The 137,770-nt window shown below is 45.8% G+C and overlaps 3 protein-coding genes and 1 long non-coding RNA gene across 8 annotated transcripts; 1 reads left to right on the plus strand and 3 right to left on the minus strand.

The window, feature by feature from the left end:
- Positions 1-625: 625 nt before the first annotated feature.
- On the plus strand, positions 626-10,354 carry LOC136297325 (uncharacterized). Of its 3 annotated transcripts, XR_010723136.1 has the most exons (4): positions 626-706; positions 818-953; positions 2,137-2,312; positions 10,246-10,354. It is a non-coding gene; the product is annotated as an uncharacterized lncRNA (long non-coding RNA). The 3 variants fall into 3 exon arrangements; XR_010723134.1 differs by having other exon boundaries at positions 628-953; XR_010723135.1 differs by having other exon boundaries at positions 628-953; positions 2,202-2,312.
- Positions 6,028-31,702, minus strand: LOC136297323 (organic cation/carnitine transporter 2-like). The gene is made up of 10 exons (XM_066197149.1): positions 31,287-31,702; positions 22,681-22,784; positions 19,957-20,111; positions 18,414-18,585; positions 17,335-17,461; positions 13,029-13,129; positions 9,983-10,197; positions 8,604-8,786; positions 8,024-8,159; positions 6,028-7,475 (listed from the first exon to the last, which is right to left on the minus strand). Exons 1-10 carry the CDS (start codon positions 31,677-31,679, stop codon positions 7,388-7,390), a joined length of 1,674 nt encoding a protein of 557 aa, XP_066053246.1. The 5' UTR covers positions 31,680-31,702; the 3' UTR covers positions 6,028-7,387.
- A 1,503-nt stretch (positions 31,703-33,205) lies between these two features.
- Positions 33,206-57,373, minus strand: LOC136297343 (solute carrier family 22 member 4-like). 3 transcript variants are annotated; one of them, XM_066197181.1, is made up of 10 exons: positions 56,980-57,373; positions 51,044-51,147; positions 49,268-49,422; positions 45,507-45,630; positions 43,474-43,600; positions 41,447-41,547; positions 40,273-40,487; positions 39,424-39,606; positions 36,841-36,976; positions 33,206-35,670 (listed from the first exon to the last, which is right to left on the minus strand). In XM_066197181.1, the coding sequence occupies exons 1-10, from the start codon at positions 57,370-57,372 to the stop codon at positions 35,595-35,597; spliced, it is 1,614 nt and encodes a 537-aa protein (XP_066053278.1). In that variant the 5' UTR covers position 57,373; the 3' UTR covers positions 33,206-35,594. The 3 variants fall into 3 exon arrangements, with proteins under 3 accessions (XP_066053278.1, XP_066053277.1, XP_066053280.1); XM_066197180.1 differs by having other exon boundaries at positions 45,507-45,678; XM_066197183.1 differs by lacking the exons at positions 45,507-45,630; positions 49,268-49,422.
- Positions 57,374-63,875: 6,502 nt separating this feature from the next.
- PDLIM4 (PDZ and LIM domain 4) lies at positions 63,876-110,309 on the minus strand. The gene is made up of 7 exons (XM_066197089.1): positions 110,135-110,309; positions 95,626-95,777; positions 87,173-87,257; positions 73,773-73,951; positions 71,007-71,164; positions 67,148-67,268; positions 63,876-66,272 (listed from the first exon to the last, which is right to left on the minus strand). Exons 1-7 carry the CDS (start codon positions 110,225-110,227, stop codon positions 66,068-66,070), a joined length of 993 nt encoding a protein of 330 aa, XP_066053186.1. The 5' UTR covers positions 110,228-110,309; the 3' UTR covers positions 63,876-66,067.
- Positions 110,310-137,770: the final 27,461 nt, after the last annotated feature.

Raw genomic sequence — 137,770 nt, forward strand, 5'->3', positions numbered from 1 at the left:
CCTTACCATCAAACTCCTCCTTTGCCTTGCTTTACCTTCCTCACCCCTCCCCCACCTGGAATTCAAGACCCCTTTTTTGTGACATTTCACCGTCCTGCCCTGCCCTGCCCTGCCTACTCCTAATAGGACTCCAAAGGCTCCCACGTATCCCCAGTGTTTCAGAAGCATGTGAAAAGAAACCCAGAGGAGGTCCCATGCAGCCAGACCCGTCTTTCGGGGCAGCTTTTGTCTGGGACCAGTGCCTCTATGTGCCAAATTTTAGACAGGCCATTCACATTTTGCCCTCGGCCTCTGGGACCAGAATGGCAGTTCTTTTGCAGCCAAAGAAAAGCAGGTAGCCCAAGTATTTGAGGTGCAGATTAGAGATCGCCAGTGTGAGATCAAGGCCAGACAGAGCAGTCTGTCCTGGCCACTTCTGTGTACCAGTAATCCTCCAATGTACCTTTCACCTTCCTTGCCTTGCGTTGCCTTGGCACTCCAAGAATTTCCTTGCCTTGCCCTGGTAACCCTCTCTAGCCTTGCATTCCCTTGCATGTCCATGCCCCACCCGTGACCTGCCTACTGCTTCCCTCCAGGGCCTTACATTGCCCAGCCCTTTCTGTTTCTGCCTCATTTCGTTTCTTAAGGAATGTTCCAGAGCGAGAGCGTCCACGGTAGAGCTACATCTTAATCATTAGTGTCATTAATTCTGGAACAGTTTGTGGAGGTAATATATCTAGAAATAAAAGGTTTTTAGATACTTTTTACTTTGAAATGGAACCATTATCCCAAGCAATAAAACCATTAACCCGAGCTTGCACCCACTCGCTGCGGGGAGGAGGATGAGGAGGATGAGGATGAGGAGAAAGGGAGCGCCGAGGAGCCGGGAAGGGACTCGCCCGCAGCAGCTCCCTCCGTCCCCACTGCCAGCCCCGCAGGAGCGGGCACCTTGCCGGGGTGGGCACAATCCCGAGGTGAGCACCTTCCCGGGGTGGGCACAATCCCGGGGTGGGCACAATCCCGGGGTGGGCACAATCCCGAGGTGGGCACAGTCCCGAGGTGGTGACCTTCCCAGGGTGGGCACAATCCCGGGGTGGGCACAATCCCGAGGTGGGCACAATCCCCAGATGGGCACAGTCCCGAGGTGGGCACAATCCCGGGGTGGGCACAGTCCCGAGGTGGGCACAATCCCGAGGTGGTGACCTTCCCAGGGTGGGCACAATCCCGAGGTGGGCACAATCCCGGGGTGGGCACAATCCCGGGGTGGGCACAGTCCCGGGGTGGGCACAATCCCGGGGTGGGCACATTCCCGAGGTGGGCACATTCCCGAGGTGGGCACCTTCCCGGGGCGGCCCGGCCCGCTCCGCTCGGCTCCGCTCGCGGCCCGCTCACCTCCCAGCCCCGCTCCGGTGGCGGCCCCGCTCCGTGTGACACCGCGCCGCTTTCGCTTTCCCTTTCCTAGTGAAGGAGGGGCGGCCCTGACTGCCGGCCGCCTTCGGGGAAAGGTCTGGGGGAGCAGGGGCGGAGGGAGCCCAGGAGGACCGGCCCGGAGCCAGGAGCACGCCTGGGCTGCGAGCAAAGCAAACCCTCTTACACAGCGGGTTTATCTCTTCCCCAGATTCCCGATCGCGATATTCCCCTGACCTGCAGTAGGACACGTGAAGAAGCACTTCGGTTCCTCTCTGAAGGGGCCAGAGGGGTTTAACAGACATGTAGATGTGGCACTTGGGGACAGGGTTTAGTGGCGGGCTTGGCAGTTTTGGGGAAATGATTGGACTCGATGATTCTAGAGGGCTTTTCCCAGCTGAACGATTCTATGAGTCCCTGTCGATATGGCACATCCAGCTCCCACAAGGTCATTTACCTCTTGGGACTTGAAGTGGAGGGACTTGGGATGGTGGGAGTGACTTTCTTCATGGGAAAGCAGCAGTCCCATAACAGGAGAGCTCCCTCTGACCACTACCCTCTCTGCAATTGAGAGCAGGAGCTACATGAACTCCAGTGGCTTGGATAAAGCTATTGGAGCACTGAAGAGTTCTTATGGCTAAGAACAATTAATAAATAACTCAAAAGGAAATTAGGTTGCTTCACCCCAGGGGCAAAGAACCCTCCAGATGGTCACAATTAAGATACTTCAAGAAGTCTCAATTCTAGCAGAAAGCCAACATCAACACAGCCAACGGGAGAAAAGCTGGGACTTGACTCTCGGAAGTGCTTTGCAGGAACAAGGAACATCCTCAGCTGGTCTGCAATACCCCTCCTGCACAGCTGCTCACTCCAAGAGGCAACAGCTACTACCAGGAATGCTTACTCAATGACTGCAGGCTTTTAAGGTATTTTTTTCAGGAATTTAATCAATTACCTGGTGTTCTTGGGCAGTTGCTGTTTATCAGTCATTATTTACATTGCCTCGAAGTAAAGCTGACCTAGCAGCCAGTACTCTTGTAGTTTGTCAGAAGGCAGGCAAACAGTCAAGTGACAGAGGTAAGACTTGCTGGCCTAAGAGATCAAAGATCTACAGTGCAAGTGAGACAGAAAAACTGTCTCTCTGCAGCTATGGACATCCATCTCCAGAAACTACTGGCTCTGCACCGTGCAATCTCGGGTTTGGGGGATTTTTTTTTTTTTTCCTCAGAAGCACTTGTTTCTGCACAAGAATTCCTGGAATGCTGCTCCCAGGCTCTGTTGAGAAGAATGACCTCAAATGTAAGAAAACCCACAGTGCACAGGCTGCTAGAGGCACCAGGGGTTTTACATGAAACCACAGAATGGTTTGGGTTGGAAGAGACATAAAGGCTTATTTCATTCCACCCCCTGCCATGGGCAGGGACACCTTACACTAGATCAGGTTCCTCTAAACCCATCCAACCTGGCCTTGAATATTTCCAGAGACGGGCCAGCCACAGCTTCTCTGGGCAATGTGTCCCAGTAGGTACTTGCCTCTCCACAGTCAAGAATTTTTCAATCTCTAATCTAATCCTGCCCTCTGTCAGTTTGAAGCCATTTCCCCTTATCCTGTCACTCCATGCCCTTCTCCAAAGCCCCTCTCCCACTCCCCTCGACCCCCTTTAGGCACTGGAAGGTGCTCTAAGGTCTCCCTCAGCCTTCTCTTCTCCAGGCTGAACAGCCTCAGCCTGGCTCCAGAGCAGAGAGGCTCCAGCCTTCAGAGCATCTCCAGGGCCTCCTCTGGACTCACTCCAGCAGCTCCATGTCCTTCTGATGCTGGGGGCCCCAGAGCAGGACACTGCATGGCACGTGGGGTCTCACAAGAGCAGAGTAGAGGGGTAGAATCTTGTCTCTTGACCTGCTGGTTATCCTGAAAGGGCTTGTTTCCTTTTGCTCAGACCCTGGGCAGCACATCTGGGTTGCACAAGTGCTGCTGGCACCTCTTGCTGGGCTCTGGGCTGATGGGTGCCTGCAGGACTGTTGCTGTTTGGATGTACACAGAGACCTCTTGCACAAGGACCCAGGGTACAGACAGTCCAAGATATCTCGGACTGGCTGTTAAACAATGAAACTTCATACTAACAGCCTTTCAATAGATACTAGGATACATTTCTAAACATGAAGGTGAAAAAAAAAAGGAATATATGATTTTAAAGATAATTCCAGATACTTTATTCTTAATTTTACAAATAACAAGCATTTCTCTATAAAAAACTAGGGTAAGAATCAATGTAGGTACAGCTAGGAATATTTACATTCTTAGAAGAAATTTATATATCTTTCTATATACAAGGCTGTGGCCATTACCGGTTTAAGGTACTCCCAAAAGCATTTCCTAAGTAAGGCTTTATGGTCCTAGGCCGATTGCATGTTTTAAGAAAATAATTCATAACTACCATGACTAAGGTTCTGTTGTATAAATACTGAAATAGGTATTGCAGTCCAGCACCTCGGGCAATGCAGCCCCTCCCTTTGTAACCACCTGCCCCAGATGCTCACTCGAAAAGGGAGGAGTTCACACCTCTTCACAAAATAGTGTCACAAGTCAGTCAAAGTCCTAATTGTCGAAGATGAAGTACTAAACGACGCTTATGGGAGCACTACATTCACTGTCAGGAGAGTCAGAGATTCTAACGATTATTGACTGTGGAGCACGAATATCACAAGTAGTTGTGGTACCTTTTGAGTTAATGGCATTTCCACTTGCAAGCAATTAAACCGAAGTCACAGGATTATCTGACATACCTGAGATGATGACAGGAGTCAGCCTGAGAGCTGAAGGGAAAAGGAAGGGATCCTTGTCCACAAGGCCATATGCTATTTCCCTTGGTGAAGGTACAGCAGTTTGACTGTTCTCTGGTAACACGGAATCCTCCCTTAACCAGGTAACTGTAACATGTGTTGCTGCTGTGATACAGGTTTTAGGCACCCAAACCATGCAGGATTTCCCAGGTTAAGGTCAGTCTGAATGGCAAAGTCTGTTTCCTCTTCCTCCTCTGATGCACAAGCTCACAGGTTTATCACAATTCCTCCTCCAAAGGTCAGTCCTGTCCTTTCTCCCTAGTCTGCAGGTGTATCTGCAGTCACACTGTATGCTGCAAATCTTATCTGTTGCCAGCATGGATGCCACTCTAAGATTTGCCCATGATTGTATCAGGTCCCTTTATCTGTATCTTGTTTATTAAGATATTCCCTCAATTTCTTTTGGGGATGGCTGTTAACTGGATTCTGCCTACTCACTAGAACAAGATCCTTGGCTTAGAGCTGAACTTGAAAAGAGTAGGATAAAACAGTAAGTACAAAATAACCCAGTCTGCTATATCAGTTGTGTTCCACATTTCTGACTCAGACTTAATGTTTTTAAAAACATAAGCAAGGGAAAAAACCTTTTTTTGACACAAAGTAATTGCCATTGAGTTTTGTCGCATTAGTCACAACCAGGAAATCCCCCAATTTGGATTTTAAAAAAGTCCCAAACCAACAATAACAACAGAAAATCTCACAAAGAACTTTAGTAAACATAAAAATATTTAAACATTCAGGAACAAAAGTCTCTCTTTCAAGGCACATACTTTGATACAACAATGGGTAAGAAATTACAGCTAAATCAGATGTTAAATGGACACTGCACTTTAGGACTGGAATTCCCAGACTAAATCATGTATCAGGCAAGCACATATCTTACATTTCAGGGTATTTTCTGAAGCTGTTTACAGGAAGAGCCTTATGGGACAGGGTTGTTTACATTGGCAAATTCATAACAAGGAAGTTGCAGCTAAATGTGTTTTGCCTCAGATTCCTGTGGTTATCAGATCATTCTTCTACAACACACACACAAAAAAAGCTGCTTCTCAATGTTCCAGTTTCTAAACATTAGGTTTACAAAGAAAAATATCTGTACTACATTTTACAACATATTTTTATGTTTGCAATGAATATTTCAAAAAGCCTGCAAGCCTAACAAATCAGGTCATGTTTTTGGGCAAGGGGGACTGGCTGTTACATGCTCTCCCCTGACGTGTATTTGCTCATGTCAAGGCTGTTCTGTGATGCGCAGTGAGGCTTGTAAAATCCAGATTCTCAATTTTGGCAGTAGCCTCAAATCACACACTGCATTTTAAACCTGCCTGCTCCGGGCTTGTCAACCTGCTAAAGGGGAGTGACACTGAACCTGCCCCAAGCTTGGGATTTCTTTCCTTGGAAAAGCTGACAACACTATGTTTGTCGGTATCGTTCTCTGCCCCAGTGACATTGGTCAGCTCCCCGCTGCATTCATGAATTAAAATCCCAAATAAAGAGGTGAGAAAATGCAGGACAAGTGAAGCAAACCCTAGAGCTCAAAGCACTGTTAGGAAGAATTTAACCAAACCAAACCAAACCACTGCAGTCTATACAGCATTTTCTACTTTCTTCCTTTGACAAGCAGCCCAAGGTACACATCAGTCCAATTGCTGGAGTCTGTTACCAAGGTCAGAATTTGGGATACTGATTAATAAAAGACTGGAATCAGACAACACTACCTGTATATTTAAACACCATAGGAAAATGCAAAACTTCCCCAAGCAGCTGCTGCAGAAGAGTAAGGACCCTGAGAGTTTAGGCTACAAAGGTTTAGGCTGTTTATTATTATTGCCTTAATTTAACAAGACAGAACAAAATACAAGTGCCATGAGAGAGAAACCTTTCACCACTCACATTTGTCACACTGTAATTAGCATAGCACAAATGAGACTCTGTGTACAAATATATTGTATATTTAAGGAAACACAGGTAATGCCAAACTTCCATAGCACAAGGAACAATTTCTTGGCAGACTGTCAACAAGATAAGTGCGTTTGTTGGCGGGGTTTTTTTTAAACAATTTAAAAGCAATTCACTGATTACATTAAGTGGAACTTAGACGTCACACCAATCATATAGTTGACACTTAAGATTGAGAACCAGTGGTCAGAGATATATTCTGAGTTTTATCCTCAGTACATTCCACCATGATCAATGCATGGTCAATGCAGTGGCATGATTAACATAAAATTTTACAACTAAATATAGTAATTGTGTGCATGTGTATATAAGTGGGAAAAACACAGAACAAAGACAGGAGAATTGTTTCCATCATCCAAATTGCACAGAAAACATTAAAACAATTTACACATAAAACTTTCACCACACATTGAAAAAGAATCCCAAACTAACACCATTCCCTCTACACACAGGTGAAACCATTTGCATTATTTGGAATAAATCCAGCCTAAAAAAAGGCCACATCCAAGGTCAGATGTAAACAACTTCACCAAGAAGGTAGTTGAAATCCAGCATTGGAATCAAGTGAATTTTGTCAACAAAATTTCAGTGCTAAATACTTTGTGCAAGACAATCCTTTCAGTCTATGCTGAGTTAAAACATACCAGGTTAGAAATAATTCTCAAAATCTTTCTTTGCATCTTTCTCAATTTGGTAACAAATTCAGGACGTGCAAAGTCATTTGAGTAAGATCACAGAGAGGCACGTTCTCATAAACCTTCACTATAATAAATAAGTTTTCTGTCCAGAAACAGAAGTCAAGGAGCCAAAAGCAATGAGCAACTTTTTCAGGCAATTTTTACCTCTTGATGTAAGCATTAACTCTGGGGGAGGTTCACTGAAGAATCCGGGCACCCTGCCAGCCCTTGAACTCATTTTCAAGTATCTTTCAGCTGAACTATATGTTAAAGTTACAAAGGATTGATCAGATTCTGCTCCATGGTACTACTGCATGAACACAACCGTGGCTGAAAAATCTCATTGAAGGCTACAAAGTATTTATGTTCATATAAAAAGAGAATGTAGGGAACACGGTGTTTAAATTAATAAATAAGGTTAAAATTACAGAAAACAAAGTGTTGCCACTAGCCCTTTCTAGAATAAATTTCAGAAGAAAAGTCCATTTAACCTTCACTCCACCAGGAAATACATAGGAGTTCCATCAAAAAGCTGTGCTTTTAAGAATCTCTGGATTTTCTTCTTCCTCCTTGGAATCCCTTGTGCTACTAGATGGAGGTCTGTATTCTAATCTGGAGATCGAAGAAAGAAAAAAAATAACTTTAAAAAGTTATGAGAGATGAGAGAACTTAAAAAAAAAATCTGAGTCCTGTCTGACATTACAGACTAATTTTAATATCCTGTTGACTTCATTTGTAAAGGTCCCTTTCTTACCCCACATCTATGCTCATGTGTCGTCTTCCATCAGAGCCATGGCAAAAGGCCAAACGCTCTCAGTGCCTTTTAAATCAGCTGAACTAATCTGAAAGAGTTCAGCTCTTCCCCAGCACTTAGGAGACTTTCAAGACCTACAACGTATCCCTACACCTTGATAAACCAACCCATTTTTAAAATGCATTCCTCAGATGTACTTTTATTAAGTCATGAGAGTCAAATGATAAATTTGGAGCTGAGAGATGTACACATGAACATCTACACTTGGGAAGAGGGACTAAGACTTCAGCTAAGCTTTTGTATTTTCAACAGAGTGCTACCTTTGCTGCTAAAACCAGCCTGTCCCTCTGACCATACCTAGGCAAGTCCATTCCTCAGAGAAGTGTTAAGATCAGGTGGCACTTACCCTTTCACTCGCAGCATTTGATCAATGGTGTCAGGAAGAGGCATACCATAGCTTTCAGGCAGAAACAGTGTGAGAATTCCTGACAGCACAGTCAGGCTCCCCATCAGGATGTAAGGCAAGAATCGGTCATAGGCACCTAGTAAAACACACACACACCAAAAAGCATCGGCTCTAAGTCTCTGATAATTGCTCAGAGAAACTGTGGATGGCCCATCCCTGAAGTGCTCAAGACCAGGTTGGACAGGGCATGGGGCAACCTGGTCTAGTGGAAGGTGTCCCTGCCCACGGCAGGCAGGTGGAATGAGATGATATTTCAGATTCCTTCCAACCCAAACCATTCTGTGGTTCTGTGGTAATGGTTGTACCAAGGTACAGGGCTTGGTACCTGTGCAGGATTTGTGCTTTCAGTAAAAACAAAACCAAGCAACCCCCATCACAGCCTGACATTCAAAGTGTATGTTGTTATAAATGTGGTTGTAGGAACTCAAGGGAGTGGGAATAAATAGCTGTAAGAAGTGTCCTTATTGAGGCAAGAGAATTGAGTCTCTGAAGCATCTCTCCAGCAGACCAGTTAACTCACCAAGGTAAACAAAGTAAGGTGAGAGGATGCTGCCGAGTCGGGAGGCCATGGAACTTGCTCCAACTCCCATGTTCCTTACTACTGTTGCGTAGAGCTCAGCCGTGTAAACATAAACCATTGAGAAGGCAGATGTGATTCCAAACTTCCCCAACATCACCAGTAGAATAGACAGTGCAGTGATATCTGAAATCCAAACACAGTGAAGACTTGGGCTCTTGCAATTCATTGTATCCCTTAACTTCTTTGCGTTTGTGTAACTTCTGCCTAATTAACTCCGGTATCTGGTGTCTTTTTTCCCTGTAAATATCCACAAACATAAGCAACGTTCTTTTTAATTTTTTCTTTTTTAAATTTCTAGAAGTCAGCATTTCCATTTTCTCTTTGAGAACAGGGCTTCCTGCCAAGTGAAAAATTGCCGAGATCCTTTCAGATTTCAGGGGCCAGCCCTTTGCTATTGCAAAAAATGCCATATATCACTTTTTAATAAAGTGAACAAAGTAAAACATTTGAAACAAATTATATTATTTTAGGTTTCCTAAAAACCTGGTTTTTCATTAACATTCTTAGCTATATTCTTAGTTTCATTAACACTCTTAGCTATAATAGTTTAATTATAGGAAGACTGATTGACTTTTACTGGGACAGTTAAAATTGGAAAATCAAAACAGATCATACTGGTGTCCAACTGACTCAAAGAACAGGGGAAAAAACCACCAAATCTGAGAATGCAGCACACATATTACCTGTATAAAATAAGCAAGGCAGCTCTTGCATGTTCTCTTTTGTATATCTTTGATTTGTAAATGAGTCCTAGGCAGCAACACCTCCCCTTATATTCAGTATCATTATCAGTAATGACTCCATAGCCCTATTAATAATGTTACCTGGCCCTCCTTTCCAGTAGCTACACATTATTTTAACTATCAACACTAATTGAGTACAAGCATCTCTGCTTATCAAAAATACTTCCAGAATGACTCCATAGAAAGTAACTCTTTAAACAAGCTCTAAAGTCATCAATAGCTGTTTGGGAAGTGAGTTCTGCAGCCTTTTTTGTGACTTCCACTTAGCAAATTGTGCTTGGTCTAGTCCTGGTTTTACACCTGGACCTTACCAGGACACCCTGCCAGAGATGTAGTTTAGGGGCAAAACTGGACTGCAACTCTAATCCCAACAGAGCACAAAGCCAATGACCCACCTTTCAAACTGTATCTGGATGTTGTGGCAGTTACTTGTGCAGTAGCACTGAGAACCAAGGAAGAGAGGCAAAGATAGGACACGAGTATCTGTATTTAGTCCCCTCAGGACACTTTTCCTCCACATCTGCCCTGTGCACGTCACCTATCATAGATATGTGAGATGAACTAACGATTCCATACGTGAGGGCACCAGCTGAATGAAGAGAAGAACACAGCCTCCCAAGAATAACGCAGCAGCCATTGAGTACCGTCGGGGGAAATAGCGGAGCAGCAGCCAGGAGATTATGTAGGCTGGGACTTCAATCACTGCTGAGAGGAAGCAGTTCACATACACGTCTCCATGTAGGTTAGGTGTGTCGAGAGAAAGTCCAAAATAGCCAACTGAGATTATCATCCTGAAAGAAACAATAGCAGGGTCAAACAAATCTCTCTTCTTCCTTCAGGTTGCCAGGAACCTCCTCCACATTTCCATCAAGCACAGAAAATTCAGCATCTGGCAGACTTATTCACCTCTGAAGCAGCTGAAGTGCTCATTTCAGAAACAGCAAGTTAACAATTAAACCATGTGGATGCTTTTGATCTTTCAGACTGCTCTTGATTTCAAAGAAAAAAATATATTACCCTGGGAGGAAAGTGATGTCCATTCACACTGCAGTACTGCAGTAGTTGCCGTTACTATAGTTTATAGCCTTAACCTGAAAGTCTGAGCTACTGAATTTTACTGCTGCTGAGGCCTACAGCAGCTTTCCATTATGTTTATCAGGGAGCTCAAGGTGAAGAGCATTGTTTCTGGGTCATTATGCTCCATGCTTTCTGTATAAAGTCAGACAGGAGGAGTATGGCATCCTGGCAGGCCCAAACAGCCCATGATTTTCTCTGCCATGCTCCAACCTGGCTGGGCAGCATCCAGACCACACTGGCATGGCTGGGTGTCTGGGCTGGTCAGTGCATCAGGACGGAGCTTGGTGACTGGAACTCTGCCATCTTAATTTCCTGCCAGATGATAGCTGGCTTCCATGCAATCCAGGCAAATACACAACTGGCCTTGGAGACAAACTGTCCTGTCTTGGAAGATGCTGGGTAGAGAAGGTTAAGCTTTACCAACAAGTGTAACGTGGTAAATAAGGAAATAATGGGCACTGGATCACGACATGTCCAGGAGCAAACATGAGGCACAGAACACTTGGCACTTTGTCTCCACCAGCATCTGTCTTATAACAGAACCTGGAGCAAAATCACTGCATGGCACTGAGTGCACCACTGAGAAAAGATTAGCTCTTCCTCCTCCTCACTGAATATTGGAAGAGCCTTCATGGTCCAGTTGCTTAAAATAAAGCTGCGTAGTGTACCTGGGAAGGTATGAAGTGACAGAGCTGAGAGCTACCCCCTGCTGCTGTGGTGCCCTGCCCCAAACCATTCTTCTCAGAAGTAGTTCTGTACAGTTTTTCATACTCTGTGCTCCTTGGAGTTACTTTTATATGCAAACTGTAATGCTGGAACTCCCTTTTGGTGGCAGATTGCCTTAGCTCATTACATTGGCAAACCTTAATATAGTTAAATATTTTGTAGGAGAACTTCAGTGGTATTTACACATCCTAGGGTGACAAGAAGCCAAACTTCTTCATCCCTGGTGCAAACCCTGCAAAGGGAATAGTTTAATGGCCTGTTACTTAGTCAAAATTAACAAAATACTCAGCACTATGTAAAGGTGATGTCTTGCTGTCTGCAGCTATCCTCTCTTATAGCCCTTTTTGGTGAGAACTTTTAATTCATGATATAAAATATACCATCAGTATACCACGGGTTGGAAAACGATGTGCTGTGAGGAAGCACAGGATATTATATCTTTTTATATTGGGAAATTAATTTAAAGGAGATTAGGTCACGGACACACAAATTAGAATAGTGAAAAAATTGCCCAACCTAACCGAATACTTTTCTGCAAGAGGAGGTGTGATTGTGCAAGTCAACTGTACTTGTTTGACTCTTTCTGCCTATCATAAAACTTGATTTCTGATGTGGTAAAAAGCCCTTCAGGATGGGTTACTGAATCCAGTAGAATCGATTACATACTGTCATGTCTGTGTTTCTCTCAGATGCTTCATCCTTCCAGAAATGCTGTTCAAACAGGTTTTGTTTTTGATTTCTACAACCACGCCACAAAACCAGCTGTGCCCAGGAGCTACTGCCCCACATGAAGTAGATGAGGAGTAGGGCAGTCTCACTTCCAATCAAACATCAGAGTCAGTGACTGGACTTGAGCAGTAAGACATTATATAGACACCCTACTGACATTTCTGCAAGGAACCAACACGACTCTTCTTTTTGAGCTGTCTTTTTGCACAAGTTCCCTTCTCAGTGTGTTTGTGGCCTTGTGCTTGGTGATGGGCCAGAGAATCTGGCTTAAATATAAGCCAAATCATCCTTTGATCTAAGATGCCACATCATCTTGTATGTGCTGGCAGGTCAGTGGACTCTGAGGCTCTACCTCACTAAGGCATGGGAACATTGTTCAAAAAAACAGCATAAAGACTTGGTTAGCTCCCAAGCACTCGAGGGACCTTCTTGGTTTAGTCATTAGGTACATGCACTAATTAAACCCCACTTGTACAGCCTCTGGCAGGTTATAAGTCACCCTTTCTGTTTAGAGCTTGACTGAGATTTCTAGTGAAGGAAAATAACAACCATTTAATCAAACTCAGCAATAAGTATGGCTTCAGCTAGTGAAAACCAAACTGAAGATGACAAGTAGACAAAGCAGACAGCAGGAAAATATACGAAAATCTCAGATGAGAACTTAAAAAAGGCAGCATTACCCCCTTAAGAGTCAACACAAAAGAAATGGAATGATTCTCCCCTAAATCAGACACCATGTTCAGATCCCTGGGCAGAAGTTCTCTGACTGGGGGTAGGGCATGATTCATTCCTCTAAAAAGACACTGTTACAGTCAGAAGAGCATTCCCCAAGGCCCAGGATCAGGCAGGATTCCCACACACCCACTGCCAGCTGATCGGATTCCTACTCAGTTCAGGATAAGCCTGACTGTTTCAGAAAGGAACACCAACCCAGATGTGTTTCTACACTGTTACCAAAATGAAGAACCTATGTAACCAGAATTTTGTTGTTTCAGCCAGCTAGTCATTGATTTTTGAGTTGGTTTTGTCTGTATCTCTTCAGAATACTTTAGTATTTAAAGTTACATACTCCTGAATCACACTTGCTTACCAAAGAAGCACTGACATAATTGTGATAGTTAGGATATTTCGGGTTTTCATTAGATCCAAAATGGTGTATGTCTGTTGCTTCTGGGAATTCACATCTTGTAGCTGTAAAAGAGCAAACAACAAACAAAACATGGGAACTTTAACTTCCTGCAAAAATAATTATTATGAAACTAAGTCCTACCACCACCTTTTCCCTCAGTATTTTGATTTGCTGAAACAGATGCTCGACTTCTAACAAAACACATATAAGAGCCAACTACTTGTGAAAGTAGAAGCTCCTCTCTAATTTAAAGTCACTTAATATTTAGACTGAAACTCTCAGCTCTCGTGACCAGTGACAGGACTCAAGGAAATTGCATGAAGCTGAGTCAAGGAATGTTTCTGTTGGGTATCAGAAAGAGGTTCTTCACCCAGAGGGTGGCTGGGCACTGGAACAGACTCCCCAGGGAAGTGGTCACAACAGAGCCCAGGAAGCATTTGGACAAGGCTCTCAGGCATATGGTGTGACTCTCGGGGTGTCCTGTGCAGGGCCAGGAGCTGGACTCGATGATCTGTGTGGGTCCCTTCCAGCTTACCACATTCAATGATTCTATAATAATAATTTATTTTTGCCTGAAGCTTCACAAAACAATTGCTTTTTGTTACTCGAATTATAAAGCAACAGGATTAATTCACAATTTACATGTCACTACTGGAAGGGTTCTTACATCCAGTTTTGAGCACTGCGCCTGGAGAATCAGGCAAATCAACTGCACTCAGACTAGAAGAGAGTAACAAGGATGGTGAAAAAAACTAGAGGGTTTCTTTAGCCTAAGGGCCAAAAGACCTAGGACATCTTAAAAGACAAATAGTCTTCAAATACCGGAAAAAGTAAGTGATAAACTGTCCTCTACCTCCGTTACAGACACAGCAACAGTTAACAGGAATTGCTGCAATAAACTGCAGCAGGGCAGAGCTAGTAAAGGACTACTCAAGCTGGATCTAAGAGTAATGTATTTAAACTGAGACAACTGGCTAATGAGCTGAAAAGTGCCTGTCATTATCTAGTCTGTTTTTGAGATTATCTTCCAAGAGTATAAACAAAAAGACAACAAACTTCTTCTTTCCCCATTAAACTTTCCAGCCCCTCAACATAAAATCACTTCCATGTAAACAGTGCAAGGGTATTCATCCACGAAGTATGAGAACAAGTTCTGTGCTTGGTAAGATTGTACAAAAAGAAAGATTTTTTTAAAATTAGGACTTTATTTAGACTCCTAAAAAGGAGGAGCAACGGAAAGATTTTTCAAAATATGGAAAAGGTGATTTAAGAGGACAAATCCCATTGATTAAAACTATCAGCTCTGATAAAGCAATCTGGAGTTTCTCTAATCTCTGCAGTAACGTGAAAATTCTTTCCAAGTGATAGTTGGTTCTGAAGATCTGGATAATGGAATAGCAGTCTGGTACACGCCAGATTTCTCTGTATTTGCATTCACAAATCCCATTTTCTACCAAAGGCAAACAGTCCTTTACCTTTGATAGCTTTCACTCTGCCTGAAGCCAAGCTTACATCATGCAAACTGTAGTCACTTCACAGCTCATAGCCCTTTCTCATAAATCACATGATCCTCCCTATGTATTCTCCAGTTCTGCCACTATTTGTTGCCAAGAAAAAAAACAAAAAACAAACCACCATAAAACCATAAAACAAAACCAGGAAGAGAAAAATTCAGAGTCAGTTGATGAGAAAAAGGGTCCTTGCCTTTTAAGAGCTGGATAAGTAGACAATATAATCTTTACCACGAGAGGCTCAAACAAGAAGCTATGAGAGAAGGGCAGGGAAACCCAAATGATGGCTGGAAATTAAACCTATCATCCAAACATTTCTATCCCCTCCTAACCAACCAAGCCCTATTTGTGCTGCGCAGCTGGTCTGTGATTTGTCACCTGCTGGACCTCAACTGGCTTGAAATCTCTGGAGTCAAAATTCTGCAGTTGCTGCTCTTCAACTGCACAGGTTTGAGGGACTTTCCAGCCATAAACTCAGGTGGCTCCTCCATCCCAAACACGAATTCCAAATGCAGGAAGGCGAAGAGCCAGCTAGATTTCTGAGAACCTCTCTGCAGCATAAACATGCTTCCCAAACCCTCAAGAGGCTGTAAGACTTCTGCTTTCCAGCTCTTCAGATAGCAGACACAAGAACAGCATAAACACACCACTGATGCAGAGGAGTTTTGCACAGATCTTTTGGCCACAATATTACTTTTACCTTAGAAAGCAAACAGATGGACAGGAGTTCTGCATGTACATCAAACTCACTTTCCTTTGATGATCAGAAAGGTAGTATGTTTATGAAAGCTGATGTGCTAATATCTGTAAATATACACCACATTCTCCAGCCCACCCTGCATTTCCCCTCATCCAGCATTTCCTGTAATTCCAAAATCCCTACTCTTGCCCCTGCCTTCTGCTCCTTCACTATCCAACCCCGTTCAGAGACAGCAAACACATCAGTGTTTCTTTCTAAGAGAGAAGATTCCAGGAACAGTGATCTTAGGCAGATGTTGGAGCCAGGGCTTGTTTTCTGTTCTCCTGCTGCAGTCCTGGCAATAGATGAGTTTTCATAGATACAGCATGAGAAAGAAGAAGAAGAAAAAGTAAAAGATGTATTCTATTGAAGATCCAGAGGAAAAGGTATCAGAAGAAGTGTGTTTTCTTGGCATTCTTACACTGTTCAGTAAGACCAGGATGTTTGCCCTAATACCTATTAATAAGTCTAGAAAAACAGCTTTGTCTGCCCCTCAGCTGACTTCAACACAAGGGAAGCTGTTTCAATCTCAGTAGCAAACACCTACAGCTTAATGGCTTCCCATTCTCCTTAGCCCAGAACAGAGGCATTATAAAGCAAATGAGTATATTATACTCATTATATTGTGAAGCAGCTGTGCCCCTGCAGCCCATGGGGATCCACAGGGGCTGCAGAGAATCACCCACAGCCCATGGGGATCCACAGGGATGCAGAAATCCACCACAGCCCCTGGGGGTCCATGGGGGATGCAGAGATCCACCCGCAGCCCCTGGGGGTCCATGGGGGATGCAGAGATCCACTCACAGACCATAGGGGAGGTCCCCACACCAGAGCAGGTGATTCCTGGAGGAGGCTGTGACCCAGTGGGAGACCCAGTGGAGAGAAGGGGCTCTTGCTTCCAGGCTGGAGCAGCCTGTCCCTGGAGGACTGCACCCTGTGGAAGTGACTCAGGCCACAGCAGTTTTGGGAGGACTGTCTGCCCTTGCGGGGAGTTCATGTTTGCAGCAGGTGCAGTTTGGCTGCTGCTCATGAGATTGGAGCCATGCCAGGGAAGTTCACGGAGAACTGTTTCCCATGGGAGAGACTCCAAAGCCTCAGAGGGGAAGGCCTCTCTTCTCTCCCAGAGCAGTAGAAGAAAATCTCAGCCATGAACTGACCAAAGCCTCCATGCCCTGTCTCCCTGCGCTGTCAGTGGAAAGGACGGAGGGGCTGGGGGGGAAAGGTGTTTTAAGGGTTTATTTTACTTTTCATCACCCTCCTCTGACTCTGGAGCGACTCTCACGGGTGCCTGGCATTGGGCCAGGGTCAAACCTTGACAATGACAAAACACTGTCAATCGTTAACCAGCAACTGGAGATCTGTGAGGAAAGTGCCCATTCTCCTGGAATATCCAAAGAGTTTGTCTCTCTTGACTTTCCGAGGTCATGTTTGAATGTGTACGGTACTGCTTGTATACCTTAAGGGTGATTTCCAGAGAAAACAGAAGCATGTAGGAAGAAAGAGATGGGAAAGATACCTGTCACTACTTCACCTGAAAGGAGCTCAAGCTTTGCCTTCCTTAATGTGGATTAGAAAATGGAGTTGAGTATGAACTAGAATAACAATCTTTCCAATGTTACTGGCCGGGATTAGCCCTGTGTTAGACTTATACAGAGTTATATTATAGACTGAATAAGCACAGAATCTGGTGCAAATATTTAGATCACTAAGCAGTAGGCACCTCAAATTCAGAATCCTCCTCCGAAAAACAGAGTTTAAAAGGAAAAAAGGCACCTGTAAACTGGATGAAAAAGATGTTTGCATTAGAATGCATGTTGGCATTCCCATGGGAATGGGATCAGAAAGACTTTGCAAGTCTCAATGAGGGGAAAGGGTATTGTGCTTTTCAGCAGAAAACGATGATCTTTCACCCATTTGAGAGCACATAATGCAGTGCAGGCATAACTCCATTCATCTGTATGGAATTAATTGCTTACATGAAGTCCAGCAAACAACAGGACTGCTAAACAAGTCTTACCTCACTAGGGTCAAATATTACATCTGGAGCTGTAATGCCATTAGTTTTTGCAGCTTTTCGGATGATGTCCTCTGCCTCCTGAAACCTCCCCTGGGAGATCAACCACCGTGGAGACTCCGGAATGACCCTGCAGAGAAGGTTCAGAGTAACAAGCCTGCATTTCCACAGGAAGAACTGCTGAAGAGACCAACACATTGTTCTAGGCAGAAAGACCTCCAAACTTGCCACATCATGCAGGAATTAGTGCAGTGACAACAGAAATGAGATTTACAAGAGCGGACTAGTGTAAGGAACAAGACCAGACTAATATGCCCTTATGGATTTCAGAAGTGCTGAAGGAATTAGCAGTGACTCAGAAAAAAGAGCAATCCAAACATTCCAAATACAGGATTAATTTAAGAAATTCAGAAATGTGAACACACAAGCAGCACACTGTAGGTTAAGAAGCATATCCTTAGAGGCTAACACATATAAAATTAGTAACTGTAAATTCTGTCACAGAAAGGCAAGTCAGAGAGCAGAATTCCCCAGTCATTCAACAGCATAAGAACCGAGATGGAAGCACAAACAGAACTGCTACTGTAAGTGAAGGAACACTACCACCACGTGGACTATTTCAGTTTTACAGGCCACTCAAAAGTAGTATTTTAACATCTGCAGAAGAAAACACGAAGTGCCACAGCTGTGCAAGTACTGTTCTATAATTTGTCATATCTGTGTCACCCTACCAATTTCAAGAACAATTGGTTTTTCCTTCTGCCCTTAGTTCTCACCTATACTTAAAAGCCTGTGGATTTCAGTTGTGCAGAAGTATGAGGTTTTTTGACCTTTTTTTTTTCTTTCTTTGCATTTGCAAGACTTAATTTTACAGAAGCCTAGAGAAAATGAAGAGTAGGCTTTTTGGGCATCAGTCAGATCACGTACAACACCATGGACCGACAGCTAAACAACTGGGAGAGTAAAGGACACAACATCCATTCTTCACCTCCCCATTCCTGAATTTCATTAGCTTCGTCATCTTAAAAATCTGCAGGCAGGACCTTCTAAAGACTAAAGTCTTGTAAGTTAGCTTTACTCACCACCAAAGGGGGATGAAGAGCAGCCCGGGCAGGGTGAGTGCCAGCAGCAGCATCCGCCAGTCTCGGATGAAGAAAGCAAACAGAGGCAGCAACATGTAACCAAACGCGTAGAAGATGCACACACCCAGGGTGCAGAACAGCAGACGGACGGATTTCCCTAGGATTTCTGTGCCTGTTCAAAACAGCAGAGGGATTATTAGCATTTTAACTTAATAGCAACCAAGTCACTTAATAAAAATACCCCTAGCAATTGGCTTTGAGATGCATTGCACTGCAGAGTTGCAGGATACAGCACTCTGCTGTCTAGTTGGAGAGGCACCACAGAGCTGCTTCATGCCATGATCCTGCACCAATGGAAGTAATTATATGTGTAAAAGAATGGGAACTGGGCCACACAGCATTTCTGTAGCTCAATATGTAGGTCATATTTCTGTAATTTTACCTTTTCAGAATCTGACATTTTACCTGAGGAGCTGAAATCACCTGACATTCTCAACAGTTAAACATAGCTTGATCTCCAGAATCCTCTCCAGCTTATGAAGAGCGACCAGCTTCTTCAAAGAACAATTCAAAGGTGCCTAATCTAAGTTGCCAACCTATATCACCTTCTAAAAGACTATTTAACCAAAAAACCTCACAGTCTTTTGGGGTAGATATATGGAGTTCATGTTGTTCACAAAGACCAAGCTACTGTCAGAGGAATTAAATGCATGAACAGGGGTCAGTGCTCCCCTCTGAAATGTTTCAGGACCTGCAAATCAAGAGACAGAGGGAAAAAATACAATCATTCTTTCTTACATGGAAATCAAAGAAGATGCCAGCAGGTGCAGCAGGCTGTGTGCAGTGAGGTTAGCTAAGCACTGCTTTCACCCCTGAACTGGCCTTCCTTGGCTCAAAAAGAATTTCTTGCAAGCATTTGGTACTTTGGACAGTGAGGTCACTGTAAATAACATTAATTTTTTTTTTTTTTAAATCTCAGATTCATGAGGTAAGTCACATTCCCATGGTTAAATATGGTCTTAGTTAGCTTGAAAGTATATAAAGCAAAAGTCATTATGACATTTAAATTTTTACTACAGGCTGTTTAAAGAAGGCATCATAAAAATTACTCTATCTTGTTTCTTTTGCAACTTTTAAATTAAACAGGTATTTAGGCCCCAAAATGGACATCAGAAATCCCTGAAAAATCACAGAATCATGGAAAGATTTGGGTTGGAAGAGACCTTAAAGATCATCTAGTTCCAATCCCCCAAAAAATCATGTCTCACATGTATTTTCTCTCCAACTAGAAGATGGACTTTATTTCAAATAGTCAGTTTTTAGGGTTTTGTCTCTTTCAGGATGGTCAGCCACAGAAATAATTCAAATTGCACCTCTATCAGCTGGAAGCTTCCAAGGAGAAGAGAAATTATTCATGCATGGTGAGGCCACACTCTTAACAGTGTTGCTTGGCAAAACAAATCAACCCTAAGTCAGTACTGAAAAGGAGCAGGAAAAGCACAAGATGAAAGGACACATGCAGTGATCAGCAGGACTTTCATACCAAGAACAAATGCCGCCACGTAGTTAGATATCTGTCCCATGCCAACCAGCACAAACAACACTGAAAACATCTCCCAGCTGGTAGAGAAGACCTGTATGAAACTGAAGCCAGTCTGCATTGCCAGAGTTGCAAAGAGCACATTCTTCCTGCCAAACCTTCCATCGACAGATTAAAAAAAGAAAGAGGAGGAAAAAAAAATATTATTAAATAACATCATGAATGAAATCTACAGAAACAGAAAAATAAAATTACTTTTATGTATGCTTAAGGAGATGCAACACTTCTGCCAAAAGCAGAGGTTCAGGAAATGCAACACAGGCACAACTATTCTAAACACATTAAAAACATCACTGGCCAAGAGAAATTAATATTCAACGGGCTGCTAGTTAAGTTGTCTTTAAGTATGTGTTGGAACAGTATTCCTTTCTTACTGATAGGATGAGCAGTGAAACAGATAGTCAGGAACAAGTTACTTAAAGTACAAGAGTATCCAATGCTTCTCCTCCTCCAAGGAGCACACAGTCCATGATATAGATTAACACCTTAGAAAAAGGAAAGGCTTCTGGAAGAGAGGTAAAGCTCAGATTTGGAAGATGCTATTGGCAGTCAGTGATCCCATGACGCAATCTTCATTCCCTTTGGTTTAAAAATGAACAAAATGGATTCTAGAAGACTTCCTGATCAAGTAGAAAAAAAAAAAAAAAACAACAAAAAAACCCACAAACCCAAAACCAAGGAGAAAAGAAATTAAATAAACACAATCCATCAAGCTGCTGTAGGAGAGGTTGCTGATGTCCTGGCCCAGGCAGCCCCACACTGCTGGGACAGGATGTGCTGAGTGCAGGTGTCACAACTCCAAAATCTGTGCTAACCTGCAGGTCTACTGCTGGTGTTGTGGGCATCAGGTGGGTCACAGTGCACGAAGAACAGACTGTTACTTGAAACCTCCAAATATTTTGTCAACCTTCATGTCTCAGGCTCGTTGCAGGCAGCAGAACATTGCAGGCAGCCTTGCTGGAGCATCCTCCTCAGGGAGAGAAGCTCCTAACCATGAGCTTGCTGTCCTTCAGTGGCTACAAGTAACTGGATGGGCTGCACCGATGGCCTCCTCAGCTGCCCATGGAGAGGATCTGTGCTGCCCTGGGAAGGAGCTGCAGGAGACTGCCAGCACTGTGAAGGCAGGAAGCTCATGGGTTCTGGCACCAGAACAGTTCCTGCTTCACCTGCCAGGTAGCCACCACGGGAGACACTCAGGATCCTTGGAGCAGACAAGGAGCTCTCTGGAAGGAAGCACCTGAACCTTCTGAAGCAGCAGCACCAGGAAAAGGTGGTGAGAGACTCTCCTACAGGGAAAAGGGGAATCACCCCTCAGAGGGGAGGGCAGCAGGCGGGCATGGAGCTCTGCCTGGGCACGAGTGACAAGCCAGCTGAGATCATGGGCTGGGGTTAGCAGGGAGGCTTACGTGGGTGGTGGGCGTCTGCTGCAGCCACCTGCTCAGAAAAAAGCAAACAGGGCCTGCTGCAGAGCACCACAGGAAACCTCCTCGTGTCCAAAGGCACTGGCCATCATAAGGGCTTCGCACACACTGCAGGACACGCTGGAAGGACAAAACACAGGAGGTTTCTGGAGGTCACTACTGATGACTTCCTAACACAGATGGCTGAGGAGCTGACAAGGGGAGACATTGCTGGACCTCATCCTTGCAAACCAGGGTGAACTGACTGGGGGAATGAAGGCTGGCAGCAGCCTGCTGGCTGTGCAGTGGCATAGAGCAGCATTGTGAGGGGAGGAACAGAAGGCAGGATCGCCGAGACAGCAAACACTGGCCTGCCCAGGGAATTTTTTGGAAAAATCCATGGCATATAGCTTTGGAGAGAAGTACAGGAGACCTGGTTAATTTTAAAAGATCACTGTCTCTAAGCTTGAGATTGGTCCAACCCAATAGGCAGGAAACTAAGGAAAGGCCCTAAATGATGCCACAAGATTTGTGGCATAGAGATTAAGTTTCAATGAAACAGAAACTATGCAAGTATCAGCAAATTAGAGGACCACATATTGATCTCAGGGAATCAGGAAGACAGCACACAATGCATTGCACACCAGAAGCCAAGGAGAGAATCAGAAAAACTGAGTTTTACAAAATACAAACAACTGTTTGCATCACAAAAATTAATGGCGTCTTCCTTTTTTTAAAATGTTTGTACTGATAAACAAGAAGGTCTTGTCTTGCTTCTCTGGAGTACAGCTGAACAGCATTTATGCTTCCACAAACACAGATCATTGGACTGTATTTGATGATGAGAAAGAGCAGCTATAGCTGTTTATAAAAAGAAAAATCCCAATTTGACCCATAAAAAAAAGGGAAACCAAGCCTCAGGGATCCTTTTGAACATAGGGTTAATAAATAGAAGAGAATGTCATTAATCAGATTTTTCCAGACAAAACTTATCATCCTACACCTGTTTTCTGGCATAAAAACCAGTTTGCTCAGAGTGATTTCATTGCAAGAACAAACAGATGTAGATAACACTTACTAACAATCTTTGTAACATTCTGTACTGTTCAGCACATTTCTCTACACACTCTGTATACACTCAGGTTAGACAGTCACAGAACAAAGACATGGAAGCAGTTGCAGAAAGACACTAGTAGGAAAGCTGACATACAAGAAATGCCTACAAAGGAGCATCGAAGAGACAGCAGCTTTGGTGTATATACTTTACTTGTCTGAGAGCTGTCCTGAGATGAAAGATCCCAGCAGGACACCCACAAAGAACAGGGAGGTGCTCAGGGGTCCCTTCCAGTCGTTGGCACATACGAGATTCCACTGCAGGGAGAGAGAATTGGAAAGTCTTTTAATAAACAGGATTTCCCCTCCCTCATAAACTCTGCTGAGCTGGGTTTGGAAGGAGTGAGAACAGAATTACAGAATAGTTTGGGCTGTAGGGCGCCTTAACCATTGTCTCATTCCACCCCCCTGCCATGGGCAGGGACACCTTCCACTATCCCAGGTTGCTCCAAGCCCCATCCAACCTGGCCTTGGACACTTCCAGGGATGGGGCAGCCACAGCTTCTCTGGACAACCTGTGCCAGGGCCTCACACCCTGACAGGGAAGAGTTTCTTCCTAATATCCAATATAACCCTGCCCTCTGTCAGTATGAAGCCATTCTCCCTTGTCTTGTCATTACATGACCTTGTAAATAGTTCCCAAACTTGACTTCCCTGCATATAGTAATGTTTCCCATTAAAAATTCACAATCCTAATGTAAGGAAAACTGAACTATAGAAACAACAATATAGAAAGAAAAAGCTTCTTTATTACATTTTAATATAGTGTTGAGAGACAGGAGACTGCTCATTCTTCACTGGGAATCTAACTAACCTCAGTTGGAATCTTTGAAATACAAATTGAAATACACACCTAACAAAGATTTCCAAAATTAAAACAAAAATGAGGAATAAAGGAAAATATTTATTAAATGAAGTCTTCAATAGTTTTTAAGATTCTTCCCAGTTCAGTCAGATGTTTCTAAAACAGAACTCATGTTATTTTTCCATCTAGATAAACAACTGTTATTAAAAGACTCTTAGTTCTATTTTGGTTACCTAGGGGGGAAAGTGTGTAAATATCAGAAGAAAGGACAAAACCCAGCAGGGATCCCTCTTCCCCTCCTTCACAGCTATGTTCTGACTGGAGGACATAGAACCAGTTTCCCAGAGCCCTCCCAGTACCTGCTGCCAGAGGGCAGGAGCTGCAGCCCTGCAGGACACGAACTGGGAGGCAACAGGTACTTCTGATGTGATATCAAACCCTCCTGAGCTTAGTTATTCAAACAGCTCCCTCAAGGCCCCTCCTGATGTTTTAGCAACGGAAATTTTTAGGTTTTAAGAAGGCCAAAATGAAAATATTCATCCTGACCTAAATAATTAATCCTCCTTGTCCCCCAGTTACAAAAAAATCAGTATATTTTTTCAGTTCATTGAAGGGAACACCCTTCAGTGCTTTGATCTGCTCCATAATAAACACACAGCAGTTGCTGTGTGTTCCAGCTCTCCCATCCATCTCATCTGTAGTCCCACACACGGCAATGTTTGTGTTTCACTATCTGCCACCCCATCTCCTCGGCACTAAGCCTTTCACTCCAGGAATCTCACAGCCCTAAGTCTGTTAACAGTCATGCTACAACTACATCCTAGTCCATGTTTTAGGGCTGGAGGATCACTTAAAACTATGCACAGAATGAATAACACCAGCAGTGGCCTTCCACTGCCAGATTTCCGTGTCAAAATGCAATGGAGCCATCACTTATTTCATGGAATAGCATCCAGTTTTGAGTTAGAACTGGGGACTGTTCCAGAGATGAACTGTGGTCATTCACACAGGCTACACTCTCATCAGCTGTCTAACTTTAGCTTCCAGCCCTTGAATTATCTTATATTTATAAAATAGTCATCATAATTAGTATTTTTAAGGTCAATACGCATCTTTTCCCAATTTGTAACTGTATTCAGACCACAACCTTTCCATTGATAGTTTTATGTCTGAAAAACCTCTCCTTCTATCAGGTTTCACAACCCTCAGCATTTCCTCCCCAGGCCTTTCCAGCCTCACAGCACCCGAAGTTCAGGTACCAGCACTCCAGGCAGTGCTCCAGCACATCCCACTAACACCATTGATTAGGCATCATTACAGAAGTTCCTTCCAGAACTGCAGCTTTCTAAAGTGTGAAAGTTCACTTCCTTCCACTCATGGTAAGTGAACTTACTACAGTTATCAACATCATTCAGATGATGAACTATAATTAACATTTATAGTTAAATCTGTATTTTTCATCAAAAACTATACTTCATTATAGATTAAAGAAAGCTTGAGCCTTTCTGTCATGACCACAGAAGCTAAGCTAGCTCGGAAGCTTCAGTAAAATATACCTGGTAACTTGGAAATACAGCAAATGATTGTTATCAGATTTACAATTTATACAGGCCAAAGGTTTCAGTGATTATCATATGCCTTTAAATGATAACACCTATTAGAGAAACAAACGCCACAAATAAAAATCCTGCTATGATGAAGCCTTGCCTACTCACAAAACGTTGTTTTTGTATCAACTACTGCAGTCAGGCATCCTCAAGAACTAAAATCTATGGTGGTGATCAGTCTGTCATTACTTTCCAGCTGATCACCCTGTGCCTGTGAGTCCACCACCTCCCTTCATCTGTCCAACACCCTGCACTTTGGCACAAGGCTTGCACAACGCTTGGATTTCCAGACACTGGCATGTTTGTGTCCTATAACAAACATTTTCTTCAGATCACTGAGGTGGAGACCTTTCTTGGAAAAGTTCATGGTATTAAAATGTTTAGCAAAGCTCTGCCAAAACCTTGCATTGGCAGGTGGGAACATACTGGGCATTCAAATGTGGCAATGATTACAGGCTTGTTTTTCTGGCCTCTATGTTAAAGCACAGTGAGGAGCTATCATGCTGAAGACCACTTGAACCAGGCATCAAAGTGAACTTCAACATCAAATTTCTAAAGTAGAACTACTTTGGTTGTACAATACCAGTTATTTACAGACTCCACAGAAACACAAAAATTAGAACAAAGGGATTTTAAGGTCTGTTACCCTTTGCCCCAGTAAATAAATCTCAAATTCTGCAACTTATTAATGACACACCAACAAGGTCTATTACACTGTTTGTCAGTGATGATGGCATCATCCTTCCAGAATCATTTTGCAACCATACCCATCCCTCAACTGCACATTGTCCAGGAGGAAGTCACCAAGGCATCCCTGCTAGACCAGCATGGCAAAGAGCAAGTGTCCAGGAGTAGTTACTAATTAAACCCTGCTGCTGGGAGTGCTGTTTGGACACAGCATACTGTGACCTAGTGCTCTAAAATCATGTGCTGTTTTCACTTCCCATTATCATTCAAACTAGCCTGCTAGCTGCAGCAGCCTTTGCCCCAGTGAACAAGATAAGTTAGCCTTGGCAAGGTATCTGGGCTTCAAACAGGAGAAAAACATTTCTGCTCTGTTTTCAAAGAGCAGCTGCTGATGTTGTGAAGCATTGAGCTGCTCAACACTGGTACCTAACAGAACAGAGTATGCTTGGTTTATTTTGTTATAACTTTAGGACATCCTCTGTTGCAGTTTAAACTTGTCTTCTTACTCATCTAAGAGACATTTTGTGATTTTTCTACTTCCCAGGCAATCCATCAGGTTGGGGTGATGTCTGCCAGCAGCCTCACACCCAGCATAAATGATCCCTTGTGTGCAGGAGCTGAGGTGTGCTTATGCATCTCCGTAAGCAGATTCTTGGTTGATGCCAGTCGCTGGTGAGGACAGCAGGGAAGAGGGAATGGGGAAAAGAGGACAGGCTGTAGAGATGGCCAGGGATGTGGACAGCTTGGGTTAGAAGGCAGGGGAACCAAAAAGGAGAAGGTCTGAAGCAGCTGCTTCTCAAGCACATGTTTGGGGCCCAAGTATTAAACAGTCCCAGGCACTTACAGTCATCACTCACACACCTCTCTAGGAGGGCACTTTCCAAATTCTGCTTAATCTCTTACAAGCCAGCTGCCTGGAACCATGTCTCCAAATCCCTTGCTAGAAAGGCAAACCCAGCGACAAAACTGAGAAGAATAAAAACTCTATAAAATACTTCATCAGATCTTCTCCCTCCCACAAACTCAAGACCCTTCCCTAATGCCATTACAAGAGCCCTAAAGAAAGCTGGACTGTGGCAAATACAAAACTTCAAGAGCCTCACCTGGTTATACTCCTGTCCTACAAGGAAAAGCCTTATAGGCAAAACAATTTTCACAGCTACAAGATACTGTGTCTTACCATTCCTTTATTTTTTTAAACTCTTTTCCTGTCTTGCTGAGAATAACAAGCATAACTGAAAAATTAGGTGGACAGTTTCATGTACTAATATTTTCTTTTTAAAAATCAACATGTTATCAAGACTTTTTGAAGTTAGGCCAGTACCCCGTATTCCCTCCTTCCACTTGCTTCTCTCAGCAAGTAGAGGGAGGTTCTTCAAAAAATCTCAGTCTCACAACCAAGTACTCACAACCTTTGAGTCTGAATCTGATTTTGTTTATATCCATACAAGTACTCTCTGCTTACTTGAAAGCTGTGAGTGTTATTAAACACCCTTTCCTCTAAAAACACATTTGTATATTTCAAATACTTAGAAGGCCTAGAGGTTACATTGAAACTTATTATCTAAAGCAAACAGAAGTCTGTGTCTACAAAATACACATTCTGCTTAGTTTTCCCTAGTCTAGTTGTTTTACATTTTTACTGAGACAAAACTTGCATACAACAGGAAGGAAATTGCCAAATATTTTACAATTCCAGTGCAGAAACTGAAGTGTTCCCCATACATCACATTTTTGAAATGGCTGGAGAAAAAGTAAACACGGCACTGCCACCACCTGAGGTGAGTTTGAATTTAGAAGTAAAGGCAACATAAAGGGAATTTTACCTCGTCACGCACTGTCCACAGTGCCTCTAAAAGAGCACTGTTTCCATTTAACAATATCAACTTCAGGCCTATTATTCTTTAACAATACTAATCTCACTTTATGTTGCAACGTCAGAAATACGTGTACTTTGTACAATTCCGAATACTGCATGATGTGCTTTTTAAATCACACCCTGAAAAATCCAGCATTTTACAAATACCTTTGTATATCTGTCAGCCATTTGTATTTACTTATTAAATGAAAACCAGGCTTTCTTTTCCTTCTTCTGACAAGACTAGTAATATTAAGCTTTTGCAAAGCTGCAAACAGCTTTTTCAGCTCTTGGGGCCACAAAGTTATGAGTGTGAACTTCAGCCACAGAGATAAGCAGATATTAACCTACAACAGTAAAAAATGAAGCAGCTATTTTAAAAGTTGATAAATGATGGAGGTGACTAACATTAATGAAGAGTTGGGTGGGAGCTGAACCTGGATGACACAGGGTGGATTTACAATTCAGCTGCTGGCTCCACTCCTGCAACAGCCTCGTCTAGGGAATTGTGTCCTTGCCCATGCCAGGGGGGTTGGAAGTAGATGATCTTGAAGGTCCCTCCCAACCCAAACCATTCTATGATTCAATGACTCTATAAATTACAACGTCTAGCATAACCCTCTGTTTTTATTTTGGCAAAGTGAAACAATACATGCCTCTGCCTTCCAACAGGGTCAACATGGAAACCTCTGGATAACCAGCTGTGCCACAGAGCCCATTTGTGTCCTCCACATGTCACTGCTGCAGTCTCCCCTTGCTTCCTGAAGCCCATGAGTGGCATAACTCACTCATTTCCAGGGACTGAGGTCTGACAGTACAGCAGGGCACTTGAATCCCTGGCGTGTAGAGAATGGAAACCTCTGCACCCTCGTCTCTGCCCACAACTTTCTCTCTCTGAACACCCATACAGGATGGAGCACCAGCTCTGTGCCAAGCCTCCAGACACCTGGCAATTCCCACCATGTGCATCCTTCCTCTGCAAAAGCCAACAGTCCCTGAAGTTTATCAACAGCAAAACAGACACAAACCGTGCAAATCTGGCATACACCACCTGCACTGATTGCAAACTGATGAACAACACAACACCTTTTTAGAAGCTGAGGATGAATAAGTGTCTCCAAAACTCAGCATCTGTTTGTGGTTCACTGTTTAAGAATTACTCTAGTGTGAACTAAAATGTTCTGACTGATGTATCATCTAACACCTCATTATATCATATTTCTAGTGCACTCATGCCCTTAACTCCACTGCTCAATCTACTCCCGGTTTTTCTGTATAGCCCCATAACAGCCATGACTGGCAGAAGTTAATCTTTGCCCTTATTACTCCTGCTTTAGTCCTTTTACTACCATGTATGAACTTTAACTACTCCTACAGTCATTTTTACAGGACCTATGGAGGAATTAGAATGACATAGTTGGCTTCTTGAGCCAAAATAAAGGCCTTCTTATGCCCTGAGCTACAGCATTTCAAAAAGTAAAAGACAGAAAGGGATTTTGTTACACTGGAGCTGGTAAAATACCGAAGACTGGCTAATAACAACCTTCTGTTGTTAGTCTGTGAGAAAAGAAAGTCTCTCTTCATGTGGGAGAGAACGGAATGTTTTAAGTCTCCCCTGAAAAGCAGAACCATAAACAAGGTTTCTCTAAAGTCATGAGAGATTCAGCAAAAACCTTTCTTAAAAAAAAAAAAAAAATCCCCCTTCCCCCTCCCAGTGTCAGCTACGGAAATCTGGGACAAAGGTCCTCATGATTATTCAACAAGTTAGAGACATGCAAATAAACACAAGATTAGTTAATCATAAAGGCAGTACCACCAAGCCAAGAAATTAAACAAGTTAAACACTGAAAACCTGTAAGTGTGTGAAAGGCCACGGCTCTTGCAAAAGTCTCGCAGAAGCATTAATATTACAGGAGAAAAAAAAATACTGCCTCAGTGCATGATGCCTGGGCAGACAAACATTGCCTCCCACAGACACGGGACATCTGCCAAGTCACACAGACAACGAGCCAGGGCTGGGGCGTCTCAGCCCTACGTCAGCAGCTCCCTTTGCTTATAGATTGTAAAACTCCTGGATGATACTCCAATAGCTCAAGACATTTTAATTAACATCAAGCCAAAGCTGAGTGAAGCTCTAAAGACAAGGCACCACATCTAAGCCAGGATAACCATCACAGCACAGCACTGAGAACAACACCCGTGTGTTTGCCTGCCCAGAAGATGCCAACTGCCTTACACTGCCCTGAGAGCACTCAGCCTTTTACAACAGTGCATTTCAGCAAGGACTGGACCCGAGAAATCCTGGAAGCTTTCCTCTCGAGGAAGACAGCATTTCTTTAGAAAGAGATGAGGTAATGCCTTGTGCCACTTATCAGAATCATTCAAACCCTCGACTGAGTTTCCATCACCTCCCGTGTCCCCATTTCTAATCCTCCCTTGTGCTGCCATGGCTCCTCTTCCATGTTCCACAAGTCATCTTTGTCCACTGAGCCCAGATCAGCTTGTGGTCATTTAGTACTCACCCATCAATACCCAAACACTGACCACAACCCAATTTGCAACGCAAGAAATCATGGCACATTTCTGTGGAGCTCTAGCTCCATTAAATTCATGTCCAGGCAATGAGACTGTACAAACTTTGTAAGCCTTCTGGAAAAGGCCTATACTTGTACTGAAATTCAAGTATTCCTCAAAATTGTCAAAATCCATTTCCTTGCTTCTTAAGTCAACCTGCTCCTGTGGGTCTGGACAGCTTTCTTCTGAAACCGGACCAACAATCACCACAGCTTCACCTCTTGTTGGTGGCCCACGCCCCAGACTTGACTCAAGCGGTGTAACTGCACAGAAAACAATGACCTGTCCCAGCAGGTGAGCACAAAGATCAATGCAGAGGCACTGTGGGGACACGGCAAAGTTCAGGGTCCTTTGAATAAAGCGTCAAACCAGCGTTCCCCAACACGTGCATCTTGCACAACTCAGGATGACTCTAAACCGTGAGAGTGGTGACACGCTGGCACAGGCTGCCCAGAGAAGCTCTAAATGCCCCATTGTCATCTAAACCAAGACACCCATCCCTACAAGTGTTCAAGGCAAGGTTGGACAGGGCTTGGAACAACCTGGTCTAGTGGAGGGTGTCCCTGCCCATGCCAGGGAGTCGGAACTAGATGTTCCTTAAGGCCCCTTCCAACCCAAACCACTCTGTGATTCTACGTTCTACTACTTTTATTTTTATAAAGGAAGAAAACAATGCTGTTGATCTCGAGTTCAAAGAAACATCTGTCACACCAAGCAAGCTGAACCCAGTGCTGACCCTGCTCCAGCCCCTTGCACAGATACCTGATGAACCAAGAAGCACCGGGACAGTGTGACCAGTTCCGCTGGGGAAGGAAACAGGCTGCACTTGGAAGCTCATTATAGAAAGAAAGAATGTTAAGGGATTGGAATAGACGTTAAAGATCATCTAGCCACTGCGATGGACAGGGACACCTCCCACTAGACCAGGTTGCTCAAGGCCTTCTCCAACCCGGCCTTGGACATTGGGGATCCACAACCTCCCTGAGCAACCTGTTACATACAGTGTCTCACCACCCTCACTACAAAATTTTCCTTCTTCGTTTTTACGCAAATGCAAGTGAACAGAAGACCTCAAAATAAACTCGGCGTGTCAGGTTTAACAGCAGATCAATGTACGGGCAGACACCCCAGAGCACGGCGGAGCTGCACGGGTACTGTGATAACCGCACGGTTCTCCCCGGCACGCCGGGGCTGCCCGAGAGTCCCCTCCCGCTCCCGCGGCCGCGCACCTCGGTGACGATGGTGGAGTGATAGACATCGCGGCTGTACTCCCAGCCGTCCAGGCACGGCTCCTGCTCCAGCGTCCCCAGCTCCACGTCGGAGCCGGGTCGCAGCCCCAGCGCCGAGAAGTTGGCGAGCGCGGCCAGGCGGTAGCGGCGGCAGCGGCTCGGCTCCTCCCGCCCGCCCCGCAGCTCCAGCGGGATGCTGGCGTTCCGCCACTCGTCGCTCAGGTTGGCCCCGCGGGGCACGACGCACCGGTGCTCGGGCGTGCCGGCCAGGAACACGATGGAGAGGCCGTTGAAGCCATTGGGAATGATGCTGGCGCTGAGCAGAAAGAAGACGAGGCGCTGGAAGCGGCCCCATTCGCCCAGGAAGGCGGTGGCCGCATCGTAGTCGCGCATGGCGCGGCCGGCGGCAGCGCGGCTCAGTCTGGCGCGGTCAGGAAGCGGCCGCCCCGCTCGGCCGCGGAGCGCAGCGCCATGGGCCGGCCTGGGGGAGGGGTTTGCCGGCGGAGGCCGCGCAGCCGGGGCCGGCCCGGCGTAGGCGGGCCCGGCGCGCTCCGCCCGGAGGCGCGGCGGGGGCTCGGCCGCGCCGGGCCGCCTCGGGCGGGCCTCGGGCGGTTCTGTGGCGGCTGTGTGACACAGTCGGGCTGCGGGAGGCGGGCCCGGAGCCTGCGGGCTCCGGCGGCTGCTCCCGGCTCTCGACACGGGCTCCGCTCCGGGCAAGCCTCGCCCCGGCCTGGGGCCGCTTCCCAGCTCCCGCCCGGCCCAGGTCTGAGGGACAGGTCCCCTGCCCTTCGTGACTCGTGGTCAGGAACGGCCATTAATACAGGCGTCGGGTCTCGTATTTACTGCCCAAAGAATTAAAAAACCAGGGTGGATATGAATTATAGTCAATGAGGTTGGAAAGGACCTCGCAGATCAGCGCGTCCAAGCTATGACTGAACAGCATCTTTTAACTTACATCATGTCACCCAGTGTCACGTCCAGTGTTTGCTCAAACACCTCCAGGGACAGTGACTCCGCAGCCCATTCCCACCGAATGGTAACGGGGCTGCCTGCAGCCCCCAAGGCACACTTGGGAGCCTGCCTGGGCTTCTTCGATAAAACCTTGTTTGGGGTCAGTACCGTGTATGAGCCAGGAGTCGTCATGGATTGTTCTGCTCATCGAAGCAGGGCAGTTGCTGGAAGTTCAGGAGGCAAAGGGCCCCTCAGTTCACTCTGCAGCACCTTCCCACAGGTGCCATTGTCACTTCAGCAGGCTCAGCTAAAGCTGGAAAAAAGCCTTCCATACCCTGACACTATTTTCTCAGGCAATGTGTACTGCATGCTTGACAAAAAAATAAATCTAATAAATAATATTCTAATCTTAGGCCCAAAATCCCAGCTCAGTACCTAGTGGCACTGGCAGGAAGTTCACAGAGTCCTATAGATGTCAGTTCAAAAGCTGAACTGTATCACTGCAGAAATTTAGTCCTGCTCTTCAGAAGGCTAATTCACATTTTCAAGTGGCTTTTTACGGCTGATATTTTTTCCCACCTCTAACTGATTTTAAAAAATAGTGTACTTTTAATAGCATTTTTGAGCACTTGTATTTAAAATGATCTTTTATCCCAGGCTGGAATCACACAGCTGTGAAAAACCTCAAAGGTAGAAAATGAATGACATAATAGGAGTTAAATCACAAAACCATCCTTGAGTCTGGCCAGGGTCAGCTTCCTGGGACTTGCACCTGAAAGGCAGAAAAACTGTACCATGCCATCATCATCTTCCTGAGTGGAAGAACTTAAATGGCAAAAGAGTTTATTTTAGAATTTTATTTTTCACGCCTGATCCTCACTAAATACATTTAATTATTTATTTATTTAAAATTCTTGGCACCAAGTGTTTAAATAGAATCTTCAAACAGAATCCACACAGGAAGCAAGTTGAAACGATGTCAGTGCACGTTTTTATTACAAGGAAGACAGAGGGCAATGACTGACAATTACTACAACTTCATGTAAGCATGAGCAGATCCAGTAATTCAGGTGAAGATCAAAGGTTGCACAGAGACCCCAGTAACAGAGGTTACAGATGAGACACAGTGTGATGACCCCTGCATAAGTGAGAACAATCCAGGTGGGCTTCCCTCATTTCCACTATGCTCAGACCCCATAAGGCTTTATGACATCACACACTTTAAGAAGGACATTCCACTCCTATGAAAGATTACTAAATCTGCTGCAAAAAATACTAAAATGTGACGCTAGCTCAAGATCAATGGTTTGAGTAAGAAAAATGAGACTGGTTAAAAAATGGTATTTTAAAAAACACTGTATCTTTATCTTTTTTAAAAAAGGAAAAAACAGGTTTTAAGATACTGAAAGGTTCAAGAGTACAAAAATATTTACCTTTTAGAAATACCCAAGCCTACAATCACATAAAATAAGACTCAAAATAACAATCTTCATAAAAATATGGCCACCTATATTTAACTCAAGTCATCAAACCTATCCTATGCTAATGAAAAGACTTTCTTCAGAAATTTAGTTACATCTAAACAGTACTTCTTTAGATTAACTCTGTAAAAGTAAAAGGAAGATTAAATACTGCTTTTATTAGAGAAAATGATTGAGAAGGGATGAGAAGATCAGGAGTCACAGAACACCGGTTCCCTCATGCCATGTTACATTTATGGCAAAAGCATAACTGCAGGAAATTAAAAATAGTATTTCCACTCCCAGAAGCAGCCTGAGTTAATTGCACAAGTTCCTTGCATTTGAGATAAAGCTTAATATTTGTGCTTGAACTTCAGGGAGAGCCTCATTCTTGTGCCAAGAAGCAGCACAAGACAACTTACCCTGAACTCATTCACTAGAGATGAGACACTGTGCTTTTGTTGGCCCTTATAGAAGGTGAATCAGGGCTAATTGTTATTTATAGAGGATAAAAATCAGTCTACCAGGTCTAATAGACGTTAAGTGACCAAGAAGTGCACAATACAGCCAATAAATACAAAAATAAGAGGAATTACACTCTTCAAACAACGTAGTGTTCATAAAACAGTAGTAGCACAACTCTAAGCTCTACAATTGTCTTCATACAATCCAGTTTTTCTGAACTTGAAAAAAAAACCCCAAACCCAAACACACATAACCTGTAGGATCTGAAAATCAAAACACTGGTTTTGTTGGTGTTTGGGTTTGGGTTTGTTTTGGTTTTTTTTAAAACCCCGTGGTCCCAAATTAGTCCTTTTGAATTTTTAATAGCTGAAGGTGAACATATCCAGTACAGAAAATCAGATTTTTGTGAGCATTGCCACAAAATCGCCTTGAAGTTTGTAAATTCTACAAAGGTTTTGTGAAAGCTTTTGAAACTGCAGTGAGTGTCCTCTGAAGGTGCAGAACAAAGTGGTATATATTCAAAGGAGAAATTCAGTACTTTAGGAAAAAGAAAAAACAACACCCCAAGAGATCTAAAAAACTGCTTATGCCCATATACCATGAAAAACCTGAAAGCTATAACTGCATGGCATGATAGGACAGGATCACGGACTTGCTACAGCTCACTTTTGAAAGTGGGTGTGACCCACCAGAAAGTCAGCAAATTATAGTCCTTACTCAGTGCTCAAGATTTTCCCCCTTCCCCAAAGACACTGAATATTCACAAAGCTGAGGGTTTGGGGTGGGCTCAGGCTTTATGAAAAAGCAGCAGCTTTTACAGGAACAGGGGGATCCCAGGCCCTGGGAAAAGCAAAAGACATCTAAAGCCACTCTGATGTTATGTTTAAAACCCATGTCCTTACAGGGAAGTCTATGTCTGCTCTGCTACAAATGAATTCTGACTCCACTTAGTCTATGGGCTTTGGTCACAGATTTCAAAGGAGGCCAGGATCTTTCTTTCAGGTCTTGAAAGGCAGACACCCAGCTTCCCTTCCTCCAGTCAACACACAAAGCGAGAAAAAACACCAGCATTATGTTTGCTATTTTTTCCCCCTTTCAGCAGCTTTTATCGAGTACCTGACTGCCTGGAGTCACTGCTGTATTATTTATAAGGCTTACTTCCAGCTTATTCCTTGACCTGTGTTTAGCACAGACAGGCCCCCATTTCTCAATGGGGACAAATCCCAGGAAATAGGACACTGAATTACAGATTAATAGTCCTACAGGAGTAGACAGCATCTGGTCAGTACATTATGTAATTTGGGGACAGCAGCACAGGGGATAACAACTATGGTGCAGTAGCTGTTGAGTTTTGTTCATTTTCCTCTGGCAGAAAATGCACTTTGAGATGATTCTGTTCTTCTTTCAGCCCCTCTTAGAGGTGTGTCTTTCTTCACAAAGGTGTTACCAGACTTTTAGGACTCTCCTTGGAACTCCTAATGCTCGTGGTTTGTTCCCCATTTCTGAAACTGAAAGCAAGGAAAAGACTGAGAATGTTTTCCATGGTGTCATCAGACATTCCCCTCTCCTATAAGCACCACTCCAATGTTACACTGCTAATACAAACATTAGATGAAATATAATGTTCTGTACAGTGTGCCTTGCTGGATGGCAGCAGGAGTGCAGCAAACAGTGCTTGGAACTTGAACTTAATTCAGCAACTGTAATTTAGTTATTTCAGGCTGTTGATTCAAGAAACCTCCAAGGGGAATCTGGTTTAACTCTAAGATTTCTAGCTACAGTTTGTCAACTGCAAAGCTGAAAAGCCACAGATGAGATTTGTAAGAAGTCCCTAACTGTGATAAAGAGCAACATGTCCTTTCTCAAGGAACCTGACCTAGGAGTTTTTCTTATTTTGAAAGCATAATGACAGCTCCTTATACTGACCAGGAATTAGATCCAGGGAATTCTATCTTTTTCAAGCTATTATTGCTTACAGGGGCAAATTCTGTTCCAATACCAGTTGTCACTGAACTGAATGGTGGCTATGCAGCTGCTCTTTGGTTAATTCAGTTTTCCTCTGCTGCTTTAAGAATTTTTCTCACACTGTAGTGGATGTGGATAGATTTGAGTGGAAACGTTTGTTTGGGATACCCTAAATAGCAATGTTGGTGGGACAAGAGAACTGTCATTGCTTACATCTAAATCATATAAACCAGAAGAAAAGCTGTCCTGGCTTGTCTCTGGCTGCTCAGAAAGAGGCTAGAATGTTGAAATCCTGCGTTTAATTTAGAATAGTACCTAAAGAAACTACACTGGAAGAATGAAGGGTCTCATCGTGCATATAATCCTACTAAATAAATAGTTTAAAGGAATAGTTTAAATAAAGAGTTAAGGAGATTAAATGATATAATGGTATGGAAAGTGTCTGGCAATCTGAAACAACAACCTCAAGGTGTTATGAAGGTCAGCCTTGCTTTGCCAGCACCCATCAGCTCTTGGGTTCAGACATTCTGGAGAAATTGTATGGTATCATTGTCTGTCACATTAAAATTAGCAATCCAAAAGAAAATAATCTGAAGGGCACTTTGAAAACTTCGAAGTTTTGCGGAGGACCTGAAGAAATGTGTTTCCTGATTGTGAAAAGGGACTGTGTTCTGAATTCCTGTGAAGCATGGGATGAATGAAAGCTGCCTTACCATTTCACTTTCATCATCTGCTCAAAGCTCTCGGGGAGTGGATTGCCGTAGCTCTCCGGGAGAAACAGAGTAAGGATCCCAATCAGCACAGTCAGGCTTCCCATCAGGATATATGGTAGGAATCTGTCATAGGCACCTGGAAGAACACAGAACATTCCAAAAGTATTTAATGTCCACAATTGACAAACCCACATGTAAACTTTATATTCCAGACATTGATGTAATGCAGAATTAATTTCGAATAATTAGCTGAAAGATTCATCAATATCAAAGGTGAATCCAAAGCTGAATTACATCTATTACCTGCCAACAGTCGAAGAACTTTTCAATTTTAAAGCTTCAACCTGTGCTCTTGGATGGCAACACCTACCATAATTTCATGCCAACCTCCACATTTGTGCAGCAACTAAAAGTTTGGGTAGTTTTGTTTGTTTGTTTGGGTTTTGAAGATTGTTTGGTTTTTTGTTTGGGTTTTGTTTGCTTGTTTGTTTGGGTTTTAAAAGTATTTTCAACTGCGATAATCAACATCTTTGCAAGGCAATAGCTCTGCTGGAGCCTTCAGTACCACACTGTCATCAAAAACCAAATCCTCTGTTAAGTAATACAATATGAGGGAATAAAATTGCTTGTAAGGAATGAAGCACTCATCACTACCTGAGATCACGTATCCTGCTGGGCTGATGCAAAAGAAGGGAAGACACTAAGTCAGCTGAACAGCTCAGTTACGGACTAACAGCTCATTAATGGGGCTTTAATGCCTTCCTTACTGCAAAGGGAGAGAACATCAGACTTCCAAAGACACACATGAGGCTTTGACCTCAGTCTACTCAGAAAATTATTTTGGACTTGAAGGCAGCAGCCTCTGCCAGCAGCCTCAAGCTGGCACACAACTGTTTAGGCAGAATGCAAGATCCTCAAGCCACAACAGCACAGCAATGAAAAGGTCTTTCAGAAAAGGGATTAGCTAGGAGTTAAAGTACTGAAGATAGAGAAAGTACCAAAGTGGACTTGACAGCTTTATTTTATAGTTGGGATAGAGCAATATGCTTTATAATGTATGGAGTAAATTCATATTAAAGAGACGACCTCTGGGTATGTCTCACAGAGCCGAAGTTTGTGATCTGATCTCTGTGTTTTTGAACTGGATGAACTGCAGTGTCCTAATTTAGCTGTAGCAAATAGCAGCAGCTGACAAATTTCTCCTAAAACCTCTTAAAGTTTAAGAAACTATTTTGATGTCTGGAACAAGATTTTTTTTTAAGACTGAGCCCAGGGATACCTGGGAGGAAAAAAACCCCACAAACCCACAAAAAACAATCAGTAAAAATGTTATTTTGTCTACATTTCTCTCTTAGTGTTGCAATGGAGACTGAATACCTTAAGGAGAGTCACAGTCCTGCTGACCCTTTTACTTTACATTTGCACGGTGTGAGTATGAAAGTTAGACCAGGTATTTTCATCATTTTTGGTACAGCGTGTTCCAGTTACACTGGAATGCAGAGGTGAGTCAACATTGATTAGTTACAGATAGTCGTCTCCTCTCCACTTTCCTGGCATGGAGAATCAGCACTAACCCCTCCGCTGTACACAGCAATGTTTTGTCAGAGCCAGCAAAGTCATGCTCATGTTGTGTCAAAGATCTCAGCAGGAAGCGACGCTCATTAGGGGCAGAGAGAGTTGACATGGGTCCAGTGATGGCAGGAGGAAATAAACCATGTGTGAATGAAAGAAAGAGGAGATTGAGCACCCCAGACTGAACAGTAGGTATTCACAGATAATTTCACCCTTTGTCCCCTAACCTCTGTCACTCCTTCCTGTCTGCAACATGAGGAAAATTTTTACATATTAAACAAGAAAAAAAACAAACCAAAAATTTTTTGTCAGTTAATATATATGCAGCACTCAGAATGTGATGGCACTAAGTGTCAAAAAAAGCCTATGAGGAAATAAATTATTCTGCTTACAGAAATATTGAGCAATAAGAAAAAGCAAAATGAATGAATACTGAAGTGACTGGCTTAGAAAGTTAAAAAAAATCTAAAAAAAATCACTTCAAGTAAACATACTTTCATGCTACTTAACCTGTATGTTTTCCATGTATTACTTTAGAGAGCACAAATCCTGGGAATGTTTGGATTCCCACTTGGTTTATCTCCTGACATACCCATCTCAGGATGCAGAGGGACAGTACCATGCAATGAATTTCCTACTGCTACCTTTCCTTACTTGCAAGACCACTTCTTGTCACACTCTCCTGGGAAACTAACTGGCATCCTGAGATGTGATTATAATTTCAGCCACTCCACTTGCATAGTTTATAAACATCATCATTTTATTGGACCAGCTCTAACCCACTTCAGTGATATATGAATGGTCCCTAAAGGAATGAAGTGCCTGATCCTTCTGTGAAGCCCAGGGAGCTCCACTTAATTTCAACCATGTGTGACAGTGAATTCACACTCAAGCTGAAAGAAGGAACTGAAAAGACAAGTGAAGGGACTGAAAGCTGAGCCCGCACTGCAGAAGCTCAGACAGTTTTTCTGAGCAGTTGTGTGGTGCAAGGCATGAAAAATGGTATCTCACCCAGGTACACAAAGTAAGGGGCAATGATGCTGCCCAGCCTGGAGGCCGTGGAAGTGGCTCCGACTGCCATGTTCCGCACTTGTGTTGGGTACAGCTCCACATTGTAGACATAAAGCATTGAAAACGCAGCTGTGATGCCAAACTTCCCAAGCATCACCAGTCCAACAGAGAGGACATTAAGTTCTGGAGGAGAAAAAATAAAATCAAGGTGAATAAATAACACCCTGTGCTTATTACCTGTATTACTTCTACATCCAAAAGACTGTATTGCCGTGTTTTTCCAAAAGGTCATGAGTTTGGCGCTTTAGGTTTTTTTTAATTATACAAAGTATTAATCCCATCCCTAGATGACTCCAAACCCCCCACTAAGCATAATGTAGATGCTCAGGTTATTCCGTATTTTTAAGATTTAGGTTGTCTTCAAGTAGAACAGCATTCCTGAAATGGAACAAAACTCTGGATTACACAGCAATAAACTACAAGCTTGAACCCATCCCTTTTTCCAAAATCCTGTGGAGATTTGCACAGAATGAAATCTGGATGCAGGTTTTTGTAGCTTGGAAGCACAACCAGGGAAATCACAGTACACTTTTGGCTTTCATTTTAGAAGCTGATTCCCCCTGAACTATATAAAGCTCAGTAATTTGACACAATAAATGAGAGTTGAGTGTGACTCAGCATATACAAATGCAAAAAAAAAAAAACCCTAAGGCTGCAAGGGATCAGCATAAACTTGACCTCAAATTCTAAATTTGACCCTGGTTTCCAGTAATTTTGCAGAAGTATTACACAGAACCATAACATATTTTGAATGTTTCATATACTTAAGTCCCATATTTAATTTTGTACCTGCAGGAACCAGCTGAATGAAGAGGACAACACTTCCCCCTAAAAAAAAGGTGCCAGATAAGGAGTAACGCCGTGGGAGGGAGCGGAGGAGAAGCCAGGCGATGACATAAGCTGGAACTTCAATAACAGCTGAGAGGAAACAGTTGACGTAGGCATTTCCATGCCAGTCTGGAGTGCTGAGGGACAGGCCAAAGTAACCAACTGATGTGAAAAACCTGAGAAAAGCAATAAAACCAAATTATTCCAGAAACAGCAGTCTCTGAATGCCTCCAGTGTTGCATCAGATGTTGTTACAAAAATAGGATATCGCAAAGCACCGCCACAGGCACTGTGGCTTAAAAAAGTCTCAGTGGCAACCCCCTCTTTCTAATTCTGTCATCTCTTTCAGTGATCATATCCACAGCAGCTTGTAGACACCTCGGATTTCTCTGTCCTTCCTGCATACACTTCACCAAGTAAAAACCTTTGTGGAAGTTGTTCACAAAGGCTTTTCACTGCAATGGACTCAACGACACAATGAAACTCCTGCAAGCTTCCCAAGCCAACTACATTCCTACTTGTAGCTAGTGTCAGGATCTCCCACCCTCAGCAGTTCCAGTATATCTTATTTAATCTTCAGAGAGAGCTGGACGTTCAGGTTTCAAATCTCAGGAGTGCCTTACCAAATGTGCTAGCCAGTTCCTTTCTGCTGGGGGTAATATGGACAAAAGAGTTCTGGTTTGTCTATATGGCATTATTGGGTCCTCATTTCTCATGGCTGCCCAGGCAGGGACCAGGATCTCACTGAGATGGGCACAGTACAGAAACAGAGCAAAAATGCTGGCCATAGGTCTGGCTCTTGTTATGTTACTGAGTTGCTGCCTTTGCTTCAAGAAGACCATTTTTCTTCAAATAAAGATTACAGAGATGGGGAGCATTAAAAAAAAAAAAGCAACGTACTTCAAAATACACAAGTTGTTACATATAGTTTTCTAACTATTTTACATCTGAGTCAAGGCTACTGTTTCCATATTCTTGTGTATTAATGCAGTGTGGGTGTGAGGACACTGAGGGCCATGTACCAGCCAACGACCACTGGAGCTGGGCTCCGAGGCTCAGACATTATCTAAACCTGTGGCCTCAAATCAGAAACTGTTCTATTGCCTGGGTACTTTAGGAATACACATTTCCTTACCACAAAAGTAATGACATAATAGTAATAGTTGCAATGTTTCGGGTTCGAAATAGGTCCAGAAGGATAGCCTTCTGCTGCTGCTGAGGCTTCGAATCCTGCATCTGAAGGAAAAAGGAAAACAAAACCAAAAAAATTCCCACACACCTAATAACAACCTCTGCTACCCACAATCTGGGCAGTTACAAAGTTATGACTATCAGGGGATAATTGGCCAGCCCAAGGGCCACTTCTGCATCACGGATTGCAGTCCTTAGGTGGAGCTTGTCTCTGCACCCAGCTGTACTCATGGGAGTTTCCATTGCACCACGATGATTAATTAGAAAGGAGTATCAGCTGACCAGACAGATGAGTTAACATTTCCTTAGGGATCTCACACAGAACTTCCAGAAGTAACCTCAGTACAGAGGCATTGTTGTCCATTCTGTGCACTGTCCATTCTCCTTAACCTTCGTAAGTGATGTGAAATGAACGTAGGAAGTCACCCAATTTTGCTGCCTGCCAGCACCCTGACAGGGAGAGGAACAGATGAGAAAAGTTGGTGAGGTGGCCAGGGCACATCACAGGAGGATTCATCACCTCACATTGGAGGGTTTAGTTTGAGGCTTGAAGCAGGAATCTTCAGGGTGGCATTAGGGTGCCTTTCTGCCTGCACACTTTGCCCTTGTTATGGCAAGGCCAGAACATGTGGCCAGGCTTCTCCCGGGCCACAAGGACAATCCACCCTGCTTCTCCCTACAGGACGATCCAGGAGATACCCTTTTCCTAGGAATAGATGGTTTCCAAGGAGTGTTTTTCTGTTAATGTTTGAAAAATACTTCCAACATGAGACTCAGCATGCAGACGTCATCCTGAGATTTTTTTGGACAGACACTTTGGCACACAAAATTTCCATGAGGCAGGTGTGTGTCGCCTTGTTTTAAGAAATAAAGCAGGAATGATAAAATGCTGCAATCCAAAAAAGTCATCCCCAGTTTGAAAGACATCTGAGGCCTGGCTGTGAAGTAAAGGAAGTGCTTTTCCATGCTTGGTGTAGAACGAGCTTCCCATAATTGGAACATGCACTTCAATTTACACTAAAACTTCCACTTGAGAAAGAGATCTTCAGCCAAAATCTAAGTGTGACAGTCAAGTGACGGATCCTGCCCAGGGGAGGGGTAACTCACAGCATCTTTGTCCTGCAGACACTGCAGAAGAGCACACAGTGCTTTGCCTTCTGCTTCACCAGGAGAGATAAAATGCAGGTGGCAGTATAAGACAGTAGAGAAAGATTCGACCTACAGACACATGGTCATTGCTGATGCAAGGCTGGAAGAGTCTTTGCACAAGAAAAATGTGCCTCTTTGTGAGGAACTCCAGTGAGGGCAGAGCCAGTAGAGGGGGAGATAAGCACAGGAACCTCTGTGGCTACGCTGCTCCCTGGCTTGCTGGGCTGCCAGGTTTGCACTACATTTTCTTCTTTTAACCAAGAGATATGAAATAGAGAGAAAACACAGTTTTGAAGAAGAGCTTGATGTTCTTCACTGTCTTCCCTCACATCATGGTTTTCAAGTCCCCTTGTAGCACTCAGGTACTTTGACTGGTTTTTACAACCTTTAGAGTCCCTCAGGCCCCATGCAGCCCCAGCTCACATGGGTGCTTACTTAGGGTCCCCCACACAGCCCCCCTGCAAAGGGCTGTTGCTAAACTGCAAACCGCTAATAACGCACCAAACTGAAACGGGCACAAACACATCTTCCTTGGGTCTTTGCAGTGCTCAAAGGATGAAGAAATCTGGGTCACCCTTGGTTTGAAAACCACAATAAACCACTGCTGAGGAAGAGAATTTTATTGTGAAAAACAAACAAATGAATCCTCCCTCTGGGTTCTCACTTTGATCTCACTAACCCAGCACTTACCGCAGGCCAACAGTCACTGCCAGCCCAAGAGCTGCTGGCACAAACCAGTTTTTTGCTGGCATTTCCCAACAAGTCAAGCAGCCAAATGGGGAAGTGCCAGTGAAGTAAAGTACCAGGATGTATGGAACATACCTCTGCAGTATCGAAAAGCACAGCTGGGGCTGGAATGCCATTTATTTTTGCAGCCTTTCGGATAATAGCTTCTGCCTCTTTATATCTTCCCTGGGAGATCAGCCACCGAGGAGACTCAGGAATAATCCTGTAATAAGTTCCAGAATAAATGACTCAATGTTTTCCCAAAAGTAACAAGTTATAAATAACATATTTATTGTGCCTGTAAGTTACACTCGGATCTCACAGACTGCTTACAGCAGGAGACAGCCAGCACAGAAGCATGTGGGCAATGTAATTCAAATATATGGGACCTATTCTCATGCCTAAGTAGATGCTTTGTCCTCACTGGTGTTTTTTTAAGGAATAACTGATGTCCACCAGATGTCACCAGATAGACAGAAAGGATGGGGGCAGCTTAGCCAGTGTGAATCAAAAATATTCTTAGGAAACTATACACAATGTGGAAATGCTTTAAATATGCACAGTGTGTATTTAAAAGTTCTGTGTCATAGGAATCTTATATACAAACCTCACCATGTTACCACAGCTCTGAGGCAGATTCTCCCAGGCAGAGTGCAGGGGCAGTGTTCCCTTGCAGAGTAGATGGCATTTTCTAATCAATTACAGGCACATGTTGAATGAATTAGCACCAAAGAAAGGACAGAATACTTTAACTTTCTTTAACTAAATCCTTTGGTATTAACAGATACTATCTTGCCCCCTTTAGCCAGCAGCACTTTTTCCTCTCCTTGGAAAAAAGCAGGTCAGACACTCCTTTTCTGATGAACTCTAAAGACTGACTCAAAGCCAGGTCAATAATTACAAACACCAGATGATTTAGATCTGATCATTAATCACTAATGGGAGCTGCCTCCACTGCTCTTCTTACTGGGAAAGCTGAGGATCTTGAGACTGCAGAGATAATGCAGAGAACCTTCTGGGGAATTTGGAAGGGAAATGAGTAAAAGAGCAAGAATCGTACAGAGCAGAGGGATGTGCAAGTCCCATGGCCTGTGGAAGCAGTGGGTCCACATGCCAAAATGCCAGCTAACACCACCCTGCCTTGGCAGAGCTTTGCCAGTGCACCTTGACCCCCATCTACCCCCACAGAGGCCCCAGACAAAGTGCTGCCTGAGGAAGTTTTTGGCATTTTTAAGTGTAAGCTTTTAAAAGGCCTGGGAATTCCCATCCCATAGATTTCAAAGCAGGACTCTGAAGCCATGCCTTGGGGACAAATTTCCTGTGCCTCACAGTGCCTGTTTAATAGCAGACATCTGAGAGGCTAACACCCAAAACCAGCCTCCCCAGAGAACAGCTGCTTGGTGCAGAGGGAAATGCTGCTGTGATGAAGGGGTTTGAAACACTTCAAGTGAAATAAGCAAACTGACCCTTAAACAGAATCAGACTGTCTATAAAATCCAATGAAAGCAGAGGTGGAGCTGAAGAACATTTTAAAGGTTTGGTTTGAAGACTGAGGTTAAAAAAACCCCCAACTAACCAACAAACCACCAGCAGATACTTCTAACAAGACTGGGACTTGCAGGAGGTCTCTTAGACTATGGAAGTGTGTCTAAATCACTTAACTGTTATAAAGATGCTAATTGCTCTCTTACAGATGTAACTTTTTCAAGATAGCAAAAAGAAAGGAGTTCCCTGTATAATACGAAAGTACTCTTCCTGTTGTGAATTATCCTTATTTTAAGAGTGTGAGTGATACCTTGCTTTTCCTCTCCTATTTTCAAACAGCTGTCCCTTCAGAAAAGAGCAGATGCCCAAGGCAGCAACCAAATAGGGCTATCTGCCCTCCTTCACTGCTTCTGTCCAGCTAAAAAAAAGCAGGGCTTCAAGTACACAGCACCAACGAGGCTCTCTAGGGAGTCACTCGACTTAAAATTCTCAAGGAAAACCCAAGCAAAAATAAGGCAGAGCCTTCTGACATGGTGAATAGAAGAGTGCCCCTCCTCCCTGACCCTCTGCCATTACCCAGCACCTAGCACAAAGAGCATCAGGCAGGAGGGGAGGTGGGAAGTGTGGCCTCGGCATGGACTCACCACCAGAGCGGGATGCAGAACAGCCCCGGGACAGTGAGCGCCAGCAGCAGCATCCGCCAGTCTCTGATGAAGTAAGCAAACAGTGGCAGCAACATGTAGCCAATTGCAAAAAATATGCAAACTCCTAACGTAGAGAATAGAATACGAACTGATTTGCCAAGAATTTCTGTGCCTGTTTAAAACAAGGGAGGATGGATTAGCATTTTAACTCTTTGTTTTCAAGCATGACTAAATACTTTATTGCATTTACAAACAAAAAAAAAATAAGCTAAACAATCTTAGAAAAGAGCAGCACAGCACAGACCCGCCTGTACAGAAAAGCTGCTGGGAGTATTGGGAACCTTCAGACAAAGAAGCTACTTCTGTTTGCTTTGATTAATGCATTGGCAGACACAGATAAGGACAGGCATGGGGGATGGCCGGCAGACTTCCAGGAGCCTTCCCCACATGCTGACCTAGGACACATCCTGCTCCCCCACTTAACCCATCCAGATTTAAGATGAAAGTCACTGCTGGGCATTTCTGGAAGAGCAGAGGTCTGAGCACAGCAGACTGACATGGGGTGGAAGGATGTGAATTTACAGTGAGGTGAGGTGGAAACAAATTTCCCACCTATTTTTTGGAACGGAAGAAAGGTTGGAATGTTGGATCGGCACAGCACAGGCTGAAGGACAGAACCAGGGAAGATGCCATCCTTTAGTAATGTTACTGTTCCAGTAGCCAGGCAGCAATCAGGGTAAGCATCCTACAGCCATTGCACCATGCAGCAACCTAATATTGAGTAATAGAAACTGAGACAGTTCTAAACCTTCAACAGCACCTAAATTCTTTTACAATAAAACACCCAGTCACTGCTTAACAGAATCCAGTGAATCCCTCAGGTCCACCTCACTTCTCCTTCAGCTCTCAGTCCCTGGTCTACAGAGTTCTGCTTCACATTGAGAGCACTGCAAGGGCCATAACTGCCACAGTTTGATCTGGACTCAATTTCAATGCAAGTGACATTGAGTGACTGTGACAGGAGGGTCACAAAGTGTGAGAGTGGACTTGGGTTGTGTATCATGGCAAGAACTGCAACATTTATTATTGCAGAAAAGATGGAAAAAAATACCCAAGACTGGAAAACCCTCTTATTTGATAGTTACATGAATTCTCATTTCAGAGACCTGGAGTAAGTGAATAAAGTCACAGTAAAAAAACCTGAAAATAAGAATTTGCTGGGCTAAAGGGAGTGTGTGGGGATAAATGATACCATCTTCCTCCTGACTTGCTCTTGTTTAGAGGGGCTTCCTTGGGAGAGGCCTGATACTTGAAACATTGGTTTAAGCCTGTTAAATGTTACATTATAATTTGTGTCAATTCAAAGCCAGTATGAGATGACTTCTCTCCTGCCTCTCCCCTCATTCTCCTAGCCATGGAGTAAGAGTTCTTGGACAATACCAACATGCCTTCACAAATCTCTGTAGTGTTTTACAGTCCCAGAACCTGAACACAACAGTCTTGATCACAGAGAACAACTGAGACCTAAAGCTAAGAGAGAAATTTCACAGCATGTGGTTGAAAAACCCCTAACATTGACTATAGAAGTTCACCAACAGCTCAGGGGGGAACTATTTCCATGAAGGTGGGCAATAGTGCAAAGGGCAGCATGACCGTGGGTGCCTAAGGATGCTGAAACAAGGTCTGAGCTACACATGGGGAGGCAACAGAGGTTTGGATGTTGAAAGTTTGAATGACAAGAGAAACCTGCACTGAACTTGTTAAAAATCCACTGCACTTGGGGATGGAGGGTGCCAGGGCTGCAGCACAGTCAGGGTCAACGAGGCCTTTACAGGTGCTGGTGTCACTGCTCCCCTCTCAAAGCACAGGTCAGCCCTGCCTGCTCTTGGATGAAACAAGGGAAGCATCTCCAGCGTATCCAGTAATCAGGATGGGCTTTTCTAAGGAGTTACTTTTCTTTTTATAAGTATATTCTCCTATTCAGTACTTCTATCATGTGCAGCTTCCTGAAAGCTCCTGGGTTTGCCTTGCCACAGGCAGAGTCACAGTGCTTATGGGGACACACTGGCTGTGGAGGACCACCGTCTGGAAGTACCTCCCTCCTTACCCATGATGGGTCAGCTGATGGCTGTCTTAAATGGGGAAGCTAAGGTCTAAGTTAGTTTAGATTAATCCTGCCCTCAGAAGCAGCCTCAAGGCTGCTGGGGAATGACCAGCACTGCTGACAAGTACCCAGCAATCTGCCTCTCTGTTCCCTGGAAGCCATTGCTGCTGTGACAACTCTACAGAGGAGAGGATGGCAGAAGACACAACAATGGGGCAAGGGTCAGCAAACAACAGCTAACCAATTAAACAAGCCTAATGATACCAGGGGAGACTCAGTCCCCTCTCTCAACAGTAGGACCATTTGCCCAGTAGGGTGTTCCTGGACCTCCCTTCCAGCTTTGCTTCTGATGAGCACCAAGACAGCATCCCAATCCACATCCAGCTGTGCCCCACATTCCCAGGCAGCTGGGAGCTAAATTCCTGCCTGATCACCTCTGCACCTCTGTGCTACACAACTCATGTGTTTCCAAAGGATTTTCGGCTTTACCCAATGCTGTACCTCCCAGCCTTCCTATGGCAGGCACTTGTTCCTGCTCCATCAGCTCCACACAATAATTAAACAACCCGGACACTGGAAACAGTGGCAGTGGTGACAGCAATGGCAGGAACAGTTACAATGGTGATGGCAACAAAGGATGTCGCTGCTGACAGCCTGACCTAAATCCTCCCTGTGCCACAGGCAGCAGTGACTCATGGCTGCTTGGGGACACAATGCTGTATCCTTTTCATAGCACTGCCTTCTTATTATGCTCTTCTGAACTATTTTTCCCCATTAAACCTCATGGGGTAGGAAAGACCAGCATTAACTAGTAATGTTCAATTTTAATCTAGATCACATTACAATCTACAAATTGTAATGTTGACACCAGGAGTTTAAAAATGGCCATAAATATATATTTATACACCCCTTAAAGCCAGTGCTTGCAAATCCCAGTTTCCTCCCTGAGACCTGCATCACTCATCCCCATAATCTGCCCATGCAATTGCCTTTCTTGAAACCCCTGTGTCCAGTGGGAGGCTCTGTGGGGTCCCCTTCCCCATGGAGTCCCTTGTTCCCTTCAGGGTCCCCAGGCAGCAACTGTAGCCATGCAGCTGCTGGGTCTTTCTTCCTACATTCCCCATGGAAAAGAAAGCAGACCTTAGCTTCCAAAACTTCAGACTTTATCACTGATCTCAACACTAAGAGCAATGATTTTATGGCTAATGGAGCTTTGGCACCCACCCAGCTCCTCTGCTCTGGTCCCCCTGACATTCATTGTGCCTGGAAATTGCTGGTTTGCTCCAAGGCTTTGCACTCAGGTATGCACTGACCTCTCTTTGCAGAGTGCAGAGGGAGGCAGGGATGAACCCAAATGCCTTCTCTATCTCAGACCTGCTGCTGCTCTTAAACCCTGAACGCTGCCTTGAATGTCTTCTGCAAACAGGAATGAAATGGAAGTTTATTTAGACTCTTCCTGCCCTCTTCTTTTTCTCTAAAGAAAGTATGGGCTTGAAGAATCGCAGAGCAAAAAAAAAAAAAAAAAATCACATTGGCATAAAGTAGGAATTTTACCAGGGAAGATTTACCACTGTCTAATTAAATGATCCAGGTTCAGAGGGAAAAAAAGTAACAGTACATTAAGCAAACATTTAATCTGATGCAAACATATTCATACCCAAAATGAAGGCCACCACATAGTTAGAGATCTGTCCCATCCCCACAATGAGAAAGAGCACTGTGAACATCTCCCAGCTGGTGGAAAAGATCTGCAGGAAGCTGAAGCCAGTCTGCACAGCCATTGTCAAAAAAAGGATATTCTTCCTGCCAAACCTTTGGTAAAGAAAAAGATTATTACTGAAACAGCATGTATTTATGGTGGAGGCTATGTAAGAGGGCACAAGGGAGAACAAATATCCAATCTCAAGTGATGCATCTTAGCACAGCCTGAAGTTCTGTTAATCTTAAAGAATTTTATTATTTTCATATGCACTTAAAAATATTAAAATTTCCAAGACCCACAAGACAAACAGAGAAGAAAAGCTATAACTAGAAACTTCAGAGAGCCACTAGACAGAGATTAAGGAGACTAGGCAACAGTTCTATAGGGAGACACATGCAGACTGCAAATCACACACCTGAAAGTCAGGAAATGATGGCTTTTAGGCTACTGGCATCTATACTTTGCAACACCATTATGCTTTGAGTGTGCTAAATAGCTCTGTCAACTGGTTTCAGTCTGAGTTGCCAGACATACTGCACCCTTTCTCGAATTTGTTTCTCTGCATTAGGATTTTGTAGCATGTTGTCCTGGAGAGGCAGAACAAGCTCACATACAGGTTTTCATATCTGTGGGCACAGATGCTGCATGGGCTGCCTTGCCTGCTGCCTGCAGCAACCCTTCACTTGGGAAAGGCTTCTGTAGCAGTCATGGGGAAATTGCTTAGGTACAGGCTCAGATCATAACCCTTTACTGATAAAACCCCCAAATAATTCAAAGAATCTCATGTGGGAAGGCACGAGCCAGGTTCTCAGTGGCTGTGCTGCCACCAGGGCACACACACTTCCTCAAATGCTCCCACTGGGCAAATGGCACCAACGGGATTTAGTGATTATCTCATCTCCCTTTCAAACAGTAACACCAACTGACTTCTGCACTGGGCAGGAGTCAGGCGATTAAATTCAGATCACATGGAATTTAATGCTGGAGGCTTTAGGATTAAGACTCCCAGTGAGTTTTGAAACCCCTCCACTAAGCACCCAGAGGAACTCTGCTACCTTATGCCATCCTCATTCCCAGACAGCAGTCAAAGCAGGGTCAGTGAACCCACCATATGAGTATGGACACAGGGCTGAGGGCTATATGGAGGGGGGAGCAGAGATTTGCAGAGGGAACATATATTCTGCATTCAACACTTGCAAGGCCAAAACCTCAATACTGCTGAGACAGTTATCAAATGCCTGTAATGATTTTTTTTACATTTATATCTACTTAGTGAGATGCTATGATAATTGCTATCATTTTCAGGTTATCTTTTTTCTTTCCTCTCGTTACTTAGTGCTTACTCTATTTCCACCAAACCATCTCTCCCATGCAGAGATTCCATTCAAAGGGCAAGTTTCTATCTTGCAGCTTTAACAAGGGATTATCAGTTAATGTGCAACAAAACCCAGCATCTTTTAAACTACTAAAAAGGCTGGATAAAGAAACAAATGAGAAGTGGGTTGTGAAGGGAAACCCACTGCATCAATCTGCAAAGCAGGCACACAAGTTCCTTGTCGAGATCAGTCCCTGGGCTCTGAAGGGCCCAAGAGAGAGAAATCCTTCACCTGGATGGAGTTTTTGAAGAAGCCAGGCCAATTTTGATCAGAACTCAGAGTACTGGACATTTCACTCCTTTTGTCTCTTAAAAACAAATGCCCCAGGTGTGCCCTGCTATGCCCACAGCATTACCTGTCTGAGAGCTGCCCTGAGATGAAGGAGCCGATGAGGACACCCACGAAGAAGAGGGAGGTGGTCAGTGGGGCTTTCCAGTCATCCTCACACACCAGGTTCCACTGCAAGAGAAAGGCCTGAGTTCAGACACAGCCCTAGTGCTGCACAGAGCCTCGTCCAGCAGCTGGTTGGAGACACACACATTTCCATGCAAGGGAATTCTGCTTCCCCATATCCACACTTCCACCCATCACTGCCACTGTTTTCTTGGTCAAGGTCACTGTTGGAACATCCTGCTTAAAGCACAGGAAAAAGAAGGGAAAGTGATTGCTTCCCCAGGCAAATCCATGAGGTCAAAACACTAGCAGCTGTCTGACACAGCCCCATTGCCTCTGAAGGGGATGAGCAGCCAGCAGTGCCAAACCTGATGGCAGCCCGTGTGCGCAGCTCAGGGCTGCCTTGGGCCTGTTTCCAGTACAGTCCTCCCATCATGTACCCACAAGACCCCTGGACCTGGCTCCCCATGGTCCAAGATGCTTCCACCAGTGAAACCGAGCAATGGAGAAGGGTAAAGAACCATCCTAGCTAAGGACAGCTTCCAGTTTACCTCTGTCAGCACAAAACCTGCTGCATCTCTGTAACTTCTGGGGCTGACAAAACATATGCAAGAAGATGCACAGAATGAAATCTCTTTTCTTGCACTGACGTGTTACCAAAGTCTGTACCATCCCACAACCTGCATCACTGACTTGCCACCCATCACTCACAGCCTCATGACTGCAGCTGGCTGGGGCTGCAGACTTAGAACAGGAGCCAGAATGGAAACTTCCACCTAAAACTACTCATAACCTCAGACAAGGTTTAAAAAAAAAAAAAAAATGGCATCATGAACCTCTGTCCACCGAAGTTACGGCTGAGCATGTCTCTGCCAAGGCTTGCTCCCTTCCTGGTGACTAATCTCCTAGCTAAGGCATGCCTGCCAGGAATATTTAGGGAGAGGCTTCAAACATGTCACTCTCAGATCAGATAATTCTACCACAATGGTTAAGCTAGTTAGATCACAGATTAAAGCATGGCATAATTTTAGTAATTAGCCATGCTATCAGAGAGCAGGGCCATCGCCCGCACCAACAGTCACCCTCTGCTTGGAGAATGGATGGGCCAAGCACAGGCAAAGGCTTGGTGATGGAGCAGAAACCTGCCATCAGAGCTGCTCAGGCTCCTCACTCACCTGCAGTCAACAAGGAGCAACTTTTGTGTTAGAGACACCCAGGTGCTGTCTGATGGCACCACAAGCCCTGCCAAAAGCAAACCACCAGTGGATTGGTGGATGAGCTTCACTGCTGCTGCAGAACAGGCAGGCAAACCCCAAAACAAGGGGGAAATTGGTGTGGTTTGATGCAGTTTGCTTTGGACTATAATTTAGGAAAGAGATGCAATTAATGCCTATTTTCAGACAGAAGTACGCTGCCAGCAGAGGGGAGTCAAGTACCTCTGCCCTTTGCCCAGCAAAGTAACACCAGCTACATGTCAAAAAAAGAAGTTGAGGTTAAAAACACAGCCCATGCTTCTTCCTGAGGAATGTCTTCAATGCAGGAACAAGGAGACTTGTGGACTAAAATGCATCTCCAAGACTTAAATCTGATTAAGAACAAGAAGAACCCTATGGCAGAATTTTCTGTAACGTATTTTCTTGTCCCTGCTGGGAAGGGAGAGGCGGTGAAGTGTGGGCTCATCTGGGCACACACCTGCACTTATCTGCACTGTGTTTTGAGAAGGTGGAGGTTAGCATGTGGGTCAGTGGGGTTCTGGTACCTTCAAGGTTGCTAGTTGTGAAAAACAGATGCAGGGATCTGCTTCACCTGTGAAAGAAAACAGATTTCCATAAAGAAGATCAGTAGAAATCAAGTCCAATATTTTAAACAAAGCAAAATTCAGCTACAAAAGACATGGCATTCAAAGGACACTGCAGAGGTCTTTCACCACATCTTGCTGCACCTTTCTTTCCCTACTAAGGGAAAGCTGTTGATTAACAGCGTGGCAGAATTTGCAGCTCATACAAAATGTTAATTATCTGGGTACTGAGCACCTTGGTCTGGGGCCACCAGCACAGCACCTGCTCCTGGACCTTCAGACTTGAGTTGCTCAAGGTTAAGGATCAGTGTTTTCAAAACGTCTCCATGGTGCCAAAGGCACTTTGGCTGTAAAATAAACCCAGCTAAATTATAACTTGCCCATGTAACTGCATTACCTCCTTGATGCTAGATGCCTCCTATCCAGGTGTTTGCTCCACTTTTTCCCATGACATACTGCATACCCAGCAAAAATTCACTGTACGGGGTCAAGTGTTTCAGATCTGAGGGGTATGTAAACAGCAACTCACTCTGACCGAGGCTCATGCCATGGCACTGCACAGTGATCAACCACATATCAACATGGTAAGGTTTCACTAGTGCTGCAGTGTAAAGGGAAGAGTGAAATGTAGCTTGTTTGACCCCTTCCTCAGAAGCTGCATCCATCACAGACAGCACCAAGCACACCATGGCTACAGGAGCTACAGCCCAGCCACAGCTGAACTGCCTACAGCTGGAGCTTTCAGACTGTCTCTACTGGGCTAATTACACATTAACCAGAGAATAAGTAATTCTGTAATGTCCCTGGCAAAGCAGACTGGGGAGCAAAGTTCATGTAAGATTCCAAGCAAGGCCTTCTGAGTGCTAGGAATAGGAGCTGCTCAAGAACACTGTTTTTAAATCACTTTATTCCACTCAAATCCCTACAACCCTTTCTGACAAGCTCCCAGCTACTGGAAGAGCCAGTTCTGCTAAGTGCTGCTGACAGGAACACTATAGATGGATGAGCTTTCTGAAAACCTGAAATTGCTGGAGAAGGTGCCCTGACTCTCCGAAGTGCCCCCCCCCCCGGTAATCAGAAATCATTAATTAATATCCTGAGTACAACCCATTCACATCAGAGGAGAAAACACTTGTGGAGCCTTGTGTAAACGGGTGGGGCTGCAAACCAGGGAAAATCTGAACTTTTTTCCAAGAGTAAAGCTGAAGATGAATAACTCAAGAAGTGTTAATTATTCACAGATGGCCCCATCCTGTTCCCTGGGAACCAGGTCCAGCAATGAGACCAGCTCTGCTCGGTGCACAAGTGACAAGCACGAGGACCTCCATGCCTGAGCACAGGGTGGGCTTCCAGGGCTGGGCAGGGCTGCTCTCCACTGATGGAAAAAGCCGTAACAGAATAGAACAGAAAAGACTTTCAGATGCCCTCAAACCACAGCAATTCCTATCCAGTCTCTTGCCTCTGCCAGTCCCAAAAGCTTCTGGTTTCTGCCTTCACTAACATCGGTGCCAGGGCTGGGACAGGGAACGAGCAGGATGACACAGGTGACAGACCAGTGGCCCCAGTAGAGCTTCTGGCACTCACTCTGCCCTTTGCAGAGGCCTCAAAGTGGTGTCTGGGGTACATGCCCCAGGGGTGGAGAGCAGCTCAGAGTGTCCCCAGGGAGCAGTGCTGGCTGACAGCCTGGCTCAAGGGAACTGACTGGATTGGAATGCCTACTCCTAAGGGCAAAATCAGTGCTTGTCCTTGAGCCTCTAATTCATGTTTGACCTGAGCATCATTATCTGGAAGTAAAAGAAAAGTAGATTAAGTTCCAGAAAAGAATATCAATGTAACAGACCCCAGAAGGCTGCCAATAGGAAAAGGAAACCCTGCAGCCCTTTCATCTCAGCAAAGGGATCACTCTTGATCCCCACAATGACTCACATTTCCACTTGCTCACCTTTACACTTACAGCCTCTTTCTTACATCATCCTGATCCAAAGATCACCTGTGGACACATTCACTTTTCCCTATCATCTCCTTTTTAAGACCACGAAAATGACTCAGTCTGAGATTCTCTGTTCCCAGTGTTTAACACGTCCTCACAGACCAAGTAACACAGGTGCTGAGATGGTATGTCCCACTTCCCTTCAAGCAGCACTAATAACAGGATTTAATGCAACTGAACGAATCAAATTAAGTCTTCAGCGCTTAATCCTGTACCATCAAGTTCTGTTCTTCAACTGAGCTCTTGAACTGAAGCTGTTTCTTCACTCAACTCTTCTGATGGCATGTCCTGGCTTGTCTTTCCTAATACAGAGAAAAATGTTGGATACAAAAATAAGCATTTCAAATTTGTCTAAACTGCCTCTTTCCAGCATTTAATCAGTGCCTGTTTTCCTTGTTTTGAAACCAAATTCTGCATTTTTTTCCAAATGTCCATGACAATTTTGAAACAAAACAAGTATCCTTCTTTTCCATCTGGCTTACAGATGGGAACCTGGCACTTTGTTTCCGTCTCTGAATGTGCTATTGCCTCTCTGGCATGCCCCAGGCCCCGTGGCAAATCCCACCGCTATGTCCCTCTGAATCCTGCACAGAATGCTCTTGTTTGGCATCTGCCAACATAAATTACTTACTGTTCATTAAGAAGAATCACATTTCTCCTCCTTTTGCTTCATTTACTGTCTCTCCCAGAGCAAGCACTGACTCCAAAATGGAGATTACAAGTTCACAGACACACCAGGATAAACTGAGCTCCCTCTGGCAGTGAGAGTGGCATTGTCTGTGCCAGTGGTGGCACCAGGCGCCCGCCATGCAGCCGTGCCAGCCTGTGGGTTATGTGGGCAGCAGCCAGACTGCTGCTTCAGTCCACCCAAAACCAGGAGCAGGGCAAGCTTCCCATGAACGCCTGCCTTGATTTGATACTGCCAGGGATCTCCAGCGACTGAGTAAGAGTGCCAGCACAAATGGCAAGTGTCACATGTGCCACTAACTTCCCTTTGGGCAGGTGACAGGAGGCTGACGTCTCCTGCCCACATCCTGCCTGCCTGGCATGTGGCTGAGCCTATGTCTGCACATCCCTAGCACAGACCCTCCTCCTCAGGGCACAGACTCCTCGCCTCATCATCATAACCTTGCCTGGCTGTGCCATCCTTCGATGTTTTTTTGGTGGCAGATGCTGCTGCTGAGTCACAGGGACTGTGAGGAGGGCTCCGCACCCATCCCCTCTCATGCCTCCCGAGGGTGAGCCCTCAGTGCAGGAGGAAGGTGGTCCTTGGCTACCTGGGGCATGCTCGGCTGAACGACCCTGGAGCCTGCCAGTAGCCATTGCCTGGCATGAGGGTCAGCCTGTTATTCCCTGAAACCCCTTACACAACCAAGAACAGCAACAGCACTGCTGCAGCTTCAGAGGAATCATTTTCCTTCTCTAACGGAGCTCCACACTCCATGCTGGCATTACAGAACAGCACGTCCCTGCCACCACACCATGGCACAGCCAGAAGACCTAAACAAGTGCTGACATGACCCGGCACCGCTGATGTTCCCAGATCCCAATGATGCCACTGCAGAGCCTTTCAAAGCGACCGGACAGCCTGGCTGCAGCCAGGTCAGGTTCTCACAGGAGTGACCACGGCACCTGCCTCCCACCAAGCCCAGCACTGACAGCCACAGGCATTCTAAGGCGAGGGAACAGCGAGAGTCCACTCTGCTCTGGCCCCAGACAGGCTGCGTGTGTGTTTACCTGAACGTCCCCAAGTCTCCATTAACGCTGCACTGAGGACGAGCAATTCCATCACATAGAAAATTTACCGGAATGGTCAGCCTGTGGCGGGAGGAAACTACCGGGCTTCAGTAGGCTTTCAGCCTCTGCCTCCCCCTCCACACAAACCTGTCTCGGAGTAAAACAAGCTGGAAAGCGCAGCTGGGATGGCGAGGGCACGCAGCTCCTTCGTCAACCTTTACCTCTCGCATCCCTCCCGCTCCTCGCAGCATCATGCGCACCCGGACCCCTTCCCACAGGCACTTCACCCGATGGTTCCCCCTCCCTGTTCGCCCTCCCCCAGACAGAATGACAGGCTCCGGCCCGGGGTAGGGGTGTCACCGCGGCCGCGCACCTCAGTGATGATGGTGGAGTGATAGACATCGCGGCTGTACTCCCAGCCGTCCAGGCACGGCTCCTGCTCCAGCGTCCCCAGCTCCACGTCGGAGCCGGGTCGCAGCCCCAGCGCCGAGAAGTTGGCGAGCGCGGCCAGGCGGTAGCGGCGGCAGCGGCTCGGCTCCTCCCGCCCGCCCCGCAGCTCCAGCGGGATGCTGGCGTTCCGCCACTCGTCGCTCAGGTTGGCCCCGCGGGGCACGACGCACCGGTGCTCGGGCGTGCCGGCCAGGAACACGACCGACATCCCGTTGAAGCCATTGGGAATGATGCTGGCGCTGAGCAGAAAGAAGACGAGGCGCTGGAAGCGGCCCCATTCGCCCAGGAAAGCGGTGACCGCATCGTAGTCGCGCATGACGAGCGCGGAACCCCGCGGGTGTCCCGCGGAGCCGGGCGCTCCGCAGAGGCGGTGCGGGCAGCTCCGCCCCCGCCCGGCCCGGCCCCCGCGGGGCGGTGCGTGCTGGCACGGCGGGCCCGGCCCGAGGGGACCGCGGGGACAGTGCCAGCCCCGCGCTCTGCCAGCCGCGCCTCCCCGCGGCATCCCTGGAGCCTTCCCCGGGCACCGCTTCTGCCCGCCGCCGGCTCCCGAGCTTTCCCTAGGAGGCGTGTCCCGTTTTTTTCCATTTATTTGCCTGGGCAGCCGCAGCCAGAGCGGAGCGGGCGGCTCCCTCGGCGGCAGCTGCTGGTGCGAGATCAGCGCCTTGTGGGAGCGCGGCGATGGCTCCGCCGCCCCCGGCCTTCCCCGAGCCCTGAATCCCTCCTCCCTTCGGGGACCCAGAACACTCTGTGTATCCCCTGTATTGCTGCTGCAAGATGGAGGCACAGCATGGTACCATCCCCGCGGGAGCGGAGCACAGCCGGCCGTCACGGGAACAGTTAATGGACAGGGAGCTGGAACAGCGAGCCATCAGCCGGGAGCTGCCGGGGCCGCGGGGTCTCTCCCTGCATCATCTCACGAAAGGTAGCGACGTCAGTAATGGGAGCCCTCCTACACACTGGCACAGAGGAAAACAAGGACCAGAGGCAGCCTTAGGAATCAAACGTTCTCACAGCCCCTGAAATCCCGTCCCTAATGCAGCCCAGTGCTTTTTCCCAGCAGTGTTTACTCTCGGCAACAGACAAGGTCAGCCAGCAGTGTCTGCTCAAGGAGCCTGTAGCAGCTCTGGCCTTCAGAGAGGAGCTTTTTATATTCCCATCTCCTATCCATTTTCTATTCTTGCTCTACACGTGACTCTGGCTTTGCCCACAGTCGGATAGCTGTCAAAGCCATTTCAGAAATCTGAACAACGCTGTCGTCTTCTGAAATAACTCAGGGAGCGCTCAGAAACCCGGTGGTGTCTAAAACACGGTGCTTGCCCTGCTCGGACAATACGGCTCCCTGGAGGTGTGAGCAGGGTGCCCGTGTCGGGCTGTGCCCAGATGAGGATGCCCGTGCCGGCGATGTGCGAGGGCAGGCTGGAGAGCATCGCTGCAGCAGAGATCACAGAGCGTGGTGTGGTAGTGTGGGAAGGAAGCACGGAGTGGGAGCGATGGCTCGGCGTGCTTGGGGAGGAGAATCATGTGGCAGCGTTTATCTGGCCAGGCAGCGATCTGCTGCTGCTTCGGATGTGGGATGAAGAACTCATGTCATGAGAAGATTCAGATATCTCCTGTTTGGAGAGGACATCCTCGTGCCGGGCCTGGGCTACTGAACAGTCTAAGCTGTCCCCAGCGATAAGAGCAGGGTGGGGACGGATCAGGGGCTCCCAGGCAGCAGCAGGCAGCAGCAGGCAGCAGCCCTCCACCTGCCCTGCCCTGAGGTTGTGCAAGAACCAGAGTAAAGAAATGCAGTGCATACCTACTCCCATTAAGAAATTAGGGATGTGAAGTGTATTGTCTTAAGCATTAATGTTAATGCAATCTTAGTAATTATTCAGTCAACAGTAATTTATTGCTGAGGACTAATTCGCATGGCTCAGAAATAACTGTGGTTAGGCTGCAAATTCAGCATATCCAAAGTAAGTGGTAGACACAGACTCAGTAAGTTGTAGATGGTGTGCTTAGGTTTATCTTGTTTGCAGTTGCATGCTTAACATATTAAAATTTCACGTGTCTGACATGAAAACACCACAGGGTTTTCTCTTATATTGTGAACCTGCACAAATTAGCAGTTAGAGAAATCCCTTGTGTTCTAGCCAGCTCTGCCACAGGACTGCTGCAATCACCATGGTCCAGAGTTTTTGCTGGGTGCTCCCCAGCTTGCAAAACCCACTTGTGATCCAACATCAGGGATGCTTTAACCCAAGCATGGAAATTATGAAAACAGTGGCCAGTGAATGGGTTAGACTGTTGTGGAACAAATTCACTGTAAGGGAAGGACCAGTCCTAGTTCTTGCAACTGACCCTTCTTAAAGAAGTCAGTGCATGTGTCCAGAGAAGGGGAACAGAGCTGGGGAAGGAGCTGGAGCACAATTCTGATGAGGAGCAACAGAGGGAGCAGGAGGAGCTCTGCAGTATGGGAGGTTCAGTGGGGACCTTCTTGCTCTCTACAACTCCCTGAAAAGAGGAGATAGTGAGGTGGGGATTTGGTCTCTTCTCCCAAGGAACAAGCAGTAGGATGAGAGGAAATGACCTCAAGTTGTACCAAAGGAGGTTTAGGTGGGATATTAGAGAAAATTTATTTGTGACACTGGCACAGGCAGTGGTGGAGTTAAATCCATCCCTGGAGGGATTTAACACGCATGAAGATATGGCACCTGATGACATGGTTTAGTAGTGGACTTGGTAGTGCTGGGGGCTTTTTTCACCAAAACAATTCTATGATTTTACCACAAGCTTATAAAACACACTTTCAGCTATTACATGAAGATTAGTGTGTGGGAAATGAGGTCAGGGAGATTCCTTTAAACTGAAGTCAGATGCCCAGAAGCTAGCTGAGCAAAGGAGTACTTCATTATAGGGGGAGGTGGAACAAATCTTTGTATGACTGAGAATGCCTCTAGTGCAGGCACTTGGTTCTTGTAGAAGTAGGAAACTGCTCTCAGCTGTGGAGGAGACCAGCTCTTGCTCATGTGCAGTCACAATACCCTCACCCAGAGTGACAATGTGCCTCTGCTGGCATCAGAGCTCCTGCTCTGTTCCAGAGTGGGGTGGTAGTGCCCACAGCAGCTCTGCTCTTTCTGCTAGGGCAAAGCCCCTTTGAAGGGATCCTCCGCTGTGGTGGGACAGCTGTGCCACCCTCCCAATAGCCATCTTGAGAGTTGGGAATTGAGAAAGCACATGGTAATTTCGAGTTTTGTGGATTGTATAGCACTTGGATCACATGGAAACTTGCTTATCAACAGGGCAAAGCAAGATCCATTTTGTACATGAACCTGCAGTGTGTGCTTCGAGGGGCTCTGTGCCACATGCTGGAGCTCCCATGGACCCTGCTGGAGTGTAGTACAGCCCTGCTCTGCCCACAGCCCTGGCCTTGCCCTCCTGCCTAGCCGCTGCCCGCCCTGGAGTTGGTGATCACATCCATCAGGGTCACAGCCCACTGGACCAAGAGCATCTGGGAAAAGGTTATCTTTGGCAGCCTTTGAAAAAACTCTTGACTCATCTCAGCCTTTCTGCTCCCAGCAATATAGTGCAAGTACCCCTTAGAGCAGTGCCGAGAGTTGCCTGATGCTCACTGGAATCCAGCTCGTGGGACTTGGAGCTCTTAGGGGCACTATGGCCATCACTTCCCAGTTCCTGGTAGTGGTGAATGAACTTCTCTCCTCCTAAGCAGAGCCCAGCAGACAAACATTTGTTGTGAATGATTTTTCATCTTATCTGTGGTAGGAATCCTGTAAAAGATAGAGTAAGTATGCCTGTTTTTAGCACACGTGAGAGGATTTGGGATAAACCCTCCCAGATCCCACCTACCCGAGTGCAGTCAGCTTTCCCAAGGCTATCCTCCACTCACGAAGGACTTTAGTAATTTTGCCTGGTGGAATGTTGCTCCAGCTGGAGAAGAGACATTGCTTTGGCCCTGGCAGGGACTGGCACACACTTCCTCTGCAGCAGGAGCATGGAGGCAAACATGTTCTGCTTCCCTGGCCCCCAGCCTTTGGGTCAGAGCTCAGTGATGTGGGTCAGGGCTGCATCAGAGCAAGGAATCCCCGGAGGTCTTGCCCGACGAGAGACGAGATGCTCAAGCCCATCACTACGGTGTAAAACGACCTCTCCCGGAGAGATCGTTGCCAGAAGTTTCCCGAAGTGCTGCCCTCTGGGTGGATTGGGCTGTTCTCGCTCGGGAACTTCCCCACCATGCCGGGACTCCTCACAGAGCTGGCTCTTGTCCTATTCTGCTCGAAGCCTCTGGGTATTTCAGTTTTCATCACTAGATGGAGCAGGAGACAGCACAGCGCCCGCATGAAGCTCTGCCTTGCCCCATGACCCTGCACCCAGACAGCTCCTCTGCCCCTAATCCACTTCCCACATCCTTTATAGACCCCTGCAGCCCATCTGCCCCTCATCTGCCCCCACACATCCCTTATAGCCCCCTGCATCCCAGGCACACCCATTTTACCACTATCTCCCCTACAGATCCCATATATTCCTCTGCACATCGTTCATCCAATGCCCTACTTTACATTCTCTGTACTCCCCCAGATGTTGGGAAAACCCCTGGGGTGTGCTGCCTCGGGAGCTGGGATTCTCCATTCCAAGGACAGATTAGATACCTCTTGGGAGGGTCAGGGGTGCCTGGTGCTGCCTGGGGACAGGGGCAAGGTCTGAGTGGCCTCCCGAGAGCCCCTCCATCTGCATTTTCCAGTGATGGTGTCCATGTCCCACTGGTGAGCCCAAGCCCTCCCAACCCATGGTCCCACAGTGACAGCAGCTTGTATCTCCTCAGAGTCCAGCACTTTGGGGAGGACACACTCATCACTGGCCTCCTGGAACTCTTCAGGTTCAGGAGTGAAGAACTAAAGTGTTTCTTCACAAAATAGTTATTCTCATTAATAAAGCCAAAAGCCTCAACCAGACTTGAGCAGTATCTTTGCAGAGTGAAGAGTGACCCTGTGCACGTTAACTGCCCTGGGAGCAGTACTGGCCCCAGCCCAGGCCCTCCCCACTGGGCTCCCTGCATAAGCAACGGCTTTACAACTACCTAAAAATTCAGAATATATAAGTGTCCCGGTGGAGAAGCTGGTCCTGGCGGAAAGAGCTCTGAGAGTGTTTGCTGGGGAGATAGAGAGACAAAGAACTTGCAGATAAGTTTGTATAGAATCAGGAGCAGTTTTCTGGGTTTTACTACGTGTGTAGGGAAGATTTTTTTTTCCTCCCTAAATAATTAAAATAGCTTCCTTCATACATGAGAAAGGGAAGAGAGGGAACTTTTCCAAAGAGCCTCTTACCCTCGGTCCCCCTCCTATGGCACAGGACATTTATTCTGAGAGGAATGAGATTTTTTTTGGGTCTCTGGGGCAGACTGGCAGTAACAAAAGCGAAGTTAAACAACTCCGAACAAAAGCTGCAGCAGAACAGGGGTGTGGTGGTGGAAATAATGCCTGGCTAAGTAGGAAACTTTAATGATGATACATGGAAAAAATCAAACAATTAAAACTTCAATCAGTCTGGCCCTGGTCCCACCTGATTTAGTTAATAAATGCTGCACCTCATCACAGTGGAGCTTGCGCCTCTTTTTTTCTAAAGAAGAGAGGAGGCTCCCAGTGTTGGGCTGGTCAGAGTAGCTGTGTGGGCAGCAGAGGGTCTGGGGGGCCCCCAGTGCTGCCCAGGCTCTCTGTGTTCCTCAGTCTCACAGTGGGGATCACCCCAAGGGGCTGAAGCCCCCCAGCATCAATGCCCAGGGCAGAGGGGCTGGGGATGGTGGTGGCTAAACCACAGAAACACATCCAACACGTGTGTATTCAAGGGTGAATAGAAAAACCACTAATTGGAGAGTCATAACCAGATTAATTATTTGAATATGTGCACTGATTAGACAAAGTTACATAGACCCACACTATGGAAACCTTTTCTGCCACATGCAGATCCTCAGAGGCTTTGTATTCTAAATGTTTTAGGCACTTGGAGAAAACAATTTCCATATATGAACACTTGCCAAATAAAAGCTTTTAGGTTAAATACTGGAGGCACTTACCTCACACCCCTTCTGACTTTCCCATACACCAGTGATTTGAATCCAAATCAACTATTAAAACCAGACCTACCGAGTTTGAGCTACAGAAGCAAACATCCCTCTGACACAGCTGCTGACCCCAGCCTGCCCTCTCCTCTCAATCCCCCGCACTCCCACCACCCAGTGGGCTTCTGTACTCCAAGGGTCAGCAATAACCTCTCCTCGGGAAGAAGGCCCACATCACTCCAGCAGTGACAGCAGTTAACAGCCCCAGCACTGCAAAACTGTGGATCCCAGTCTGATGACAGTTTGGGACATCAGTGGGAGAAGGTTCCCTTGGAGTGTCACTGTGGCTGATTAAACATCACCAAATCCACTGATTCATTAGTCTTGTGCATGGGCAGATGCATCAAAGCTCTGGACCATCACAGGATGAGCTGCGTCACACTGGTGGAGAGGAGTCAGGCACTAGTGGAGGATCACGTAACAGAAACACAGTGGCCTTTCCCACCTCTTCCCACCTGACAGGATGTAGGATCCCAGGAAGGTCTCAAAAAAACCCCACACCAAAACATAGGCCAAATCTCAAACAAGCTCTCAATGGAATGTGAAAAGCAATTCACATCAGGAATTCACATGGAGATGCAATTTGTATATCCCAGATGCTTTTTGAAGTTTATCCAGTGTCCTTCTCACCTGGGTGCCAGGGGACCCCCATACATATGGACCAGGCAAAGGCCAAGTGATCTGAGACGAAACCCATAATACAATTTTATTTTTTATTTCATACAAACAGCACCCTCCCCACATTTTACAGTTTAACAGCATTATCTGGTGACAGAGAAGGTGACACTCGCTTGTGGCTGCTCCTGCAAGCCTCGCAACAGGAACAGGGTGGCCTGAAGCCAGGAAACCCTGTGCCCTGGGATGGGCCTGTGTGAGGCAGCTCCAAACTCTGCAGGGGGACCAGGTGAACTGATTACTCCTAAGAAAGGGTATCATGAGATGCCATGTGGAAATATTGATTTGAGGGAACTTGGGATCAAATTAAAGAACAGCTCCATGCCCAGCATTCCCAGGGCTGTACCAATGTGGCAGCCAAGCAAGACCCCCAAAGGTGCCGTGGCAGCAGCCTGCTCAGCTGACTGTTTGAAATGAGGGTAATGGATCAACTAATGAACTTCTTGGTGTTCCCTGTATCAGGGCTGCAGACTCCTGGCATCCTGCAGGACATGACCACCACACAGGTAGAGTCAAATGGGGACAAGAGCCCCAGGGAGTGACAACCAGCACCACCGGCAGCTCCAACTGTCTGCCTGGGAAACAGGGAAAGGCATCCTGTGCCATTCATGTTGTGAGCCTGCCATCATACAGCCAAGCTGTATTCAGTCCTGGATTTGGGTGAAGCCTGAACTCTCAAGCTACAGGCACCAGAGCTCAAACCAGCAATGTATAAGAGTAACAGAGGAATTCAGAATTATTGTTTCTAACAAGGGCAACCTAAGGAGCTCCAGGCACAGCCCTGCATACCAGGGCAGTAATGCTTCCCATCTTATTACCATGTCTCCTCATTTACACTTGTCCCAAACAATCCCCTTCAGAGGGTCCAATTGACCAAGCAAGGCCATGCAAATACAAGAAAAATGTGGTTTAGCACTGTGATAAAAAATGCCCACGTTTCTTGTACTTGAATCATTAAAAATTCCTGATGGCAGAAGGAGGGGGAGGTGGATGTCCTGCTGCTAGCAGGAATGCACACAGCCAGCATCCCTGTGGTACCCAGCTGGAGGGAACCCACGGCTGCTGAGAGGCTGCAGGACACGGGGCAGGAGCTGTTGTGTCCCTGTAAGGCACTGCATGAAGAGGTCTAGAGGGAGAACAGTAACACCCTAAAATCCCTTCTGGGGTGCAGAACTTGTAGGAAGAAATTACCTGCTCAAATTACCTAGCCCCACCTGGCTGAAAGCACAGCCTTGGGAGATTGGTATAAATACAATCCTGCTGCCCTGGGGCTCACCCAAGCTCCAGTTATTCCCTAAATTCCTGGAGGGATTTTAATACCCCCTCCCTGCTGGGAGGCAGACCCAGATAGCAGCAATCTGAGGATCCAGAAATAAAGGACTGCAGAATTATAGCAAAAACTGGGGAATAGTCACAATGGCCAAAGTAAAGGCAGCTGGGGGCAGAAATGTAGGAGGTGGGGAAAATCAAAGGGTGCTCCAGACTACTGCAGTGTCCTTTCAAGGTGTGCTTGAGTGATTAGATGGCAGAACAATTGAATTGGCAGTAGAAGAAGGAAGAAAAAAGCTTTATCACATACTCAGTGTGGAGATCTCTTGAGAAGTCAAATCAGTCGTCATCAGCCTCAAACTGCAGTTGCCCTGGTCCAGAGAGTTTCACTATAATTACTGTTTTAAGAGACCACCCTTCCTTGGCACATCTGCTGGGATGTAGATGAGTGAGGCACCCACTGGTATCATCCTGACTCTCAGGGGTTGTTTTTTATCACTGGGCAGCCACAGGACAGGAGATTAGGTCAGGACGTAAGAGACAGTTTCTTTTGTTAAAGTGCCTTATTTTCTTCGAGCTTTTAAAACATCTTTTAAAACATCTTCAGAAGAAGGAGGGCACAAAAAAAAAAAGAAAAAAAAGGAATACAGGTTTTATATGAAAGAGAGTAGAGAATTAATCAATATTTACACAGATCTTGGATAAGATTACAGCACAGACTAATAAACCCAACACAGCAAAAAGCAGAGTGTCAAGAAGAAGGGCAAAACCTGTTTGAATGCTTTCAACACCATTCCCTGGAGATCCCAAGTGTAAACGGTTTTTATCTGGCAAAAGGCATTTTAACTTGGGCTTTGGTAATGGGGGTTGATTACAGCCCCGCTGCTCGCAGCCGGCGGGAGGACGTGGGTGGGCGCAGGGCCACCCCACCTCTCCAGAGCACAGCCCAGCTTTAGACGAGTTCCACTTTGGCGTTGGGATAAACAGCCACCACGTCATATCCTTCGGGGGGCTTAACCCTCTCCTTGGCGTGCGTCTCGCAGTACAGCTGCTCCTCAATGAAGAAATATCCTCTCTGCTTCAGGTTGAGGCCACAGTCGTCACACATGAAGCACTCGGGGTGGTAGAGCTTGTCCCGAGCCTTGACGATGGTGCCCCTGGGAGAGATTGGGAAAGCTCAGGTGAGGTGGAGAAACGACGAGCAGGAACAGCTTTTCCTGCTGCCTCAAGTGAAGCAGAGTAAGTGGAGGAAAGCAGCATGCAGGGACATGTAAGGGTGTTATCAGGGGTTCTCAGCCCACCCAAAGCTACCACCCCACTCCAGGCGTGGCTTCACTACGCTTCTGCTGGAAGGGATGCTTCACACCCAGGAGCACTGCTCCACAGCTTGATGTAAAACAGAATCTTAAATATCTACACTCAGCCTGGATCTGAACATCAGGAGCCAGCATCCTGCAAGGACTGAGGCTGTGCATTTGCAGGCACTAGGACGTGGGGAGCAGAGACCCTCAACTCACAGCACCAGCAAGAACACGGTTGCAGGCATTTGCACAGCTCACACTCAGCCAGCAAATTTGGCTTCAGCAGGATGTAAATTACAGCAGAACATAAATTACAATAAGTCATAAATTACAACAGAAAAAAGCAGAAAAACACCTATACTTTCTGAAATAAACATCCATCTGTCAGAAAGTAACTCTTCAACAAACAAACAGTTCTGTTCTCAACACTCAAGGTGCTTCTCCCACCAACCCTTGTAAGGCAGTGAAGGAGTGCTGGTGCCGTGGTGCTATTCATAGTCCATGGGCAGCTACTATGATAAGCAGGGCACAAACCATCCCATAAATCATCCCTTGCGAGATTCCCTTAAAAGGGGCAATTCAAACTGTATTGCTCAGGTTTAGATATGGTTAGAAAAAAACAGAAAGGGATTAAAGATATTCTGCCATCAATTCTAACCCACGTTCCTGGCAGGACCCAAGCCAGCCATGTCCCAGTGTCACTGGGGGGTTTGGTGAGGCCCAACACTTACACGATCCCATTCCTGCAGCGGGTGCACTCAGGAAGCATCTGCAGCCCAGACATGGGACCACCAAGCTTTGGCACCGGGGACTTGATGTTTCGGGGGTTGCTCAGTTTGTCGAGTTTTTCACCTGCCAAGAATTACAAAGACACAGATTGAAAACTCAGCCTCTCAGGGCTGGTTTCTTCTCTTCTTTCTTCTTCTTCCTTTTTTTTTTTTTCCCCCTTTTCCCTTATGGAGTCAGATGAGTCTGCCTGTCATAACAGGACCTGCAACTCCCTTCGAAGTTCCAGGACAGCACCAGCTCAACAGACATGGACCTTGTCAAAATGCAAAGCAGCTGTGATCTAGAGATGAGAGGTTAATTTGGCTGTAATACTACTTACTAAGTTAAGAATCATAAATAGTGAAGAGCTCAGAAAAGCTCCTCCCCAACAAAAAAAAAAAAAAAAAAAGGTTCTATTCCACCAACATTTCACATATACTTGGTAGATCCACCATCTGTCAAGGAGATGTAGATGAAAGCACTTCAGAGAATGAGACAAACTGCACCAAATAATAGAATCACATGCACTTTTCCTCCTAGAGCATGCATTTAAGCTCAAATAATCTAAACCAAAATATTGTGATAGAAGATAAGGTCTTCTGAGGCACCAGGCCCCCTTTCATGAAGGTCCAACAACGGGAAAGGAAGCAATGAACATTTTGTGCATATGAAAAATATCATAGCAGAGTTTTCAGTGTTGTTGCTACCACTCCCTACAGACCACCTACCATCCGCCCTCTGATTCTGGACAACACCAACATGCTTGTTGCCTTCCCCTGGGATACTTAAAAGCTTCCAGTATTGACTGCATGGTTTTCCTGAGCTGACAACTGTCTGTTTGGCATGTATCAATCTGTGGTTCCCCTGTGATTGCCTAAGGTTGTAGAAAGGAAAAGCTCACCAAGAAGGACCAGTTGGCTCACAGTTTGGAAAAGCAGCAGAGGAGCTCTTGGATGAACAAGTCGTTCTCCAGAGTTCTAAGTTGCCACACTCCCTGAGCTTCCAAGGTGTTTCAGTCCAGGGTCCATTGTAAACATGTGCTTCAAGCCCTGATGCCCAGAAGGTCTCAATAGGACACAAACACTTTCTGACCATGCTCTATGCCAGTTTTGGCAACTTCCGAGCAAAATCCAGTGTAAGTTCCTCCCACAGCTCCAGAAATATCTCTGCCTGTCCTAAAGGGAACTTTCAGTACCTGAAGCCTGATACATCATCACTGCTGGTTGCTCAGACACCCCAGGCAGGGTCAAAAGGCAGATACATTTTGAAGGGCATTACTTGGAAAAGATTCGTTCCATGGAGAGACCCCTGCTCCCCCGTCTAGTGTGTCTCAGAAGTGCTTATTGTCCTGGGCCCAGATGGGAAGGAGGCTGCACACCTGACTCATGCCCTGGGGTGCACAGACACCTTCACACCACAGCCACCCTCTCCAGCCATGGCTCTGACACAGGCCAATGCTGCCAGCAGTTCCAGCCAAGTGGGTAAAACCAAAAGGACAAACTTCCCACCAGACCCCACCTCCCCAAAACACAATACAGTGTTTGGCAATGCCAAGAACTTTCACACATGCAAGAGTGTCTGCCCAAGTGCAGAGGAGGGCTACTCCACCCTAGGATTTTCCCCAGCACTCAGCTGGCTCCAGTCAAGCCCCCTGTTGAATCCTTCCGCTGCCTTGCTGGGAATAAACTGAAGCAACTGCTCAAGCTGTTGGCTTCCCCCAGCATGAGAAACAGCATGCTTGGACTAGACATGCTCATCTGCCAGCATTTAACAGTTAAGCTGTCACTGCCTCTCATGCAGAGTGCTTGGATAAGCTGCTTAAAAAAGGGATTTTAGAGCAAAATGAACCCTGCAGAGAAGGCTGCTTCCCATCTTCCTGAACTGTGTATAATTTCCTTCTACTTACCAGCCCAGTCTCATGGTGATTTATGGTCTTCAGCAAGGCAGCAAAATGCTTTAATTCCACAACCTCAACCATGCCACCCCCCTCACTGCTGGAGTGTTTGTCCTTTCTAGGTCATGGGTACCTATGAAGGTGGGGACTGCCATTCCTCCAGCCTCCATCTCAGCATAAAGCATTGCCCCCTAAGGGTGTGGGATAGGGCTAAAATGCTTCCAGTAGAAACACATTCCATATAAAACAGGTTGTCGTCCAAGACACTCAAGCTCCTTGGGAGAGGAGAGCTTGACTTTAAAAGGACAATGCAGAGCAGGCTCAGGTCAAAATGTGTAATTTTAGGCTTAAGGAAAAAGGAGCGGGGTGGCAGCAATTAAACAAACCCAGCAGGAACACTTGGGATTGAAAACGTGCTGGAACATCACAGAGCTTTATGCCAAGCAGAGATGCTTTTCACCTAATTTCTCATCCCCTGTGAAATAAACAGCGTTGGAACGATCAAGGCATAAGTGAAGCTGTGCCTGCAGGCAGTCACACATCCCCTGCACACTACTGAGAGAGAGAGAGAGAGAGAGAGAGAATGTAGAACCCAGGTGACAGTGACTGCTCCAGCCTGTCCCACGCTAGCTGGTACCCAAAAGCAGCCTCTCAGGCTCCAGACAAACATGTGATGTTGCACTGGTGATGGGCTCGTGCCAAGAGAATGCTGATGAGTACACATCCAGGACTGGCTGGACAACCCCAGGATTTGGAGACTTGTCCTGGCACCTCTTGGTTCCCCATTCCCCCAGTCCACAGTCTTTTCTTTCTCCCTTCCTACTAGCACTGGGTTTCTGCCAGCCCAGGGCTGCAGGATGCAGGGGGAGGCAGGAGCAAACCAGCAAAGCTTTAATTTTGTTCCCTTTCCCTGGCACAGAGAAGGGAGGAAGGCAGCAGCATTACTAACTGGGATTAACACAGTCACTTCCCATTTGCTTCTTCCTAACAAGGAGACTGGCAAAGCAGCAGATTTGTCCTTGCTCTTTGGAGGTCTTGAAGGACCTGAAGGTCCAACTGGGGCCTGTATTTAACATCAGTTTTTCTGCCAATTCAGAGGCTGTAATACTAATAAAAATATAATAATATACCCAGTGCTTCTGAGGTTGATCCCATCTCATGCTTTGCAATTATGGCTCAGTCCCACTGAGAAAACCAATACTGGTGGAATTCCATGATGATCAGAAGTTACCTGCAATTGTGCTTCTTGTGAAGCAAGAACCAGCATCCTTCCAGTCAAAGAGCATACTTCTCCAACATTTTAGACAAACAGAAACTGAAGTGCAACAGCCCAACTCGCTACCTCTCATGGCTCCATAATGAGATTTACAGCAGTTGGTATTTTCCCATAAAATATATGTTCCTGGATTCACAATGATTGGAGTATGGGGCCCTTGGAAGGGACCAGAAAGAGAAGTCTTGCCCTGTAAGACTGTAAAGCAAAGCCTAAAAATTTGAACATAAAAGCTGCAGACTTAACGCTGAAAGGCAAATAAAAATCAAAAAGAAGCTGAAATGTATAGACTGGGGATCTTATTATTTAATGTGTTAACGACATGGGCAGGAAGCTGTGACAGACCTGAGAAGTGAGCCAAGAGCTCTTGATCCCTATCCCTGCCTTGCTGAGGACCATCCCACATCCTTATGCAAATGCCATTTACTTAACCAGACCAGGTTCTCCAACAGTGATCTTACACAACCATTTAAGGCCATCACATTTCATAAACCAACTCAGACAACAGCTGCTACACTGGTTACAAATCCAGCTTTCACACAGTGCTCAAGTCAGCCACAGACTTTGGTAAGCAGCAGTATGTGAAACACTGGTTTGAAACCTGCCATCCCGGTGGTCTCTCCGCAGGAGGGTGCTTGGGTGCCAACCTCCTTACCATTCTCACTGGCCTCCAACATGCCCTGTAAGTACCGGAAGGATCCAGACTGCTTTGGCTCTGAAATAGGCTTTTCATAATCCTGAAGCATCTTGTAGACATCCGACTCCACATCAATCCCATTTCTGTTCCGTGGGAGAGACTTCACGGGGTCAATGCTGGTTTAAAGCAAAGAAAGAAAGAAAGAAAGGCTCCAGTCAAAGAGAAACAGCTACTGTCAGCTCATCAGGGAGGAAATCTCCACATTCCCACAGATTCAATTAAGCACCTCTGTTCTCATGTGTTTCCCTGCCTGGAGGTATGTCTGGCCCAGGGACAGTTGCTGAACCAAGGAGGTTAAACTTGTTCCCTGTTGGGCTCCAATTGAGCAACACAGCAAGAGCTGGCCCAGTTACCAGATGCCTTCAGCAAAGAGGGCAGCTGTTTGCAAATGCTGTAAATTGCATTGCCACCTAAGGAATTTATTGAAAAAATGGGAAAAAACATGCATTTCATTAGCTATGTAGGGCCAGGGCATGCAGCCACTCCTTGTAAGGGCATCTGGAGAGTGTGTGCCAGGCAGGACAACAAAACCCCTCACCACCCACAAGTGGCTCCTGTGAAGCTGGTGTTACTGTAGGTACATCACAAACACAGACCACGGCTTAAGTGAGAAAACCACCTCACCAGGGAGGGAGACACTGGGGCTGCCCTTCAACCTCTCGCTCCAGCCTTCAGCCTGGAGCTGCTCCTGGTGTGTATGAGTCCACGGGGATGCAGAGATCCACTCACAGCCCATGGGAAAAGTGCTCACGCTGGAGCAGGTGGATGCCAGGGAGAGCTGTGATCTAGTGGGAGACCCAAATGGAGAGAGGGCCCCTTGTTCCAGAGACAGAGAGAGGGGCCTTGCTTCCAAACTAGAGCAGCCTGTCCTTAGAGGACTGCACCCCATGGACGAGTGACCCACACCACAGCAGTTTTGGGGACCCTGTTTGCTTGTGGGAGGGACTCAGGGCACAGCAGAGAACAGACTCCTGTCCCTGAGCCAACAGAAGATCCCAAATGACGAACCGACCAAAACCCCCACACCTTGTCTCTCAAAGCTGTTAGTGGGAAGGAGGGAGGGGCTGGGGGAAAAAAAAGGTGTTTTAAAGGCTTATTTTACTTCTCATTATCCTCCTCTGACTCTATTGATAATAAATTTCCTTAATATCTTTAAATTTGAACCTGTTTTGCCCTTAGAGTGTTTTTTCCCAGTCCTCATCTCAACTCATGAGCCCTTTGTTAGTTTCTTTTCCCCCCCCTCCTCTGCCCAGCTGAAAACAAGAGAAGGTAAGCAAGTGACTATCATGATGCCTGGCATTTGGCCAGTGTCAAACCATGACACCAGCCCAGCCTCATCGAAGAAAATGCACTCCAAAGAAAATGCACTCCCGCTCCAATTCTACTCAAAAGACCCAAGTGAATGTCCTGGCTTTAGGCTCATTTGCAGATAACACCAGATTTCGTTCTCTGTATTTTTTTATGCAGTTCTCCTCTTTCCAACTTCAATAACTTTCCTGGATCAGCATAGGGCAGCTGTCTTGCTGCTGAATCACTGAAACACAGATTCACACAGATACAGAGTTCCCGAGCTGAAAAGGAACTCTCTTTGCATATGATACAGACATTACTTTCTTGCAGGATATTTTGTCAGTTTGGAGGAACATAAATCAAGATCCTCATAAGCCATGTGAAAACATCCCAGTCCACTACCTGGCTTGTCTCAAAGTCTGAGTTATTCACCCAAACCATTCTTGGCTACACAAAAGCCTTTGCTTTCCTAGGAGCATTATTTCTCAGCCTCCTGGACAGCTGCACTGAGCAGATCTTACACTTATAAACATCCCAGTTACTGCAGTTTGTCTTTTCAGCCAGTATCTCCAGCTTCCAGGGTAAGTATTGGCTTCTGGCTCTGTGGCAAGGTGCTCCCCACTCCTAGGAGGGCAGCACCCTCCATCCTGCCTTGGAGACACAGTTTGAAAAAACAAAATATTGTTGTCTGTGACACTCACAGAGCCATGGAATTGTTTAGGTTAGAAAAGCCCTCTAAGATCATCAAGCCAAACCATTCCCCCAGCACTACCAAGGTCACCACTAAACCATGTCCCCAAGAGAAACATCCACATGTCTGTTAAGTCCAAGTAGGGTGACTCCACACCATTGCCCTGGGCAGCCTGTGCCAGGGCTTGACAATCTTGTTGGTGAAGAAATTTTTGCTAATATCCAATTTAAACCTCTCCTCCCCTTGTCTTCCTTAGCATTTATCCCAGCTCAGGGACCATACCCAAGGGCCACTAATCTACCTACTCACATCAGCAATAGAATGATCTTAACAGAGATCTGGAGAACAAGCACCTTCCCCAAGATGCATACCTGAGCATTGTTTCAGCATCACAACCTTCAATTCAGTGTTGCAGCTGCTACCTATGTAGATGTGGCCATTTTGTTCAGAAATTGGTGTCTCCAGAACTTTTTATTTTTGCTTTGTTTTGTTCATTTGGTTAGTTTCTTTTTTTCTCCCGCCTACACTTAACCAACAGAGCAGGGGTCCAGCCCAGCATCTTGATGGACTTGGCAGAGTTAGGTCAATGGTTAGACAGGATGATCTTGAAGGTCTTTTCCATGTGAATCTAAGATTCCATGATCTCTGGAGCTTCAGGAGTACCACAGCCTCTGTGCACTCCCTGAACCTTAGTTTGCAGGAGCAGCAGCAGATGCAGAGAGCAAGCCCTGCCCTGGTCCTACCTGTGGGCAGGGGTGATGTGGAGTCCACTCAGCTGGCCTGGAAGCGCCGACTCGGAGCTGTTGTTGGCATAGAGCCGGGTGGGTTGGTGATGCTGCATGTTCAGCATCTGCTGCTTGTCCATGGGGCTGCCCCCAGATCCATGGGGCATCGACCTCCTGCTCTGGGCAGGGACACTCTCCTGAAGAGAAAGAAAGCAGAAAACCCTGAGATTTATACTGTGTGATGTACATGGAGGGGCTGTGTTGGGACATGCAGCTTGCAGTAGTAACATTTTATGTGTGTTACGGAAAACAGGGATGTGCAGCAGGAAAAGGAAAATTCAGGCTTGACCTGCAGTTAAAATTGTACTGAATATACCAGCTCCCCTTGGTTCCCATCAAATGAATTTGCTGTTTTTCCAAGGTGAGCCACTGCCAAATATTCTGCATTTATTTCATATTTAAAAGCATATTTGCTGTTTCTTTAAAAGAAAGGCTGTGAGTCCACTTACTCCATGTTCCATCACTCTGAGGGTACTTGCTGTGCTCCTGACTTCAGGGCCATCCTGTCCATTTCTATCAGCATAACAGGATAAACCCATGCTGGGCAGCTCCACGTGCAGGTTGGGCAACACCTGAGGCCAAGTGACTGGTCCTGAGATTTTCACTGGCAGCTGCCTTTGTCCGTACAGATCTACACTCATTTTGGAAGGGTTTTCTCCCCAAATAAATCAGTCGTTTACAGTGTGAGAAACACATCAGTCAAGGATATAGCTTGGTATTCATATTTCTATTTGCTTTTTAAGTCCTAAGATAAACTGGAATTTTTTTGTCATATGACCTCAAGTCAGGAACTCAGATGCCATTAACCCATGAATTTTCCACATTATTTTACCAATGTCAAACATTACCTATGTGCTATTTCACACACGTGGAACTCCACATACGTGAGCGTGCTATTAGTCAGTCCCATCCACACCCATAAACCAAGCAATACCTACTGCTAATGTCACCTGAGCCAGGCTTTACCTGAAAAAACCCAATATGGGGAGAGGAGCTAACTCCAGCAACTGGGGAAAAGCAGCAGGAAGCTGGACATAGCCCATGAACACACGTTGGCTGCTATTTACAGCCATGTGAGTCAAAAACGTGCCTGGACTGATGAAAGACATAGATGCTGTGTAAGAGGCTGGAATCTGTTTAACCTGGTTTAATTTGTTCTAGAGCAGCTCCCCAAGAGAGGTGCCTTCCACCAGCTTTTCGGTAGATTGAAGTTGATGAAAAACCAAGCAGGGAAATGAAACACCATCCTGTAAACAAATAAAGTGCATATTGTGGCACTTTGAAACAAAGCTTGTTTTTGACTAAAATAATCCAATAAATATTAATTAGAAACAAAGATCTATCACTGGTGCACAGGAGAATGCACAGGCACTCACAAACCTTGTAAAAACAAACAGCTATGAGAAGTAAAAAACCAGATCCTGCTAGAAAAAGATCTTAAAAGTCCAATTCTTCAGTTCTTCCTAAGGCAAAATGTCCATTGATAAAACCAAGCTTAGTAAAGAACTGAAGGATGGTGCCTTTGAGGTTTCTTCCCCACCATCAGCTGAAAACCTGCAGCCTTCAGCAAGTTCCCAGCAACTTCCCCAGCCTCAGAAGCTGCCTGGAGCCCTCTTGGCACAGATCCCTCCACACCACACAAGCACAAACACGTGGGGAAAACGACTTCCAACATAATAACTTCAAATTGTCTATTAAAAAAGGAATTTTGCTGCCAGGAATAATATATTTTTAACTGTTCCCCAATTTATATTCTTAAAAAAATATATATATATACATACAAGCAGACTGTGGGTTCCCAATTCCCCAGTTTAGATTATTATTTCAAGAGAAATAAGGAAAACACTCAACCATGATGCAGAGAGGAAAAGAAGGATCATAAACATTTTTTGGAATAAAAGCAATGGCCCATACAGCTGGGAGCATTGAGAGCAATGCTTGCAGAAAGGCATTATCTTTAATTGTCTGGGCTTCATGGCTCAGATCCACACTCAGTCCAGGGTGGCTGGAGGAGAGGGCTTGGGGGTCCTCTCCTCTGACCTCATGTGCTCCTGCACACTGGTGCCATCCACACCTTTGCTGGGGTGCATGGGACTGGCAGCTGTTTCCAGAATGGAAACCTCCTCCAGCAAAGACCTCCAGACCATCATCTCCACGGACTCGCTTAAATCCAAGGCAGTTTGTAAAGCGTCGCCCCTTTGTCCCTGTTAAGCTCAGCAATTTGTACATCAAGACCAAATGTTTCTATAAAGCTAAAACTTATTGCTTGGGCACTCTCCAAAAGGAGGCCCTTGATGGAAGGGAGAAACAGAGCACTTCCTGCAGTGCTTGGCTTCCCCAGTTGCCACCAGCTCCCTGACCCTGTGTGAGGAGGATGTTCATGGTGGTGGCAGCTCACCTGTCCTCTGCTCAGCCATGTTATGAAGCCACAGGTGACCCAGCAGCATCCATAGAGATCAAGAGGCTCCTCCTGTAGCACAAAAAGCTGTTCTCACGCCAGAACAGCTCCTCTTCCTCAAAGGCTGTGAGACTCTGAAAGACTTTGTTTTGTGCAAAACACTCACACATTCACCCTCAGAAAACCAGAACCAGATGGATTTCTTTTCAGTTGTCAAATTCAAGATCAGTTCAAATTTCCCTCCTTCAGGGCCTAATTTGCTTTTCTTTGCTGGATTTTCTTCCTGCTTTTTACAGCCTTTCTTAAACTGAGTTTGCAAACCCTTCTTAAGAGCTGGCCTGTGAACTCCTACCAAGGAGAACTCTTATAGCCTACAAACCAAAAACTACCAATTTGTTTTCTCACACTTGGCTGGTTTTCTTACGCATTTTCCAAAATGTCCTATTTGTTCTCCCACCCTTTTTCAACTGCAAGTCCCTAGCTCTAGAGACCACAGAGATTTAGAGGACATCAGACTTCATATTCTGATCCAAAGCATTAAAAATTCATTTACTTCAATGTGTTATAAATTAGATTTTTAAAAGACTAGAAGTACAAACAAAACAATTAATCTCCTTTTTCCAGACTACCAGAGATTAAAACTGAAGATTGCTAATCTGATAGGCCAGCACTGGCTCCTAGAACCTCCAAGCAAGCCCCTCCACCCATGGCATGATTTGGAAGGGCTTTGAGCAGTGATGTTTTTGGCGCAGCTAAGAAACCTTCCTTGGCAGCAAAATCACCAGCTGCAAGGCTGGAAATATCTCCTAAATTACACCTTCAAGCCCCAAGTCCACCCTCCATCTGCCCACTAGTGCAATGGTGGTGGGAGATTTGCCCAGACAGGACCAGCAGTAGCTCTGCCCCTGCAATGTGGGTGCCCATCCCCACAGGAATTGCCTGCACCTCGATTATTTTCCTAATCCTGGGGGTGTTGGTCCTGTTCTCACACACCACATGAGATTCAAACAGAGCTGAAGGCCACGTTTGGCTCAGCCCAAAACAGTTTTCTGTTTGATATTCTTCAGATTCACCCTCTTCTCAAAACCAGACCATGATGGGCCAGTGTCAGCTGAATGTTTGCTGCCAAAATTCTGAATTACAGACACAAGCATTGCTATTTATGCACAGGAGGTAAAGCATCTCTCAGCCATAGAGTCACCTGGAAGAGGTGCCTCTTGTGACTGTCGTTATCTGTGTTCGTCATCCAGCAACAGCAGGACAAGCCTGTCTGCTTCAGCTCCTCCTTTGGCTTCTTTCTGCCTTGCTCCAAGCTTGGGTAATCGAGTCCCAACTGGTTCTGGCCTCTCCTGGCAGAGGGCTTTCTGTGCATGAAGTTTTACTGCCTTCATTACTGCAAGTCCTCTGTCATGCAAATGTGCCAAGCAATTAAGCCTGAAGACATATCCCAGAACATCCTGACACCCTCCAGCCAAGACACAGCCTCTGCACAGAAGGCAACTGCAGTGCTGCAGGTCCCTCCTCTCCTTCCCCCCAGGTTTTCAAGAGTAAAGATACTGCTTCATGTCTGATGAACCAGTTCATAAGTCCCGGAAATGGAAATCTCATTATTATCCCATGGTGGGGGTGTATGGGACAGACAGCACGGATTTCATTTCAATGCAAATAAGTGGTTTACACTGTGGCCAATAACCACAGGAACAGGACTGATTCTCCAACAAAAGCCTCAGGAGAACCCAGGGGAACCCTTATGACAAAGGCTGCTCCCAAAGCCTGGAGAAAAGGATACATTTTAAAAGCTACACTCATTTTAACACGTATTTCCCTATACGTACAGTTCAGACATTCTATGTATATGCTGCTTTTACAGACTAAGCAGGCTTCAATCTAACTTTCAAAAGCTCTAGTAAGTATGATCCCATTGTTTAGCTCAGCTCAGAAGATTAAGAGATAAGGAAAAAAGGTTGGGTCAAATTTGCTGAGTGTATCCTATGCTGAGGATAAACTGAGTGTGGGTTATTTTACAAGACAGATTTTTAATATTCTGCCAAGCTCCCCTTTCAACGTTGTCAGAGACTGAAGTAATATGGTTTTCGACTTAAACATTTTCCTGAAGGACTTTTCGAACTGTATTATAAAAGCTGCACAGAACACCACCACACCCTGACCAGGCCTTTGGAGGGAGGCCCCGGGCCGTTCGTTGGCGAAGATCAAACTCAGGAGCTGGGGACATTCACAGAGCACAAACTCAGCACCTCTGGGGAGGAGACCCCAGCCCAGGGCTGTCAGCTGCCAGGCTGGCACAGACCCTCGCGCCCAAGGTGGGGTGAGGAGAGGTTTTGGGGGGCTGGAAAAGCCTCTGGTGAGAGGCAGGGCCCCCGTGCCGGGCTGTGCAGAGGAGCTGCTGTGGGGCCCCCGGGGAAAGCTGACCCACAGCACGGGGGGACACGGCCCCGAAAAGCCCCAGAGGGGCCCAGACCCTGCCCCAGAGATGGTGCCACAGACCCTCGGGGCTGCAGGGACAGGGTCAGACTGGCCCTGCAAGGGAGGCACCGGGGCGTTCCCACCTGCCCGAAGCGTGCATTAACCCAGGGGATTCGGAACTCTTTGGCGTGTGGCAGTGTGATGTGGGACCCTCACCGACAAGAGACCAGAGAGAAGGGAGCAACGAGACATCCTTGGGATCCTTGGATGTGGGATGTGCTTCCACCTAACCCCTGTCATTCTCTACCCCTACTCCTCAGGCACACTTCATTTGCTAGCTCTTCCTCGCTTTCTTTTCTCTTTGCCTCTTTCTCTATTAAATAAAAAATACATCAATTTTTTGGCACCAACATCTGATCTCGTTTGGTTTTAATCTCGTTTTTGGGTATATTTTGAACCTTCAAAGTTTTTTCCGGTTTACACACAGAGACTTACCTTTCCTCACTTTTCTGGGTTTAAACCAGATCATAACAAATGTATCCTACAGTCTGAAGGAAAACCTTATCCATCACATCCTTCTCACTACACTCCTTTCACAGCTGTCAACTAAACATCAAATTAGTTTTTCAGATCTCTTTAAGTAAGAGACCAAACTCTTAAAATCAGACGATCTTTTTGTACAAAGGCTGCAGACAATGTTGACATGAAACATGACTCAAGCCGGAGCCTGGTGGAGCCCCAGCCCACCCATATTCCCAGGACAAGCTGTACTGCACAAGGGCATGTAGTGACAGGACAAGGGGGAATGGCTTCACACTGACAGAGGGCAGGTTCAGATGGGATATTAGGAAGAAATTCTTTCCTGTGAAGGTGGTGAGGCCCTGGCACAGGTTGTCCAGAGAAGCTGTGGCTGTCCCATCCCTGGAAGTGTTCAAAGCCAGGTTGGATGGAGCTTGGAGCAACCTGGGATAGTGGAAGGTGTCCCTGGCCATGGAAGGGGGAGGTTGAATTAGATGGGCTTTAAGGTCCCTTTCAACCCAAACCATTCCGTGATTGTGTACAGCACAAGGCCCACACACATTTAACCCAGGGACAAACCTCTCACAGTCAGAGAGCAGTGACATTTCTCCACCTTGGAGCAGCCATGTGGATGGCCATCAGCAAGGCTCCAATGGATGTTTCCTCCCACAGCTCCAGGCAGAAGCTGCACCCTCATGCAAATTAAAGAGCTCAGGAGAGACTCGAGCTGCAGTGCCAGGACTTTATCCCTTAACCTACCTGGCTCCCCAGCAGTCTCTTAAAAATCCACAGCAATGAAAAGAAGTTACCTAAGACTGTCAAGACTAAAATGTATTTGCATTTATCTTGCCTGCTGCAGTGCACAGGGCACATTTCTAACATCAGGTGTGCAAGGGGTACTTACCCAGCAGACAGAGAGCTTTGTATTAATGTCTTGGTAGAAAAATCCTTGAAGTTTTCTCATTTGCCCAGCAGCAGCAAGCTCCTGCCAGGTGACTACCTCACTAGAGCTAGGCTCAACAACAGTCGAAACCCTCGAGAGGGCTGTCCTACATCCCAGTGTTCAGGGTCACCTTCCAAGCTCAGGAACAGGAGGGCATTGCTCAGTGCAGGTGTCGGACTGATGCCCACCACACACAGGCTGCTGTTGGATTAACTTTCCCACTGACAGAAAATAATATCCACTACAGATGAAAAAGAAACCCTGAAACCATCACAGAAAGTGTCCACCCACCCTCCTGCCTTCCCCCTTTCTCCCAGGGAAGATGCTGCTCTTCCCATTTCAGTCTACGCTTCCATTGAATCACTTTACTCACCATCTGGTGTTTGGCTTACAGGACAAACCTGGTGAGCTTAACACTAACAGACTAGGTCTTGATTTCATGTTTTCCAGCTTACTGTCACCCTCCTCACTCTCAGCTGGGGAATTGTTTCATTTTCAGGGTTACCATATCACACTTTCTGATTCTCTTTCCATAATCATTATCAGCAGCTAATCAAAAATAAAAGCTTCACTGGCAACAAGCTAAGTTTCAGGCTACAAAAATATTACATGCTTAAAACCAAAAGGTGCCTACTTCACCAGCATGGGTTATCTGTACACCTCCTTCTGTAAAAGCCAGGGTAAAGGTACACCAGAAAACACAGCAAAAGCAACAGGATGATATATTTTTTCATATTGGAATGTCCCAACCTTTTGTTTTTCCTCATTAATAAAAAAAGATAAATTCAGACAGATTCAAAAACATGTCTCAGCCTTTCCCAGCCCTCTGTGGCACGAGCTGCTGCAGGGGATGGAAGCAGCTGCTTCATCCTGATCATCCTGAGGGACAACAGTGAGCATCTCTCTTTGCAGAACTGGGGATGGCTCTCTCCACATGCTCTCACCCCAGGAGGTCACTCAAGTGACCTCTAAGAGCAATTACTTCCTCTTAAGAGAGACACAAGGAAAAATGAAAGGGGATAAGCTGTTTTTCCTGATGGGTAAGAACAGAAACACTGAGCTACACCCTGTGCTTCCAAAAACTTGGCACTTCTGAGTACACAAGCAACAATTTCCTTACCTGTGTTAATAGAGTCATCACTGAAACTGATGTTATCAAGTAAAATAATACAGAATACGTCTGTGGTAGCACTTAATCCAACAGCATTTTGTTTTTTCCAAATCAATCCCCACTGTTATCATTTCAGTATGATTCCTATGTACCTTCAATGAGAACAAATTATTGAAGTTACCTGGACAGAAGAAAACACCATTTTCAAGTTTCCATTCCCATTTTCTCTCTCCTTTATCCTAATATTGATTTTGCCTCTTTCATATACCTGGGCTATCAGAACTCAAAGATGTTAATTTATCTGACATATGCAGAGAATTTCACACAAAAGGTTACACCTTGAAGATGTTACAGAGGTACTCAGAAAACTCCTTTGCTTTCAAATGATGCAGGGTTATACCGCAGGCAAAAGTAAACACAAGTGCACACACTGTGTGTGTGTAACCTCTTCACCCAGTAAATTGCATCAGTGTTTTTTGGTAGTGTAAAACCACAATATCTGGGTGTGAAATGTTGCCTGAGCACCCAGAGCTCACGGCCGATGCACCCACAGTGGCTGTCAGGATTCAGCATGTTTCTGCTATTAAATCAGTCCTCAAACAACGGGCTGTGAGTTCCCATGGAAGAGAACCCGGGTTCGTGCCAGGGCATGAGCTCATCCTTTGTTTTCCCCAAAGCACGAGGCAGACATTTTCCCTCCTTCCGTCAGGAGAGTGCGGGGTGGTGCCCAGCCGGCGGGGACTGGGGGTCCCAGCAAGAGCTTTCCCAGGAGCAGGCATGGCCCCTCCTGCCCCGTGGGCAGGGGAGGAAGGAAGGTCAGTCACCTTGAGAAAGGAAATTCCACCTCTCCAGCTAGGAGGCTTTAAACCCCAGCCCACAGAACTCAGCACGGCCTATGCCAGGCTTTTGCAAAGAAGCACATAGAAGTTTCCTGCTTGGCAGCAACCCACAGACAATTAAAAAAAAATACTCCATTTAATTAAAGTTAAGTTAAATCCAATACTCAGTTAATTAAATAAGGAGATATTCAGCCTTCATTAAAAAAACCATCTATATAATCTAGTAAAAAGTAAATATGAGCATATTTAAGACATTTTTAAAGGTATTAAAATCAGTGCTAAGGGACAGGTCAGCAGCAAAGTACCCTTCCTGCTCTACTGTGGGACACTGCTGCTGTCAACGGGTGGCCAGAGCTGGGGCACCAGAGGCTCAGACTCCCCTGAAGCCAACAGGTGGTTTTATTTAGGTAATTAGCAGCAAGCACAATCAGCAGTGACACTATTTTTGAAGTCAGGGCAAGCATGAAAGACTCCCAGGAATGATGCTGCAGAGCCCACACTGGGTGGATGCCATGTGCAATGAGAGGTGACAGGTCCTCAGTACTGCAACCACACACACCTGAGCCCCTCTGACAAGAGCAAATGAAGGTGTGTTGACATTTCCACTGGCATGGCTCACACCCAGCACTGCCTGGATTAGGCTGCTCAAACAGTTCCAGTAGGTGTAAGTTTGTCCTAATTCCTCCTCTTCACCCCATTCTGGCTGGCATTTTCACATAGCAAGCGACACACCTTGTACCTGATTTTAGTCAGAGCAAGCTAACAACAAATCTCTGTGGACTGAGACCTGGGTGTCAAGAACAGAGTAACACAAAGGAAAAATAACCTGAGTGATGAGCAGAAACAGCCTTCTCACTGTTCCTGTGCAACTCCCCTGATGCTGTGGCTCTTCTCCACTGCCCACAGCTCACCGTCTCAGGTGGTCAGGCTGGGAAAGCCACTGCTCAGGACACAGCACAAGAGAGGACCAAGAGAGCTGATGCACTTCCCTCATCCATCTCCTGAGAATGACACAGGGGCTGCTCTGCTAGCTCAGGAGCACCAGGATGCCATTCCCAACGGAATACTGTGGGAAGCGCCTCTGCCTGTCTGCACTACCAGAGGAAATCCAGCCTTTCACCCCACGTAGCTATTTCAGCCAAGCATCCAGGTTTGCGTGGACTTGCATCCTATTCCAGGTCTGGCTATGTGCTGCCAATTTAATTGTTGCTGCAATTATTCTCTCCCCACACACTCAATCTATTGTCAGTTAGCACTGACAAAGTCCCCACAGCCCAAACCCCACGTTTCCAGCCCCCCTGGGCCAGAGAGCTGCCAATTCTGGCAGTGTGGGAATGAACAAGGACAGAAACATCCTCTTTTTATTAGCACTGCATGGCAGTATTTTGACTAACAAGCTCATGCTAAGGAAGCCAAAAACAGTGGGACCTCCAGAAACTGATGGATGGGTGCTTCCACTCCCGGATTGCTGGGGAGGAGTGGCTGGGGCCAGTGCCCACAAGGACACCAACACCATCCCAAGTGAGACTGGGGATCCCAACATATCAGCAGGGATGTCATGTCTGCATGATGGAAATCTTAACTGCAGGCTGGAAAGCTCTGAGCTGACCCAGCAACCCCATGGGTCCCACCTCCACCCATCTCTGGGTCCAACAGAGAGGCAGCCCTTCTTTAGGCTTCAAGTCTGAGCATCACTGCATTTGGGGCCTCCTCTGTAGGTCCTTGCTGTTAAGGACAGACTTGTCTAGTGAAACCAACTGATAACCAAAGCCTGCTTTTAAAAAAAGGAGAATTATTTCCCAGAAGTGACTCACTCATCCTGTTCAGTGTTGTTGCTGCTAATTGTGAAAAAACAGCTCTCCAGTTCCAGCTTCTTCAGTTTGAGGACAGCTATACTCCACAGTCATGGCAATAATTAAAGTTTTAATAAGGAGGATTGATTACATTCTTGGACTCTGAATAGGGGTTTACCAGAAAGCTCAATTGAGAAACCACAACAGATTTAGAAAGAGGGGAGAGGAAAACTCACCAGCTACTTCATATCTTTCAAGTTCTCTTGCACAGAAGGTAACTACAAATTTCACTGCTTCCAAGACAAAGATTACACCTAAAAACCCTTAAATTGTAATAATAGATTTTCCTACAAATCACTCAGATTGAGGCATTCTTATGCTCACATGTTTCAAGCAAGAGTTACTGTAGTCATAAGTCAAGATTTTCAACAGATCTTTGCCCAATATGATGAAAAAGCATATAGTGTAAAACCTGGAGGAAGAAAGGACATGTGCTCCACATTACTGCAAAGGCCACTTGGGGTAAAACTCTCAGAACCTCTTTCAGGGACAAGCCCCCGAACTCCTTTTGTGATTTGAGGGCAGAATTCCAACAGAAAATTTTCCCTGTGTTTCAAAGCAGATTGCTTTTTTCCAGATGCAAGGAAGTGCACCTAAAGGTTGCACATATTGAGCCAAGTTATTACTTTACAATGAAATTTTTCCTTCTCCCAGCCTAGTAAGTGCCTTTGCTAGAGCGGCTGAATGAACACAGCACAGGACAGCCCTGGGTCACCTGGCATTGCTTCACAGGGACGCCAGCCATGCCTGGGAGCTCTGCGCAATCAGTCCCAGGGGACTGGATACCTGCAGCAAGGGTTGGCTCTCTTTGGGTGCTGGTGATCACCCTCAGCCTCACACAGGTCAGAGGACATCAGTGATAACACCTGGGTTAGCACAGCTGCTGGCACGTGTTCCAGGCTGCCAGCATGAACCACACTGCAGGCACAGGCAGCGTGGGGAGAAGAGTCAACCAACACATCTTGGGTACAAGCACAGCAACCTGGAGGTGTGCAGGGAACCACCTTCACCTCCTCTCTGGGAAACTCAAAAAGCCACTAAGGAAGACAACACATGGATAACAGGCACAAAAAAAAAAAAAAAAAAAAAAAAAAAAAAAAAAGCAAGAGCAGGTATCTGCTGCCTGTATTTGTGAACCCTTGTTCACACACCTCTCTTGGTGCCCTACCACAAACACATCTGCTTTTACACACCTACTCCCCAGATTTATGTATTTACAGAGTTGGTCTGGATTCAGAATAGTCCATCCCTACCCCCTTCATTATATTCTATAAAACTGTCTAATTTTTAAAAAGATCCATATGTAACATATATTAATAGTCGAATTCAAATCCAATCTGCATTAAACCTCAGAAAGTTGTATCTGGCAGTGGAACTGCTGCACATTTGTTCCTCATTTACTATTATTCATACGTAAAGGCTAGTAAAAAAACCAATATCTGTCAGAAAAGATGGCTGTAATTGATAAATGAAGCAAACATGGCCAGAATGCAAGGCCCAAGCTCCCACATCACCCTGTGCTGTAAGTCAGGGCAGGAAAGACAAACAGCCCCACGTGTCACTGGTGTGTGGTACCGAGGCAGCTCTGCCGGCACTGCTGTTGTGCTGTGCCTCTGCCCGCTGTCCCTGGGCAGAAACGCAGAATATCTGCAAATTCCACATTGCTGGAATGGCCAACAGACTCGACGGCCTCATAATTCTCATGGGGTTTGGAGGATGTCACCCTCATCCTGATCACTTGGTGGGCTCTCTGCTGCCAGCACTTTCTCCCCATTCCTCGCTGAAGGTGACATCATTTCTTGTAGCACCATCCTCTCTCTTCCACACTTGCAGCTCTTGTATTCCTTCTGGACTGAGCCAAGGAAGGGCTAAGGGGGCATCCTGGAACCCTCATCACTCTAAAAGCCTCTCTGAAAAGGAGCAGTTGAGCTAAACCAGCAGATCCTGCACACAGGAATTTTGTACAGGCTGGAGAAAAAGCATGGAATAGCATATGACAGAAACCACCTCTGTGGAGAAGGAGACCATTTGAGCAATATTTGAACACTCAGCATCAGCCATAGAGCACTCACATGTTTTGGGGGCAAGCACAGGGGATTCTCTCAGCCTGACCTGACAGACTTTGATGTTCTGAAGGCTGTAGGTAGCCCCAGGGCCTCTACCACTGCCCTGGGAGGGGTGGCAAACCTATAGCAGTGAGAAACTTCTGTAGGCTTGAGCCCTGCCATCCATGACCTCGGGAGCCCTGGGAAATTTGGCAGCACGTGCATCCGCTCAAGCACATGTTCAGGGGGGATCCAGACAGCAGAGGCTGTGCTCTGCCTATCTATCCCCCTGGTTTCCTCCTTGTTCCTCAGCTATCTCCACAACATAGACCAGGACGTGCAAAAATTGACAATCCAGTACCTCATAAGCAGAGAGGGAGAAGAGAAATCCCATTTCTCTTCCCATAGAGAAGACAAAGGAGAATGAGAGTCACCTCTGACCTTGCTAAAAAGCCATTAGAGATGGGTAGGAAAGTTGGGGAGACTTGCTCAGCTCCATCCACCACCTGGCTGCTGCAGGAGACAGGGTAGTAAGGCAGGGCAGGATACAGGTAGAAGGCTTCAGGAAACAGAGCTGAGGACAGAGGGAAAGAGAGAAGCTGCAAAACAGAGAGAAGGAGTGAGAGAGAAAAAAAAAAAACACCAACAAAACAAAACAAAGAAAAAGATGAGAACGTTGGCAAAAAACACCAAAAAGAAATCCACCACCATGGGAGGCGAATCACTGTCATGGGATTGGAAGGGTGCAGCAGATTTTGGAAGCAGCCAAGGTAGAGGCACAGCAGCTGAGGCAGATGCAGGAAGACCCTGGGTGTGCTGTACCCCAGGAAGGGCCGGCACTGGACAGTCAGAGGACTCCCAACAGTTCCATCCAAAATAACACTGACTCTGAGCTTGGTCACGGCCTCACGGGGGTCAGTGCTGGATGTCACCCTCCATGTGCTGCCCAGCCATCTTGTGTCCCTAGCAAGCTGATCCAGCAAAGCCTGGCTTGGGTGGAAGGCAATGGCACAGATGGGATTATGCCAGATCTGCTCAGGACCTGGCTCACTGTGGGAACCAAGCAAAGCACAGACAGACCTGCAAAGAATTTTAAAACCACACATGGAAACTCCTTCACTTCTGTAAGGGCTGCAGGCAGAGCACAGGGCTTTCCAGACAAGAATGTCCTGTGCTCAGAAGCAAGTTGGGAGAGCAGCAGATGTGCAGGGCTGCAGCTGTCATACCTGTGGGTCTGGCTCGATGTTGATCCGGTACGCTTGAGCCTTGCCATCTTCCAGGACAGGGGGTGACCAGGTCTTCCCTTCAGCTCTGCAGTGGGAAATGAAGTAAACTCTACTTAAATTGCCTTTAAAAAAGCCCAGACCAAAGCACTCCCCCCCCAAACAAACAAAACCCACCAAAATCCCAAAGAAAGAAATAGGCTCTTTAAACAAAATAAAAAAGCAATTAAACAAATTAGAAAACAATCCAAACATACATAAAGCATATATTAATTCCCTGGCAGGTTTATATTATATTTGCATTTGTCCAAAATTATGTTCAGAAACAGTACAGTGATAAATAGAGAAGATGACAGTTTCATCATATTAAAACCATGAAGCTCAAAACCATCCTTGAACTACAAGGTTCTGTCTGTCTCAGTTTGGAATTAGAGACATTTTGGTTTGAGAAATCAGAAGACAGGCTCTTGGTGGCTCCTGTTTAGATTATTCCTGGCTTTGTCCCTTTATTCTGGCTCTGAATCCAGAAAGTATTCTGATTACACGTGTGTTTAGATATACGCATACATATACACACGCAATCCCTGGCAGGCCTGTGTACTAGACTACATCAGGAATTCTATAAACACCTTTCAGGAAGAAGGCTTTCACCACCCTGTATGAATCATCCTGACCCTTTCAACAGCTGCCAGATAGAAAAAGCCCTAAAAATACAGTTTCCATTCCCAAATGCATCTTCAGTCCTGCCAAGGCAGAGCAGAATACTGTCACTGTCCAAAGATTTTCCATGTGCCTGATCATATTTTTCCCCACAAAGGCATCTGGGGACATGGCTGGAATGTGATCTCCAACACAGATCTCCAATACTTAGGGTATGAGGGAGCTGCAGGGGGCTGGGCAAGTTTCAGCAGGTACATACACAGACTTTTCAGGATGCAAGAAGGTTAAGTTGGAAGATGGAAACTCCATTAAGTTCAAGATAAAGCTTTCAACATGCAAACTATTCTGTTTATCATCACAGTCTGTATGTGCACCACTTCACAAAAATAGGTCTTGTTCCATGGGCCCAGAAGCACCCAAGCATCCTTTGTGGACTCTCACCCCTGCCACATACCACATTCACTTTCAGTTCAATTATCTGCAGAGTCCAAGTTTGAAAAATAAGGAACACTATTTTAACCCAGGAACTCTCAAAGAGATTTTTACCTTTGGTATTTTGCAGCTACACAAGTCAAAATACAAAGCTGCTTTTCCAAATCTAGGGTCTGACCCAAAACCTACCAAATGCAGGGACTCCCACTGACTTGAACACACTTTGGATCCAGCCCCTGAGGATTTCATTTTTTTTTTTCTCACTACTGCCCTTACAGCTTTTTCAACAGGGAGTGATTACTCTCATAGCTAGCTATCTTGTTCTGATCATTTATCTCTACTGTTATTATTTGTTTTTAGGCTGGGACAATTCACTTATATAAACTGGACTTTCCAACTGGGACAAACAGGACACAGTCCCTCCCAGGAAGACCAGCATTCCCAGCAACCCTGACTTGCTTTTTGCCATGATTTGGTGCAGTGTACATTGCTTCCACATTGAAAATCAAATCTGGAGGCCCAGAAGAATGGGAATGCCTAATTACATTGGCAGGATCACCACCATTATTTCTGTGCTTTCCCCTGCCCTGAGCCAGCCCAATGAGAGCTCACGGTGCCCCAAGAAGGGTCCATGATGACTTGCCCCCTCTTAGCTCTGGAGCCCACATGCCAAAGACAGCTTAAAGCATCCCCAAAGACTTCAACCTGCCAGGAAATAAGAACAGAGCTTCAGAAAGTGACCCTGATTGCAGAAGACAAGAGCAATAGCAGTAAATTCATTGTGTGTGAAGGTATGGCGTTCAGACACCAGTATTGCCAGCACACCCCAGTTCTCTACAGCCCTGACAGAGATCACACTGTCTGTACCAGAAAGCAGATAAACCTGGGCTTTCCAAAAGTCACCATGGGTGTACTTACACTCAATGACAGACACGGACAGACTTTAGTTTACATGGAGAAGTCCACACATGGTTAAGGCTTTAATGATTAAACTCAAGGCTTCATGATCAGTTCTGCAGAGTGACTAGAAGTTCTTGGTGTAACTGAGACTAATTCTGACAGCTTCCAGCAAGAGTCTGAACAAAGCCAGGCTCATGTCAGCCCCAGCTTCCACGTGAACTACACTGAAACAAGTTGATACAGCAGAATTTGGGCTCCACTTAGCACTTTGAAAGGCAAAGCTAAGGTGAATGGAAGAACCACCAGCCTTGCCGAAAAGAAAGTCAAGTTTTAAGTTTGATGAGCATTTATGCTTACCCCCTTTTTTTTCCCTGGGAACAGCAAAATACCATGTAATCTAAAGTAATCCAAAACAATTAAGAGATTACTCTGCCTGGGCTGCTACAGGCAGCTGCTGCAGGAGGGGCTGATGCTTGGAGCTCACACCCCAACCCTGGCTGCCAGGAACATCCCATGCCCACATCCCCAGCAGGACCAGCAGCACAGGGGTCCCCTGTATCCCCCCAGAACGAGCCCCAGAGCAGTGGGGACGTGGGGGCCGGCAGAGTCATCCTGAGCCCCCAGCAGCAGGTTCACCCTACCAACGGTCAGAGTTTTGCGTTTAGGCAACAGCAAAAACCCAACACACTTTTCATACATCACAGGCAACAGATCAGGCATCACTCAAATGTTCCGAGTTGTTTCATTTACAGCTCAAGGACAGGAAAAGTGTTCTCAGATGTGCTATAGGGGATTAAAGGCAGCTATGTGGAAATCATTACCCAGCACTTACACTACTCTGCTCTCTTAATGGCACCTAGGACAATACCAAGAAAAATAACTTGACCTAGGTAACTGCAAGGCCTTCCACACAGGGCTTCATAGGAAATGGACCCATAAACAGGACATCACTTAAAAAAACAAAGTTTTTTTTATCCCACCATTTGCTTTCTAGAAGTCTCAGAGTCATTCTCGAAGATTACTTGCATATGCTCACGTATTTCACCAGAATGTTTTTTCACCTGGTAGTGATCTGCAAGTCTCACTCTCAGTGTTTGTAGAGCTGCTTTTAAGTTGCAAAAATTCCTGGGTTATACCAAATTTCTAATTTCTCCATCCCCTTAAAAACTAACATTTATCACTTAGGGAAGTGCCAGCCTGGATCCAGGTCACTGCTATCTGTTACCATACAACCACAAACCAGCAGAATAATCACGTTACTATATTTTACCTCCTTTCTTTGGGGGGTGACTCCAGGGTCCTGCCCATCATCTCCCACCGTGGCACATCACTATGCTCACAACTGATTGTTATCACTGATACGGCCATTAGCCTTCTAGAAGCTGAACTCAGTCTAGAAGCAGCTATAGCTGATGCTTCAAACTTCCCAGGATTGTGAACCTCACCACAATAACTGTGAGGTGTTGGATCCATCCTCTGCAAGGCCGGTGAGCAGCACAGGAGCTGAGCTCTACTGAGCATCACAAAGCACCCAGCTTGTTCAGACTATGTGAAGAAGCTGTAGGATTTCTCCTCCTTCATTCCTCTCAGCTGAAACCATTGTGTATTGCTCTGGAAAGCTGCCAGTTTTCCTCTCTATTAGTCTTCAAGGAGCTCCAGAGGGGAAGCTGTGATTCACTTTTTCAGTTGTACTTTAACTGGAAATTTGAGAACATACATTGTCATCCTTCCCATCTCCCAGCAGCTTGCCTGTGCTGCTTACAGCTAACAGACTCCAATAAAATCCCCAGGAACTGGGGGAGATGGGAGGAACATCAACTATGTGAGGTTCCAGGTGCTTTTGGGGCTGCATGTCCAGCAGACTCATTATTGGGTTTTCTCAGAAAGTACATAAGAGAAACTCCATCTCTTTATGCAGAGCAGGAACAGATAGAGAATCTTCACAGTCAGTTCTCCAAGCAGACTCAGCAGTGGCATACACGCCAAACCAAGGGGGAAGAAACTGCTTCCAGGATTTAGTTTAGATAGAAGGAATCACAGCTGAACCTTTGAGGATTTATCCTTTGACACCACAGTCAGGAAATAAATTCAACTCAACGACCCTGGGGCTCTTGGCTGCACCTGGGGCCAAGCAGATGCTCCAGGTTATCCAGCATTCACCCGGGCCTGTGCACAACAGCCCCAGTGCTGTCACCAAAAGGAAGGGCTGGAATTGGATTGGACTGGAAATCATAAAAGTGTGAAAGCTGAAAAAGACCATCAAGCCCCACTGTTACCCCAGCATTGCAGAGCCCACCGTTAAACCATGTCCCCAATGCCACATCTACACGTCTTTTAAATCCCTCCAGGGATATGAGTTCCCTGGGCTCGAAAACCCTTTCAGCGAAGAAATTCTCCCTAACAGCCAATTGAAACCTCCCCCGGCACAACACACTAACACACTTCTTGCCTCTTAAGGAATTTGTTGTGTAACTTGGAAGCAACTTCGCAGTGAGTAAAAAGAACAAGTTTCACCAGGTGTCTGTGAGTAATAGTTCTTGGGGCTGCTCAACACCCCGGATCTTCTCCAACCAGCTGCCACACAACTGGCCTGACCCTTCCTGCACTAAGGCAGGCAAAGTACATCCTGTGCTACCTTGGCTTGAGATTCAACAGCTGGGGAGATGCTGGAACAGCTGCTTAATTTATCACCAGGGCAGCCTGAACCATCTTGCTAAATCTTAATCAGCACCATCACTGCCTTCCCCATAGCCTCACTAAACCCATGTGAATTCCTGGCCTCCCATTTTGGGGCCATTAACCACAGCCTGAACATCCAGCCCTTGTACCAGGGGTGCCCAAGTAATTCCTGACACCTTACATCAATGCTCACATAGGCATCAGTTACATAAATCAACTCTTTTCATAAACCAGTGAGGATTTTCAACCACTTTGTCTCAGAACAGTAAGGCCACTGTGCTGCTTTGCCTTTCACAGCCTCACAGCCCAAAGACAGACTTGCACAGGTTGGGGAAAAGCAGGATCCAAAAAGCCCAGGGACAAAACACCCATTAACTTCAGGGAGGTCAGGGGTCCAGCCAAGAAAGGAGTTAGAAAATGGAGGGTGTGAAGAAGGAGGGAAAAGCCCCTCAAGAGATTTGTCCTTGACAAAGGACAAAGGTTTGAAAAAAAAAGGAAATATCTGCTAGTCCAGCCTAAAAGCAGGGGCAGCTTCACAGATACCAGCACTGACTGTGGGCTCCTGGGGCACAGGAGAGCCATGGAGTCCAACATGCTTTAAAAACTGTGACATCCCCTTGCCAGCAGTTTTCCCAGTGTGGGCATAGGGCCAGTTTCTTCAGGAAAGCTGCAGCACAAGCCTTCAGCCTCCCTGGCAGACGACAAAAGGTTCAGAAAAAGCTGCGGGGCTCGCCCTGGCCCTCTGGCACAGATGGGCAGGTCTGGACAGTGCTGCCAAGGGTTTCCCAGCAGTCTGTGTCAGCAGGAACAGAGATGCCATGAGGTATCCCATCCCACACCCAAGGTCCTTTCAAGCAGTCATTTCAGCAAATGCCTGCTTTTATTTGATGCGTGATACGTGGTCATGGTCATTCAGTAATCCCCCCTTCTTGTTTTCCCCACATTCTGACGTTCCTACTGAACTTCCCAGTCCAAGGGCATTTACTGACCAGAGTCTGAAAACAAAACCCATCTTGTTCTCTATCTTAGTAACATATAATGTCAAGGGTTGCTGGAGAAAGGGCATGGAATGAAGCGGTCCAGAGGGCACCAGGGGGGTGGAAGCACTGCACTGCACAGCTCCCTGCCCTCCCCCTTCACTCTCATGCCTGGCTGGAGGAAGCCTGCTTTGACAAAACAGGGTTAACACCAAATTTCATGTGTCTTCACTAAAGACATGCAACAAACAAGCTTGTTATTTCAGACAAACACATTTAAAAATAAATCTTCTTGCGTTGACCCGCAAAGTGTATTTTGTTGAAGGCGGTGTACAGAAAAGATGCTACTTGAAGAGTATCCTCTGCCCAAGGGAAAAAGATACCAATCCACACCACCACAGGCAGGGCTTTTTTGCAGCTTAGCCTCAGAGCAGGGTTCAGGGTGTTGATCCACAGCTGTGACAAACAGCAGTGGCTGGACATGCACACAAACCAACAAGACCCCCCCGTCACTGCCCCAGGACATGGCTCCCTGAGCAGGACCGTGGTCACCCCATGTTCCAGGAGGCAGATCCTGGAGGCAGGGATCCACTCACACCTAGGAGGGAATGCCAGATGTGCTTCCAGCAATGACTAACCACTGGGCCACAGGATCCAACAGGTCACTTGGGAGACAGGAGAGAAATCCAAGAACCAAGTCACTGTGCACCCACTTTGGGCCAAAATAAAAACAGATCTAATAGTTCATCATTGGAGCTGCTGTCCTTACTCAGAAAAAACCAAACTACTCAGTTTTTCCTGTCAAAAGAAATGCCACTCTCATGCACATCTCTGGGCACAGCCAAGGTGAGTTCTGCCCTTGGAGAAGCCACCAAACTGACCCAACAGTGTGATCTCCAAGAGGAGCCACCCCAAGCTGAACACTCCTCATATCACCATCTGTTCTTGCCTTGCAGAGCCCTGAGCATTTTTTTTTTTGCCTGAGATACAGAAGTCTTTGAAAATCCGTGTTTATGAAGACTTTAAGGCCTGACGAAATCATTGCAATCCTACTGCTTAGAAAAGACTGACCATGTCACCCAAAACCCCTGCACCACTGAAAGGTTGTGGGCCACCACCAGCAACATCTCTGTTAGAAAATTCACCTCATCTGGACACACCACAAGGTCTCACTGTTAAAAATATCCACACCTTGGTAGGTACAGTTGGGGAAAAAACAACCTGAAGCCACAGATCCTCCACAGAGCATCTTCCAGATCACCCTGAGGTCATGAATGACCATTCCTGCGTCTCAGGGAAACCAAGCAGCCAGATCATCCCTAACCCCAGCAAGGGACACACCAACACTGCTGAGAGACCACTGTGACCACAACCTCTGCCCTGGGCAGGAATCACCGCTCAGGAGAGGAGGTGCACTTTCACAGAGATATTCAAGGGTCCAATCTGAGCCAAAAAACAAACACCAGCTGATATCAGTGGCTAACATGAAGTGTGAAGGTGGGAATTCAGTCCATCAGTTCACACAGCAGAAACCCTCATCCATGAGAATAAACACTGCCGTGCTGCAAGTGAAAGCTGTTTCCAGCAAAACTTGGTGCCTACTCCCAATGAAGCTGCTCTGCTGCCTGACCACCCCAGCAGCTGGTGGCTCAGCAAAACCTCCTGTCACTACACAAGGACTTTCACCTCTTCCAAGGAGAGCTCCAGTAGCCTGCAGACAGTCAGGAAGGGAACCCTGGTCCTGCCCTGGGAGCAGGTCCCCTTGAGAGTAGAAAATCACCTAGTCTCCCTAAAACTACTCCAGATGGAAAGCAAAACAACTGCCCTCCTTGGCTATGGGAAATTCCACCTGTGTGAAGGGCTCTTGCTTGCTTTCCTTATTTTCTTTCTTTTGTAATAGTGAAGCTACATCATCTGTACACCATGGCCTGAGCTCAGAGGGCTTTGCTTTAGCCAGGCAGCTCAGAGATGCCTGTCTGAGGAACCATGGAGGGTTTGCTCCATTTATGGCAGCGCTCCTTCCCCACTGCCCAGGCATCCAGTTTGAGCTACATGGTTTTCCAAGGAGAGTATAAACAGTAAATGACAGCCCTTTATATCAGGAAATGCCTCTTTAATCTGAAGAGAAAACTATATCCACTTATTTAAATTTATGACAGATAGTATTAGCCATTTGTGAACCTTATAAGGAGTGCTCATTTTGCCTGGGTAGTTTGTGGTTTTGCTACTGAATTAATTGCAATAGAAACAAAAAAAAAAAAAGACCAAGAAAACCAAACCAACCAAACAAAAAACCCCACAAATAAACAAAAAAACCACAATATACACACACACACAACATCCCAACTAAAAAAAAACCAAACCCAATACCAAATTCATGCCTTCATTTTGCTTTGAAATACCCTAAAAAGTGGATTTGGCAGGACTTTTAAATGTTTTTTTTTTTATTGAACAGATGTTGAAAATGACAGATGGATGTTAATGAAGTGGAAGGGTTTGTCCAAGGGACATTTTGATTCCAAGGCTACTCTTGCTTGAGTTGACACAACCTCAAAGACTCAACTCAGGCCACAGCCTGAATAAGCCTTACAAGGTACAAATGATGATCCACATGTATAAATGAACTGAAACCACTTTTTCTATCAGTGAACCATTAAAAATCATTTTGTTTTACTGTTTTTGAAAACACAGGACAATTATTCAGACCACGGAGATGCTCCAATAACCCAACCTGAGAGCACATCTGCTCCAGGGCCAGCCAAAGCCCTCTGAGCAAACTGACACAGAAGCACATCAGAGAGAACCAACCTGTTCACAGAGAGCAGCAGCTGGTCCACACACGCTTTGATCTTGTTTTGTGCTTCTAGATGTGTCATGTTGTCCGTGTTCTCTCCATTAATTGCCAGAATAATGTCTCCTGGGCACAAGTCTGCCATGGCTGCTTTACTGCCAGGGTTAATCTAGGAAAAATAAAAGGGTTACTTAAAAGAGTGCTGGGTTGTTTTTTTTTTTTTTTTTTTTTTTTAAGGAATAAGATGCAGGTAAAAGAGAAGAGTTATTTCTGGAGAATATATGTTTTCCCTACACCAATGGCAGCCACCTGAGGTTGTATGTCAGAGCTCTCAGGTAAGCCCCAGGTCTCCATGAGCCATCCCCTACAACAACGTTCTTTGAAATAAGGAATTTCAGTCAACTCCAGCCACTGTGTGGCCAGGCCCCCCCTTCACATTTGTCTCTCGCTTGAAATAAATGTAATATGCGCCTGACAGAGAGATGTTTCACACATCTTTGGCTTGCAGATCTTTCATGATGATGCAAGAGTCGATCCCTAAGCAGCACATGAAACCCTCCTCTCTGGTTAACCACCCATGCAGAAGTACCATCACCCTGACTGCTGCCTGGGGAGAGCTCACATTTGACATCACTTTTTCTGGACTGACATCCAAATGGCTTGTCTCTTTCTAGCCCTGCATGGTCACCAACCCCAGAGGGATTTAGCAGATATGGCACCTGGGAACATGATTTAGTGGTAGCCGTGGCAGTGGTGGAGTAACAGCTGGAATCGAGGATCTTTAAGATCCTTTCCATCCTAAATGATTTCATGATTCTTTTCTATAAATATCACGCAGCTCTTTAAGCCTCCACAATTATTTCCTTCTGGTTTTCTACGAGTGCCAGAACCTTATAAAACTTCTAACTTCTTTCCTGAGGAACCAATGACAGGTCCAGGTGCTATTTGTGGTCAGCGACAAGACCAATCCTGTAGCCCATAAAAGAAGTTCTTGAGAAATTACGACTTCATTTACATCATGCTAAATATGGTTTCAATTTTTATAATAATATAGAATGACACAAGGTATAGTCAGAAGAGGTAAACAAGTCTGGTTAGACTCTTATTAGCCGTGTGTTTTCCCTCTAATTTCCTCTCCAGTTTATTCACAGCATCTGCTAACAAAACACATTTTATCAACTGGGAAGTTATGGCAAGCCTGACTTTCGGTTATTCATGTGTCACTGCATTAAAGCAAGTTGGTGCTTTGATACTGTTTACTCTCGATTTACACAGATGTAATTCCCTGTCTTATGTGGTGGGTCTCTGCCCCACCCTCCTTGAGAAATCCAGACAACAGGAGCCCTGCTCTACCCACCACCTCCTCTTGGCTTACAGCAGTGCATGACAGCAACCAGACAGACCAGGGATAGTTTCTCAGACAGTAACACCAAGTGGGGCAGTTCCCCAGTACCCAGAAGTCCCCACCCACAGGCTGTCATTAAACAGGTAGGGTTTTTTAAGAAAGGGGCATGCACACATCCCAGCTTTCATATAATCCCACAATGGCTTGCGTTGGAAGGGACCTTAGAGATAATCTTGTCCTAACATAGAAGCACTTCCCAGCCAGGTTGCTCCAAGCCCTATCCAACCTGGCTTTCAACACTTCCAGGGACAATTTGTTCTGTTTCTGTAGGGAATTCGAAGAGGATTTAGTCTTACCACAACAGCCCCTGTGGACTGCACTAGAGGTATCCCTGGTGAGAAGCAGACAGCCCCCAGGGTAGCACACGCCTGCTGCACTGCTCCCCGCGTGACCACAGCGACTGGCACCACCGAAACATGAACCTGAAGGTGTTTGAGAAGCTCAAAACCACTTCTGAGAGTTAAACAGAACTGGCAGGCCAAGTTACAGCTTTTGTTGCACTGTCAGAGTAAATCAGTATTTGCCATTTGTTGTTCAGTAGTTCCAGCTGGGCTGTGTGGCTCTAACAAACCCGCCCAGACCAACTGCTCAGGGGCTGCCCTGTGACTCAGCTCAGAGCAAACAACAGGAGATATCTTTCAGCTCCACGCACATTAGCTCTGACATAGGATATTTCAAGCCAGGACAGGATTATTTTTCCCTTGGCATGGTAGGGTTTTTTGGACCCCTGTGTCCATTCACAGGGCATTAGGGTCCTTCTACAGCCACCAGAGATGCCAGACTCATCAGAAAGTCAACCTAAAGCTCAACCAGCAACTCCAAGGGAGCACCTCCATGCTCTTGCCTGCTGTTATCTGCTTCCCTCAGTGTTTATCCCACAGCCCGGCTGCCAGCAGGCTTTTAGACTAACAGACATTCAGCTTGACCCAGGACAGCTGTATTTTGTTCTTGTCTATTCAGTGCTGTCTAGATGTCTGATGGATTTTTCCCCCTGTACTGATCTTATCCACGCTGTAGCTTCCTTGAAGAATCACCTGTTCATAAATGGGACTCTTAGCTGTTTCCTACTTTTAGCTTCTGCTTTATTTCAAATTATTTTGGCAGTATTTTCATATTAGCATTTTATCCTAGCTGTGGAGATGACCGAGGGCTTGAAATGGAGCTGTACTCCAAGAATTTATTTGAAATACAGCATCAGTGTCTCAACAGCTTGGGAATCATTACTGTAATGTCTGCCAGGCCCAAAGTTTGTGTTTTAGTGAATAATATTTGAAATACTGTAGACTAAGTTCTCCTATTCCACAGCTGTGCAAAGCCATTGACACCAAACACTCCACAGAAAGCCTGAAAAATCTGGTCATGGGTCAGTGCTGTGCCTGAACCCTACTGCAGGGGTTCTACCTGCTTTGGACATGGTTTAGTGGTGACCTTGGCAGTGCTGGTTAACAGCTGGGTCAACAATTGGACTCAATTCTCTTAAAAATCTTTTCCTACCCAAGCATTCTGTGGGTTTTTGGATGGAGCTTGTATCAGAGGCACTCACTTATGCCTCTCTCCAGAGAGCCCTTGGGTCTGCCCCGAGCCAGAACCACAGTGTGTGTGATGTCAAGGAAGCACACACGAGTCCGAGAGCAATTAGACACGTTACGAAGTTAAAAACACTGCACCAAGTCACTGCAGCCCTGTGTTCTTGAAAGGGGCCTCCAAAGGAGCTGATGTTTGAGAACAGGAGAGGATTAAGAAAAACAGTGGCAAGATTTTATTTGGTTTTTGATGTTCCCCATCTGTGCCAAGAACAAACCATTTCAAAAATGAATGCTGAACGAGCACAGACCAAGCCCAGACCGACGGATACGTAACTCAGGGTGGTGTGATCCATCTACCCACCACAGGCAGCAGTGAGCACACTAAAGCCAAGTCTCAGCTCATGCACCAGGGCTAATGTAGGTTAGGTCCCACAGCACCTGCTGCGCCCTGCCTGTGCCACACCTCATCTTCCTCAGGCTAGGTGCCTGCCAGGATTTGGGCTGCTTGTGTCCTTTTCTCCAGTGAAGAGCTCAGCCTGCTGCATTCAAAAGTATTTCCCCAAGAACATAAATCAAAAGCCAGCTAATGGAGACTTGGGGTGAAGTTGCCCAACACAGACAAGCCAGTCCTGCACAAAAGAGGAGAGGACCATCTCTCTGCATCTTCCTGCTCCAGGAGTACAATCCAGCATCTTCCTTTGTGCCACCCCTGATGCTCAGCAGGTTCTGAGGCACAGCCTGGGATGCAATCCAGAAGAGCTGGTGGTTTCACAGAATCACAGAATGGTTTGGGTTGGAAGGGACCCTAAACATCATCTTGCTCCAACACCCTGTCGTGGCCAGGGACATCTTCCACTAGACCAGGTTGCTCCAAGCCCCATCCCACCTGATCCTGAACACTTCCAGGGATGGAGCAGCCACAGCTTCTCTGGGCAACCTGTGCCAATGCCTCATCACCCTCACAGGAATAACTTCTTCCTCATATCTAATCTAAATCTTACTTCAGCTTAAGGCCATTGCCCCAAGTTTGCTGCAAGTGAGTTAAAGCAACTCAGAACGGGTTGAGTGCAGTGGACCTGTCATCAGGGACCATGACAGGACTGGACTGAGATGGTGGCAAGCACTTCATGAGATGGTTAAGCAGATCCCACACCGCTACCACTGCTATATTTTCAGCAGGAAGGGACCAAGTATGAAATCTGTGCAGAACCAGTTCATGTGCTGGGGAGGTCACTGGCACTTGTGTTTTCCCACTTCCTTTTATGCCCATAGAAGCACTGGTGTGCTCTCTGCCCAAGGCAGCCAGCTCTGAGAATGCAGCATGCACGCCTGCCAGCTTTACCGCTCTCTCAAAATTAAATAAAGGAAGAACAACATTCTGAGTTTAACCCCTCCACAAAAACAAGCAGCTGCTTCCTCACTTCTCTCAAAAAATGAAGATGCTTGAGAATGCTTATAAACAGAAGACTAAAAAAAAACCAAACCACTTGCCCAGCAATGATATTGTAGAGCAGAGCACAAGGGGATGTTTGCAGAGCACGTGTCCCAGGTGAGCAGCTCCACACTCTCCAGATCCCAGAGAGCAGCCCCTCCCCACAGAGCATGCCTGTGGAGGGTGTGTCCTGCACGGATTTGTTCTTCTACGAAGCCAGAACGTACTTTTTTTTACCACTTTTTAAAAAAGAATATTATTCTTCCTAATCCCTTCAGGATATGTCTCATTTGTGACATCTTTCTATGTCCTCCACATAGCACTGTGCTTCGAAAAATACCAGAGGTCCAATATTGGAGCCTGTCTCAATCCCCTCTACTGTTCTAGTAAGAATGACAAATCCAAAGAAAAAGCTCCCAGTGAACAGCCCTTCTTTCACTGTCCTCTGCCTCTTCATTTACCACAAAAGGTTCAGTGGCAGCACTACACGCATCACCTCCACACTATGCCTTTTGCCAAATCATCCACCAGGGAACTCTATCTCAATAAATACAACCAATTTTTAAAAGTAAGTTTTTCCAATTGTATTCCCCACTTGTCGGAGTCCAGGGCATTCCTCTGGATGCCCTGGGAGGCCGCAGACCTGAGCAAGAAGGTTTGAGAGCTGTACAGGGGCGTTGGAGACCCTGGCACAGAGCTCAGGAGAACACTGCCTTTGACTTCAGTCCATGGGAACGGCTTCCAACATTGAGGGAAGAATTACAAACCACAAAGATGTGAAAAAAGTAGTTTAGTTTGGCACAGGATGAGAAATGATGCAGTTTTGAGTTTTTAGAATATAGGTACATAGGGGACAAGATGGAGGATTTAGGGTGTTGCCCTTAGTTCTTCCTTCTTCTCCCCTGGTCTCCCCCTTTTGGTGACGGTGGCACAAAGTAGTTTAAGGAGATTGGATTAGAGTAAAGTTGACCATTTTAGTCTAGGTGATAGGTATTGGAATATAAGTGTAAAGAGGTGATACGTAACTTTCTGCATAAAGGGACTGCGACGTCCCACTGTGGGGGGAGTCGCCTTGTGTCCCAGCTGCTGTTCAGATCTCAGCTGGGCATGGAGAACATTTTAAGATATGAAACAATAAACAACACGAAAGATCAAGAAAACAAGACCTTGAGGACTCCGCTTCTTTCTTGTGACCTGGCTCAGGGCTTTCAGAGGGAAAAAAAAAGACTTTTTGCCATCTTTAAGCTTGGGTGAGAGACCAAACCCGACACCCACTGCTTTTTCCAGGATTACCATCTACCTCTCCCCCTCCTCTAAGGCAATTACCCTCTAGCAGCCCCCTTTCCCAGCCAAGTGGATATTCTGATGCTATGAAACAGACTGGGATAATCCCAAAGCCAGCAGCAGCTCTTATCTGGCCTCTGGAGCATCACTAGGATTTACTGAGTGCTGGCATCTGAAAATGGCAGGCCAACAAAATAAAGTACATTTGGGGCAATTGCCTTGTGCTTAACCTAAATTGGTTGGTATAGGAGCTGTGCAGTCTAATTTAGTAAACAAGATTATTTGCACCAAGAGAAGTTTGCTCTTGAAACACAGTGTTCTACTTTCTGCCTTAGAGCTTGGCCACAGAAGGGTGCCAGGGCTGGGAGAGCATTCCAAACAGTCTCCATGCCTACTGCCTGTACCCCCTGCCCTCACAGGGATGGAACCCTGCCCACTGCAGGGACGGCTCTACGCGGAAACAGCTTTGCTCAAGCCAGCTTTAGAACTGGGCAAACACCACCAGCTGAAACAATCGATACTTTAGTAGATGGTTAATTTGTAATATTAACTTAACCCCTTTTTATTTCTATTCTTTTTCCCAGAAACCAGCCTCTAAGGTCACCTGTGTCAGGACTGAAGGATGAGGGATGCAGCTCCTCACTGCCTGCACAGGTCTCAGCACAGTCATAGGAGAGATTAAATGAGCCTTTATTCTCACAGAAATTTTTAACCAAATCAACAAAAGGTGCCTATTCTGGCCATTCCCATCTACACAATGAAGGCAGCTTTATCTCTGCCACATCTTCACTTTTAATAAAAAGTGCTACTCTAATGCATCCCCATCAATGAACAAAGCCAGGATTTCACAGGTTAAAAGGTGCAATGCCAAACAAGCCTACACAGACAACATCATCTTCTCTTAAATCAGTGTGCTAGTTTGTTGTAGGCAAGGCTGGGGGAAATTTTCTGTTCTGCAACTGTGATCAAAAGGGCCTGATGAAAGTCTTTGAGAGGCTTTCAAGATAGTGTGACAAAATTCTCAGCTTTTAAACAAAGCCTGTCTGTTCCATGCTATGGGGTAGAGAATGATCTTACATAGCTATGTCTTTTAAAACAGGAAGAACCAAGAGTCAAATAATTAACTATTGAAAATGAATTCCTTAAATCCTTTAAACATTCTTTCCAGGGATTCTCTTCAGCTTTTCAAAGCATCTTGCCTTGAATTCCTTGCCAATTCATTTGCATTTTTCTAGTTGATTATGTAAAATCTGATGTATCAATACATTGTTTAGATGAGCTCACAGCCCAGTAAATGAAGAACATTGTTTATGCAATCTGAATTCATTTAACTACTGAGGAAAACAAGCTCAAAAGAATAGAAGGGAAAGAACCAGCGTACAAGTATTATAAAAGGCAAGACACTTGAAAATCCTTTTGAATCCAAGTACTGATGGATCCAAATCCAAATTTAGAAACAGATCCATAGTGTAGATCCTAACCCAGCTCAAAATATGAGGTCTCTGTACAAAGAAGAGGCTGATAATCAATGAAAATTGTACATGTGTTTTAGAGCAACCAGCCACTAACCCATGTGCAGACCTCAAAATGTGGATTGAGAAAAACAAGGAAAGGATCCACACAGAATCATCTGGTGTATTTTGTCAACAACTCTCTTGCTCAGGCCCAAGGGCACACAACTCCTGCAGCACTCCCCACGCTGCCCATGGTCACGGCCACGGGGAGCTCCTAACTCCTTCCTCCAAAGAAAAGTTAAAGATTCTGTGCTGCTCGACTGCACAGAACAGCCCAATTCAGCCTAAATCTGCTTTATATTTACACTGCCTTGTTAGGGAGCAAGGCCAGGGAGGGAGAGCTGCCCTGAAGACACCCGTGAGCCCTTGATGTGGGTGTGCTTGAAGCACCACTGCACACCTCTGCACAAACCAGACTGAGCAGAATCACAGAAAGTGATGCCGGAATTGCTTCATCTCCTTCAGAGATTTAGGACCCAGCTCTCGAGTGAAGTCTTCCCCTGTCTGACACCCCTCAATAAGCAGCAGGGTTTCTCAAGCCCTTCTCAAGAGCAAGCCTTAGGCACTGTGCAGAAAACATAGAGGAACTGCTTACTGTCTTCCAAATCATCCTGTCTCTTGGCCAGGAAGGCAGGCTGACACTTTCCTTCCCATCAAAACTAAAGTGTGCCCAGAGTGATCTCCAAAGAGAAAAAAATTCTTCAGCAAAGAAAGTTTAATCCAGCTGGTGAGCATCCCTGAAACTTCACTCTTGCAGCACACTCAGGTGTCAATCACAGAGTGCAGGGATTTGCACCTTTGTTACACAGCTGCTTCCTCCAAGAATAATGGTGAATGTCAAGTATTTTGCAGGGTTTTGTCTTTTGGACCAGAAACTTTACTCATGCCAAAGGTTTCTGAAGTGTTTTGTTGCTTATGGTAAACAACAGCATTCAGAGCAGTGTCAGCATCCTGCAAACCTCCCAGCTGACAATCTCTGTTGTTAGGGACCAGTCCTGGAGTCAACTGTTCAAGACAGCTTCTCTTTGAGCTGTGCACTGCCCATATCTCATAATTAAGAATAACGACTTTAAATAATCTTTTTTATTCTGGTACATTTTGTTTTCTGAAGCTTGGGCTGTAAAATGTCATTGCCACATAATCTGCTATCAATCCACACAACATGTAAAACTACTTAAGGTTCAGTGGGTGTGAACGCAAGTTGCTCTGGTTGTCAAGAAGGATTGAGTGTGGCTGTGAGGCATCTTTATGGCCTTTGGAAAACTCGTTGGCTGAAATCCTCTGGAACAGCAATTTTTATCTTTTAAAATAGAGCTGTGTTCTCTGTGGGGAGAAAGTAGGGTTTGATTTGGGCTTCTCTGGGCTGTAAAAGTTCCTCAAAAGCCACACTGGCTTGACATCCTTGCTATTGCTCAAGTAACATAGTGAAACCCATGTTTGCTGAATTTTTTGTGTAAATTCTGAAGTAGAAACCAAACACAACCTTATCTACCAGGGCCTGGAGCAAATGGAGTGTTAGGGGCTGTGTACAAACCCACTACACGAACAAGCTCGGCGAGATACGGGGTTTGCTCTGGCACACATCTGGCACTGATAACAAATCAAGCAGAGTATTTTTCTGTGAACTTGTTTGTTTTAGCCTTTTCTATCAACACTGCTAGATCTTGAGAGAGCTACAGTTTTCTTTCACACTTTAGCACCTGTGGTTACAGATGACTTAAAAAATAAAAATGTTTTTACTAAGTGTTTGGGTATCTGAGAACCACAAGTCAAGACATTTTGAGAGCTCAGAAATCAGAAAAAAAAATTCAGTTAGAAATACTATATTGCTCCTTCTAGGATTTCCTGTGACATGTATTTCATCCCCAAGCTACCAAAAATGAAATTAAATTGCATTGGTCTGCATTAATTCCACACAATTCATAATGGCATATTTATATTAAAATTAAAGGACTTATCCAATTTCAGGAGGACCAGGATTATAATGATCTGTTGTGTTACATAGCAAAAAAAGTTTTGGAAAAAAGAATAATTGCACATATTTCCCCTGCATGCTTCTTACACCAACAGGGCTGTTCTAGTAAGCCTGTTATCTCACTATTCTCTTTAACCCACTTTATCAAGTGGGATTTTAGTGCACACTTCTACAGAATAATTTTGAATAACCTGTCCCAACAGGCAATCTTTCAATCTTCAAGGAAAACTGACATCACCACCATTTAAAACAAAAAGAAGGGGGAAGGAAGAAAAACCCTAAACCACAAATCCCTAATCCCAAATACCCAGGGACACTGAACCTCTAACTGCTTTGTCCAGCTTGGCAGAGGCCTGATGTGTTTTCACGGGTGTTCTGGGTTTATTTTGTTAACTTGCCCCAAGGTCAGACCTTGCCTAAATGGATCTACATGAATCATTCTTTCCACCTGCTTTCCCACTCAGCATTATCAGTGTGCTTAATTACGGTAATTAGTATTAGGTTTTCATTCCAGCATATTCCACCATTACTGTCTCCTGAACCAGCACAAGCATTTATCCTTCCCTTTCAGTTATTAAACAAAGCCTCAGCGATAGATGCACTTTAGCAGCAAATATATTAGTGACATATTTCTGTAAATTCTTATGTGTAGCTCAGATTAACTGTTCTGTACCAGCAGAGCTTCACACTTAACCACCCAGACCTCTCACCCCTGAGATTATAGGAATGATGAGAACAACAAAAACTGACTAGCAAAAGTATTTCCTTCCACTTGAAAAAAATCATCCCACTTGAAATACTATAACAACATTAATTACCATGCAACCAAGTGAGGGGCAGCTTTCATCACTCAGCTCTACACAGGCAGCAAACCCACCAAAAGTTAGCAGAAATCAGGTGGGGTCATAGTTTTGGGATTCAGCAACTCAGAGTGGCTTCTTCAGTCCATTTGGGAGCTCTGAACAGAGAGTGCATCATTTCCATCTAATAAACTATCAAATACATAAGAATTATGTGAATAATTCCAAAAAATCCTTACAGAAATCAAAGTCCTCCTAACTTGTCTCAAATGGAGACAAAATTCCTGTTCCTCTTGCTGCTGTCTCTGATCCTTGCCTTCTACACCAACATACATGGAGTTCCTGGGGTAACCAAACCTGTTGCTCCCGGCCCCAGCTCTGGGGAGCCCCTTCTGCTCAGCCAACCCCACCCACACCAGAACAAACCTCACAGGCCTCCCCAGACATTACACCACTGAGTGGGCTCTCCCTGCATTCACACAGGATCACAGCGTAGATTTGGGTATTTGCTGGTGGCCCTGACAGAGTCAACAAAATCACTTTTACTGGAATTCCTTCCTCAGCAGAATTCTTTCTCAAGTATCCTAACCTTTAACGGGACACGTCTCTGCTCAAATGCAAAAGCTGCTTAAGTTTAAAAGTCAACCTTAACTCAAACAATACCTGGATAATGGATTGCAGACCAATTATTTCTCATCCTTCTTGTGTTACAGTTCCAAGCCAATGCTCAAAATCTCATTTTTGCTGCTCCACTAGAGACCAGCAGGTAAACTAATGTTGAAGCCAGAAGATAAAGGAAAAATTGTATTAAAATCTCATTCAAAAAATACTGGAATCGGTCCATTTGTCAATTGTCTGTTTAGCTAAGTAATTTATCTATGATTTCAAAAACAGCAAGTGCATGGATTAACACTGGCAGAACTGGGCAGATGACGACATGGGCTGCTCCAGGAGCAGGACAAGCAAGTTCAAATGATTAAATGCATTCAGCTCCTCTAGTTACGCTAATGACTGATTATCTTTTAATCCCAGGCAAGGGGTAGATCAACTCTGATCCCACACAGAACCACAGCACTCACTGATGTGGTTACAAGCACAACACTGAGAACGGCCAAGTGAGTTATTCCATTCCTGTTCCTGAGCCATGGCTGCTGGTCAAAAGGAATGCTATCACTGGAGTAAGAGCCACAGGGAATCCCCTTTCCCACAGAGGGCAGACACAGCACCCAGTATTAGCCTGCTCAACCAGGGAAAAGGAGCTGTCAGCTACCAGAAGTTTAATTAAGTCTTGAAACCACTTTCTATCAAGTCATTAAGGCCAACTTAAAGCAGATCTTTTGCATCATTTCCTATAAAAATCCTTAGGAGGAGTAACCATTAATGATGTGCTGTCCTACACCTAGTGTTAGCTCAGTGTAACAGCGGGTGTTAAACAAACTGCGTTTCCCCCCAGGAGCATAGCCTGGGGCTACAAATCCCTCCCCAGCACTGTGCTGACAACACACCAGTGTCACCCTCCAGGGCTGCCCAAACCAGCCCAGCAAACTCCAGCCCGGCTAATATGGGTCCTCCTGAATATAAAAGAGGAAACAGGGGAGAAAAGGGTAGCTGTAAGCACACCTAACTTTTCATGTGACTGGCTGAGAGAGATGCCCTAAGCATGCCCTCCTGGATTTGCATTTATCTTTAATACTGAGGAACTCAACACCCCACCTGAAGCCCTGGCCTCTTCAGGGCAGAGCTCAGCATCAGCTGCTCAGCACAGCAATCAGATCTTTATCCCTTGTCACTTAAGACTGATCAAATCACAGAGGGAAGTGACCTGTTTTCAAGGAAAAAAAAAAGACCATTGCTTAATGTCATGAGCCTGTTTGAGACAGCTGCAAGGGATAGACTGAATACCAACAGCACCTGCCCAGACACAGCCACTTCACAGGGGCTAGCGGCCAAAGTAAACCCTTGTGAGTGAGGCAGGTTCCATCCCACAGCAGGACAGGGTCATTGTCATGTTCCATGCCACCAAATCCATATACTGTCCTTTATCTCTTGACAATATTATCACAAGACACTTTTGTGGACCACCCTCAGCTTCACCCCCTGCCCAACACTCCTCTTCCCTGTACCACTGTGCCTCTTCCTCAGCTCACCCAGGCAGCTCCTTTCTTTATTTCCAGCCTCCAACACCCAGAGTTGAATGTGGGTGGCCTTGGATGCCTCAAATCCCAAACTGCAACCTGATTTCCCAACATAACCAGTCCAGGTAGGATGCTTGCAGAGCTGTGCAGCCCAAACACCTCGTGACACGTTGATCCTCAGCCCTCTTTGGGCCAAGTAGTGGGATGCAGCAATCCTCCATCCCTCAGGCAGCCTAGCATACCAAGAACATGTTGGCATCTTGGGCTCACAGCTGGGTGTGGGATTCCGAGAGTGTGGTCCTGCCTCCCAGCAGAATTTCTGTTTTTCCAAAGATGTTTGTAATTTAATGGCCTTTTAGTATAAAACAAATAAAATTGAAATTAAAGAAGAAAGGCACTTTGAAGGAAGGAGAAATCAGCCAAAAGCCTCCACAATTAGCAAGAATCTCCCTCCTGCCGTGAGGCAGGCCAGGCAAAGGGGATGGAGGCTTCTCATTCCTGGAGACAGGAAGCTCCCAGCCTCCTTGCCCCTATTTCGAGTCAGAAAGAAAAGATTTCCTGAACAATTATAGAAGAAATGGGAGTATGGCACCACAGTAGCCATGATCAGTCCTCTGCACAGTAGCAGGGTTGCACAGACCCACCACCAAGCAAAGCAAAGGGCTCCCCAGGGAGCCCTCCAGTAGCCCCTTCCTGCATCCCCAGAGCCAGGAGCTGTAGCAGAAGATAATTCTTCCCCAGCTTTAACATTTTGAGGTACTATTTGCAAAGCAAGCAAGGTCTTTTCTTGTGTTTAGAGCCCAAGCAGAGCACCCTACATCTGTATTTACATCCCAGTGATTTGTTTACCACCCTCTGGGAGCAGCCCTTAGAGTATGGCACATCAGAGCATCAGCCCATTCCTCAGTGGGAGCAGAATTTAAAAAGGATCCAACTTAAAAGGCTGCCAAATGGAATAACACCCTCCATCTGCTTCTTGTGTTACAACTCCTAGTGATCCACAGCAAGACTGGCCTGAGGAGAATCATCCTCGTCACACCTCCCAGGTTTGCTGAATCAAACAAGAAATTTGGCAAGCCACCTATCCAGGCAAAAGCAGACATAGGTTTTTCTTGTTTAATATTAAACCAGTTCTTTTTTTTCAAAGTAACAGGAAAACTGGCTCCCTCCACTAAGGTCAGATGTTCACTTCCACAACAAGAACATTTCTACAACTGCTGGGAAGTGATTTTTGATACAACCCACGCTACCAGGGGAGAACTGGAACTCTCCATGTCCAGGAGGTTCAGGCTGAACCCCAAAAGCCGAGTGTCCCCTGTCACAGCACAGCCCCCAGCTATGTGTGGACACCTGCCCCCCACGGTGCACAGCCAGCCCCACCTGCACCACCCTGGCTTTCCCTCTCCTCCATCCATCTCCTCCTGTTACTCCTCCGAAACAGCCCTCGCCGGAGCACTTGGAAAGGGACAGCCCAAAGTAAAAACAGAGACAAAGCCACGCAATAGACATGTTTGCACTCAAAGACAAACTAAATCTCTTTAAAACATGCTCTCTTCCATAATCATTTCTTTGAAATTCAGGATACGTGTTTTCTCTTTTCTGTCACAGCTTTGGCAGATGAGCGAAAAAATGGCAAACAGCTTGTGTGCGTTACAACAGTATTTTTAAGTTACAGCTCCTTTCAAATGCACAGTGTTTGTTCCAGAAATCCAGCAGCAGCTGCCCAGGGGAGCTCGGCAACCCTACACAGCCCGACACGCCGGGAAGGCAAAGCAGCTTAGGGCACCCAGCCCTTTCCCGGGGCAGCCAGACGGCGATGGAAACATTATTGCCCACGGGAGTGTGCCCGGCTCACATACAGCACCTCATCCATCACACAGCCCATCACACCACTCGCCGCAACCCTTCCCGCACGGGGGGATGGTTTGTTTTCACATATATCTACACACAAAGCCTATTTCAAGCTATCTGCGGCGTCTTAGCAAAGAATTTTCCAGAACACATATTTGTGAGGTCAAACACAAGTGTGAGTACACTTACACAGTAATTATTACCACCCCACAGAGACCCCAGAACACTGCAGCCTGCATGGTGAAACTTCTTGCTGACTTAACTCATGCCTTCTTTAAAAACCCCAACAGCCTGTGAACTCAGTCCAGGGCACGAATCCAAACCCTGTGAACACTAAATACTTTGAAAGCAGATCCTTATGAATTAACATCCAAAAAAATAAAGCATGGAGAATGCTTTTTAACACTGGGAAAAGCAGCTGAAACAGTGGAAAGCTCAGAGGGGAGCACTCATTTAAGTGTATATTGACTAATTCGGAGTTCCAAAGAGCCCAAGCGCTGCTCCCCGCCGGGCCCGGGTACAGCCCGCCCGGCTCCGGGTACCACCCGCCCCTCCGCCCATCACCTGCGGCCGCTCCCCGCTCCGCTCCCCCCTCCGAGCTCACCCTGGAGATGGTCAGCGGGGCGCTGAAATCTTTACCGCCCACCAAACGAAAGCCCCACGGCGAAGGGCCACGGAGGACCACCGAATGGGACATAGCGGCGGCAGCGGGGCGCTCCCTGCCCGCGGACTGCTGCAACTCCGCTGCCGTTCACCGGCCCGACTCCTAAACGCCGGCACGGACCGATCCCGCCTCCCCGGCACGCCCCGCCCGCAGGGCGGGTCAGCGAGGGGGGATAGACCCGGCCCGGCTGTCGCTGGGGGAGCTTTAGCACGCATTTCTCCCTCAATCCTTTTATAAGTGGGGTGCGGAGCGACTGCTCGCAGTGGTGGAGTTACAGTACTTTGCTAGTAGTAAAGCAGACGTTTGGTGTGCTCAAAGCCCCCCGCCCCCCTCCCGCAGTTTCATCCTCTTCAGTGCAAGGAAAATGATGCAATAGGTCAGTAAACGTTTGGTTGTGACTGTTTTATTCATTACAGTAAGTCTCCTGAATGAGAAGAAAGTTCAAGAAAATAATCAGATTTGGTTTAAAGCACTCTGTGAATCTTTTATGGTCATCAGTTGGGCAAAAGATAAACTTCCAAGAAAATAATCACAGCATCACATGATGGTTCGGGATGGACCTGAAATGTCATCTCAATCCAACCCCCTGCTGTGGGCAGGGTCACCTTCCACTATCCCAGGTTGCTCCGAGCCCCATCCAGCCTGACCCCGAACACTTCCAGGGATGGGACAGCCACAGCTTCTCTGGGCAACCTGTGCCAGGGCCTCACCACCCTCACAGGGAAGGATTTCTTCCTAATATCCAATCTACCTCTGCCCTCTGTCAGTTTGAAGCCATTCCTGCTTGTTCTGTCTCTCCAGGCCCATGGTCCAAGTCCGTCTCCAGCTCTCTTGGAGCTCCTTTAGGCACTGGGAGAGGCTCTTAGTTGCCCCCAGTGCCTTCTCCAGGCTGAACACTCCCAGGTGTCTCAGTCCGTCCCCACAGCAGAGGTGCTCCAGCCCTCAGAGCATCTTTGTGGCCATTGTACCCCCCCATTACTGTGTCCTTGCAGGGGTCTCTGGAGCAGCACCTGGCACTGCAGAGGATCTCAGTTTCCTGGTGGTACAGCTGGACCAGTGACTGTTGGAGCACCATGGAGATGTCCATGCTCCCAGGGGGTATTTAATGGGATGGTTTGCAGGCACAGAGTGGTGGGTTTGAGGTAGGATGGATGGTCAGCAGAGCTGCTCAGCATGCCCCAGAAGTTGAGGAAAAAAATCTCAAAATGTCTGTAAAATTTCCTTTTCTTCCTGGAAAGGGCTGGACTGGAATATCCCACTTGAAAAAAAAGGACCTAGCAAAGGATTCATTGTTTAAAAAGTCCACTTTCATTGAGTACCTTCTTGCTTCCTGGTTTCTGCAAGTTTGATTTATGTGCCATTTGCTGTGAAGGCTCTTTGCTTGTGGCATGGGAAGGTTTGTTGCACTGGCTCATTGCTGTGCCCATTTACTATGCTTTGGTCTGGGACAGGGGTCAGAGCTGTGACTTTTAAGTAGGCTCCTGAGCTGTCCTGCAGCTTTGGGATATAGCAGCATGAGTACAGTCTACATGCTGCGTCACAAACCTGAAACACAATACACTTGGTTTGCTTTGCTAGAAAGGTGCCTGCAGAGGAGAGGTCCAGCTGCAGCCAATACCAGCAGAGCTTTCCCTTACTCTTTGTTCCTCACAAGTCCCTGCCTTCACCAACAGAGGCTACACAGGCTGACTTTTGTCTGGATGATGAATCATACCTCCTTATTCCTGCATGATATCACCCAGCTTGCAGAAGCTTGGGAGTAGGCTGGTCTGAGGTTCCCTTGCTTGTGTTAGAAAATCCACCCAGACAAACAGCAAAATTCCTCTTGCAGAGAGCTGGAGGACTTGTTGATGTCCCACCTCTCCTGCTTTCACTGTTCAATGGTGAAGAGGATTCTCTGAAGGACAGAGTTTAAAAGGTGCACAAATGCATTGCGTCAGCATCGGCATCTCCTTCCTCTTAGAAGGGAAAAGAAAAAATTCTTTCTGTGAAAGGCACTAACTTTACTGGAAAATAGCAACAATAAACCAGAGATGTTGAAAAAAGGAAGAGAAAAAACCTAAACCCGCAGTTCTGTAGAGTCACACATTTCCCACTGCCATTCACTGGAGCTCCATTCCCGGGGTGGGTTCTGAACTGCACCCTGCTGTGAAGGGCAGCTCCGCTGTGCAGCAAAGCCTCAGGGGTTCCAAGTAATTCGCTGGCAGAGGCAAGAGATGATCAAAACACAGAAATCCCCTCTATTAGGGTATTCATTTCAAAAGCAGACAGGAAACTGCTGGCTCCGAGGCACTTTCTCTTCAAGGCTTTTTGAAAGCTCAGCACAGATCACTTCTCATGGAACTGATGGCTCATCTAAAACTTAAGTAAAACAAAATTAGCCAAACTGGTATAAATTTGTGGGTATATTTATTCCAAATGAGATTATATTCCAGAATACACTACACTGTGTGAAGCAGAGGCAGTTTTTCCATGAATAAAACTATATGCATTTGAATTGCTCCTGATGAGAAGTGTTGACATGCAGAGCAGTTCTCAGGATTCAGAACTGTATCAGGAACGATTTTTGCACTCCTCTTTCATAGATGTTTTTCCCCGTGATGCAGGGAATGAGAACATTAGCTAAAGAGGTCCATGGTTCACAGGTGCCCCATGTTCTCTCACCTGCTCACACACCTTTTCACATGTGCTTTCTTTGAGCAAAGCAAACATGACTCTGCAGTCTACAAAAGACCCAGTTCAGCTCTCACTTCAACCACCTGAAGTGGGCTCATAAATTCCTGGTTTTGTCTTTGATAGAATCATAGAATCACAGAATGGCTTAGGTTAGGTGGGACCTTAAAGATCAACTTATTCCAACCCTTGCTGACAAGGACACATTCCTCTAGAACAGGTTGCTCAGCGAGAATTTTTCAATTCTGTTTTAGGTCATTTCCAAAAAATTAATTGGAATTCTATTTCTGGCTGAGAAATTAACAGGACCAACAGCAGCTGAACCTTGCTGTGGGAGCATCCAGCTGAAATATAGTATTGCCAATGTGCTACTCTCTAGCTGAGCGCTGAAACCCTACAGCGAGCTCTAACAAAGACCATGTATTATTCAAAGGGAGGTCAAACATGTTCATGAATTCAATCTCATCACTCTGTTCACTTTAACTTTCCCCTCCCCATTATTTTCCTTGATATTTCTTTCCAGTATTTTTCCACCCCAAAGCCTTATCGTAACCTCTTTGTTTCTTTTTTTGACTATTCCATTCAGGCTCTACTTTGCCACCGGTGACACTCTCGGTTTCCTTCCTTTGTTATCACAGACCGACTGCACAAACTATGGATCTTTGTGTCTCATTTTGAATGAACATTCACGTTTTCCATCTGCCACCCTCCCAATATTTAGCAGAGGTTTGTGTTTATCTGAGAGTCCTGATAATGACCTTTCAATGTTCTTTTTTTGAACATCTATTCACATAAGAGTGGTTTAAAGCATCATCATGGCTTGATAGTTCTTCTCCAGGTCAGGAGATTTTCTTACTAGTACAAATTGTCATGAGGGCTCTGGCTGTTTCTTGTTAGACCCATTTCAGTGGCTGAAGTTAGTCATGAGTTATCCATCCCTGGAAGTGTTCAAGGCCAGGTGGGAAAGGTCTTGGAGCAACCTGGTCTGATGGAAGGTGTCCCGGGCCATGGCAGGGGACTGGAATGAGTTTAAAGATCCGTTCCAACCCAAACCATTCTGTGGTTCTATGATTTAAAAGTAGCTTTAAGCACCAAACTAGCTGTTAGCCTGTGGGTTGGCCTTACCAACAGCCATACTCCTGTTAGAATTGAGTGTCAGAGGCTCATGGTTTGTGTTTGGAAATCATTTGTTGTGAGTGGTCATTTGTATTTTTTAATTCTGGTTACTCCTCTTCATATTTTTGATTGGAAAAGGTCCCTGAAATTGATGCTGATCATATGAATTCAAAATCCTTGTGGGAGTAAAAAACTCCAAGCAATGTTTCATGGCATTTGTGCAATTTGCCCTCTCAGTAGTCAGTGTTTCTCAGAGTACAATCTCTTTTCCTTTCTTACATTAATCAGTGATCCTTGATATTTTTTTGTCTTAATTTCCATTTCCATTCCTTCAATTTCCTTTCTGGTGTCTTCCTATCCCAAGAGGATTCACATACAATAGATTCTCAAGGGTTCCAGTTTATTCTTTTACTTAATAGTTAAAAAAAAATACAAGACCTCAACATCCTGTGAGCAGTTAAATTTGAAACTCCTTACTTGGATTAAGTACAGGCAAATCTCAACCCTATGGCAGCTTTAGCTGCAGGTTTCCAAAGGATTACTTAATTTATAGGCTTTGCAGGATCTCTCAGATCTGAGTTATTATTTTGGCTTTTGAAAGTTCCTTGGCAGACGCCCAAGTGTTGAGAACTGTCATTCTGAATTCTGTTTAATTCATTTGTTTGTCTAAATCATTTCTAAGAAGTTTGTCTCATGGATCTAAGCATCCCACAGAGAAAAATCCAGCTGTGATAGAAACCATTAGGATAATGGAAGGAGTCTCATTCCTCCAGTAGAATTTCTTCTCTGTAATCATGTTCAGGTGAAGAAGACAGCTGCCTCCCAAAGCTTTGGGGATTTAAGGGATTACTATGGAGAAAAACTGAGAGAGAATAGGTTTAGTTTAGATATTAAGGAGAAATTCTTCTCTGTGAGGGTGGTGAGGCCCTGGCACAGGGTGCCCAGAGAGGGTGTGGCTGCCCCATCCCTGGAAATGTTCAAGACCAGGCTGGATGCAGCTTGAAGCAATGTGATCTACTAGAAGGTGTCCCTGGCCACAGCAGGGTGTTGGATCAAGATGATCTTTAGGGTGTCTTCCAACCCAAAACATTCAATGAATCTATAAAAACTAAGAAACTTCACTGTGCATGGTCAGATTAGTCTTTGATTTGCAACATTGTGCAGCAGGAGCAGAGTCACAAAAGGGACAAAGGCAAATCCTTTGCCTTTGTAAGATGTGTTCAGAGGGTAAAATGCAGCAGGGCCTGACACAAAATGCAGTTTATTCTACTCTAGCAAACATTCATGAGACAATATTCTAAGTTATTCTAAGTCTTGCTCATCAGACTACCAGTAATCTACCAGAACTTCATATGGTGGGGTTCTGCAACCTGCTCAGCAGCAAGGATAAGTCCCTACCTCCCAAACACTGCAGACTAAACACGAGATAAGAGCCTGTGGATGGTATTCCCAAGGGGAACACCAGGAAGCAATGACACAGCGTGGCCAGCTCACATCAGAGCTCAACAGCAGCCTGTCCGTGATAACGGCAAGGACAGAAGGCTGCGGACAGGGATAAGGCTGACATCAGGGCTCTCAGGAAGGTCACAACACATTCAAAATGTTAGAAACGAACTGCTTTTCTTTTAAAAAATATATATATATATATATATTCCCTTACCAGTTTTGCTGGAAATTACTTGGTTTCATGTTCATCCTATTCTTAGTCTCACTTTCCATCTCAGAAGTCAGAGCAAACAGATGAGCAAGTGCCTGCTGGGTCATGTCTGACCTTTCTCACCTTATCTCCAGACTAGACTAAAGCTGAGATGAGCCGGGCAGCGCAGAGCAGGCAGATGGGGACTGTCCTGCTGCCCTGCCACACTCACTGCTTCTGCACCAAAGCACATCCTTGGGTCTTTTTCACCTCACCTGTGTAGCTGCAAGCCCAGAATATATGGACCAGATGGAAAAAGCTGGTCTGTGTGCTTGGAAGGGCCTGGCAGTGGGTTCAGCTGCTGCTGACAATAAGGGCAGGATTAACCCCAGCTCTCACCCTGTACGAGCTGTAACCTTTCCTCAGCCATGCCGCTGTGACCAATGAGCGGCAGTTGTGAAAATCAAAAGAACTATTGACATAATATTGCAAGCAGAAGAGGAGATTACAAGAGGTCTGCTTTTTCTGCAAGGCTAATTGTTCCCATTATGGGATTAAATGGATGGATTTCCCATCAGAAACGGTGCCTGGAAGAACAAAGTCAAAACTTCTGGTCTAATGTGAGTCACTTCACTGAGCAGCTAAACACTGAGATTTTGTTGGTTTTTCTCTTGTGAAATCATGACAGATGTCAGCTGTTGCTATATTCTGCAAACAAATTTGGCACATTTTTCTTTCACACAGTAGAATCCAAGCAATTGTACCTATCCAGCAGAAGAGATGCCCAGCCTGGGGTTTTCAGCATTTATCACCCTCACTCTTGACTCTGTTTACAGTGATGCATCCTTTTTTGGGTGTTGTACGGCTCCAGAACGCAGACAACTGGAGAGAATTAAGCTGAATGTTCCCAATTTATGCAGGTCAAGGAAAGTTTGCCTTTTATCGTTCAGAGATAAGTACAGCAAACTAACTCTTTTTGAAAGGCTGAGTTCCACTGATGCCAGCATTAAGATTCAGTGATCACAAAGGTTCCTGTAGATGGATTTCATAGAAGTTTTCCATTCATTTCAGCCTTAAACTGATAGGGACAGAGGACAAACAGTATGCTAAGAAAGAGGGGATAAGTTTTGTGATATCTTATCCCAGTATGTTCTGCTGGAATTCATTTAGCCCAATCCATCAGCGGCTGTCTCACCCCATGTAAAGCATTCTCACTGTGCTGAGGGTGTTTCAGATGCTACCTGGGGAGAATCCAGAGGGATCAGTCCTCATCTAGTGTGAGAGGCTGTGCTCTGCAAAGCGTAAACTGCATAGTAAGGTCAAAGCAATGCTGGTAGAATAGCTCAGGGGGTGAGAACAGGACGTGAGGCACACAGCTCAGCTCCTGGAGCAGATGCTTTCTCCCTCCACTCAGGCTGCTCTTCATCACTCCCAGGATTTTGCAGAAGTGTCTATGGAGGCCCAAGGCATCTCCTCACACCACAGGTTCTGCTCACTAACACACATTTATGTCACATCTTAGGGACTGAAGGGAACACCCCCTAGAAGGACATGGAAAATGCAGTGCATAATTGGGGGTGTTTATCCCAGAGAAGAGAGGTATGTTAGTAGTTTGAAATCTCCCAGTTTCCTGAATTCATCTGTTCATCAGAGGAGGATTTCCAAGAATCGTTTGAAAAATGTTTTGCTTGAAATTTGAGGTGAAATGCTATGAGGTGCTCACACTGGACAGAAGATTAGGCATTCATTATCCACAAGCAAGAAATGAAGAAACTCAGTAATACAAAAGAAAGTCCTTCCTGGTGTCATCAGCTTTAGCTTACTCCTTATTTTTTTGGTTACTGTAAAGAAATAAATAGACTAAGCCTTCATCTCACTACTAAGGCTTGCAGGCCAGAATTAAGATGCTTTAGTGTCTAAATCCTGCCATTTCTGAGAGAGAATCTGCTGGGTACTAAATGAGACCAAAAGCAGGCAAATAACATGCCAATGGAATTTTAAAGATTGCTATAACAATTCAAGATTGGTCTTCTGACTTACTATGTCTTGTCTAAGTTCTCTCTTAATATTCCTGAAGTTTGTACTTGTGCACCCAGATTTCACAAATATAACAGCAGAAATTCCAAACCCTGGAACACAGGCAGTGACTTTATTGAATAGGCAAAAAAACCCCCAAAGTAATTGCCAATATTTATGTTCTAGCACATGAGTAGGAATTCATAAATGCTTGCAGGAATGTAACATATCAGCCTCCTTAAACAGCCATATCCTGTTTCTTTTGTTTCCTTTTCTGCCTTTGCAGTGACTGTTGCTACAACACCATCCATCACTGCTCCTTTCATCTGTCAGGCCCTCCAGCCGCCCGCCCACAGCTCCATACCTGTTTCCCCAGGTCTGAGCTGTCTGGATTTCCCCCATGTTTGTTGTTTCAGGGTGTAGATGCTCATCCTTTGCAGCTGGAGCTGTGTGGGCAATGGAGGGACTCTCCAGTTCCTCAGCACCCCTCCTGTACCAGCTCAGCCGGTTGCATGAATAGGTTTCAGTCGAGCAAGATTAGACTTGGCAGGTTTTGTCACAGGGCATTCATACTGGGCACTGAAATTAAGGTTACATGGACACAGTCTAGGCTCAGTGTGGTGGCTGCAGTCAGAGGACAACACGCATCAACATCCCAGTTCAGAGAAGTTCAAGCACATCTTTCCTCTGCTATTATTAGATTCTTAACACATTAATTTTGTGGCTGATCAGCTGCAGGCTCCTGCTGCTGAAGATGCTCCTCTGCTCTCTCCAAAACGTTGCCCCAGGATATCTTCTAGAGCACATTCCTTGAAAAAAACTGATGCTGCACAAATGCTAATTTAATTTTCTTTTACCCCTCATTCCAAGCATCCAGTTACTGGGTTGTGGAAAAGCTGAGCCTGAAATAAACCTTTAAAGTATTTTGAAGGATTTGTCCTTACTCAGAGAAATAGGTCTGACATTCACTTGAGAGCAAGGAAGTGGAGGGAACAAAATGGGTTACTCAGAAACTTCCTCAGCCAGGCCAAAGCTCTGCCTTCAGCTCCATCTGGGCAACTCATTTAGGCTGAGAGAGCTGTGTCGCATGATTTGGAATAGGATTTGCCCTTGGAGCTTAAATAACCGGAATGATATTTAAGAAACTGCAAGGCTGTTTGATGATATTGCACAAAACCTTATCTAGCAGCATTGAAAACTTTGATCCAAGAGTCAGTGATGTCGATAGAAAAGATCCCACCAGTGATGGGGGGAATGTTGATTCAATGAGCAGTTTGGCCATTATTCCAAGCGTCTGGTGGGTGTTAGGATTACCAGGGATTCCACCTACAAAAAGGTCAGGTCTCACTGTTGCTTTTTTAACACACACAACTTCTTATGTACTTCAGCCTTTTTCTGCTCTTCTTAGGAAAGAGTATGACCTGACTATGGAATAAAATGCCTTATGTCTGACAAAATAATAAAAATCACTTTAAATCCAAGGAGCATGAAAAGCAAATGTTATTAACATTGAACTGTTTGTTCGCTTCAAGCACACTATCACACTGTGGTAATGAATACATGTCTGTACTTTAATTTATTATTAAGAAAATAGCGCCCGTCTGCTTCTCTAACCAAGGCACTTAAGAGCCTTCTGCAAACATTAGCTCCAAATTTGTCCTCACACGCAGAATAAATGATGTTTAACAAATAAATGAGACCATGGCATCAAATGGTTAAATAACCAGTTCCAAGACAAACAGTCATGCTAGAAATTGTACCCAATCTCCCAGTTCCCTCTTCTGCAGTTTAAGCAAATGACAGATGTGTCTGAAAAACCCACAAGGGACTGAAGGTCCTCTTCTGTCCCATCAATTGTCCTGAGGTCCAACTGGATACACCACCAGTTAGCAGAAGGAGCTAATGATATTCCACCAAAGATATTTCATCTGTTAAAGATACCCCACAAAATAACACTTGGTTGCCAAAGAATAGGATATTTTATGAATGTTTAGGCATGCAAGGTGAGGTGTCACAAGATCAAACAGAACCTAGCAATTCTGATGCTCATAAAATGTGCAGGAAGGGTGAAACATTCAGCTTTTTAAATTCTTCCATGACTCTTTAAAGATTTAATTTGCGGTTGTTGTTTTTTTTAGTTGGCTTTAAATCTGCACAGCACTCTAAAACTATTTATTCTCATCAACCCCAATGCTGATCTGTGGATGGTTCTGCTAAGCCTAGCCACAGGGTGCCCTGCTGTGCAGCCCTGTGCCATGGCCCCAGCTTGCCTGTTCCCAGGAAAACCTTGCCTGGCTCAAGATCCATTGTTTTTCTTTAGTTCACCCCAAAACCTTTCACTGTTTCCTTCAATATCTTTATTTTAGCACTACTTATAAAATCATCAGTGTCACTGCCTAGGGAGAGAGAACACAAATACTTGGCACAGGTGGACATTTACTTTTCAGTTTTCATGGATGTGGAATCAGTTGTGCTTGATCAGAATGTCTCAGGAGAAGCATGAATAGTTTAAACATGTGTTCAAGGAAGATTTTTAGTTTATGGGTCCCCAGGTATTATTCCAAGTTGTGCTTTGGTAAAATTTTTCAAATAGGTGTACTGTTGGTCTTCTAAAGGAGACTGAAAAAATAATTGAGGACAGAAGGAATATTTATTCTCCAGAGCACGCTTTGCAGAGGAAGTGAAACCCAGCATGGCTCCAGCCCCTCACCCACTCGGCTCCCCAGGAAGCCACAGGCCAGCCACTCTGCAGCCACACGAATCATCCCAAGACAAGGGCAGTTTAAATTAGATAGTAGGCAAAAATTCTTCCTCATGAGGGTGCTGAGGCCCTGCCACGTGTTGCCCAAAGAAGCTGTGGATGCCCGATCCCTGAAAGTGTTCCAGGCCAGGTTGGATGGGGCTTGTAGTAAGCTGGTCTAGTAGAAGTTGTCCCTCCAGATGGCAGGGGGTTGGACTAGATAAGCTTTAAAGCTGTCTTCCAACCCAAAACATTCCATGATTCTATGAGGGAGAGATGCATAGTGCTCTTGAAATGCTTACAGAAAGCTTGATCATCTTGGTGGTTCATAAACTGAACCTGGGATGGAGCAAGCACAAAGCTGAGTTAACAGCAGAGGGATTTCTTTGCATCTGCAGTCACTGAGCATCAACTGCTGATGACTCACTTGGAAATGATTTGTTGGCAGCTTGTCCCCAGCCAGCACACAGCCTCCATCCCACCACTCCCACTGACCCCCTGGCTGCACACGCTGTCTCCATGATGTCGGGCAGGGATGAAATCCAGCTGACAACAATAGATATCACAGGAAAAAATCCCCAAGAGTTTCTGCTCCTGTGAGGGATTTGACAATGCAAATAGGGGAAGTCCCTTCACTGGATTTGGCAAAAAAAATTTGGACAGTGCCGTTAGGAAAATATTCTTCACTGAATGAGTGATACAGCTTTTTAGGTCTTTTCTGTATTTTTGTGACTATGAAGATGGAATTAATGAGTAAGAGGACCTTACAGCTGGTGTCCAACTCAACAGTTACAACATGCTGAGGAAAGCACACTTTTTCTTGCCTTTTGGACAACTAAATGTGGTATTTTTAGACCCATAGAGAGTTTTCTCCTCTGTAATGCTGTAAGGTTCCTGTTAGCTCATCAGATTTGATTGCCCAATGTAAAAAGCTAAAAAGAGACAATTGAACACCCCATCATGTCTGAGCCTCGGCTCAAGGCAGCATGTCAAGAAGAGACTTTTGGCTGCTGAATCAATCACACCCAAGCAAAGGAGAAGGCAGGACGCAGAACCCAAACAAACCACAAAGCCTGATTCTAGTTTGAACTGAACTCCTGCTAATGGATCTCTATTTATGGAGTTGTTTGATGTTAGACAGAATATTAAGCTACTTTATGGCCGCTTCATTTGAGAGAAAATATGTGATGACCTAAACAAATACCAAAATCCAGAAATTATACCCAGGTGGCAAATTTATTGTTCATGTTTTTAGAGGCGTTTTTTCTGTAATCCTCCTCATGGGCGGCTGATTGGTGAGGCCGGGCTGGTGTCAGCCTGTGTAATTGTGTCCACTGTATTCATCTCTGCTGATTTGTGCCAGCTAAAAATTTTCCCAATGTATTTTCATGTTCTAGGGTTGGATGGGTCTTGGAGCAACCTGGTTTAGTGGAAGATGTCCCTGCTTATGGCAGGCCATTGAACTGAGATGAGCATTAATGTTCCTTCCCACCCAAACCATTCCATGACTCTGAGATGCTTTGTAGCTAGAAATCTAGAAATCCCCCTTTCTCCCAGCTCCCGCTCCCAGCACTGTTTAATTCCACTATAAAGTGTTATTAGGAAGGTTTTTTCTGTCTTCTGTTTTTTCCTCTCATAGGCAACCAAATCACATTCACCTAAAGCTTTCTATGCAACAAATTAAAGTAATTTCCTTTGAACATTCATTTCAGGCATGTTAGTTTATAAAGAAATCTGGTTCTCTTGCATCGCCCTTCCCAGGCACTTCCTTTGCATTCCTGAGTGGCGTGTCAGTAGGAAATGCAGGTGCCTTAACCTTTGGCTGCTGGCACCCATCACCATGGGAGAACAAAAGTGTGAAGCTGTGTGCCCAGAATAGTCAGCCCAATGGTTTTCTAACTCTCCCCAGCATATAAAACTCGCAGCTCCTAATTATAGATGCTAAGCACTCCTAAAAAAACCCCCAAAATAACAACAACAACAACAAAAGGGTTCCTATTGATGTATAAACCTTAGAGGGTCAATTCCTGGTGTGCTGTGAGCTAGTATCAACCTGGGGACTTAACAAATGGCTGCTGTGCCCTGTCATGCATGGGGTCACTTCTATGATGCTTTGCATGAAACTTGGGTTTTTTCTTGTGAGACACATAGTCCCTTCTCTGCTGACCCACTCACTAAAAGCAACAGGACATTTTAGGTGGATGTTCACAGACAGACGTGAGTTCCAAGTGATACGTCCTGCAAAGATGCCCCCAAATAATTTTGGGGTGTAGAAAAAACCTTTCTGGCCCATTGGAAATGCCTGAGAATGAAGCTGCTGAGTGAGGCTGGAGACTAAATGGGGTTTACTTTTGCTGAATTCTCTGAGGGGCCCCTAAAGACTTTGTATTGGCTCCAAGCCAACCCGTGTGAGCATTCCCGTCAGCGTGGTTTTTGGAGCAGGCTAAAGAACAGTAAATGGATTGCTTGCGATATTTCCCAGGCATTTGCTTTATAGTCACTGAAGACAAAGTGTATTTGGTTTCTAATGAAACAGGGATGTTTCTCAGCATAATGAAGTTCCTGCCCTTGTTTTGCTTTTTGTAGCCCAGAATTACGTGACATATAAAACCACCCCATTTGTTTTGCATTGACTGGAAGTAAATTTCCCCATAAGACCACCACCGAGCTGATATTATCACGGAGGCCAGCCCACTCCCACATTCCTGTCTCCCTGGACCCCCAGCCCTGGCTTATCTCGCTGCGGGGCATTAGTAGCTTAGTGATGCTGGGTGTGTTCATGCAGTGTCCACCCTGTGCAGGCACAGCACACACTTCCTGGCATGGTGTAATGGTGTATCCCATACAGGTACTAAGCCCCAGTTCTGTCAGGAATGTGTCACTCTCATGCCACAGCGCATGTTTACTCTTAATTTCCATAGGCCTTTTCCAGCCAGATATGCCCCATGCTCCATCCCACAGTACAGCTGGATGTGTAAATGCCTGTAACATTTCTGTGTGAGTGCAAATGCATGTGCTTTGTTGAGAATAGTGCTTTATCTCATCCAGAAGCAAAACACAACTATATCATAAACTGTGATCATAACAAATAATAAATCATACGGTGAATAAAATCATATGGTGGATTTGAGTGGGAAATTCTGGCTTGGGGCTTTTAATGTAAGGAGATTTTTTTTGTGGCAATAGTTTCTCTTTCTATGGCTGAGTCAGGGTTGTTCAGCTTGGAGAAGAGGAAGCTCTAGGGAAACTCACTGTAACCTTACGGTACTTAAAGGGTGTCCATTAAAAAGAGGGAGAGTGATTTTTACAGAGGCTTATAATGATGGGACAAGGTGAGGTGATTTAAAGTTAAAAGAGGAAAGTTTTAGATTCAGCATTAGGAAGAAATTCTTCCCTATGATAGTGGTGAAGCACTGGCACAGGTTGTCCAGAGCAGTTGTGCCTTCCCCATCACTGGACCTGTTCAAGGCCATTTGGGTGGTGCTTAGAGCAACCTGCCCATGGCAGGGAATTGGAACTACATGACCTTTAATGTCTCTTCCCTCACAAACCATTCTATGATTCAATGGTTGTCCATCTGTGGGGCTAATGGTGGAGTGTTTTGTCACTGGGGCAGCTCTGTGGACCCTGGTGTGTCCCTTTGAGCCAGCTGCAGTCCTGTCTTTTCTTCCTGCCCTCCTGGGAGTAATTCAAGCCAGGACAGATGACAGACCTGGCCTGAGGCAGGAACTGATATGTCCCTCTTCCTGGTGACTCCAGGGTCAGCAGATGGAGACTGGAAAACTTGTGAGATGGAGAGAAGGAAGAACTGTTTTCTGGGTTGCAAAGCTGAGACGTGTAGAAATAAAATGACCTGACAGAGGCCTTTGGGGACAAAAGCATGGTCCATGTCTTTCAAATTGCAATCCTGTGAATTCACAGAAACCCATCTTTCCTGCTCCGTGTGTCTGGTGGTGCCTTGAGGAGCCAGCATCACTTTGGGAGGAGCAGCAGGAAGGGAATGTGCTTGGAGAGATTGGCAGCTCCTTTCAGTGCTCCCTGATCTTCCCGTTGGGTATTTCCAAAGCACACAGAGAATCAAGTATGCTGCTATGGATGTTTTCCACACGAAGCCTGCTTGCAGAATTTACAGGCTGTGCAGGGTCTCCATTTCCTTCAGTGTCTGGAAGTCATGTTTGGAGCACCTGCTTCTCTTCACGGACAATAACTAACATACAATCCTATATTTCTGCTGCATTAAATGAAGGGATTACTCCCTAAAGGACTCAGTACAGAATTCCTGTGTTGTTAAAGATGTGCCAACATTTTATTCACAAACCTTTGGTTCCCACCAAAGTTAGTGGAAAGATGGCTTTTAACTTGCTGGGGCTGTGCTGGGGCCCTGAACTGAGTTCACTTCAGGATAAACCTGAGGAAACTTTTTTTTTTTTTTTAAATGTGGAAAGAATCATATATTCCACTTGCTGTGATTGCCAAGGAAAAAAATAATAGAGCTTTTTATTTTTTAGCCTGAGGCTTTTCGCTTTTTTGCTCTAGGACCAGGTGCTCACAAATGTGTATATGCTGGCCTGTGTACACTGTTGGTATAGTGCTGCTACTAATAGCAAACCTGACTAGAAAAAAGAATCTGATCCTGTAAAGAAATGCATTACACAACTCTGAGTGTATCGTGTGTATCTTGAGTTGAACCCAACCAATCTTGATTAATTTGTGTTCGACTGCTTAATCTACAGTTGGAATTAAATTCATGGCAACAGCAATGTTCTACAGAATCTGAGTTTCTAATAAATTCATATAAATGTTTAATTTAAATGAATGCATCTTCAGCTTGGATGTTTTTTTTTTTTACTTCATGATCAGAGGATCATAAGGATTTGTTCTTTTCTTATTCATTCCTTGAGCCTAACCAGAAAAATTTTTGCCTTTTTTGTGTTCGACTGTAGCCAAAAGGGATGTTATAAATCTCAGACTGCAGCATTTTGGGTATCAGAGGCAGTTTTTATATCAGAAGACAAGTTCAGGTTGCCACTGGAGATTTTTATTAGGAATTCTGCCAATAAATGCTGAAGATATGCTTTGTGTTTACATCACTTGGTTGTACTGGACTGTGCTCACCCTGAGTAAACACAGTTTATTTTCAGCTGCTGCCCTCTCCTTTCCTTCCAGCTGTTTGAATTGCTGTGCCCCAGCGTGAAATGCATGGAGGCATTTTAGCCGGAACCCCCAAATTCCTGTCACCACCTTCACGGTGGCAGCTGTGCATCCTGGCTTGGAAGAACAACACCGAGAGGCTGGAGCCAGCAGTGCTGACCTCGGCTGCTGAATCCTGAGGAGCAGTGCAGGGAGCAGCCCTTCCCTGTGGCTGGAAAGTGCCCGTGGAATTAGTCACTCACACGGCTCCTCTGTGAGCAGCTCACTCAGTCTCTTTGCTTGCCTTAATCTGGAGAGTACCTCAGTTAATGAAGCTTTGCCAATTTGTCTCAGCGCAGTGCTGGCCTCACGCAGTGACTCACTGCTAATTATTTCTTTGAGGGAATCAGAGGTGGTTCTTAAATGTGGATTTTTACTGGCACAGGCAACACAGGAGTCTATTCCATTTCACCCAGGAACCCAGACGTGGCAGAGAGGACAGGCCCAGACAGGGACCATGATCAAGGAGGGTGTCCACTGGCATGGAAAACAAGCAGGTTCCTAAAAGGAGCTCAGTGGGTGCACCAATGGGGACAGGACGGGTTGAGGAGGGAAGAGGTGCAGTGGGCCCCAGCTGCTTGCCATGAAAGAGCAGGGAACACGTCCTCACTTGTCACCACTCTGCTCTAGGGTTAGCATCCTTGCCAAAGGGAGTTTACTGGCTCTGCTGCAAGCATTCCCTTGTACAAAGAGCTCCACACAGTCAGGCTGCTTGCTCTGTGTTGTGCCCAGTGCAGGATGGTCATGCAGAGGCTGAGGCAGGTCACAGCCCTTTGCCCTGCCTCCTCCTCCCTCTCCCTGTGGGACATAGGGCTTCCTCCTGATAGAGTCAAGGAATGATTTGAGTTGAAAGAGACCTTAGAGATCATCTCAATCCAAGCCCCCTGCCATGGGCAGGGATGCCTTCCACTAGACACCAGGTTGCTCCAAGCCCTGTCCAACCTGGCCTAGAACACTTCCAGGGATGGGACAGCCATTGCTCCTCTGGGCAACCTGTGCCAGTGCTTCAACACCCTTACATGGAGGAATTTCTTCTTAATATCCAATCCAAAGCCAACCTCCATCAGTGTGAAGCCATTCCCCCTCATTCTGTCACTCTAGACCTTTGTCCAAAGTCCCTCTCCAGCTCTCCTGGAGCCCCTTTAGGCACTGAAAAGGTTTCTAAGGTCTCCCTGGAGCCTGCTTTTCTCCAGGCTGAGCAACCCAGCTCTCCCAGCCTGTCGTGAGAGCAGAGGGACTCCAGCCCTCAGAGCATCTTTGTGACCTCCTGTGGACCTCCTCTAAGACAGGTCTATGTCTTCTTGTTGGAAGGCTCTACACCTATGTTCTCGTCTTCATCCTCTGCAGCAACAGAGCGAGGGTTTCCCTGCCTCAGCTCTGCACCCTAGTAATTCCTAGGAGCTCTCCCTGGGTCCCAGCTCGCTGCTTTGTTTTCCAAACTGCTCTTTAATAAAGTCAGGAAGACTTAGAGAGGCAGAACTGTACTTGACTCCACCTCCAGACAGTATCTTGCAAACTTGGGAGCACTGGGACCTCATTTCTGGTCTCTGATGTGGACAGCAGATGTGAGCAAAACATTTAGTGTAATAATGGTGTTAGCAAGAACCAAATTGCTAACTTGGTTGTGAATAAAAATAATCACCCTGCCAGACCATTGCCATGAAAACTCTAAGAGCAATGAAAACAGGCTGGTCTGGAATGAAACCCCCTCATTGTATCAGAATCATCTTGTGCATATTCACTTCCAAGTATGTTGGCTTTTGGGTTGTTTGACAAAATGTGGCCTCAGCTGCTCTCTGCTGTTTGGCACCATGTCAGGACAACATGGAAAACAGGGAATCCTATTCCACAGACATCTAGAAAGGTGAAAAAGAAAAAAAGGAAAAGAAAGACAATGGGTATTTTATATACTTTTAAAATATTTTTAATAGTAGCAATGATGCAAGCAAGCACTTGGATGGATTTTGTGTGATTTTTATTTCCTGGCTACAAATGGGATTTTTTTGTGGGGGAGAAAGTTCATAAAGCCTCTCTGCTATTTATCCCTTTGACCTCTGCATTACCCCAGCTGTGGCTGGGATGACAGATATACATCCATGCAGTCAGAGTTGTGAGGTTAAAAGGAAAAGTGACTCATTCAGTATGAAACCCCCAGGAAAAAATCCCTTCAGAACAAGAGAGATGTTAGATCAGCAGCTGAATTTTGGCCAGTTGCTGGACTGACTTACAAGTTAGTGCTGCGCATCAATGGCCACTTTGGGGTGGGCTTTCTGGACTAACACTTTAAGGGCACAGGTGCTCACTTTTGTTGAGAATGAGTGGGGGGCAAACAAATCCTAGCTGCACAAGTCCTGCTGGGACATACAGAATGTGCTGGAACAGAAGAAGAGTTGGATGTGAGAAGACTGAAGTCTTGTTCTGTGCCTGCTGTGGGAGAGGCCCCAGCTGGTGAGGACGTGTGTCATGCAAGCTGGTCCTTTTTAGGGCAGACACAAAGTAAAGTTGTGTCATGTGATAACACATCCCCAGCTTAGTGGAGGAGGGAGCATCTTGAACTATCCCAAGACAGGTATTTGTCACTTTTGATGCTGTAAATGAATGGATTGGAAAAAACCCTGCAACACAGAACTGACCACCACCACTTACATCTGGTTTACACCTTTTAATCTATTGATTTCAGTGTTCTGTCCTGAAGTCAGGCAGTTCTCAGCTGCCTGAGCAGCCTGGGTTTGAGTTATCAACAGGAGAAGCCTCATGGGCTCTGCCTGTCTGCCCAGCATGGTTTTAGGATGTTGCCACCATATCCTGGATCTCTGTAAAGCTGATCCTTTAATCTGTTGCTCTGTTTGATCCAACACTTACAGTATTCTTGCCCACATGCTTGGATCCCCTCGTCAGTCACAGACTGAGCCCTCTGTCCTGGGCAGAGGGGAAATTGCATGTTAATATGGAAAATACCAGTAATGTTGTTGAATTTTGTTGCTGTGGAAACAGGAGCTGCCTGTTGTGAAGGATGCCCAGAATGCTGTCTTTAAACAATGACATGGAAAAAGAATGAAACACAGAAGGCCAAGAACTGCTCTGTGGGTTAGTTTTCTGTTTCTTTTGACCTTCAACTATAAATTGTCCCTCTCATGACTGTCTTATAATATAATCTTATATCGTACATAATTTTTCATGCTCTTGCATTAATAAATGAGATGATGCATTCCCCTTCTTCTCTCTTTCTGTGACCTTCTGTGACTAAAATACTTCACTGAGAGATGAGAGATACTATTTGCCTTCAGCACAGATAAATATCTTGTGTTAATGTACTAATGCATGAGCATCTGCAGTCTGCACTCAGATGTCAGCAGTGATGGCTTTTCATCTTTCAGTCTGATGACTGGGTTGCTTTTATTTAGGAATGAGTAGGACTCAAGGAGGAGGTGAATAATTCTGTGGTTAATGAGCACATCTGGAGCTATAAAAAAGCCAAGCTATGAAGGAGTAGGAAGGTCAAACTGCTCCACACGTGTCCTGCAGACAGCAGGCCTCTGCTGAGCTCCCTGGTGCTTGTGGAGGTACTTTAAATAGCCAGGGCTGATTCCCATCAATGCTGACAGAATGGAGCTCAATGTCATACCCAACTCCAGACCCAACGCTCTCTGTCCCCAAACTCCTTTTCCACCACTGGGAACCACCCTCTGCTAATGTATAGCTGGTTTGATGTTTTTAGTACAAGCTAAGTTCCACAACTTTGCAGCCAGGCCATGGCGAGGAGCCAGTTCCCATAATTTCTTCACTGGGGCATTTCCACCTGCACACACGAGAAGCAGGTCAGTGCAAGGCCTTGATGCTCCAGTTCAGCTGCCATCCCAGCTGTGTCAAGGCACAGGAAACACCCAGCAAAGCAGTGGGTCCCAACAAGGCCCCTGACGAAAACTCAAAATTACCGTTTCTTCAAAGCTGCTGGCAGTTTGGTCTTCTGCTGGCTTACAGCATGCACATCTGCGATACATCTCCAAAACACACAGCCAAACACCGCTTTGGTGGAGAAGGAGGAACACTGAGCCTGTGTAAGCACAGAGGAGAGGTTTTCGAGGGCGGGGTGGGCGATTACGCCATGAGTCCCTGGGCCTGGAGCCGGTGGCTGTGACAGCGCACTGGGCAAGTCCTGGGCCGGCTGACTGAGCCTTATCAGCTGGGGCTGTGCCAGGGGAGCAGGTTATGGATGGGCCTGGCAGGGCCTCCTGGCACCACCTGCCAGCATTCGGGAGCGTCACAGCTGCTGGCCACTTTCCACAGGAAAGCTTTTGAAACGTTGTGCAGGGAGGTTGTATTAAACACACTGCCCGGCTGACAGCAGTGTCTGCTCAGCACCAGCTGAACTCCTGCTGTATTTTTAACCTGTTCATTGCCCCTTGCACTGTGTACCTGTGATAGCTGTCAGGAGCGGTGTTAAATTTCTTTTTTACTTTGTCTCTCAAGAAGGATTTCAGCCCTGGATGCTCTGCTCTCTCCCAGGGGGTGGGAGTTTCATGCAGAATGTATGTTTTGGGCTCTGCTCGTGCTCAGCAAGGGGCTGATGGTGACCACGCTCCGGGAGAGAAGGGAAGGTCTGACCCAGAGCAGGGGACAGTGGATCCTCCCAGCTCAGCAGTGCTCCAGGATGCACACATAGGGTGTGCAGGAGACTCCATTCCTTCTCCCTCTGCATGATTCCTCCTTGCTTCCTTCACACCTTCCTTCCAAAGACAATCCAAAATCAAGGCCAGGAGGGGGAGGAGGGAAAGGGTTCTGGTCAGCTCACAGTCAAAAGAGGGATTGGGATGCAGGGAAATGTCCAGGCAGTTATAGGATGAACTTTGGTGTCTACTCACTTCACCTTTCTTGAGAAAGTGTCTCTAAGACTATGAAAATAAATAGTTCTGCTGTGTATCAATTGTCTTTTCAGCCAACAGAGCCTGTGATGCAACTGCTGGCTCACTGGTGTGAGGTCATACGTAGAGCAGCTAGCGCTGACTTCCTGCTCACCTGAATTCCCACTCAGAAAGTGACTATGCCAATTTAAGTAAATTAATTTAGAAACAGGTTCTTTCAGGCCACACAATTTCTCTAGGTCCCTGGGGAGCAATGCCAAAGGGGAGCTCATTCTTTCTTGCTCATTGTTTCATGGCTGGCCTGTCAAAGTAGGAACAAAGGCTACATTTAGCAGAAGCTGTGACAGCAACTGATGCCATCTGGACCTCATTCTGCTTGTCCCAGTGATCCACAGGGGCTGTCACAAACTGCCCTCCCTTCATGGCCAGCAGATTTCCCTTTCAACTGAGTCAAAATTATTCTGTCAAGATAAGGAGAGTAACAATGGCATTACCTATCTGGATGGCTGAAAGCCTATTATTAATCTCACTAATTCTGTGTTTCACTGTCAAGCTGCTGAGTCAGTCACTGGTCTGCATTTGTGTATATTTAATGCTTTTAGGGATAAAGACAAGATCCTCGTGTTTTGCAGAACACAATTCCATTCTTTTACTTTAAAATACGCGTGGCACACATCCTAAATACAGAAATACTCATTGTTTTCCAGTTGGGTTCTAACAGAACTGTTGGAACTGTTATATTTAATTTCTGAATTTTTTGCTAGATACTTTGTTGCTACCCAGCTATGTGTGGCAGCGGCAGATGCTGGCATCGTGTTAGATTTGTGTAATGAATAGTGAAATATATTGCTTACATGTGTAACCGCAACGTGTTAGCAGAATCTGAGGTTTTATTTCAGTTCGATGTGAGGTAACAAGTACTTGAGTATTATCCAGTGCTGCTTCCTTGGCTAGCCAAGACTCTTCGCTTTCAGGGTAATAACCATTTTTACCACATCCATGTGGAGTTGGTACAGCTACCCAGAGGAGGGAATGGATTTCTTCTGAGCACCTACAGCAAGACAAGTGTTTATGATTTCGATGTTGAGTCTCAGCTGTGGAGGTTTTTAGGCTGGAAATGGATGCACGGGAAAGCAGGGCTAGAGAAGGCGTGCAGCCCTGAGCCTGCTGAGGAGGGCGAGGGAAGCATCAGGCTGATCCTGGCTCCGCCGATCCTGGCTCGGGCTCGGCGTGCTCCCTCCCGGCCGCTCCGGGAATGGCAGCCCGGCCCGGGCCCGGCCCGGAGGCAGCGGCGGTGTCCGGCCCGGCCGCGGGGACAGCCGCGGGGACAGCCGCGGGGACGCCGGCCCGCCTGGGCTCGGGGACACGGCCAGGCACAACCAAGCGGGTCCCTACAGGTGATGCACAAAGCACGGAGCGGTGTTTTGTCCCGTGGGAAGGGTGGGTGAGCGTTCTGACCGAGCAGCCAGGGCCTGGGGAGAGCAGCTCTAGCCTTCCTTCCGAAAGGGATCGCAGCTGGAGCGCTTGGTGAGGACAAAGCCCGGGGGTGCCCGGCGAGCTGGGCGGCAGCGCCAGGTGAAGATGATTCCCGAGGATGCCGGGGGAGCTGGGCAGCAGCGTGGGGCCGATGCTTCACCAGTGCCACGTTAGAAACCACACGGCTGCCTTGAGATGGCTCCTGTGACACACTGAGGCACGAAAAGTCACTTTGCACGACCACATGGCCCTGAGTTTAACAACAACGCTGTCAGGTACATCACGGGATTTTTGGGGTTGTCCTGTGGAGGGTCAGGAGCTGGGCTCAATCATCCCTTCCAGGTCAGGATATTCTATGATTCCAAGGGAACTTTCCAGCAGCCCGAGAACGTCCTTTAATTTCTCGCAGCGAAATGCTGCTGAAGGGGCGGCTGCAGGCATGTGAGGCCCTGCTGGGCAGCCGTGGCCGTGTTCCCGGCTGCCCTTGGCTGCCCATGGGCAGTGTGTGCGCGGCGCTGGAAAACCACAGCGGCAGAGCTGTGCCACGGGCTGCTCCCTCCGAGGAAACTGAACACAAACACTAGCCCTGCCCAGGGTGAGTTGTTTCATTTTTGACTTCCCAAAATCCTTACAGGGACGGGAAGTTAGGGCACAATACCAGGGTTGGATCCGCAATTAATTAAAAATAGCTTAATCTCTTGTGACCTGAAACTTTGCTAATTAGGGTCTTTCTCCTGAAATTATTAAGGGTTTGCAATCTGCATAAGCTGAGGATTTGTCTGTCGGGCCAAAATTATTCACATTGTGATTAATTTCCTCTGTCACACCCATACATTCAATACAAGCCAGACTGAGCAGAGTGGAAGTGAAGATTTATTTCATGATCTTTTAATGTGTTTCTTGAATTACAAATGAGAAAATACAATTTAATTTTCTTCTGAATTTCCATCCAGCTCTACAGCAAGTAAAAAAGTCAAGAGACGTTTTTATGTTAAAGCGAATATTATTAGCCTCTTGGTTGCATTAAGTATTTTCCAAACATATTATTTTTCTGTATTAAGCATGGAGCTTTAAATCTTCATTAACCAGAATGACTCAGTTCAGTAATTGCTAAACAGAGCTGAAGACATACATAACAAAGAGCAGACTAGAACATACAACCACACAATTTTATCATTGCAGCTATATCAGGAGTTATGAAAATGCCTATAAAGAACACTGGAAGGTGTTCAAATGTCAGAAATTGTTAAATGTATGTACTCTTTACAGATGTGCAATTTCATTTGCAATGGCAGTTTAAATCCATTGCCTGTCTACTTCTTTTTTCTTCTTCTTCTTGATGATTTTCTAATGTAAGGGAAGAACACAGCCCATACTGATTTAAGCTCTTTGAGTTATTTAAATGTGCTTAGAAAATGTGGAGCTGAAGATGCTTCCACACACACTATTTACTGTAGAACCAGTCATTGTGGGAGAAATCTCTGCCTCTGCACTTCTCCAGATCATGCCAGAAATTAACTGTCTTGTGTATCCTATCACAGGCAGAGCAAGAAAAAACATTTGCTTTGGAATAGTGCCAGCAAATGAATGGTGTGACTTTACCTATGGAGTTGTAGCATGGGTATATGCAGAAAATGTATTTTCCCTTCCAGCAGCTGTAGCAAAAGGAGTTCACTGCCTTATTTAATACCTCTACATGAATGTTCATGCTCAGGTATTCACTGTTTACTTATGCTGAGTATACAGTGCACACACTGTGCCTCTTCTCCTGCCTGGGAAGGAATAAAGATATACTGTTCAAGTCAGACAAATATTTTTAAAATCATGCCAGAAAGGATTTCAGGAACTCCAGAAGTTAACAATTTTGCCACTCCGTTTTTCTGTGCAGATTTTGCTGCTCAGAGGAAGGACCAGGACTCATGCTGCCAGGGTTGCCCTGACTGAGCACTGAAATGGGGGATTCAGAAAAGATGCTTTGCAGGAGCAGCTCCAGATCAGGTAGGAGAGGGAAGAACATTGATCCTGTCCCCTTCTAGCCTGGGTGGTTGTGCAAGAACCATAAACAATGCAAAACACAAATGAAGGGATACTATGTGAGAATGATGAGAAGCTAAAGGACTAAGTATTCTGCAGTTGGAGGAAAGATATGTTCACTTTGCTTGGCTGGCTGCTGGCAGGACTGGACGTCACGAGTCTGTCAGAATGGAACTTATACCTCTGATCAAATTTAGGAAGGGTGCTGTCCCTTCCTAGATTCCCTCCCTAGGATCTCAGTTCTAAGATCTGAGATTTCAGAATCTCAGCACAAAGCTAGCGAGCCCTTTGCACAAGCATTTTTCATCAGCTGGGTCTCTCTTCCAAGGTGTCTGTAAATTATGTTGTGTGCAAAGATGGGACGTGAAAAGCCAGCACAGGCTGATGCTGAATGAGTAAGGACACGGAGCTGAGAGTGCTGGAGCCAGTCAGCACTGAAACCACAGAGCGAGCAAGCAACATTTGCCCAGGCTGCTCTCTTTAGTACAAAAACCCCAGATGCAGTGGCCCTTTCCTCATGTGAGGAATCTTTTTTGGATAAATATACCTCAGTTCCATGTGGAAAACCCACACACATAGCAGGAGATATGCCGAGCAGATGATTGCCACCTAAAGTGCAGTGACTGCAAATTACCCTCTCTCCAGAGAGAAATACTTCACCCTGATCTGACTTCAGACTGATTCAATATGGGGGTTTTTAAAGGTCTGTTTTTCCATCCACTAATTAGTAGCCTAAATAAAATAAAGGTTGAGATTTTTGTGGGTTTTTTTTCATGGGTTTGTAATGTCTTTTACCCATATTTCTTAACTACATCTTTCTCTAAACCTAAAAGGAATAATGTGACTGGCTGGCCTTTCCTATTTCTGGATTTGATTTATACTGGAGTCCGCGAAGGAATGACTTACAGAGCCTTTCCCTTGGCTGCTTAGCCTTGCACAGAATCTGTGTTGAAATCCAGGGCATGCACAGAAAGGTCTGCCTAGTGCAGTGTGGGATGACCCAGTCCTATTTCACATTCCCTCTTGGGCTTTATTATGCAAAAAATGTGCTTCTCCTCCACAAACACCTATGTTAAATGTGTCACAAGCTTAAATCCCTTGTGGGTTGCTTTCTGAGCTTCAGGCAGATCTGTCTGTGTTACTTCAAAGTCTTCATTTCTTTCCCCAGCGGTGAAAATCAGTGCTGTGTGGAGAACACAGGGGTTGGGTGGGCAATGTTCAGACGTGCCTGCTTGCCAGCCACCCAGGTGCATTCCAATTCACTTACACCCCAGCTGTGGTGACACATGGAGATGGAAATGTGTCTTTCTGCAGAAATCAGCATCTTCCTTAGGCTCCAGCCGCTTAGAGTATTTCCTTCTTAGTTCAAACAGGGAACACAGGGTGATTCATCATTCCTGCTAGCCAAGTTTACAAAAGAGTTTATTCATTTGCTGAGGCAGGGGCCCAAGTTTTGATTAAAAGCCATGAAATATGGATATGGTTAAAAAATGTTTCAGCCTGGATAGTGCCTCCTTCGCATGCAAGTGCTGGAGGTCACAGTCCTCAGACTGTGTCACAGTCCTCATGTCAATGTCCACCCCAAATGCCCCCTGACAGATTTCAAAGGACTATACCATTTGTAAAAGCTGCCTCATGTCCTGAAGTCCCTTGGATGCTTAGCAAGGACTGCAGTCTGCATAACTACATCCCCTGATTCTTTTGGGCATCCCTGGATAATTTGGAAAATCTAATTAAAACATGGGCAATGTAATTTTAAATAAGAAGGGGAGAATGTGTGTCTTTTTCCCTCCCTGCAGTCAGACCTCTTAAATTCTGTATGGGTGCACTTGTACAGGTTTAAATAAGCCAGTCAGGCAATTACCTTTTTTTTTCCTGTGTTTGCAGAAGTTTAAATGGCCTTGTGAATGTGCAGCTGGGCACGGCTCAGAGCACTGCCAGGTCAGCCTCCACCATACTATAATTATGTTGAATAGGAGCACAAGCCATAGATTCCTCCCTGGGCCAATCCTGGTGAATCCAGCTTTAGCCTGCCAAACCTGGCACAGGCAGTTGGAGGTACTGCTCTACATGACAGACCTTTTCCACCTGAATGCTGTGTGTTTATCTTGCCTTAAGTCTCGTCTAGATTATCTGCAGCAGAATTTAAGGCATAAATCTCATCCTTTCACTTCTCTCTGTTGTATTTCAGTGTCCTGAAGGGGTGCAGCCTTGAATAGCACTGAGTTATTCATGACTGGCTGCAGCCTTCCAGTCTGCTCAGCCCAGCTGCACCAGCATTAGGGCGGCTCAGGGCCTCACAGGACTGAGTTCCCAAAACAGTCTACCAGCATAAAGCCTTTTGCCCTTTCCAGGAGAACCCTGGCATGAGTCAGACTGCTCAGGAAACCTTCAGAGCAGGAGTTTGTTTGCAGCCAGGGTCTCTGAGTTTTGTCAGAGGACAAAGCATGGTATAGTTGATACCTCAGTGTTTCACACACTGGGTTTGTTTAGCCTTTGCAGGGCTGCCCCATGCAGAGACACCTGAGCTGGCTGAGCTGGCTGCTGGACAAAGTTACCTGCAACCAAGACAGCAGATGCCCAGTGGAGAGCAGTGGGTTCTGTGGGCTGTGGAAGTGCAAGTAACCTGACATAGCTTTTTGTTGCTGCTGTGCACAGTGTGTTATTATTCCAAGAGGAAGCTGTACTCAGGTCTTTTCATGGTGAGGTGTGTGTGTCTGGCCACCGTTGCCTTTTTCCAGTGTTGGTATCTTAGTCCCACCTTCTCCTTGTGATGGAGATGTTTCTCTAACACTCAAAGGGCTTGATTCAGGATGGCTTCCTGACAAATGCTCAGGAATTTTGCTGTTTGGAAATGCTCTGTGATTTTGCTGTCAGCTGGGTACCAGACAGCCCCAAGCCCACATCTGGCACATCTGGTACATCTGGCTCAGCAGCCCTGTCCCAGTCCATATACCCTTCCCTGGCCTCAGAAGCCCCCTGGCTTCTGCCCATCATCAACAACACAGTTTGTATTTCTCTTGGTACACCAAATCCTCAGCTTGCGAAATCCACCTGTGCACAGGCTAAAAGAAGACTAATAATTAAATGATACTTCAGCAGACAGCACCTCCACAACATGGCACAATCTTTTATGTACGGCTGATGTAAAGACATTGCTCAGACTTTTGGCTGGATCCTTGAACAGCAGACATTGGATGATGCCATGCCTTGACTTTTGGCTTCCATCCTTGCTTTTCTAGGATCTGGTGTGATTATTTTTTCATTCATGAAAAAAAGGAAGCACAACAGACACAGCTAATTTTAGAATTTGTTCCTGGAGGAGGCGTTTTTACACATGTAAGTTTTAGCTTCAGTTTCAGGGAGAAACCTGAGCTATGCTGAGGTCAGAAAGAGTTGTTATCCAGGCATATTCCTGCCTCCTCAGTTCTGACTCACTGCATTGTTTTATGGGAAATCCTATACACAGCATGACATAAGTACTCTTCAGTTAATTTTAATATTTCCTCTGTCTAGGTCTTGAACAAACCCTTGTAATAGGAGAGGCAAAGGGGCATCCAAAAATACTTGTTCCCGCAGACAAGCTCTCTGCAAAGAGATTTTTACTCTGCTTTTAAGGAACGTGAGGGCTTCAAGGACACTTGTTTGTCCTGGATTTAAAGCAGATCTCCATGTCATGGCTCTCTGGGTCCAGTTGTTCCTCTCACATATTCTCACTCCTCTCTCTCTGCAGTTGTGCAGGGTTGGTTTTTTTTTTTCCTTTTTTAAATACATTAATACTTCTACTCTTGCCAATGGGCTCAGCATTGTCCAGCAGCAACATTGGCTCCACT

This window comes from Chamaea fasciata, unplaced genomic scaffold (genome assembly GCF_029207755.1).
Source record: "Chamaea fasciata isolate MVZ Bird 193981 ecotype frontalis unplaced genomic scaffold, bChaFas1.0.hap1 SCAF_15, whole genome shotgun sequence".
In the NCBI taxonomy this organism is placed as follows: domain Eukaryota; kingdom Metazoa; phylum Chordata; class Aves; order Passeriformes; family Sylviidae; genus Chamaea; species Chamaea fasciata.

Excerpts from the sequence above, each read along its gene's own strand:
- LOC136297323 (XM_066197149.1), bottom strand. The coding sequence starts at position 31,679 with ATGCGCGACTACGATGCGGCCACCGCCTTCCTGGGCGAATGGGGCCGC. Across the intron at positions 20,112-22,680 it reads TCAGGACAGCTCTCAGACAA|GTTTGGCAGGAAGAATGTGC; the intron begins GTAAAGTATATA and ends TGTCGATGGAAG. Across the intron at positions 17,462-18,413 it reads CTCTTCATCCCCCTTTGGTG|GGTCATTCCGGAGTCTCCAC; the intron begins GTGAGTAAAGCT and ends CCTTCTCTGCAG.
- LOC136297343 (XM_066197180.1), bottom strand. The coding sequence starts at position 57,372 with ATGCGCGACTACGATGCGGTCACCGCTTTCCTGGGCGAATGGGGCCGC. Across the intron at positions 40,488-41,446 it reads ATTATGTCATTACTTTTGTG|GTTTTTCACATCAGTTGGTT; the intron begins GTAAGGAAATGT and ends TGCTTTTCTCAG. Across the intron at positions 39,607-40,272 it reads CATTCAGCTGGTTCCTGCAG|AACTTAATGTCCTCTCTGTT; the intron begins GTACAAAATTAA and ends TTTCTCCTCCAG.
- PDLIM4 (XM_066197089.1), bottom strand. The coding sequence starts at position 110,227 with ATGTCCCATTCGGTGGTCCTCCGTGGCCCTTCGCCGTGGGGCTTTCGT. Across the intron at positions 87,258-95,625 it reads CTGCTGCTCTCTGTGAACAG|AGCTGAAGGGAAGACCTGGT; the intron begins GTTGGTTCTCTC and ends TTCCCACTGCAG. Across the intron at positions 66,273-67,147 it reads CGCTGCAGGAATGGGATCGT|GGGCACCATCGTCAAGGCTC; the intron begins GTAAGTGTTGGG and ends AATCTCTCCCAG.